This window comes from Psittacula echo, assembly GCF_963264785.1.
Source record: "Psittacula echo genome assembly, chromosome: 18".
NCBI classification, from domain to species: Eukaryota; Metazoa; Chordata; class Aves; order Psittaciformes; family Psittacidae; genus Psittacula; species Psittacula echo.
In genome coordinates this window covers 5,229,611-5,368,962 of record NC_137754.1, presented here as the reverse complement: position 1 = coordinate 5,368,962, position 139,352 = coordinate 5,229,611, and the positions used below count along the sequence as shown (strand labels likewise).

General features: G+C 44.5%; 13 protein-coding genes across 16 annotated transcripts in view; 3 read left to right on the top strand and 10 right to left on the bottom strand.

Annotated features, from left to right (window-relative positions):
* LOC308228319 (uncharacterized protein) overlaps positions 1 to 3,194 on the bottom strand; it is a 3,241-nt gene extending 47 nt beyond the window's left edge. Inside the window, exons 1-4 of the mRNA XM_080631606.1 lie at positions 3,089 to 3,194; positions 2,835 to 2,983; positions 661 to 858; positions 1 to 107 (exon numbers count right to left, since the gene is read on the bottom strand). The exon at positions 1 to 107 is cut by the window's left edge and continues 47 nt beyond it. Of these exons, the coding sequence (XP_080487732.1) occupies positions 76 to 107; positions 661 to 858; positions 2,835 to 2,983; positions 3,089 to 3,168 (459 nt within the window). The 5' untranslated portion in view covers positions 3,169 to 3,194 and the 3' untranslated portion in view covers positions 1 to 75. The remainder of the gene's footprint in view (positions 108 to 660; positions 859 to 2,834; positions 2,984 to 3,088) is intronic.
* A 1,892-nt stretch (positions 3,195 to 5,086) lies between these two features.
* NFRKB (nuclear factor related to kappaB binding protein) lies at positions 5,087 to 24,019 on the bottom strand. 2 transcript variants are annotated; one of them, XM_080631596.1, is made up of 26 exons: positions 23,841 to 24,019; positions 23,162 to 23,309; positions 22,218 to 22,419; positions 22,003 to 22,130; positions 20,350 to 20,524; positions 20,069 to 20,170; positions 19,444 to 19,517; positions 19,096 to 19,180; positions 18,443 to 18,623; positions 18,033 to 18,141; positions 17,470 to 17,596; positions 16,417 to 16,482; positions 15,415 to 15,494; positions 15,287 to 15,330; positions 14,827 to 14,887; positions 13,959 to 14,133; positions 13,114 to 13,220; positions 12,563 to 12,686; positions 12,215 to 12,294; positions 11,338 to 11,558; positions 10,970 to 11,240; positions 10,546 to 10,764; positions 9,210 to 9,995; positions 8,468 to 8,574; positions 7,099 to 7,234; positions 5,087 to 6,375 (listed from the first exon to the last, which is right to left on the bottom strand). In XM_080631596.1, the coding sequence occupies exons 2-26, from the start codon at positions 23,294 to 23,296 to the stop codon at positions 6,250 to 6,252; spliced, it is 3,921 nt and encodes a 1,306-aa protein (XP_080487722.1). In that variant the 5' UTR covers positions 23,297 to 23,309; positions 23,841 to 24,019; the 3' UTR covers positions 5,087 to 6,249. The 2 variants fall into 2 exon arrangements, with proteins under 2 accessions (XP_080487722.1, XP_080487723.1); XM_080631597.1 differs by having other exon boundaries at positions 14,827 to 14,884.
* Positions 24,020 to 28,863: 4,844 nt separating this feature from the next.
* Positions 28,864 to 32,111, top strand: LOC308228405 (uncharacterized protein). The gene is made up of 4 exons (XM_080631705.1): positions 28,864 to 29,192; positions 30,196 to 30,406; positions 31,069 to 31,127; positions 31,736 to 32,111. The coding sequence occupies exons 1-4, from the start codon at positions 29,036 to 29,038 to the stop codon at positions 31,867 to 31,869; spliced, it is 561 nt and encodes a 186-aa protein (XP_080487831.1). The 5' UTR covers positions 28,864 to 29,035; the 3' UTR covers positions 31,870 to 32,111.
* A 6,586-nt stretch (positions 32,112 to 38,697) lies between these two features.
* Positions 38,698 to 42,522, bottom strand: PTS (6-pyruvoyltetrahydropterin synthase; the record flags this gene model as incomplete). Its single annotated transcript, XM_080631742.1, has 6 exons — positions 42,326 to 42,522; positions 41,542 to 41,621; positions 40,442 to 40,464; positions 39,706 to 39,762; positions 39,318 to 39,388; positions 38,698 to 38,839 (listed from the first exon to the last, which is right to left on the bottom strand). Exons 1-6 carry the CDS (start codon positions 42,397 to 42,399, stop codon positions 38,698 to 38,700), a joined length of 447 nt encoding a protein of 148 aa, XP_080487868.1. The 5' UTR covers positions 42,400 to 42,522.
* Positions 42,523 to 43,882: 1,360 nt separating this feature from the next.
* On the bottom strand, positions 43,883 to 60,907 carry BCO2 (beta-carotene oxygenase 2; the record flags this gene model as incomplete). The annotated part of the gene is made up of 13 exons (XM_080631736.1): positions 43,883 to 44,483; positions 44,817 to 44,927; positions 45,350 to 45,532; positions 46,785 to 46,922; positions 48,810 to 48,977; positions 49,536 to 49,696; positions 49,820 to 49,948; positions 50,912 to 51,014; positions 52,693 to 52,808; positions 54,257 to 54,468; positions 55,545 to 55,749; positions 59,690 to 59,782; positions 60,799 to 60,907. 13 exons carry the CDS (start codon positions 60,905 to 60,907, stop codon positions 44,370 to 44,372), a joined length of 1,842 nt encoding a protein of 613 aa, XP_080487862.1. The 3' UTR covers positions 43,883 to 44,369.
* Positions 60,908 to 65,099: 4,192 nt separating this feature from the next.
* Positions 65,100 to 66,328, bottom strand: TEX12 (testis expressed 12; the record flags this gene model as incomplete). The annotated part of the gene is made up of 4 exons (XM_080631693.1): positions 65,100 to 65,240; positions 65,514 to 65,569; positions 65,675 to 65,786; positions 66,269 to 66,328. 4 exons carry the CDS (start codon positions 66,326 to 66,328, stop codon positions 65,100 to 65,102), a joined length of 369 nt encoding a protein of 122 aa, XP_080487819.1.
* A 5,625-nt stretch (positions 66,329 to 71,953) lies between these two features.
* Positions 71,954 to 74,976, top strand: IL18 (interleukin 18; the record flags this gene model as incomplete). The annotated part of the gene is made up of 4 exons (XM_080631660.1): positions 71,954 to 72,248; positions 73,634 to 73,771; positions 74,486 to 74,631; positions 74,761 to 74,976. Exons 1-4 carry the CDS (start codon positions 72,188 to 72,190, stop codon positions 74,974 to 74,976), a joined length of 561 nt encoding a protein of 186 aa, XP_080487786.1. The 5' UTR covers positions 71,954 to 72,187.
* A 1,653-nt stretch (positions 74,977 to 76,629) lies between these two features.
* SDHD (succinate dehydrogenase complex subunit D) lies at positions 76,630 to 81,685 on the bottom strand. Its single transcript, XM_080631800.1, has 4 exons — positions 81,435 to 81,685; positions 81,253 to 81,357; positions 79,155 to 79,299; positions 76,630 to 77,309 (listed from the first exon to the last, which is right to left on the bottom strand). Exons 1-4 carry the CDS (start codon positions 81,490 to 81,492, stop codon positions 77,144 to 77,146), a joined length of 474 nt encoding a protein of 157 aa, XP_080487926.1. The 5' UTR covers positions 81,493 to 81,685; the 3' UTR covers positions 76,630 to 77,143.
* A 613-nt stretch (positions 81,686 to 82,298) lies between these two features.
* NKAPD1 (NKAP domain containing 1) lies at positions 82,299 to 87,480 on the bottom strand. 3 transcript variants are annotated; one of them, XM_080631797.1, is made up of 5 exons: positions 87,104 to 87,480; positions 85,931 to 86,031; positions 84,810 to 84,965; positions 84,211 to 84,264; positions 82,299 to 83,647 (listed from the first exon to the last, which is right to left on the bottom strand). In XM_080631797.1, exons 1-5 carry the CDS (start codon positions 87,170 to 87,172, stop codon positions 83,125 to 83,127), a joined length of 903 nt encoding a protein of 300 aa, XP_080487923.1. In that variant the 5' UTR covers positions 87,173 to 87,480; the 3' UTR covers positions 82,299 to 83,124. The 3 variants fall into 3 exon arrangements, with proteins under 3 accessions (XP_080487923.1, XP_080487924.1, XP_080487925.1); XM_080631798.1 differs by having other exon boundaries at positions 84,810 to 84,962; XM_080631799.1 differs by lacking the exons at positions 85,931 to 86,031; positions 87,104 to 87,480 and adding an exon at positions 85,776 to 85,924.
* An 8-nt stretch (positions 87,481 to 87,488) lies between these two features.
* Positions 87,489 to 90,026, top strand: PIH1D2 (PIH1 domain containing 2). Its single transcript, XM_080631795.1, has 5 exons — positions 87,489 to 87,709; positions 87,792 to 87,915; positions 88,190 to 88,435; positions 88,970 to 89,235; positions 89,350 to 90,026. Exons 1-5 carry the CDS (start codon positions 87,542 to 87,544, stop codon positions 89,494 to 89,496), a joined length of 951 nt encoding a protein of 316 aa, XP_080487921.1. The 5' UTR covers positions 87,489 to 87,541; the 3' UTR covers positions 89,497 to 90,026.
* Positions 90,027 to 90,111: 85 nt separating this feature from the next.
* Positions 90,112 to 100,016, bottom strand: DLAT (dihydrolipoamide S-acetyltransferase). Its single transcript, XM_080631794.1, has 14 exons — positions 99,639 to 100,016; positions 99,005 to 99,106; positions 98,580 to 98,704; positions 98,308 to 98,461; positions 97,191 to 97,317; positions 96,632 to 96,819; positions 95,954 to 96,116; positions 95,654 to 95,721; positions 94,809 to 94,901; positions 94,610 to 94,717; positions 93,952 to 94,067; positions 93,511 to 93,673; positions 93,224 to 93,360; positions 90,112 to 92,501 (listed from the first exon to the last, which is right to left on the bottom strand). Exons 1-14 carry the CDS (start codon positions 99,870 to 99,872, stop codon positions 92,372 to 92,374), a joined length of 1,908 nt encoding a protein of 635 aa, XP_080487920.1. The 5' UTR covers positions 99,873 to 100,016; the 3' UTR covers positions 90,112 to 92,371.
* Positions 100,017 to 103,889: 3,873 nt separating this feature from the next.
* DIXDC1 (DIX domain containing 1) lies at positions 103,890 to 129,986 on the bottom strand (the record flags this gene model as incomplete). Its single annotated transcript, XM_080631562.1, has 20 exons — positions 103,890 to 103,970; positions 104,897 to 105,005; positions 105,540 to 105,648; positions 106,285 to 106,351; positions 106,475 to 106,636; positions 106,777 to 106,863; positions 107,525 to 107,596; positions 107,688 to 107,780; positions 108,536 to 108,589; positions 109,121 to 109,225; positions 110,223 to 110,273; positions 110,750 to 110,803; positions 110,910 to 110,999; positions 113,887 to 114,035; positions 115,274 to 115,386; positions 119,291 to 119,398; positions 120,628 to 120,877; positions 121,661 to 121,786; positions 122,435 to 122,564; positions 129,927 to 129,986. 20 exons carry the CDS (start codon positions 129,984 to 129,986, stop codon positions 103,890 to 103,892), a joined length of 2,070 nt encoding a protein of 689 aa, XP_080487688.1.
* A 7,759-nt stretch (positions 129,987 to 137,745) lies between these two features.
* Positions 137,746 to 139,352, bottom strand: part of LOC308228285 (uncharacterized protein C11orf52) — a gene marked incomplete at both ends in the record, with an annotated part of 4,717 nt that continues 3,110 nt past the window's right edge. The window contains 3 exons of the mRNA XM_080631557.1: positions 137,746 to 137,982; positions 138,343 to 138,389; positions 138,963 to 139,003. Coding sequence (XP_080487683.1) covers positions 137,746 to 137,982; positions 138,343 to 138,389; positions 138,963 to 139,003 — 325 coding nt within the window. The remainder of the gene's footprint in view (positions 137,983 to 138,342; positions 138,390 to 138,962; positions 139,004 to 139,352) is intronic.

Below are 139,352 nucleotides of genomic sequence, written 5' to 3'. Positions count from 1 at the left end.
ATCAGTTGATTCAATGGAAGCTGTCACCTCCTCCTCCTAACGTTTTCTCCTCGTATCAGAGTGGCCACAACAGCATTATGAAGGCAGCAAGTGGAGGTTTAACACGCCTTTAGGAGGAAGGAGAGAGCTGAAACCTGAGAACGAAGTCGGTCTTTGTATGCAGGTCACACGAGCTAAACTTCCTCGACCCCCAGGAGAGTCCCAGAGGAGACAGGGATTAACTGCAAGAGCAGTGACCGCTGTCCGAGCAGGCAGGGTACTTCCACATCAGCTCCCAGCCTTGGGAATGCCATCCACGTGGAAGAAGGGAAAATGTAGCTGCTTCCATAAGGGATGCAGGGAAAAGTCTCCCGGTGGAGGCAGTTCCCAGTAATTCTAGCTCAGCCAAGGAGCACCCACCATCCCCACAGCAGCGAAGGGCCAGATTCAGACTCAGTGGTGACAAAGGTTTTTCCTCCCTGCTGTGTGTCCCAAAGATTCGCTTCTCGGTGTGACTCCTACATTGAGGTTTCAGCGACTGTGCCCTCCCACCCAGATTCCTGCCAGACAACCCCGAAACCACCCGATGTCTGCAGCTAAAACGCTCAATCCGGTCCGACAACTCCCGCAGCAGCACAAGAGATTGGGAGAGAGATAAAGCCTCACAGGGTGTCCTGTTACCTTGCATTCCAAAGGGTAAAGAAAAGGCTGATTCAGTGGGAGGAGAGGAAAACGTCACCCCGAAGCTCCGTGGTTTCCAGCTGAAACGGCAGCAAAAGGTGAACGCTGGGTATTGCTCCACTGAGGATCTGCAGTGGGATTGCTCTTCCTGCTCTGGAGCCCGAGGGAAGCTCTCGTGGCATGATTCAGCCCCTTCATCTGTAATGCAAGGAGAATAATTACTGGCCTTGGAGAATGGGGAGGTGTAAAAGTGCAGTGAGCTGCCCTCGATTGGCCACATGCTGCTTGGAGGCAGAGCAGAGGTGGTGCTCCTTTTCAGAGAGCTGGGCAAGGATTACTGGGTGGTTTAGATGGGAATTTACCCCTTTGATGTCAAATCTCAACAGCTCTGGGGTGAGAGTCCTGCTTCCAAACATGACTTTGGCAGCGAGCACAAACAGCTGTGCCCTCCAGAGATCAAGCTGGCCAGACCAACACACTAGTGACCAGCTCCATCCTGTGGATGATAAGGGCATGAGATGAAGCAAAAGATGTGACTGCTACTACACTATTAGCTGGGTCTCTTTCTTAGCTCTTCTGTGGCTTGGGAAAGCAGAGAACCTCTTGTGAGCTCTGAATCAGCAGCAGTGTTTGCCAGCTAGACTATAAGAGCAGCAGGGTGGACAGGCTGGCTTGCCTGGTTTGCGGCACTGTGTGTTCTGAAACCTGGCTGCACACTGGGGCACACCCAAGATTCCAAGTCAGTTAAGGTCCTGTCTGTCTAACGAGCTGAAAATGCATCAGTTTAGGGGGGGGGCCTGGAATTGCCCTTTTCTCTGTGGTTTGTTATAAACAAGTAGAGCTGACCCGTGCTCACCTGCCTTTCCACAGAAAAGGAAGTTCAGCTTTAGTGCTGGTGTCCCCTCAGCTGTTTAAAACAAGCAAATAGAAACTGTGCAGCTTTGACTTTTCACTTATTCCTCTTATTTCCCTCGCTGTGGCGGTGCAAAGGACAAGGCTGAGGGTACGTAGTGAGGGGTTTTGCTGGTTTATGGTCCAGCTCCTGCTGTCTTTTAGATGACAAATTGCTTGATGTTCTTCCAGCTATCCCTCTAGTGGGGTTTGGTGAGACTGCACATGCTGGTAACGTGCTTACCCTCAAGTCGGAAAACTGGCTGTGGAATCACCCACAGATTCACACGTGTGAGAGGTGAGAAGCAGTATGTGCTCTCCTAGATGATGCTCGACCTCTTTGGGATGAAGTGGCAGGCTGAAACACTGCCTACCTCAGCCCTGCAGAGCTGCTCTAGTCCATTCTGCACCCCAAAAGCAGGATCCCTCTGTACAGGGACTCCCCTCCTCTCAAGACAATCTATCCTAGCATTAAGGTGTCCTTACTTTGTGTGAATTTCCCTAACATCCAACCAAGACGTCCCTCACTCCATAACAACTGGTAAGCTCTGACATACCAGGCTCTTCTACCAGTTCTCTGAAGCTCAGGCATTTGTTGCTTGTGGGGTAAGGAAGGGGTGTCCGTGGGAAGAAGGAGAGCCCTCAATTCCTCCCACTGCATGGCAGGGAGATGCTGGGAACCCTGCCTCACCTTGCAGCCCTTCTACTACTGAGAGAAGAAAGCACTTCTGAAGAATCAACCAGAACAGTGGTTCCCTATCAGGCAAACACAAACTTGGCTTTCTAATTACAAAGGACTCATCCCTGTGACTGAGGGCTCTTGGTCACAGCTATTTAAAACCCCAGTTGGAAGTGCACTTGCAGTACAGGAACACCATTAAAAGCAAACCTCAATGCAACAGCTTAATAACTTACTGCTTGCCATGAAGCTGTGAAACTGAACCTACTTCCTTAGAGGAGCAAAGCAGTGCAAAGGGAGATCCCTAAAGCTGCAGTGACTCAAGGGCTTCTGACTGTCAGCCCATGCCCTGAATTTCACTGTATAACTGAGAATGCAGGAACAGTTCTCACCACAGGTTCACAAGCAACTTGCTGAAGCAGTTTTAAAGTCCTCAGTGCAAACAGTTTGAGCAATCCTGTTTGTCTACATCTAGAAGCATATTTTTGCATATATGCCTTGTAAATACCAAGTAGCCAGTGTTTCCCCAAGCACAAACTGAAAAATATTCCCTTGTTGCCAAAAATCATTCAGAATGACACCAAAAGGCATTAAAGGCACTCACCGAGTTTCAAACTATGCCAGCATCTTTCCAGGTCCTTCTTAACTCTTGTAAAACCACCTGATCCTGGAGCTCTGAAAGACCAGTACATTTTGGCCTCAGGGAGGACCTTTGATCTGAGAGGTGAGTTACTTTGCTCCAGGTCTTGCAACCTGGAGGAGACCGAGCAAAAGTAATGTTAGAGGATGTGGATGGAAGGCTTAGCAAATTGAATGCTTCTAGACATAAGGAAACAAATTGCTTCTGAAAAGATTTACCTCTGACGCAGCAGTTTTGAGGCCTCAGCGCAGGATGCCATATACAAGATTAATCCATGCTCAGATGGATTAAACCACATCGAATGGGTCACTTGACATAGGATGTGTCATCCCTGAATTAAATCATTGAAAGCCCAAATTCGAGCTACTCATCCAGGATTCTTTTTATAGTCCACAGGAGGAGATGCTTATATGCAGAGGGTGATTCATCCTACAAGAACTCATGTCAGGCAGGCACCAAAGCCAAATCTACGTTGACTTTGCTGTAGTTTCTGTGGTTCAGGTTTGCCACGTGAAGAATAAGTAACAAAGGTTGTGTATTTACCTAAAAACTACACCAAGGCATTTGGAAAATGCAGATCAACTGTTAGAAGTATGCAGGTTGATGGCTGACTAGCTACTGCTTTGGAAAGGGATGCTTCAAGTAACCTCACAGTGAGTTCACTGGGTTATGAGGGCATCCTAGTAAGGTATATAAACACAGATTTCCCCCATGATTTAAATGAAACAGAGCAGCTGTTAAAACAAAGGTTAGAAAGGCTTCAAATAGCCCATGGCAGCTTGTGTCAGAAGCAATGATTACATGGTACTCTCTTGGTGGAAATAAACATCTAACTCATAGGTTTGAAGAAATGAGGCTCTTGGATAACTCCAAGGAGCTGTGCTGGAAACAGGCTGCACTTCCACTTTTTAACTGTAAAAGGTAAACAGCAATGATGCATCAGACTGAAATGCCCTTTAGTTTGAGTTTAGTAAGGCTGGAGAATGGGGGATGTCAGTACAATACAGCCTCTAGGCTTTCTTCCTCTGCATGCACACTCCCTGCAGTACTCCACAACAGCTTTCAGTGTCCAGAGCGAGGACATGGGAGCAAACTCCACCTGGAACACAGCTGAGCTTAAATATTCCCTCATCCAGGCACAGCGTGCACTAAACAAGTAACTCAAGCCCCTCTGGGCCCTTCAGCCTACTGTGTCCTAGGTAAAGGTTACTTATTAAACACAAGAGCTCTTTACCTGTAGTAGCTTAAGGGTTATTTTTCAACCTGAGTGAAAGCAACTCATCAGAGGGTGGCAGCTGAGCCACAGAACAGGCTTTTCTTTGTTCTTGGTCATCGGGACTAAACACATCCTATCTAATCCAGCATGGAGCCATTTGGAATAAGCCCCTGCAGTGACTGATGCTCTTTCCCCAAGGATCACAGCCTTCAAAAGCAAAGAGAACAGGCCAAAGTGACCCAGCAAAGGTTGCTCAGAGGTTTACAACCAGTCTTAGCAAGAGTCCTGAACTGCAGGAGTCTTCCAAGCAGCAGCAACAATCTGAGATGCACTAAACTCACAGCATTAAATACAGGTTTCTTGTTCTAACCTTAATACTGTCAAAGCTTCCTGTGTCCAGTGACAAATTCACATTTAAGGGGCTTCACACTCTAGCCATCCTTCAGCACTTGATGGTAGGTTTGGACACTGAAGAACTTGAGCTTTATTAGTTATGAACACTGGATTACTTTCATTATGTTTTGAATTCAGAGGGGCTCTTTCAGAGATCAGGAAGTCACTTGTTATCTCTTTGATTTCTTATTTTAACTTCACAACTAAAAGGGCTTAAGAGCATTCCCCCTTCCCTCCCAAACCACAGCCCTTCTGCTGCCTCCTCAATTGATAGTCAAATGTACAAAAAAGGTACAAAGTCTGACAGATAAGCTCAGAAAACCTTTATCACTCCAAATGCTGTTCCTGAGGTGTTTGAACCGTAATTCAAGTGCTTGCTTTCAAATGGTGTACTGATGTGCTCTGCTTATTCCATCTTTTGTTACTGAAACACCCCCTTTCCTCCAACCTACCCCTGAAGTAGGTTAGATACTGTGCAGGACACAGCCCCAGCCCAGCACTGGAAAAGTGCTGAACTCCAAGACTGGGTTCTTTCAATAGATTATACTCAATCACACATAATTCAGAGCAAACCACACAGGTAAAGAAAAAAAGACTACAAGAGAAATCAGGTTAAAAACCATCTTACAGAGAAGATGGACAATCTATTAGCCCTTGGCAAGCCAGGCAATCATTGTACACAAAACCAAGCTGTACAAAACCAAAAGAAGGTGGCAGAGAGATCTGTGAGGCTTTCTGCACTTTTATTCTTCTCCTGGTCCAACTCATCTTCTGATCTCACTCCAAGGAAGCTTCAAGGACACGTCAGAACAGACACAGATTCATCTCTGGGATGTGCAAAATTCAGACAAATTTACATAAAGATAAAACTGTAAAGGTAAAAACAAAACTAAAGGCCAGGATCCTGGGTTAAAATATTCCTGCCGAGTCCAAGATACTACACTCTGGGTATAGCTGAAAGCATATGCCATCCTTTTATAACCAGCTGCAGTCTTTTTTGACTGAAAAAGGGTTTATTTGTTGAAGACAAGGAGGATCCTTCTGGTGAAGATTTCCACTGCATTTGTTGCCAGGATTGCTCATCCCATGACTTCCTCTATCTCCTCCACTCCTTACTCTTCCCCATGGTTACTCGCTCTATTACAGCAATAAACCATCTTGACTCTCATCCTGCCTTTGACATGGAAGTAGGATTGTTTAAAAGGAGTATGAACTCAGGGATTGGGGAGAGCTACTTTAAAAGTCTATAAATAGGACACTGAATGCATTGGGGGTCTACTTCCAGGCTATGGTACAAACTGGTGCCTGAGCCACCAGCCTAAGTCACCTATATTGTCTCCAGCAAAAGGAGCATCTTCTTCAGGAATCTGAAAAGCCACTGATGAACCCCTTCTGCAAACACATTTCCCTGGTTAAGGAAGGCCCAAGCTCATGTGCTTTGTCTACAACCCAGAATGCACAGAAATGCTATTCACAAAAAGGCCCTTGAATGGGAAGAGACCAAAGGAAAGGAAGATGTTCCTTAAACAATCAACGCCACCGAACTTGGCTTTATGTATCCAAACTGAAACATTTTGTTCTGTAGGTACAGCATCTCTTGCTGTGGAATTGCAACCTAGACATCACAATGCTGACTCCAGACAAGCAACGTGACAGAATCCAGTCCCATCCCTCGCCATGGCTGTGGTTAAGGTGTCTTGGGTGGTGGGATGGAGAGTGACAGTGGTCTCAGGGAAGCTCTTGGACAGCGATCCGTTTTCTAACCAGTGTTCATAGCTGGTCTTGGGTCTGTTTTGGAGATGGAGCTGTTGTCACAACCACAGTGGAAACTGCTTTAGTGGAGCCAGACACTGTTCCCTGCTGGAGGTGGGAGGCTGGAACTGTTTGAATTCGCACCTGTTTGAAATGGAAAGGGAAAAACCCAACTCATGTCAAGAACAACCTAGTGACACTGCACTCGCGTCACGCTCTGAAGCACATCATCTGCTTCTGCTGCCAGCAGACGTTCACTTCAATGAACAAGACCAAACACCAAAATGCATCTAGAACAGAGTATGTCACAGGGACATCACTCCATCCACTGTTCATGTGGGATGGTAGGAAGAGATTTCAGGGTTAGAGTTGGAGACCTAAAAACTAGTTGGAATAAAAACCTACATGTCAGCTGCTTTTACAGGTTTTCTAAAGAAGGGCTTGGATCCATTGGATAGTTCACTTATCAGACTTGTTTCTAGCAGCAATCAACAAGGATTAATTCTTTGGAATTACAGAACACTTCAGTTTCTACACACTAAGATGGATACCGAGGCAGTGATGTGGTTTCTTCCAGAAATGGTGATCCACAGAAGCCAAAGTATGTCTACAGGCAATCCTCCAAGCAGTTGGGAACATATCCTGACAGGAGTTCTGGGTTTACTTTCATTATACTATCAGTACTTCAAAACTCATATGTGGATGGAGGGAAGGTAAAGGAGATGATGCACTGCACACGCTTAATGCAGACACTAATGCTGTCTACCTGTACTTTTTATGGAACGCCACGTGTCAAAGTGTTAAATCCTCATGGAAATGCTAAATCCTAATAAAGCAAATAATAATCCTTAGTTCAGCTGCCATTACCTGCGTGGCCTGGCCTTGCTGCTGAAGCTGCTGGAGCTGCTGTGCAGTCAGGAAACTCACAGGCTTGTTCCCAGCGATCAGTTTTGTCCCTGCTGGCATCGTAGTCAGAATGATATTTCTTCCTAAGCCACTGATGCTAAGGAAGGAGAATTTGGAGTGGTTAGTGAACAGCACAGCAGGGTAGATCTTTCATATTCACAAGTTGTTCTTCACTTGCTAGGAGACGAAAGTTACTTCTTTGATTTATTAATGATTTTAAGTAGCGTTTTCCCCACAAAACTGGCCAATAAGCAAGTGACAAGTTTATTGCTATTTTAATTGCTTTATCACATGATTTATACCCCAGTTCTGCACTATGCACATCACTGGGTTACTCTGATTTGACCACAGCGCTTCTGAAGGAACACAGAAATAGCCAAGCATGAAGAATTCTGCCTTCAAATATTAGCTAAGGGAAACATGACCTCACTGGAGTATTGTGTACAGTTTTCGTGTCCTCAGCATAAAAAGGACATGGAACTGTTGGAACAAGTCCAGAGGAGGCCACGAGGATGATCAGAGGACTTTCCATACGAAGATAGGCTGAGAAAGTTGGGGCTGTTCAGCCTGGAGAAGAGAAGGCTGCATGGAGACCTCATAGCAGCCTTCCAGTATCTGAAGGGGGCCTACAAGGAAGCTGGGCATGGACTCTTCATCAGGGACTGTAGTGACAGGACAAGGGGTAATGGGTTAAAACTTAAACAGGGGAAGTTTAGATTGGATATAAGGAAGAAATTCTTTACTGTGAGGGTGGTGAGGCACTGGAATGGGTTGCCCAGGGAGGTTGTGAGTGCTCCATCCTTGGCGGTGTTCAAGGCCAGGTTGGATGAGGCCTTGGGTGGCATGGTTTAGTGTGAGGTGGCCCTGCCCATGGCAGGGGGGTTGGAACTGGATGATCTTAAGGTCCTTTCCAACCCTAACTATTCTATGATTTTATGATTTATGGAAGAATAAAGGAAAATACTTCAATATCTGAATGCCAGAGGGGTTTTCACGGAGGCAGTTCACACATCCCTGGTTTCTTTAGCAGAGATGGCTTCAGTTTACATGTGTTTTTAAGTATGTCACCAGGTTAATTCTTGCTCCAACACACAGAACTAATCTAATAGCTGGTTTCAAGGCAAAGATCAATTTTTCTTCAGTGTATTTGCTAGTGTATATCTCAGGGCACCTAAACTAAGATTGTTCTCATAGCCAGACACCGTATTCCTTCAGTTCTTGCAGCCAATGGACCTATTAACATTCCACCTTCTATTCCCCAGGAACCTGCGGAACACAGACCTTCCCTGGCCTATTTCGAAAGCCAAACTACCAGATGCAAAGTACTCACTTGGCCCCGAGGTTGCCCTTGATGATGGGGGCAGTCACCACGCTCTTGCCTTTCACTGGCTGGCTGATCACTGACAGAGGCACTGTTATTCGTGCTGGTAGCTTCCCCTAGAGAAGTTGAAGAACACATGAGGAGCCATGGGATGTTTAGCAGAGAAACTCCTTGACAACATGCAATTACTGCTCAGCTTGCTTTTTAGGAGCCCTGGGAGTAGAAACCAACAGCAGCTTTGCTGAGGGGATCTGTGCTCCATTTCAGGCTCATTGCAATTCACCTCCATCTTCACAGCCCTGAAAACCTGCAGCATCTTGGCACACTGTGTTTCTCTGGGAAGGATCACTGTATCCATGACTTTTACCCTTAGGAAGCTGTCGTAATGCAGCTTTCATGATACAATTTATGGTGCCTTCTGCTCTGGGCATTAAAATAGCATTAAATGGGAAAATTGGTAAAAAGAAGTTAATACAAGTAACAAGCACTTCTAGTTCTGGCACCATTCCAAGGGAAATGATTCCAGAGGTGCAAGGCTGAGCTGCACAAGGTACGGATAAGCAAAGTTTATTTCAGAGAGAAGACATAGCTGTTTCCTGGTCATTCAGCATTGAGCTGTAATTCCAGCACCACAAAACTAGCTACAGACCCAGCTTTCACAGTACCTTGTGGATGGTTTTGAGACCCAAACCACCATATTTCAGCATTGCCCTTTCTCACCCACCTCCAGAAAAAGGTTAGCATTACTTACTGCCTGCGATGTAGATACTACTGTAGTGCTGACGGGTACCTGCCGCACAGCAGTGGCTCCTGTGCCTATGGTTATGGGAGTCCCAGCAGCTCCTGAGGCCACAGCAACTGCTTTGGACACTGTGGCACTCATGGTTGGTAAGGAGACAGCTGAGGTATGGACTGTGCCAGGCACGCTCACTGCTGAGGAGGAGGGTGCTTGCTTAGTGTGAGTAGCTACAGTAATAGTCTGCCCAGCTTTTTGGGGCATCACCCCCAGCCCCTGCACGATTCTTATGGTAGCAGCTGGCTTGGCTTCAGTGGATGCCACTGTAGTGATGGCTTTGCTTTTCTGATCTGCCACAGTCATGCCCAGCGCAGGCATCAGTCGGAAAGCAGAGCTTGTTGGCTCTGCAGTCTTTAAGTCAGGAGTCACTTTAACCACTGTGCTTCCAGCTGGGCTGGAAGAAGCAGAAGTGGCCGTGCTCGTCTTGGCTGGAGAATCAGCAGTCTGGACAGGATTGGATGTCACGTGCAAGGTTGCAGAGATGCCTTTCCCACTGGTGCTGCTTCCTGCAGCTGCCGTGAAAAGGTCCTGAGTCAGTTTGACAGTAGTGACTTGAGATTTGGCCAGCGTGGCCATCATGTCCGGAGTGATCCGCAGCACAGTCTGACCCTTGGCATCTGTGGTGATGGAGGACGGGGGCAGGCGCAACACATCCTTCCCCTGGATCCGAAAGTTGGTCGCTGTGAGGGGGATGCCACTTCCAGGCTGGGTCTTCATACCAAGCTGCCCTGTGATAGCCACCTGGAAGAGACCAGAGCAATGGCTGTATCAAAGCAGGATGCAGTCCAAGCAGAATTTCCCTATAGGGTGGTGTCTGCTCCCATCAGAATTGAAGCAAAATGATGCCAGCACTCAGGTATGCTACTGAAAACAGTTTTGGTTGACTATCAGATGGCATTCCCAAAACCATATACAACCTGGAATACCGTGGAGCTGATTTCTTTTCCAAACAAGATGAAGGCCAGATCAACATGTGAAGATGGTTCATTGAAGAACCTGCACTAACACACTGATAACACGTTACCAACTTTACCCTCAGACTAAAGCCAAACCACTAGCTATTAGGAGGAATATTAACAATATCCCAGCCAAAATCAGGACACATCTGTACTCTATACTGTACAGGCTCTAATACACCAGACCAACAGCTACCTAAATCTGCATGGTAAATCACTTCATACAGCATTGTGGCTCACGATAGCTTTATCTTTTCACATCTGCTATCGCATCTGTCACAGCAAACAGGAAACAACTGGGTTGCAGAGCCAGACTCCTTGTCTCTCCCTCTCACCTGCTTGATGATGTTCTGGCCAGCCACATTCTGGATGACAGTGGTGGAGGACGTGCTTGTAGCAGAACTGCCTGGAGAGCTGGTTACTGGCTTCACAGCAGGACTGGGCGCTGCAGACAGTCCTGTCACAGTGATGCCTGTCTGTCCTGTCACGGAGCTTCCTGGTCTTTGCACCTGCACTGAGCTCGTTTGAGTTTTCACTGGGAGAGTCATCACTGCCTACAGCAAGACACACAGGTAGCCTGTGAGTGCACTAACACAATACTAACAGTCTAATTATTCTTTATATTGTGCTTTAGCTTGCAAGTTCTATGGACTTTTTCCTGCACTGCTCACTCCAAGTGAAAAACACCACACCAAAACACTAGAAGCAGTCAAGTTTAGGAGTCAGAGCTACTCACCACTTCCATGCAGCCAGACTCACCTGAGGGAGCACTTTGGTTTGCGTGGCTGTAGCTGGAACACGGATTTGAGGCACTGATGGAGGCTGCTGCTGCTGGGTTACCACTGGGGCTTGCTGAGACACAGCTGGGAGGCTGGACTGGGCAGTGACCACCCGGACCTGTGGCAGTCCTGAGGACGTGGTGTGACTGACCACCCGGGTGGGAGGTGCCTGTGGCCCAGGCTGTGAACTCTGGGCTGTGGAAAGCAATGTCCCGAGCTGCGGCATGGTAGGAGATGATACCAGAAGAACACTATGGGAAAGATAAGCCAGCAGGTGAGCAAAGAAGTAGAAATGACTGAGAAAAGAGCAGCAGCATTCACAAGTGATGTATGAGACAGCAGAAATACCTTTGGCTGGGTTTTGCTGGCTCTGATGCAGCACTAGATACGCTCTTGCTAACCACAGACACTGGAGGGGGTGAAATAGGTGTTGCTGGTAATGCTGGTGCAGTTGGTGTCACGGGAGTCACAGGAGTTGGTGGCATGCTGGAGTCACTCAGGCTCAGCTGGCTGGGCTCTGATGTGCTGCTGGGGACTGCTTTCACTGAGCCCTCCTTGCTGCTGGACTTCTGCAAAGAAACCATGTCAAGAGCGAAGGTCCTCACAAAAACTGGGTCTGAGTGAGCTGAGCACTTTAAGTTGAGCTCTGTATGGTTGTGATTGATGCCCCAGTGCTATATCCTGACCTCACACGTCTACCACCCTTAACAAGTGGGCTGGTGCGTTTGGCTGCTCCTGTTCTCAGAGAAAAGTGCATCTCAGCTGTGACAAACATTCCTAAAGTGCACATTTCCACCTCGGTTAATTTGCCAACAGTAATTACTTTACTGATATTTGATATCAAAATCAACAAAAAGACATCCAAACCCTGACAGCTTCAGCACAGCAAGGGGGGAGCAGAAAACGTGTTTCACACACTCTGCTACAGATTAACCTCAAAATGAGATCTGAAAGGCCACCCCTAAGATAAGGAGCACAAATGAATTCCATTGACCTTTCTGTTGACATCAGTGAGGATAACAGTGGGAGCTGGAGAAGCAAAGTTCCCTCTTTCCCTCTTCACTTTGTGCACTGGTGCTAGACCAACACTGACATTCATACCCATAATGAATCAGTAACTCAAATGTGTGATTTTCACCAGCCACTACGGATGCAGAATTTAAGGATTAAATGAAGCCCATATCTCCTTCCCAATCCCAAAAGCATCTGTGCAAACCTGATTTACCATTTTAGCTGGAGGTTTTGGCTTCTGCTGAAGAGCTTTCTTGGCCTTTGCTGCAGCAGCTTGAGCCTGGTGGATCCGTTCTGCAAATCCAAATGAATGGTTAGAGCTCCTGGACATGAGCAAACTGATTTAAGAGAGATCAGTTCATAAGCGTTAGTTCGTCTTCAGACAAGAAACTGAACACACAGAGTCATGCAACAGTGCAGAGTAAAAATATCAAGTCAAATTAGCTGAAAAAGGCTGAAAATAAGACACACAAGAAGTTGTGAATACACATACATTGTACAGAGGATCATTTTACATAGAAATACTTCAAACTGACACACTGCTCTTGAAGACTGGACTTACCAAACTCTTCCTCACTCCTGTCCCGGTGCAGGTAGATCCACAACTTGCGTCCAATGTCGTATTTCACACAGGGATCTTTCTCGTAGTGTAATCGATCCAGAGCACCACTAACAACAGTATTAACCTGAAAGTGCAGGATTCACAGAATTATGTCTCTGCTTGGGCTAGCCAAAAGTCATAAACAGCAAAGTAAAACCTCAGTAAGCTGCTAGCAGTTCTCATCTGAGGAAGAACTGACTGAGAGCAGCAGCACAGGGTGCTGTTTGCCACCTTGGGTTAAATGGAGCTTCCACTGAAGCTAAAAGCTCTGAAAATCAACTGTTTCTGAACTGTTTCTGATGGCACAGTGCTAATTCTATGGCTTTTCTAGCTGTTTTTTTATCATCCTGAGTTTGCTGCAGATTTGCAGCAGCACAGAGTAGTACATAGCTCCCTTTTCCTAACCAAAGCAGAACAAAAATCATCAAGCCTTAGCTACTGAACACTGCCTGGGTCTGTGCAGTGTATTTAAAGGAGAATCTGCCTGAGGCCAGACACAAAAACCAACTTACTTGAGCACTTGTGACATCAGGAGCTAAGAACTGGGAATCTTTAAGCAGCTCACAGATTTCAGCACGAGTTCCTTCTCCATTAGGAAGGCGAGCAGCAGCATCACGCACTAAAACACAAAGTCAGAGCTTAAAACTTGCAGCTGCATTCAGGTACTTCAGCAGATATATTTGGGTATTGCTTTCGTATCCCTGCTCTCACAGTGCCCTCTTGCTCACTAACATCTAGCCCCCATGATACCTCAGAGGTACGAGCAGAGACTATAAAGGACCTTTTTAAAGTACACCCACTGTGCCAGCTTTGTGCTAGGAGTGGTGAACTTGGGAACTGAACCCCAGAATGACTTCAGGGAACTGAAACCACTACTTGTTTTCCAGTTAACCAAGTCTTGGAGTGGAGACTCTCTTCTCCACTTCCCATTTTCTCCCAGATCAACAGCAGCACACAGATGCTTTCTTTTCTAGTTATTCCTTTTGCCAGCACTTCACAGAATCATAGAATGGTTTGGGTTGGAAAGGACCTTATGATCATTCAGTTCCAACCCCCTGCCATGGGCAGGGACACCTCACACTAGACCACACCACCCAAGGCTCTGCAAAACCTGGCCTTGAGCACTGCCAGCGATGTATGGAGCATTCACCACTTCTTTGGTCAACCTGTTCCAGTGCTTCACCACCCTCACATGGAAGAACTTCATCACCTATTCCATCTAATTTATTTCTTCTTCACTTATATCACCCCATTCTGTCCACTGTTTGCCTTCATAATGCAGACTCCTAAACTCATTATTTGGGGAGTCAAGGAGCCTCTTTCATTTTGAAATACCTTTTCCTGGCCATCACCTTACCAAGGGACAAGATGGTGACATACGCTGGTCTGTCAGAGCGCAGCAGGGAATGCTCTCGGGCTTTGTTTAAGGAGGTTTCCTTGTCAAACACCCCCTTCACAGGACCAACAACTGACTCAAAGCCATGCATACGGAAAGTGAAAGCTTTGTGGGGCTGGCTGTAACGGTAACGCTCCTGTGTTTGGGAACAAGAGGACTGGATTTAGCAGGAAACATAAAAAGCAAAGTCTTAAGATTTCTGCCACATTTCTATTTCAGTTATTACCATTCTCTAGAATGATAATAAAAAAAGCTTCTAGAAATAATAGAAAGAAAGCTTTTCTAAAAGTTAAAGGCTCAGACACTACTGCATAAACTTACTGTGGATCACAGACTACTTCAACAAGATAAAGCACCACCTAACCAAAGTGTGCAGGTGCAATACATGTGGTTCATTGTTAAACAGCTGCACAGACTGGGGGGGTGCCAGAGATACACCTTCTGCCCAGCAAACACCCTTCCCCCAGCAACAAGAAGCCTTTCTTCCTCCTGTAATGTGGTAGAAGAGATTTCCAAGGTTTTTCCAACTTGCACCTTCTAAGATATAGAAGATAACTAAGTGCTTGGGTGCACTTATGGCCACTTGTCTTCTCCTTGCACTCCTAAGTGCTCAACAATTCTAGAGACAAGTCATCCTCATATGCTGGGGGATAGAATAGGAGACAGAAAGGTTGGTACTACCCATTTAAATGAATTTTGCCCCGTACCACTGGAAATACAGATGGTTTTGAAGTTTGTGTAGAGTATAAAACTGCCATCCCATATCAATTCTCTTCAGTGGCCAGTTGTTTCACATGTACATTTAAAATCAAGAGGATTTTCTTCTTACCTGCTCCTGAAACACACGTTTCTCCTCTCCAGTGCTAGGGCGGACTACGTAGTCAGTCCTTCTGAAACAAAGGTTACCATCAGTTCTGAGCAACAACAGTCCCAAAGAACATCCCAAAGGATGAGTCACCTCATGCTTTCTGCAAATCCTTCTGACCAATTTCTGAAAGCATGAATGATAATATAAAGAAGAGATCTTAAAATATGCTCTATGTGCTACCTGAAGGTAAGCCAGGACATAAGTTAGATTACAGACTTGCTCTGATAATATATGCAAACCTGAAGAAAACCAGTTGACCGTGAAGTTACTGCATTTATAACATCACACTAGCAAGTTCCCTCCTGCCCCACGACGTGAAGTCACTTTAAGCAACCAGCCCTTCAGATCCAGAGGAGCAAGGACCAAACTTCACAGCTGTAGCACACACTGCAGAAGCTGCCAAGCAGTATTAGTTACTTACACTCTGGGAACTGGCATGGTGGCATCTGAGCTGTCTTCATTTTCCTATCAGAAAGCAGAGAAATGTCAGTGTTGGCTATAACCCTGTCAGGTTTTGTGCTGGGGAAGGCAATAATGTTTCTGACTCACTTTGAAAAAAGTCTGGTCTTTGGTCTCCAACCAGAGCTGAAACAGTGCTGCCAACTCCTTCTCATGATCTTGGCATGTACCTAGTCCAAAAAAAATCAGGGAAAATAGGAAACATAAGTCCTTTATTTGTTATAAAGCCAGGTGCTTGTACTTCCCAAGCCGCCTCTTACTGCTTTCCCCTCTCTATTTCTCTACCAGTCACAAGGCATCTCCCATACCACAGATGCTCCAATTTCAATACCTGAAGACATCCAGGGTGTACCAAAGCGCTAAAACCCTGTTATTCTCCCGTGTTGGTACAAGGGGCCCTGTTTCAACTCCCTGCACAGTGGGCAAGACACTGTTTGAGTCACAGCCACCTAATACTTGCAGATGGTTTCTTCTCTCCAAATAACTCCAGTCACTGAGTCCAGGAGCAGAAATACATTTCTACATAACCTCCACCAAAAACTGTGACAGGGACCAGAGGAATTGCTTCCTGACTCCAAATCTCTGCCACTTGAAACCTATAAATCTGATTGCCAGAATTGTTACAGTTAAGAATGGAAAACTCTGCTAGTAGCTAAATGAACAAACATAACCACAAGCCATCTGTAATTCAGTCAGTACGAGCCTGGGCACGTTGATTATCAATTTGCTCTTTAGCTTCTAAGAATGAGAACAGTATCAGTTTGCTCCACAGAGAAGCTTAATTCATTTGTAAGAATTAATAATTACTCAGAACAACCAGAAGGGATGCTCTACAGAAGTAAAACATGAAGGGGTTCAGATTTGAAGGGTGTTACTGTTAGGTCAGCGACATAAAGAAATACAGTCCAGTGCCTTTGCTCACTACTCCTCTGTCTGCTGCTCATACTAACATCAAATCCAAAACACATCCACGCTCAGCTAAAGGAAAAGGTCCAACCAACGAATTAACAGATCTGTCTGAAAAGTAAAGTCCTGGAGAAAACAACAAACCTTTACTAGAGTACAAATCACAGAAGAACATAAAATACTCACTAAGCAATTTCCACTGCTGAGTTTTCTCCTTGAATTCAACGTAAGGGGAGAAGCTGGAAGGAACATCTACAATGAAAAGTGCCTGTGTCAGAGACATCATACAGTCATCCAACCCCCAGATCCTACTGTGGCAGTGTAAGCTGTTGAGTTAGACTCATAATGACAGATAAAGCACTTCAAGTGAAGGGCATCTCTACATTTATACTTGCCCAAAGGGGAGGTAAACATCTCACAGTAACAGTGCAAGCACAAGAAAAGGACAGAACAGGATAATGAGTCTTTCACTGAGATCCTGTTTATGCTGTGAGACACCAGGAACTGTTACTGTATGGTAACTATTCCTAGGCTCATGGGAAGAGAACTCAGGGTTTAGAGTATTCACCAGTATTACAGAGAACATCAAATATTCCCACTAAGCAAGTGAGAACCACAGAGTAATTTAGTTTGAAAGGAACGTCTACAGCTTGAGCCCCAGGTCAAAGCCAACTACATGTTTCCAGGGGGTTGATCAAGGCATCATCTAGTTTATGTTTTATCATCTCCAAAGACAACCACGTCTTTGCACTGGGAAGAAGCTAATTTCTTCCTGCTTCAAAGCTTCCACCTGAAGTGTGTGATCTGAGCAGGATAAACTGTCCAGAGGCGCTTTCACAAGCTTTTGCATACTCAGGAATCAAACTGGGTCTTATCTACTATCCATACACAAAACAGGCCTACCACAAGCAAGAAATGTCAGCCATGAAGCCTATCACAGAAACACTGTCAACAGTACAATGGTTTATTATTGTGATGAATTAAACGTTGATTTGAGCTGGCACAGACTGCCCAAAGAAGTGGTAAATGCCTCATCCCTGGCAGTGTTCAAGGACAGGCTGGATAGGACTTGGAGCAACCTGGTCTAGAGTGAGGTGTCTCTGCTCATGGCAGAGGGTTAGAACTGGATGAGCTTAAGGTCCTTTCCAACCCAAACCATTCTATCATTCTATAATATAAACCAGCCCTGATTAGAACTGAGGTACAAGCATCATGAGTATTTTTAACAGCCATTCTCACCTCTGCTGTCACCTGTCAAGTACTGCAAGGCAGGTAACACCAGTTCAGACCAGTTAGGGGCAAAGGAGAACCAGTTATTTAGTGCGCTGGCAGGAGAAGATTGCCAATCTAGAACTTTATCTTCAAGCTGAAGAGAAAAAGAAATACTCTATTAAAGACCTCACACTTTATGGCTGTTTGAATAGAAAAGAGCTGAACACAGCCAGGGGACAAAGAGATTTTTAAGTATGAAAATAATCACCTGACATTTTCAAGTAACCATCACAAGGTATTTCAGGCAACAGACACCACAAAGGGGAAGAAACTTCCCTGCCATCTCTGCCCTTCATATACAGAATGTATCGAACCATGATCTAAAGAACAGGTATGGAAAGACTTACAGATTAAACTGACTAAATTTATGTTAACAACAGGATGTGGAGTGCACTCCCAAAGGGTTTCATCTCTTTAGCAGGTAACCTACATCTTCATGTGAGACAACTCTGGATAAGAATCACCATTATACAGCCATAAACCCCCTCTATCCCCTGCAAAGGTTCCTAGATAAGTGGGTGGTTCCTTACAACAGAAAGAGTAGCAGGTCCTTCCAGATACAGTATCTCCAAAAGAAGGGAAAAGAAGTTGGAAGAGATTTCATTTATTCCAAGGCACGGCTTCATCTCTTCAAGAGGTCTGCAAATGAAAGAGAGCACAAGCAGAGTAAGCTCCCTAAGTAAATATTCACCTTCACATACATCAATAAAAGCTACGCATTTCACAAGCTACACAAAATCAAACCCTACAGAAGTCCCACAGAAAACTGAACTCCAACATGTAACCTCATCTAGGTGTTCCTGCTCCGGCAGGCGGGTTGGACTAGATGATCTTTTGAGGTCCCTTCCAATTCCTAATGTTCTGTGATTCTGTGTTCTGTGATTCTGTGATCTGCTGCTGTCTCCACCCTCAGGCTCTCAGGGCCCTCTGAAGCACTTACTCCTCTTTGACAGACGACAAGGGGATGGGGGAAGGATCCTGAGACATTGATGGGATCCCATCTGTGTTGCTAAGAGAATCAGCCAAATCTTCCACCTCGGATTTAATAATCTTCAGCTTTTTTTTCTTCTTATCATCCTTTTCCTTCACCTTTTTCTTGAGGGTTGCAAGGTCAAATAAAGCTTTAGATAGAAAAGGTAAGAAGGATAATTAAAAAGCTTCTTAGCATATTTCAATGAGAGTCATAAACTATATATTTAAACATACATTCAGAAACGTAGGTAGCGCGTAGGGAGCACTCATTCACACATCATTTATTCCATCTTCCCAGTCATTTCCATGAATCTTTGCAATTCCCTTCAATGCACTCTGATTTAATAGAAAACCTTTAGTTTTTATATGAAATTAGAAAGGCAAAAGAGCTGCTGAGAGCAGAGATACAAATGACATGTCATCAATTAGCTGAATGCACCTTCAGTGGAAACTGGAGTTAGCTGTGAGCTACTGAAATGGAACAACTCCCAACCACAGGATGGTCAGCAGCTATGTGAAGAGCAAAAGGATACAGCAACCCATCAAGACTAGATCCCTCCTGAGCTCTTCCTACACACAGGATACCCTGCAGTACACAATTCTGCTGCCCAAGGCACTGACCTGCTAAGGAACCTTTCCTGCCAGCATTCACTCGGGTCATGATGTCCTCAAGAGTCACGTCTGTTGTAACTAGATCAGGGTGGTCCTGCACAGGACAACGGGACAGAAATGAAAAAAGGGGAAAGGACAAAGTGTGTGAAGCTAGCAACAAGGGTACAGAAGATAACCCAAGTTCTGAAGTGCATCTACATACGTGTTACAATAAAGGGCTGAAGGATGCTTCTCTGCACCCCAAAGAAGTAGCAGTCATTTTGCCACCCACAAGTACCCTGGGCTGTATGGCTAACAGACAGAAGACTAAGAGGTAAAATGCAGTCCCACTCCCCCCCCAACTCTGTAACATCTTACAGGGTGCCGTTTTCGTTTCTCATGGTGCTTCTTCAGCATCATCTTCACATCATTCTCCCCAATTTCTATCTTGTCTGCAAGGAAAAAACATGCTATTCAGGTTATTTGCACAATGAGACACTTCTCAGAATGCCATTTTCTGTCCATTCCCACTTCAACCAATCCTTAAATTTCAATGACAAAATTTTCCTTACTCAAATTTCTTTTAATCCAACAGTTTATTTCAATCCTTTCTTCCTTGGTTCATCAGATTTCATTGCTGATGCAAGTATGGAAGTGAACAGAAGCAAGAACCAGCAGTGCCACACATGAAGGGTTTGCAGACTTGATTACAGTAACACATACACCAAGATACTTCTAACTGGACTATGCTAATGCCTCAAACATTAAAGGCAACATAGAGAAATCAGTAGCGTGACACAAACTGTAGCCTTCCAAGGAGAAAAAGATTAAACAGGAAGAGCCAACAAGATTAACTGGAAGAAGAGCCATCTCCTTTGACGACTGCAAGAATGGAGCACTATAGCACTTCCCATCAAACCATCAATTTTCAGACTGATTCTTGCAGGCTCTCAAAGTCATTCTCACCCCTAAAATCTGTATCAACGCCTAGTTTGGTTCTCACCTGCTGTTTTCATGTCCAAGGTTGATAATGTGGGGATCACTCTCAGAGGAACTGGTGGACTTGGACAACGTGATGGAGAACTTGGAGGCCAGGCGCTTAGATCTAAACCAGAGAAATAAATGTATCTCTGCAATTCCTAACACGGATCTACATTAATCGTATTATCACAGTCAATAAAACTGAAGTCCAGTTTCTATCCTTCTATCAAAGACACTCTCCCCACATCAAAATCTGTCTTTCTCCATTCGCACCTCTAGTCTTTAGCTCAATCCAGGCATTACCTTCTTCATCAGAAGACAAGGTGGTATCTCCACACTCCTCTTTCACTTCCCTCAGAATCTTCAGGTAGCGCCGATGTGTCCGCCTGTCCCGTTCTTCCGAGTCATAGGTGGGTGAGAAGTGCTTCCTCCTCATGGTCATCTCAGGGCCTCCTTTCCTGGCTAATTCCAGCAAGTACTGGAAGATGAGATACATGTCATGTTAGTTGTCTCACCTATAGTGTTGTAATCCACAACAGATAAGCTCAACTCATGCTTTCAGCAAGTCTAACATGTGGTAAATACCTCAGCTCTTTACGAAGAGGTAGCCCTCAAGCAGTGTCAGCATCTGCCACACCTTTGATTTTAAGACCAGCATTTTAGACCAATATTAAAAGGAGGAAAAAGCAAGGTGAAATTCCCACACCTTCCTCTGCACACATGGCAATAACTCCCTGTAATTGTACCTGGACTGTTGAGAAGAAGCTAATCATAGCTCCGAGATCCACTTATGCAGCTTCCATGTCAAATACATAACACAGACATGGAACACTGCCTCTTTTGAAGTAAACACTTTACACCCCTTATGGCTACAGAGGAAATAACTTTACACAGAGAAGCTGTGGCTGCTCCATCCCTGGCAGTGTTCAAGGCCAAACTGGACGGGGCTTGGAGCAACCTGCTCTAATGGAAGGTGTCCCTGCCAGAACTGGATGAGCTGTAAAGTTCCTTCCAACCCAAAACATTCTGTGATTCTATGAACTTCGTACGCATTTCCACATTCTTTTTCCCATATCACTGTGGGGCATTTTGGAAAGACAGACTTTCCTCTCCATCCACACACCCTGTATGATTCAATGTCTAAGCATAATGAAATTATGTGGGCAAGTATTTACAATGCAGACACTTTATGCAGCAGTTAGCAGAGAACAGTATTCACAAAGGAAGATTTGATCATGGATTTACAAGCATCAGAATCAGGGGTTTGTATCTATTCCATACCAGTGCACAATGAAGCTGGGAAATTCATGTAAGTACATACTGGGCAACCTCACTTGTTTCAGAATGACAGAAACAGTAGAAAATGAAGGCAGAATAACTTGTTAATAGGACAACAAGGTGTAAAGGGGCAAATGCAGGAAATGGGACAAAGTGGGAATGGAAAAAAAGATGCTATACACAAGCAAGAGCTATGAGAGTTTCAAAACCTGAAATCTGCAAAAAACAAAACAAGAAATTCTGGTATGCTCCTAAGGGCCACAAAAAAAAACGCAGAAAGAAAACACATCTGAGAATTGTGAATGCACAAATACCAGGACACTTTGTTGTGAAGACAACATATCTGTTGCCAAACACAAGAAAGCACAGAAGCTCAGCCTGGTTTCGGCTGGAAGGGACCTTAAAGCTCATGAAGTTCCAACCCCTGCCATGGGCAGGGACATCTTCCACTACAGCAGGTTGCTCCAAGCCCCTGTGTCCAACCTGGCCTTGAACACTGTCAGGGATGGGGCAGCCACAGCTTCTCTGGGCACCCTGTGCCAGCGCCTCAGCACCCTCACAGGGAAGAGCTTCTGCCTAAGAGCTCATCTCACCCTCATAGTAAAGAACTTCTTAACGTCTAATTCCAAACTCCCCTCTTTCAGTTTAAACTTCAGTTCAAGCAGCGATGACACTCACATTGCGGGAAGCAAGGATCTGCTTGAGCAGTCGGTAGAAGTACTGCTGCTGAGAGCTCAGGTACCGCTTGTACTGGGACTTGAAACAGAGCTGCCGGTACTTCACCACTTCGGGATTGAAGTGTCCATCTGGAAGAGGTAAAAAGCACTCGAGTTCCTCGCCGCCAGCTGAGGAACGAACCCTGACAGCACCCAGTGTTTGTTACACTCACTGACCACGGAAAAGCTTCTGGGCGATGTGCAGTGGGTTCCCGAAGCGGAAGTTTTCGCCGCTGAACAACGCGGTGATGAGCTTGTTCTGGTGCTCCCGGTTGTTTTCTGGGAAGTGAGGCAGGAATTTCTTCAGGTGCTCTTGTTGGGCATCTGTCAGCACCTCCTGCCATGTAGACAAGCTGACAACTTCAAAGAAGATCTCAGGCTAAAGAAAGCAAAAAACAAGAGTGAAGGAAATGAGTCGATGTCCTGGACAATTCTCTAGCCCTTAAGGCTTTCCGAGGTGAAGTAACAGAAGTCGTGGCAGTGTCTCTCACCAAATGCAGAATACAACAAGGCATGAAGAGCAAAGATAAGGAATTAATGATACTAATAGCAACAAGACAGTAAACTTGAAACCAACAGTACTTTCTTAAAGGCAATTTTAAAGGGATTGTTAACTAGAAAAAGAATGTATCAGAATAGTATTAAAAGATGTTTTCATAGAATCAGAATCCCAGACTGGTTTGGGTCGGAAAAGACCTTAAAACTCATCCAGTTCCAACCCCCTCCCACAGGCAGGGGCACTTTCCACTAGAGCAGCTTGCTCCAAGCCCCTGTGTCCAGCCTGGCCTTGAACACTGCCAGGGATGGGGCATTCACCACTCCTCTGTGGTAAAGAGGTGCCTCAGCACCCTCACAGGGAAGAACTTCTTCATTAGATCTAACCTGAACTTCCCCTGTTTCAGTTTGAACCCATCACCCCTTGTCCTGTCACTACAGTCCCTAATGAAGAGCCCCTCTCCAGCATCCTTGTAGCCCCCTTCAGATACAGGAAGGCTGGAGTTCTTTTCCAGGACAGTCAGAAACCCTTCCCTCCTCTCAGTTTGCTCTAAGCCCCATAAGAGAGAATTAAACATGCTGTTCATCAAGGCTCTGTGAAGATAAAGCATCACAGCGCTACTCACATCCTCCAGAAGGTCCTCAGGCAGGCTGACCCTGGTGGTCCCCAGCATGCAGTCCTCCATGATGCGGGTCCTGCTTCCATCCCCGCAGGGGCCCAGCTCCAGGGGGTCCGTCAGCATGTGATCCAGGGAGTCCATGCTTCACCCTGGCCTGAACAACAGCAGCGAGACCCTCAACAACCTGAAATCTCTACCCCAGACACCTCCCAGAGGAGGAATGATGGACAAGGTGCTTATTTAAAGGCAAGATACAGAACTGGGTGCTGAGATAACTAAGAGATCATAAAATGAAAGCAACTGTTCCATTGCAACACCAGTCATGCCAACAGAGCTCTTCACAGTGTGAGACATGCCATGGGACAGGCAGACTGGGAAGCAGAGGTGACCCCTTTCACTTTACTTCCCACCTTCAAGCTGTTATCAACAAAGAACAGGAAAATAATAAACGTAAAGCCTCAAAACTTGTCAATAGAGGTAAATAATAGGCCAACAATATACCTAAAGCCTAAAAGCGGTATTGATGTGCAAACCCCACTTCTCTAGCGTTGAACTCGCACCTATGAGCCCCGTCCCCCTCAAGCACCAGCTGACACCGCCGCATGAACCACACCACAGCCACAAAGCACATTAAACAGACGCTGAAAACAGGGCCGGGAACAGGATAAACCCCTTCATTCCATACCTGCTACACCGGCTCGGGGCGCGACCCTCACAGCACCAGCACCGCGGACCCCCCCGCCGGGCCCGGAGAGCAGCGGGAGAGGCTCCGGAGCTCCCCGATCCAGGCCCGGCTCCCCTCAGCCCCGGCGGCGAACGCTGGCCGCGGCGGGGGGGACCTGTGAGGGGGCAGCCCCCTCACGCGGCCCGCACCGGAAGGCGGAAGGCCGGCGGTCACAGCGCATGCGCGATGGTGCTCCCGTCGCCGCGCCTGCGCGGGGCCAGGCCTGCTTCCTCTTTGTCGCGACAGAGCGTGTCGCGACGGGGTAAAGTTCTCTCTTTTTTACTTCTCTATCGGCTTTGGTCCACGTGAAGAGTCGTGATCATGGTTTGTAGAAAAAAAAGGGGGAAAAGGTTTATTAATGTGGGGTTTTTTTTTTACAGCTGCGGGGTTGCACAAGACTATGAACACGACAACGGTCACCAGTGTCCAGTAACAGACGCAGTTAAATAAGAGGGGTGCAACGTGGAGGGCTTGGTTACGTTTGGTTTGGTTGGTGGGAAAAGCGCATATTTGGACCCAAAAATGCCATGGTCCAGCAAGACGTGGCCTTTGCTGGCAAGCAGGAGGAGTCCAGCACTAAACTCCTGCGAGACATCAGGGCACAGCTTTGGGTTGCTCTGGTTTAAAGGTAATATTAAATCCTGTCCTTTCTGCACTGCAGAAATGGGGATAATCCATGTACGATTGGCAGCCTCCCAGATCCTTTCTGATGCAAAATGCATTCCTCATCCAGTCTGCAACTTCGGCGAGCCACAACGCCCTGTCTGCCCTTCTCTGTCCTCTCTTTGCTTTTTCTTTTTGAAAGGAGGCAGGAGATGGTGTGTGGCAGGGCCCTCCATCTGCCTCCTAGAAGCTGCAGTGAACAGCCGTGACACTGGTAGCTCCAAAGCCCCTGCACAAGAGGTGCAAAGTCCACCCCAGCAGTAGTAACGCACCCCATACAAGGCACCTTTTAAAGCCAGCTCAGCAATGCAAGCAGTGAAAAACATCCTACATTTACAAAACACACTGTTTGCAAAACAGGACAATAAATCTCAACTGCCCCAAGTTCTTTACCCAGAGCAAATATCCAATAAACCCATGGAGAGAGCAAACATACTTCTTGCCTGAGCTGGGCATAGTCCCCTTCTGTCACGTAGGACCAGCAGCCTGGTGAAGAGGATGCCCGGAGTCATGGCCCAGAGTGTTGTGCTGGGCCCAAAGCTGTACTGTCCTTGTACAGTGTCATTGCAGCACAGACCAGGCTCTCCCATCCAGCACTAGAACAGGGAATATAGAGAACTCTCTCTCTTCTCTGTTTTTAGCTGCTGTCCCTTTCTTTCTCCAGCACCCTGCCCTGGCCCTGGCTTAGCCTCTGCTTGACCCAAATGGTTTTGCTTGTTGCATCAACAGTGACAGAGAGACAGCCTCATCCAGTTTAGCTGTGACTCACATTTCCATGCTGCGAAGCAGGTGGTTACATGCAATTGTTGCCAAATTGCTGCATTTTTGCCGAAAGACACCCCCTCACTTGCCATCTCCTCCTACTGGGTTGTATGTTGTACGAGGTTTCGCTTTGCTGGCTTCTGATTGACTCTCAGCTAATACGCTCCGTTCCTGAAGCAGAGCTCTGAACTCAAAGCGCTGCTTTATGCCTGGGGATTCCAGTCCTCTACCCACAAAAAGGAAGATTCATTTAACTCTGAGGAAGACAAAAAGGAGAGGATTTACTGCAGCAAAAGGAAGCAGGGACCAGACACCCTCTGCACCAGCGAGTACAGAAGGCCCTTTGATGACCCACACTGCAATGTCTTCATTGCCATGCACAGTGATGCTCAGTAAGGCCCCACTGTTTGAATGAGATAGGATCAGGCTTCCAGGAGCTGCTGGTCTGCAGGGATGGAGCCTGTTGAGTTGCTCAGAGAGCTGTGTGAATATCCCCCACTGATCAGCAGTCCTAGGAGTCTGGTTGTACACAGCAAGGGAACTGCTGAGACACCTCCATTCAAACTCCTACAAGCCAGATCGCCTTCAGGAAGCTCCTGGAAGACGTGAGCCATGGGGACTGCAGCTTCCGAGTCCCAGGGTCACTCCCTTGGGGAACAGAGAGCAAAGCAGTGTCTGAGTCATCTGTGCTCATACTTGCTCCCTCAGCACAGGAGTGGTAGTGGGGAGTACTGTAGCATATTTGCTGCTCCTGTCCACCTCTCTGTGTGGTATCAACCACATGCAGAGCAGAGTGGAGCCTCTCCACGAAAACAAGGCAAAAGGTCCTGCTCCAGATAGCTGTCCCTGCCAGTTCTGGGTGGCAGAAACCACCTATTGCCAGGAAGCAGGGAATGACTCAAGTTTTCTTGGAAGCAGCCATGACTTGACCTTGAAAGTAGTTTGTGGAAATCAGAGTTGTAAGTTTAAGTTTTGCCCAAAAGTACATGAAAAGACAGGATAAGAAAGGAACCAATCCACTTGTGCTAGCAAGGGGAAATATAGCCAAGAGGCTAAGTTCTGTCTGCTTACCAAGGGGGAATAAACCTCAAGTCATTCCATATTGTGTTAGACCTCTCATATGGGTGAGAGACAGGGAAACATGCCTAAATAATTTCCAAACCATTCTTGAATTTACTGAGGAACTCTCTGTCCTTCCTCCACTGGACTTCACACCCACTTGATTTGCTTTAGTACATGGGCTTATCTGTGGCTAAATTAATGACTATGAGGTCACTTGTGGGGCTAATAATATATACTTTATTGCTTCCTGGAGCTCTCTTCTTAGAGCTTTCTGGCTGTATCCCCTCCTAGAGACAGGCCTCAGCTCCCATTGTCCCCACCAAGTTCAACCTCTTCAAGAACCGATGAGGAACAAAGCTGAAGAGCCCCACTGAGTATGCGTTATGTAATTAACATTGTCACTTCCATCATCAGTTAGGAAGATCTCTTTTGCCTGGGATAAGCTTCTGTAGTGGCATGTGCCTGGTTATGTATGTACGTGATCCCATCCTGCCTTTGCTTTTAAAATTAATTCTCTCAGAGAGGCACACATATCTATTATTATCAACTGTTTGTTCCAGTGACATGATACTGAGTCATCCTCACAGACTGAAAGATGGCACAGAGATTTTGCAAGGAGACATCAGATGAAACTGCCGAGGGCAAATAGCGTCACAAGTGAAGCTGTGCTTGCAAAATCCCCCGTTACCATTTTTATTTGCTTTTTCCCCCATTCGATTTTGCTGACTTCCTTATCATGGTCCTTAAGGTGCTTGCAGAAAGGTTGTACAACAAGTGGGGGAGAACAGTTCCTATTTCCAGAGGACTTGCAGCCGTTTGGTGCACTCTTTCCTGCTTCTCTGCATTGAGGGGAACATGCAGAGCCTTTCTGAACTCAGCACTGCGCTGCCCACTGATGCTGGGTATCAATGGAGCTGCAGATGCTGCAGAGAAGCTCCAAGTAGGGCAGAACACAAGAAGAAAACCACAAGGAAATGGGGCCCTGTGGGAAAATTTGATTCTGTGAACTTAACAAGCCAGAAAAGCTCAGTTTATCGTTTCCTTCACACTCTACCAAGTTTACCTCTGACCAGTGTTAGCACCACTGAACATGGATCGACTCTTCCAACACACCCTGTCTTTCTCTGGCCTCTTTCCTGCTGCTCTCCTTTTGCTCTGCTTGTCATGAACTCACCTATTCTTTTTTCTTGTACTTCCCCTTTTTCTTCCACTTCTGCTCAACTTTTATTTGAAACATTTAACACAACAGGCTCCTTCTAAAGCTGCAGGCCACTGGCAGGGTGGTGAAGCCTGCCTGGCTGAGGCACTTTGGGGCAGGAAAAAACAAAGATGAGCACAGGGAGGGAAATCCAGACCTCCCACTCTCCCAGCCTCTCGGCTGATTCAGCAGAGGCTGGGACAAAGTGGAGGAGGTAGATTTGCCAAAACTACAGCATAAACACTCTCCAGGAGCTTCCTGTGGGCTGCCAATTATATGTCTGCAAGTGTAAGGCAGATAAGGGGAAAGAACAGGCATAGCCTTTTCCTTTTTGAGGATCCAGCCCATCTGGAGTACCTATGCATTCAGCATCTTGCTTATTTTGACAGCTGGAAATAACTGCCCTCAGTGGAATTAGCACTGGGAACAGGTTCTGGAGTGACCTCTGTTTCAGTGGAACCAATTGAGGATCATCACCAGCTCTAATTACTGGGTGTCACACACTGGGTTTCACTCGGGACTGTACCTGCTGCTCCTTTCCCAACAAGGTGGAAGGCATGCAGGAGGAACCCTTCCTGCTCACAGAAATGAGGCAGTGCTCCCGTTCTCACCAACACTTTCTTACTGCACATCAGCACCACCCCAGTAGCTCAAAGAGCACTTGCAAAATGAGCTTCTGAAAACCCCAGGGAATGGTCTGCAGGGGACAAGGGAGAAATCCAGGCAAGAGGGAAGGAAAGAGAAACTTGTCCAGTATTATCTGAAGGGTACAGCCAAAATGATTTGTCAAGGTAGTCACTTAAGTGATCAGCCCCCTAACAAGAACATGGTGTGTTCACCAATGAAGTGCTGTGAAAGGGGGTTATGATCCAAAGTTAGAGAGACCATCCTTTCAATAGGATCTTGGCCCTTTGCTACCCAGCTTTCTCCAAGGAGAAGTAGAGGCTGTATTTGACTATCTCTACAAGGATGTACCCCTGATGCGTTTCCTACAGTTTCTGGAAGAGCTTGGCTTTTATGAAAAGCCTGGACGCAAGCTAAAACAGGACTGCAGATACTCCTCCACATTTTCAGAATGTGGGCTTCTGCAAGAGGTTACAAGGACTACGAGCATGCAAGCACAAAACACAATGTACACCATGCAAAGGCAGCTCAAGGGATATACACATAGAGAGACTTCATTTTCAGCCCACAGGTTCCTCAGTGACATGCACACTGTCCATTTGGATCCCTCTCAGCTGGTCACCCCTTTATTTTAATCAGTTCATTCAGAGGCTAAGCAGGTAGAATGAAGTAATCTCAAACAGCATGAGTGAAACCTCCCATTGGGGGTGTGTACATGTGAGCTGCATAGGGAGGAGGAAATATTTGCATTTACCTCATCAAAACCAGAGTATATATAAGCTGGAAAGTGTGAGGCTTTCTCAGTTCCCAGGCGCAGGTGCATGAAGCAGAGACATCAAAGTGGATCATGGCAACTCTCCTCTTCTTGGTGCAGCTCCTCTTCATTGGGACACTAATTGTCCCAGCATATACACAAAGATGTGATTTGCTCCAGAATGCAACTGCAAGCAATTTCACTGTAACCGTGACACCTGAGGCATACCACGCAAACACAAGCTACCTAGGTAAGCCACCTCTGTCTGGATCTGAGAGTTCCCACATTATCTTTCCTTCTTTATGCTTTATTTCTCCCTTAATCTTTTTGCCTAAACTTGCATAGAAGGACATGAAGGCTCTCAAAAACACAGAATTGGTGGGGAAGTTGTTTCGTGGCTTTGTTCCCTTTCCTTCTTCCTAAGAATTTGCCCTTCTCAATGGCAACGGCTGTAAAGACAAAGGTGAAGAGGTTACTTTGATGCTGACAGACACAGTCAATCCTAGAAAATGGCTTTTAATACTACAGAGAATGTAGCTGCAGAGTAAATAGCAGCCTGACCTTTGATTCTGGCTACTGTCTCACATCAGCCCCTGTAGCTTCTGACAATATGGGCAGATTTAATTTGACCAGAAGGGTGCTAAAGGCCAAGAGGGCCACAGAAGTACAGCATGAACAACAACCTGGGCTGGGAGGCACACCTATGGAGTCGCTTGTTCCTGGCAAGCAGGTCCCCTTTGCTTCATTTGCTTATTGTCCAACTTCTGCTTGCAACAAAAGCATGATACATAGCAATCACAGCTGTGAAACAGCAGAGACGATGCAAAGAAGGGGTAGGGTCTGGCACACTCATAGCTATGGGCTGAAGGGAGGAACTGACAGCCCAAAATCTTGTCCCCTTTAGCTTTTCCATCCCTGCCATTTGTATGGGATCCAGAAGAGATTTACTCACAAGGAGCGCTGGTTTCATTTACAGACACAGTACCCACAATAGCAGGGGCTGAATCTGGTGATTGAGGAGTTCCACCTAGTCTATTCCCTAGCTGGGGAGGTAGCAGATAAGGGGTTCCTGTCATTCAGGGAGGACTATAGTACATCACCTTCTCTTTGTACGCTTCTGGTGCACTCGTGTTACATAGTGAGCACTGTGCAAGCAAATACTGCCTTGGCTGAAAACCCTGAAGGCATGAAGTCTGGAGATGGCTGGCTTTCAAAGCAGACAACTTACTTGGTCTAACTTGCGCTGTTTCCAGTTACCATTAGTGACAACACAAACCTCACTGACAGCAAGAATGTGAGCGAGTATTTACTGCAAGCCTTCTCCCCACAAAATCGCTCCGTGGGAGTATGGAATGTGGCAGTCACGGACAACTGCAGTTCCATTGACACGGCGGTATCAGATGCCACGCAGAAAACAGCAAACTGGACATCTCCAGACAGTAACATTTCTTCTGTGGAAATAAGGTAAGACTATACTCCACCTTTAAGTATTCAGTTAGGACAGTACTTGTCTGTATAAGCTCTTGGAAATACCCCGAATCAAGAACCCACCTCTAGAGCAGGAGCTAAGGGAAACCTCTTGAGCCTTCCCCAGATTTTCCCTTGAAAATACCAAGGAAGCATTTTCTGAAAAGCCATATCTAGAGGTCACCCCACAGATGGTCTCATATTAGTAGAGATGTAAATTAGTCCTATGGATACGAGTTGATTGAACACCCCTCTTGTTTCCACTAACACTAATGGAGTTGCATCAGTGGGAAATATTTGTCAAAGGAAACCATAGCCATTAGCCTGATTGGCCTTATCTGCAGGAAGGAAGAACACAACAGTTCATGACAATAGTGGCTCTAATTAGAAGGAGCAGATGGTCACAGTAAATTGCCACCCTTTTACTAGGCATTCCTATCCCACCCACAGAAGGGCAGTAAAGCAGCCAAAGTGTAATGAGGAAACTGCTTCAGATGTTAAAAAGTGCAATACAGTTGGAGGGAAACGTAAGTGACTCAGGATGACTTCGTAGTTCCTGTCCCTTCCTCTGCTTTTAATGTCTACATTAATGAGGCTACACGAGACAGTCAGCTGCTCTTCTTTGAATGTATTTTCTTCTCCCTTCCTTTCTTCCACAGGGCATATATCATCTTCACTGATAAATCTGTCGAGTTCAAGACTGTGATGCTGAACACAGGTAAATAAACTTCAGCTGGGCAATGCAAACAGCAGGGTGAATGGCACACCCAGCAAGGGCTTCACTTGTACTCTGGTGTTTTGGGAAAGGAGAAAGTTGGACTCCGTGTACCACCAGCTGAAGAATAGCTCATGTTTCCAATAGTCAGGAGAAGGCAAAGACACTAGAGTGCTAGAGCTACCTAGAGGTTTTCAGGTTGTAATGCTGGACTGAAAACCTTTTCAAGTTTCCTTTTTGCTTTAAGGGACATCAAACAGCTACAAATGAGAGGACAGGCTTACTTAATTTCTGCAGGTATTGGCAGAGGCTTCATCCCCCTATTCACTCTGTCATGCAGATACAAAGTGGAAATTGTGACTGTGTCATCACAGATAATGTTTCTGATAATCCAGAGAATCTCCTACCACCCAGGAGCATTGAGCCTATGCTGATGCTGCTCCATTGGTGTCGGTGGATATAGTCTGACACCCCACTCCCCCCCACTGACCCCTCATTGCTAAGAAATCAGTTGATGTCAAATCAGTCACATGCAGCCTCTTGGAGTAGATCTGTAGCTCAGCTGGTCCTCTGTACTTCTAATCAGCCCTTGGGCTTTCCTTCCATTTCAGAATCAGAAACAACCACAGTACAACCAATCACCAACTCCACTTCCAACTCTGTCTCCATGGTTCAGAGCAGCTCCTTCTTCATAGCTGTCATCCAGTTGCCACTGCTCCTTGTCACAAGCAAACTGCTCTCCTAGGAGTCAGGAAGAGAAGATGACCCAACTGTGGTACACCTTTCCTCCTTGCTTGTGGTACGCATGGGAGGGCAGGCAGCTGATCTACTCAGGAAAACTATTCACTTCTGTGTATTAGGATGATAACTGCACTTCTACATTAAATTATAAAGGTCTATTTGACCACAGAGCTGATCGTCCCCTTAATCCCCTCACCCAGGGCCAGCAATCTCAACAACATGAAATGTTTCATAGCAAGTCAAAGATCACCCTGTTACAGCTTTTCAGCTAGAAAAGCATAGCATGGTCAAGGGCAGATCCTGTCTAACAACAGAACTATACCAGAATCAATTCCTTCCTCATCATCTGGGGTTCTGTGAAGCATACAAAAGGTACGAAAATGCTTGAAGAGGGTAAAAGCCCTCATCAAGGTACCAGAGTCTGCTGAGAAGCTCAAGGAGAGGTCTGCTTTTGGCTGTGCAGTGTGGGACCTGCTCTCACAGCACGTGTGTATGTGTGTGCGTGCATGTATGTGCCTCAGTGACACAGTCCCCCACCGTATATTCACCAAAACTGCTGGAAGCAGAATTGATCCTGGGAAGGGAAATTATGGAATTAGGATTCACATGACTCAGCCAGTTCAAAACCTCCAGTGCAAGCACAGAGAAAATAAGTGTGCCTTCCACTTGGACAAGCTCGGCAGCGACAAACTGGAGATCCTGCTGGCAGGGTATCCTCCATAAAGGCCCAGGCCTTGGGAATTTATGCTCCATATTATTATTATTCATTCAGCATCCCCTAAATTTTGTTGTTTCAGTGGATGCCTTATAAAGTTTCTCTGGGGCTCCGGCTTTCTGAAATGGCAGAGTGGATATTTTTTATCCTCATTTTTTAATCAACAACTGATTCTGCTGTAGGGCAAGATTGTATGGGCCACTGAATGTCTTGCTTTTATCGTTATTACTATTGTTTGTGTTTTTATATGGATGGTGTTTATTTAGAAAATTTCAAACTTCTGGAAAGTAATTTTTTCTTAAACTAATCTAAATAAATTAAGGAATGAAAGTTGGCTCTTGTACATAACATTACTTCCTGGCTTCATTGTGATGTGGTGGTGGGGATGAAATGATCCTGAACAGTGTGAAATATTTGGCTTTGACCCCACAGATGAGCACATAAAGACACAAATATAGGTGAGCCCTGTAACTGCAAGCCTTTATGGGGTGAGCCAGAAGGATTTTGTGGAAGGCAGTTAGAAAGGCACTAATAATAATATAATAATATTATATTATATATATATAATATATAATTAATAATATAATAATATAATATAATAATAATATAATATAATAATAATATAATATATAATAATAATAATAATAACTGCCCCACTAATCCTCTTGCTGTTTCCTCTTCAGAAGACTGAGCCCCAGATCATAACGGTCCTTCAATGGTCATGGATCAGACAACTGGCTTTAACCTGGCCTTACTAGTCCAGAGTTTGTGGTGTCCCTACAACCAGCCCTTATGGGTGGTGGCCCTGCCAAGACCTCTCCTGGTCTCAGCTCCAGGCCAATAAATTACCTATCTTTTAAAGCTTATGGGAATAACAAGAAGCTTTAAAATGACAGCTCCTGCTTTATGACCACGTGCAGACTCTCTGGGCCCAGATTAAGCATACATACCCAGCAGGGATGACAAGGACCAACCCAGCATACAAACAAGCCTATAGGGTTTGCATTCAGAATCCCCCCCCAAAGACAATTTGCCCATGCATTTCTTCATACTGGGAAACGCATCCCCCTCCCACACACACAATTCAAAGGGAAGAAGGAGAAAGGACTCAAAGCTGTGTTATCGTTCATGCTTATCAGAGATTACTTGGAAATACTAAATACAACCACTGCAAGACCTACTTTCTCCTACCTTGTTTGGGAATCTGATCCTTTCTTCAGCACTGTCCCATTTGCTTGGCACTCTGCAGATGCCAAGGCAGCTGTCAGGACAAGGACTGTACCCAGACCTGCATGGAGGCAACGGGTGCCCTGGCCTGACGCCTGTACCTGAAGTGATACGCTAATGGAATGCTTCTGCAGAATTTGGTACGAACACATTTTTAGGGTCCAGCTATTCTAATTGACATCTGTTTCACAGGCAGGGTCATTAGCAGAGATCTGAATGTGTTTTACCTTCTGCTACTGCAGTGCACAACACACAATAAAATTCTAATTAGTGCTGTAAAGCACTGTACAATTTTCACCTGTTGATATCCCCATCTCAAAAGATTACAGCTCTAGCCTAGGATAACAGATATGAAATTCCTTTTAAATATCCTTGTGGCAACTCCCATTTACTGTATTATCTACAGGTGCAGGGCGTTCAGAGCAATGTAGCTCACCTCCAGAGGTGAACTCCTGATGACTTTGTCCCACTGATACACCTCATCAGTGCCGTCCTCATTAACTGTTATACTATTCTGTAGCAAATACCAGCACTTCCTTTTATATACTTGTCTAATTTCCCTGGTACAAAAGTCATGACATGGCATCTGACAGGGATGTCACTGTCTTCAGAGCCACAGAAGTGGCTCTGAGGGTGTATCAGATGAGCCCTGAAGTCCAATCTGCTACTGGAAGTACTAAGCTTTAAAACATTGATTAATAATTAACAGAGTGATTAGAGCAAATAGATTACCGCAAATGGATGAAGCTCCATTAAAAATTTTCCCACGCTTCCACTGACTTCCTGTAGTTCCTGAACTTTTAATAGCTTTAAAAGCTATTAAACCTGGGTGCTAACCTGAGTGATGCACCCTGCCTCAGAAGAATCAGTAGAACAAATTCAACACTGTGGACGGCAGATTTCACTCTTCATTAATATATGTTACCCTACATATCACAGGAGGAAGGGCATCACTCATCCTGGAGTAACCCAACAATCAGGATCAAACATTACTTTCTTAATTTACATCATCCCAAAATCCCGCTGCTGCAGAACAAGATGTAGCTTTAACCCTGGGTCTCTTGTGGGCTGCACCCATCCCTTTCTGGTGGAAATATGGCAATGTTCACTCTCTCAGCAGCCCACTGGGGAGGGACAGGGATAACAGGAGATAGACAGGCAACACCTACCCATCTGAAGCAGAAACATTTGGCTCAGAGGTGCCTTGTCTTGTCTAGTCCTTTGCCACGTCCACAGATATTTCTGCATAACTTTTAGAGCAACCATTGATTTTCCCAAACCAGTATTTCCGCGATGTCTGAATTAACAAATCCTACCCCTGGTCCAACAAAAGCTTGCTTTCCCTCCCATTTTAATGACTCCATTGTACTTACGGACACCCACACCCACACCAATAAAGAAACACTGGTGTGGGCCAAGCACGCAAACATCTGAGAATGCCCAAACCATGGCTCTGCCATAAAACAGCTCCCCTTGTACATATGCAGTTATGACCACACCTGCTTTTCCTCAAGCTCTGGCCTCACTGAGTTTACTCTGCGGCAGAGACAGGGATGGGCCCTGTCTCTTGGCAAAGCAGCTCTGTTCGCAGTGACCTTCCCAACGTTTCTGCAGAACTGAGATGTTGCTTCGGTGAACCTCTCACTCCCTCCCAAGGCACTGCCAGTCTTGGGCACCAAAGCAGGCAGAAGTCCTATGAACACACCCGCAGCCTTCATTGCCTTCCAGGCACTGCGCACATGCAAAGAAACGGTATTACAGGGGAAACTTCAATCAGGAAGTGCACAATACTCCACATTGTCTGAACTTGGAGGAACAGCTCCTAGTACAGACTCCGTGTCCCACACATAATCCCTTACCAGAAGCGATGCCTGGGTTATCTACTAACTTGTCATTGTTGGGGTGCCAATGAACTATAAATAACAGCCCAGGGAGTGGCACTTAAAACGGAGTGACAGACTCAGCCCAGTCCTAGCTGCTGTTTTTCGCTTCGCTGATCCTTTCATAATGGTGCCCCTTTTGCTCTGTGCTGTTTCATAATTCCCGACATCATAGGAAAACGATCAATTCCCTCTCCCCACATTGCACAGGCCTTGGCTGAAGCCACAGTCCTCCTGTGGTCACTGTCTTTCAGCTACAGAAAAGAGAGTAAGACTTTTCATCCTTGCAGTAAGGCAGAATACAGAACTGTTCCCTGGAAGCTATTAATAAAAAAGAGCTGCTGCTGAACAGCTTTCCTTTGAATCCGGGCAGTCTCAAACTTTCCTTCTCGTTGGCAATTCCCCATTCACTCAGTTTCTGCCATGGCACTATTCCTCTTCTATGTAACCTGCTGATTCATCTTTCTGTGTGGCATGAAGGCAGAACTGGGTCTTCCTCTTCAGTCCCTAACCACAGCTCAGCATATTTCTGATCATGCTGTCATTATACTGCTATTTACATTCACGTGCGTGAAAGCTGGGAGTCTTGGTCCTACAGTAGCTCTCCTGGGATCAGCTTTGACATTTGAATTGCTGTCTCAGACCTTACCGTCACCCTAACAGTTCTCTTTCAAACATCTTAATCAATCACGAAGTTATAGCAGAGAGATGCTTAATGTTTCATTATGTTAGTTAATTCTCTCCTTGTATAACCCTCCTTCCCTAACCTGTGAATTTGGAGGCTGATTTCTACAGAGACTTCCGCACATGGAGCTCACACAGGGCTGCAAAGCTCAAGGCCCCTCTAAGCAGGATAAAGGGCAGAATTCACTGTAATTTCTTGTGACCTAGGCAACTACAATTCCAGCTCTGATACTGCTGACCCCCTTCACACAAGGCACTAACAAATCAACCAGTTTATTTCCACCTCTCCAGATCTGCTGCCATTTAAACCAGAAAGATCAGAATAAAGGACATGAGTAGATCTCCGTCATGCAACACTTCAATAAATACAAAAACTCGAGCTATTGTCGGACTTTATGAAGGCTATGTTGCACCGCAGTAAAAGAACAGGAATTGGGCTAGTTTTTTCTGGCCTATCACCTGACTTCTAGCCAATACCGGTAATGGGCTGTGCTCTATACGTATAACCGTTTGCTTGTGGTTTTGTTTTTGTTAACAATGTCAACAGCTAAATTACTCTTCTGATAAATAGATCAAATGATACATCTTAGTCTCCATGACTCACTGAAGACACTAAATGCTTTGTGAATCATTATCAGAGGCAGCTATCATCCAGCATGACTTAAATGGTTTTAGCAAACCAGAATGACACACCACACTGGTGAACTCCAGACCAGCAGGAAGGTTCAGGAAAGCTGCAAAACCTCCCCGGCCAGAGCCCACACTGGAAAAACCTGATTGGTTCCTATATGGGGAAAAGAAAAAGGAAGAAGGAGCAACCGTCCGCCAAGTGTTCCCTTCTTCTGATGCACGGAGCGCTCTCTACTTGAGTGACACCGGAATGAACCTTCAGCCAACAATTCACCAAAGCAATGCCGCTAAGAGAGGAGGAAAAAAACCCCAAAACAACCAAAACCACAACAACGCTGGGGCTCCCATGACAAAGATTTTGCTCTGCACAGCAGGAAGGCTGTAATATCCCTCTTCTCCACCCTTTTCTTACTGTTCCACTTTAGAAGCTCATCCAGGAAGTTTGAGCAAAGACGGATCAAGGCAGGAGACAGCACACAACTGTCCTCACATAAAGCTGTCACAGTTTAAAAGAAAGCAGTCAAAAGTAGGTTTTGGAACTGGTAGCTACAGAAGGCTACATTACCCTCAGCCTCTAGCAGAGTGCAGCCAAGGTTAACTATTAGGCAAGCTTCATTAAGCCTTTCTAAATGGTGCTGTTTGCTACCATTATTCAGATTAATAATTTCCTTTTCAAGCAAGGGAATGATTGTAAAGCAAGAGAATTAATACTCTGGAAATCACTTTTTTAAGCTATATGCATGAAGTTATTCTTCATGGCCGTACCTAATTACTCTTCAGGATGTTGCTCATGTGATAAACAGAACCACACACTCCACTATTGCTACTCCAGAGTGGAAGTACTATTATATCCACCTCTAGAGACACACATTGATCCTATGGCTTTTAACCATAGGAATCCTACAGTAACTGTTCCCTAACTGGTTTTAACATGCATTCCTCTTCCAGCGTTTAGTTTTCAGAGTATATCTACAAATTCAGTAATCTTCAGAATAATTTGGCTAATGTTCATTTAAACTCATTGCTCAGCCTCGTCCTTCTGCAACAACCTATGCCGAACAGTGTTGCATCTTCTGATTAGAAGTGACAGCAGGAACCTGCAGCCCTGATGACTGATACCAAGCGCTTCTTCTGTTTAGAAGACCTTCCCAACATGGGATTCTGATAATGAAAATACCAAGTAACTGCAGATCATTGCAGGAGGAATATGAGCTGAGTGCTTTCTTCAGAAAGATTAAAGGAGAGTGTTTGATCCTGTTCTTACAGAACTTATAACAACCTCCCTAAGAAAAACATGCTTGATCTGGCTGCTTGTGCCAACAAGCTTTCAGGGGTCTTCAGTGGATATAGACTCAAGGTATCCCATACTATTTCAGCTGTCCATGATCAGATGCAGAATGAAAAGTGTCCCGTAGCAAGGATGACTCATCAGCTTTATTTAACATGGCACAACTGCAAATTTTCTATTAGCTTGGTCATTTGGATTTGCAAAACAGTAATGTCTTCAGATAAACCAGACATATCAATACCGAGAACCCAAACCGTGAGGGTTGCTGCAAGAATTCCTGTGAAACATCTGTATTTGTCCTTAGGTAATATGTAATCATTGTCTAGGTGTAGGAAATACAGTGAGCAGGGCTGAAGTAATCCACTGATCTGATTGTGCAGCAGAGTTTCTGATCAATTGAACTTCAGATCACTTCTCAGACATTATTTCTTCTCCTTTATAAACGACAATGTTCTGGTCCGTTTCATACACTTTGACTTTATAAAGAGTTCCAGCGGGCAGGAGCTTCTTGAGGTTTTCCCAGATGAATACAGCAACGTTCTCTGTGGTGCTAAGAATGAAATATGAGCAGATTCAGAACTGACAGCAAAGGTATTTGAGGAGGCTGTACCCAGAATGGACCAGGGAGGATGCTAACGGCCACAGGGAGCCATGCAGGCACCTTTCACATGATGACACCTTGAACTTAAGTGGGGCTAGAACCATTGACAGCGAACATGGATGGTCTAATTAACAGGGCATATCTGCCTCCCAAGCTGTCCACAGTCTCATGTGATGAGTGCTAGTCTGTAAAAGGCTCCCTAGGTATAAGCAAGTGGTGCCTATCATGGTATGTATGCAGGCCTCTACCCAGCCCAGCACAGTGAGGGCATAGCAGCAGGGCTTGAAGGCAGGCAGGGCACCCAGCACCTGAGATGCACAGGCCTGTGTAACAAGTGTGCAACACACACAGGTATCTAGGCTGCTCTTTCAGATGCAGGACTAAGCCTTGAAGACTGTTCCTTGTAAGCAAAGTCCCCATCACCCACCTCACAACCTCAGCAAAGTAAGGCACATCCTTATCCAGGTTTTTGTGGTCAAGGGGTTCCATGATTGCTTTCTGCAGAAAGAAAACAGTGACAATCTTGTCCCAGTTTATCAGTGGACTTGAGGTTTAAATGACCATGCACATGGAAATATAGCAAGGCAACAGTATGCAAAAAAAGGGTAAGAGCCCCACATCTACCTGTTAACTTCCTAGCTGGAGACATTGTACTGTCTCATATCAGAGAGCTAAAGCACTTTAGTCTTAAATCATTCCTCAATTTCTTCTTTATTTCCTACCATCATCAACTCACCACGTCTCCACTCTGGTACTACACTTGCTAAGCTCTAACCAGTTCTCCCAAGGGATGTGTAGGAAAATAGTGCTATTACCTGCATATATTCTTTCAGGTCTGTCAGGTTGATAACCATTCCTGAGACTGGGTCAATCTGCAGGGAAAACAAAAGGGAGATTAACAGCCTAGCTACACTGACCTCCTTATTACCAAGGCTGCCATGAGTCTGTACAGATCAGAGTATCTGTGTGCACCTCTTTCCACCTTCACATACTGAGTTCCAATTCTACTCCTGTGATGTTCCCAAAGCACATACAGCCTACAAAAAGCCTCCAGTGGTTCCACTCTCTCTTAAAAGCTGACACCAGGGAGGAAAAACTCACTGAAACAATCTTCAAGCAATGCTCCAGCATGAGCATAAGCAGAAAAGCTGGCATTAAACTTCCGTGTTGAACATGCAGGGACAAAAGAGATTAAGCCTGAGTTCAGGGCATCCTCCCATCTGGAGAAGGCACAACTCCAGGGCCAAAATCAGCTGTGCAATTTACAGCATATGTGGGGAATGCAGAAGGAAGAGGTTTTAAGATTTTAGTTTCAGTTCAGTTTAGTTTCAGTTCCTAGGAACTGGAAATCCTCATAAAGTTGTTTGGAAAACATACACCAAAGTAATATCTAAACAACACTGCAGAATACATAGAACAATTTGGGATGAGGGGTGAGAAACTACCTCGGAACTCTACTAATGGAGCTAGAACTTCAGTACTGTGGAAGACGGGGACCCATCTGTCCTGCCACTCTAAGGAATGGCAAAAAGAAATGCTCATCACACTTACCTCTCCACGCACAGTGACTATAACTGGGAAAAAGAAAAGAGAAAGCATCGGGTCACAGCAACACCATGAGACCATGAACCTAACGACAAATACACTGCTGATAGGGACAGAAACCCCATTCATCACTTATCCACAAGGACTGGTGCATTGCTTCCCAGCATTTAAAAGTGGGACTGTTTTTACAACATGGGTATCCATTCCATAAAGAATACTGACTCAGAGTCACCCAGCTCATTGAAAAAGTCATTCACCAAGGTGTAATGCCCAGAGACACACCACTATCCCCAAAGTGCCCACTGCAGGCAGAAATAAGACTATGTGACTTCCCAAGTACCTACTCCCTATGACAGCCTGTGCCTGGCACACTCAAGATCAGAGTCTTTTGATCAGCAAAGCCTTCTGGCCAATGCAGATATAGAGCTCATACAATCACTAGCTTTAAGAAGGACAAATCCGCAGTCCAGCAATTTGTCAACTTGTCCTCCCTGGTAAAGCTAGTAGCTCTGCAGCAGAGGTTTCAGGGTACTTACACTACGTAGTGCTAACAGGGAGCCAGCCTAATAACTGGAGAGATGTGGTTCTATGTGCACAGGTTGCACATAGACGGTAAAAGAACTTGCGAAAACAACATTCAAATGAAGTTCATGGGCTGTGTAAATGGCATGTCTTTTGCTTAGAAAAATCTTCATTCAAAACTCAGTGATTTTACAGATTATAAATAAGTAGATTTCACTAATGAAGGGAGTTTCAAGGCCAGGTTGGGTAGGGCTTTGAGCAAGCTGGTCTAGCAGAAGGTGTGGTGGCAGGGGTGGTGGAACTAGGTGATCTTTAAGATCCCTTCCAACCCAAACTATCCTGTGATCCTACGATTATGAGATATGTATTATCTATTTAACTTAATAGCCTACAAATCCATGCCACAGTTCAACCTCCCTCTGCTGAAGATTCCTTCTAATTATAAACAAATGAAACCCAAATCAGCCACTAAAAGCCATACCAGCCTGTTGAGACACATCACTGGCCCACTTCTTCCATGGGTTATTCCGCATTCAACCCAGCCTGCAAGAGCAGCCTCTGTCCATGACTACATGTGTAATTACCTTTGTAGTTGTGTCCATGGCCATTTGGATTGTTGCATTTCCCAAAGAGCTTCTGGTTTTCTTCATTACTCAGTGACTTACTGTGAGAAATACAGACATGGCATTTCAAGATGCATCACAAATGATCCTGGCTTCACTTCAGCTCTGATTGCTTTCTAGCTCTTCTATCTATTCACTCTCCCAAATTTAACCCACTACCTTTTCCTACTTAGGAGGCACAAACAGAACCTGAGAAGCATTTGGCTGGCAAGAAGATGTTGCCAAGGAGCTTTTTTTGATGTAGTTTTGTATTTATATATGCAAGTTTCACAACAACTGCCTAACACTGCTGCTGCATAAACTCTTAACAGCCATTCACACATGAATATGGCAAAATCACTTGGGCTCCCAGGAGGAAGCACCTGGAGCAAACTATGTCTGTTATTAATTTACAAAGCTTGAGGAACTTCTCCAAGAAGTACAGAAGATGACTTCCCTCTCCAAGTCCTTCCTTTGAAGAACTTCAAGTGCCTATTCCAAAGCGTATCTCCTGTCAAGTAGCCCGGATTGACTACTACAGGCTGCACAAAACGGACTGCACGGAGGAGAACCGGGCAGCACGGCGCAGCAGGCACGCATACACACACCGCCGGAGCTGCCGCCCGGCTCCTGCGCGGCTCACGCAAGCGCCGCGCAGCTCGGCGAGACCTTTGCGCCTTTCCACCGAGCTCGGTCCCCGGGCCGGGCGGCGCTGGGGGAAACCGCGGCCGCCCCGCGGCTGTTTCCGCGTCCCGGGGCCGCTCACCTGTGCAGCCGGTGGCAGGCGCTGAAGGTGACGGCGCGGGAGAGCCGCGCCAGCCGCGCTGCAGGAGGCGCCATGGCTGCACCGCGGCGGGCGGTGCGTGCGCGCTGGCGCAGGCGGCTCCATCCGGGCCTCGGCAGCACCGCCCGCGGGGGGTGCCCGCCGGCAGGGCGGGAGCCTTGGACGTTGCCCTGTTTGCGCTTGCCCATCGCCGGGGGCGCAGGAGGCGGCACTCGCGCGTCCCCTGATGCGCTGGTGGGCGAAACGCGTGCTTTGTTCATGGGCGCAGCTCGGCTGCGTGTGCTTGTTCCCGGGTCAGGTCTCCTGCACACATCCTGCGATGGGGTATGAGCCAGTGATACGGAAAGAAAGTAAAAAAGGCTGTTAAGAGCCCCTGTGGCAACACTACCAAACGCAGGAGTATGACAACAGTGCCAATGGAAGGACCATCGGTGTGATTTGCTGTAGGAAATGCTTTCCTACACTAGCTGTTTACTGGCTCACTTTTCACTAAATCACTGAGTGATGTAGAAAACTGGAAGCTCTCTGTGAACAGCAGTCGAAATTATGGGAATCACTAAGAGGACAAAAAGGGGCTGTTTAAAACATTTCTAAGCGGGCTTCCAGGGGAGGGAAGGATCAGCTCTAAAGGCAGGAACGTGAAACTGAAGAACATGTATTGCATTTTGCGGTCCGTTTTTCAGAGCAGTAAAACTCCAAGCCTCAGGGCAGGACCTGTGTATAACAAGAACAGGAGAAAAAACAGCTCTTAAGGTAGCGGAGTACAGCCTGCGCACAGTGCAGGCAGAGGCTAGGATTACATGCTGTTGCAGGAAGCAGTTGGCTGGCAGGGCTGGAGAACCAGCAACGGAAGGCGTTTGCCATCTAGTGGCTTCGTGAGATCAGCTTTGAGGGGAGTCCGCCTTCTCACAGTGCCGCAGCCTGATGTACAATCCTGGTTTCTCACCCTTGTTTTTTCCCCAAGGCCTGTAAGGAAGGTGGAGAAAGGTCAGAGGGGAGATAAAGCTGGGTTGTTGGGGTAGAGCGACTCAGCTCTGATTTGATTCTGTTCTGTCTGGGCTGGCCTCCAGAATATCAGGAGTGAACTGCTATAGAGGGCTTCCTTCAACACACCTATCCACCTACACCTCGGAGTTCAACAACTATAGGAGCGTGGATGGGGAAGCAAGCTTATGAGAGGGTGTTTGAGTTTGATCTGCTCAACTTAAGAGCAAAGGGATATCAAAGCCACAATGGAGTTCTACATGTTTCATAGTGGTTGAATTAGGAGGAGGGCAGCAAATGTTAGCCATCAGAGCTGTATCCAGGTATGCTGTTAAGCAGGGGTGTGGTGAAGGCGTGTTGTGCATGTCTACAAGAGGATATAACATGATAAGATCTGTGTCACAGTTGCAGCTGTTGCCTCTTGTGGCACAACACAAAGTTGGCCATGGGTCTATAGAGGGCAGGGAAAGAAAGGAAGAAACTTCACAAGGTTTTATTTGAGGGCACCATCAGTGTACAGAGAAAAACACTACAAGTACAGCTTCTGTGAGGGTTTGCACCTGCCTTCTGGAGTTCAAGGAAGGCAATCTTTATACAACGGGGTGAAATTACATGCCTTCATTGGGCCTACCTGTTACTAGTTGGTTTTACTCCTCTCTTCTGCTTTACACATTTCAGCCAAAGTCACAGCACTAAGCACCAATATTCTCTTCCCTTCAGAGCACATTGCTACCAAGGGAAGGTATAGTCATCTCAGTTTCCATTTTCTCCATTGCAAGCCTTATGCATGGCAGCTTTTGCAAACTGCTGCTAACTGGTCTATCAAGAAAAAGCGGTGGGCTGTTTGAATGAAGAGGCTTCTGCCTTCCCCTGACCCTTTGGTGTTTATTGTTAGGAACGTAGCAGTAACTCAGAGGTTATGATAAAGAAAAAGCAGTTACTTCATCCAGCACATAATGCAAAGGTGGGAGATAAAAGAAAGCAGAGGTTTCTTTCTGAGCCTGATGTGGTCCTGAGTTGCAGGAGATGACAAGGTCTTCAGTCAGTGAGAAGTAAAGATACCATGGAATCCATAAGGCATTGGCACTGCAACTTCTGCTCGCCCCAGTTCTCTGAAGGTTTCTGCATCCAAGACAAGCAGGAAAGCACTACGGTTCTGCAGGGTGAAAAGAAAGCCAGAATGAATACCCAGGCTGAACTTCATTCCACTGTCCAACCCACTACATCTGTTGCACACAAAGGAGCTCAAATGTACAACCAGGCCATACAGTTACTTGGCCAGGAGCACTGATAGTCACAGATGCCACTCAAGAAACACTGACATTCCAAGGTATACTCCTACTTGAAGTTTGCTGGGCAGTTGCAGAGGCACACACCTTGGGCAGCATAGAACTATCTGCCAGAGAGATTCAAATTCAGTTTTGTGGTATAGAAAATGTGGTAAACCTAATACTATGTGACTTTGACGAACTAGTAGCAGTAAAATTACCTCAGCTGGGGAGACCACAACAGACAAGATGACTCCACTGTCTTCTGCCGTGGCATTAGGCACTGGCACAAACACAGGCTCCGATGGGTAGGATCCATCCTCCTGCCAAATCTAGCAAGCACAGTAACATATGAATTTGCTTCATCTCATTAATACTTGTCTACTACAGTTAGCAGAGTTGCAAGTTGGAGTGCTCCCCACAAAGATGCCCAGGCACACTCTGGGCTCCAAGAAACCTGCACTTCAACCTTTTAATTAATTCTTTTGATTCTACAGTGTGATGATGCCATTGTTGTGACAGCATGCCTGTCGTGCCAGGCATCATGGAAACAGGCAGTGAAAAGGGTTTCTATAACTCATTGCATCCAGCAGCTTGCACTGGCACAGATATAAGCTACAAGCTCAGAAAGTACCACCATCCTAGCTGGCACAGCCACTTTCACACCACCCTAGTGCAGACCATGTTGTTCCCAGGTCAGTTCAGTGGAATGATTCCCATTGCTGAAAAAAAAGATAATCTCGCTTCACCTCACCTTGAAATCTTTGGTCTCCACATCAACCTTGATCAAGGAATCTCCAACCAAATGCCCAAAACCACATCCATAGAAGTAACGGTACCTCCTACCATTGTACTTAGAGTAGTTGATCTGGGGGAATTCCAAGCCCCCAACCTTTTCAAAGCCCTCAGGGTGGAGATTTTCATGTGTGCACCAGACCTAGAAGTATGCATTACACAACTGTCAGTTTAGCTTTGACTGGGCAGAAGACCTGACTGATCCCCCCTACCCGCTGCACAACCACTGTGAAGAAGAAATGTTTAAAGATGAGCCTGACATTGAACTTAGGCAGGTAGATGCACCGATTCCATCTCTCTTATCTGTTTCACCCAAAGAACCAACTCATCATCACAGATGTTGGAAACTTCAAGAATCAGTCTGATGTGAAAAACAGAAGCAAGTCTACATACTCCTGCACTGCTAGCTGTACTCGTTTTGGCTAGGGTAGAGTTAATTTCCTTCATCGTAGCTAGCATGGGGCTGTGTTTTGGATTTGTGCTGAAAACACTGTTGATATTTCATGGATGTTTTCATTACTGCTGAGCAGCGCTCATACAGTGTGAAGGCCTTTTCTGCTTCTCACACCATCCCAGCATCGAGTAGGCTGGAGGTGCACAAGAAATTGGGAGGGGACACAGCTGGGACAAGAAATCCCAACTGGCCAAAATACCGTATGACATCATGCTCAGTGTATAAAGCTGGAGAAAGAAGAAAGAAGAAGGACCATTCTGCCTTCCCAGGTAACTATTACACATGAGCCCTGCTTTTCTGGAGATGGCTCAACAACTGCCTAACATAGGAAGTAGTTAACTCATTCCTTGGTTTGCTTTGCTTGCATGCATGGCTTTTGCTTTATCTATTAAACTGTCTTTATCTTAACCCACAAGTTTTTTCATTTTTACTCTTCTGATTCTCTTCCCCATCCCACTGGGGCAGGAACGAGCAAGCAGCTGAGTAGTGTATAGTTGCTAGCTGGGGTTAAACCACGACACTAACTCAACAAATCCCACATCCAGTACAAAGTACACACAGAGGTGACTCTGCTCATAGTGGACAACACGTGTCCTACACCACCGAATGCCACTCTGTAGGGCTGTTCAGAGCTGGAAGCAAAGAGCAGTTCTGTACCCAGGTGAAAGCATGGACTATTTTGTCAATGAAGTTTGGCTAATTATCCTGAAGGCTCACGATACTCTTGGGCATTTTTGGAAAGTCACAATCTGTCTTTGCTCTCTCGTTTAAAGCAATTTGATAGCCTTGGTACTAAAACACACTAAGTCCCATCTTAGTAATGACCAAACCTTGCTTGCTTGGTGGACAAGATCTGGGAAGACAATAGTACAGATTGGTAACTGCTGCAGGCAACCTCACCACTGCCATAAATGCAGTTATGTAAGTCTTTAATACGTACCTTGCCATCTGCATCTTTCACAGCTCTTGCTGATGTATAAGACAGTGGGTTCAGATTCTTCCCCACAGGTGTGTCTGAATTCACATTCAGTGGGAGAACAAAACGACGAGGGAAAGCTCGGGATATTGAGTCATAAATCTATTACAGAAACAGAAACAGTGATGGAAATAGGAGAGTGGCATTGCAGGCTAAGTGGCTTTTTTTGAGAACAATTCTGAAGTTTCAGACATTCCTCCCACCCCTGAAAACTTCTTCTTCTTTCTATTATGTGTTTTACCAAGTTCTGATTAGGGCTTTTTTTGTTCCGGTACTTTACAGTAGAAAACAAGAAGAAAGTCAATTAAATGGTTCAGCATTGCTTTCCCAGTAATTAATACTGAGTTGTGTATGCAAATCACTCAGCCTCTAAATCCAGCACAGAGACATGTGCTGCACTATATTTTATTCATTTGGAGCAGGCTTGCATTGATCCTTTTTACAGCTTGCCCACATATGCCCCACTGACTGCGTGACTTTAGTCCTTCTTGACCAACCAACATCATGAGCTAACGGGGAGCAAAATAGCAGCCTCAGTGTGGGAGACATCCTGTGGGTTGCATGAGAGGAATAACTGCACTCTTCAAGCCAAGTTTAGAACCCATAATACTTTCAAATATTAAGCCTTCCAAATAAAATAGGTGGCAAGGACCCTGTTCTGGTGGTTTTCAGTTACTTCAATCTCTAACTCACCAGTTCAGCTTCACTTTAATCATATGTGCTAATCTTGAAACCCTATTTTCAAACCTTTTAGGTTTTGTGTAACCACAGTAAACTGGTTGAGGAACTCTGCCAAATAACATATGGTTAGTCAGCAAGCAAAAGCACTAAACATGAGTTGGGGAAACCAGACAAATCGTGTTCAGGCGTGCCCTGAGTCTGTCAGTTGAAGATTCCATTCTGAAATGACTTGCACTGATGTGTGTGTATGTGTCCTGGGTGCAGTTTAATGGATATGCTGTTTGTCAGTTAAAAAATGTGGGTGTTGGAAACACATGCCTCATAAGGACATAAGGACACTTTCGGACAGATCAAATTACAGCTTTTGTGCTCAGAGAAGGCTGAACAACAGCTGGAATCAGTTTGTAAAACCAATAGTCATATTAAACTATACTTGAATTAATGTTCACCACAGCAAAGGAAAGCAGAACAAAATGACCCTATGGGGACACAACTGTACTTTTCAGATTAGAACTGACTTGCTTCTAAACAGGTCAGAACATAGACAGAGGAAGTTCAGATTTGTCTGAACATGTTGCACAAATGCCTGCCCTTCACCCACAATATGATGTGCTTCCAAAAAACACACCTGCAGTACAAGAAACTGAAAGCACCCCCACTTTCCATTGTCTGACCTATGCAAAATAATGCCTCTTACATGGCATTAAATGGTGCTTTTGACAGAGTTGGGCAAAACAAGTAATTTATGATTATATGCTGTTGTGAGGTGAATGTGAGGAACAAAGTAAGGGTTCCTGTGATGATTGTGTTTCTGTGAATGACATAATAAAGGCAGGTTTTCTGAAGCAATGCCTTTAAACAGGGTTTGTCTTTCTTTTGCATGAAAAATCATGCAAAAACTTACTTAAAAGTCGTGCATAAACTTATTTTGCATACTTTCTTGGGGGAAACATTTTATTACACATGGGTATGGAAAATGAGTATCGTTAAAAATGAGATTTTAAAACAGAAGTACATTCTGCCAAGCTGATGGAGTTCTGTCATACACCAGTTTTAAACATTTCAAGAAAATGCTCCATGGAGATTATCTTCTAAGAGACATAAAAGGAAAGAAAAATACCAACAGATCCAAAGACCATTATTTTAGTTTTTACTTGTAGTTTTCTTTCCCCAGTTCACATCCTTCATCCTGTGGTCTCCCAAACATAGTGTTCGCCATCCTATTAACTTGTCCCTTGCTTCAGAAAAGTAACTAAACCAGCATGGGGCCCCACCAGACCCTATGCAACACAAATGCAGAGGTCTTACCTGATCTAGACCTTCTCCACTCCTCCGCAGATTCTGAAGTTTGTAAGTACTCAGAGTTGTTCCATCATCCTGGCAGCACAGATCAAGGACCACACAGCCATGATCTTCAAAGGCATTGATTTGATGAAAAGAAGCAAAGGGCTTACTGTACCACTGCCCTGGCAGCACCTACAGTGACCATAAGTGAGGTTAAATTTCCTCTCGAAAGATCCTAGCACCTCAAAGAGTTTCCTTTTTTCTCTCCCATTTCATTTCCCACTCATTCCTTGGTATTTGACTTGTGTCTGTGTTACTACAAAACGGCTGCTTTAAGCCAGTAAGTAGGCAAAACCAGATGAAGAAAAGCAAAAATGTAAAGCAGCCCAGGATAGGCCCCTTGCTTTCATGACTCCATCCCTATAGCACCATTCCCATGACTGGCTTTTTTATACTCTGTAGTACCTGTGACCTGCATTTCAGTCCCTGAGCTGAAATCCCAGGAACCCCAAATTGCTTATTTCTGCCTGTTCTTTTAGGGCTGGCAAAGAAGTGAATCAGTAGAGAGGAAAATGCACGAGGTAATCCCACTTCTAATAAAACTACACATACTCTTATAAAGCCTATATTACAGTAACTTCCGGACTGATTCATCCAACTATCTGTGTCTGCTACCCAGCACTATTCTGTTGGGATCTAACGTTCTGGCTACAGCTGCATAGCTGCTGGAGAGGACAAAGATCCATGTACCTCCCCAGTGTACTTATTCACCACATGGAAGCAAGTATTATATTGAGGCTCCCAGCTTATCCCTTCAGAAATGGCTCTCCCATGCAGCTTGGAAGTGATAATCTTCAACAGATTCAGCTTGATGGGTTGCTCAATGAAAATGATGTAGTTTTCACTCATTCCTGAAAAGAGGAGGCAGGAGATATCATCTTAGCACTAGGAAATGCAGGGGCAGAGGGCAGAACAGCCCTATCTGCCTCACAGTAGGCTAAATATGGAAAGTTTGAGGTAGAAAGTATTCTTACCAAAGCTGTGATAGTAGGAGGGTTTCATCCTATCCATTGGAGCAATGGAGCACAGTACTTTTGCTCCTTCTAACGTGTCACTGCAGTTTGACTTCTGTGGAGGGACCTGAATGATGTTATACCTCGACCCTGGAAAGGAGAAAGGGTCTTCAACACCACTGAGATGAGAGACTGTCCACATTCATGAAACCAAAGTCAGGCTCTGTTCCTTTGTTTCCCTAGGATACTAGGAACCACAGTCATAGCTAAAGCGAGCAGAAAACAAAAAGCCAGTTGTTAAGTCAATAAAACAATCTATGGAGGATTACCCGGCAAATAAGAAAAGCAGCATGAAAGGAAGTAGAAGGATCTTCTCAGTCTGATAGACTGCCACCTAACTTTATTGTCTGCAATGCATTCTTTCTGTTAATTTAGATGATCCTATAAGAACAGGATCAGAAGAAAACCAAGTTCCTAGCTTGTGCATTAAAGGAAATGAATACTTGAGACTTGGTGATTACTTACATGCTCATTTAATAAATCTGACCACATGGGCAGGAAAGAATAGCATATTTGGAATATTAATCTATAGTTTGTTCTCTCCAGCTGAAAGCAGCATGTGCTGCAAAGATAGATATTGCTAAAGCCAAAAGGAAATGAAAACAGCACAAATGAAAAATGATGAAAACTGGGCAACTCTTCAGTGAACTGGAACCAGCCTGAGGTACCACAACGAAGAGCAGCGGCTGTTTGCACAGGCCTCAGGCACGTGAAAAAAGAAAAGGCTTTCATGTAACTAATAGTGAATGCTAGCTCTGGGTAGTTGGGAACCTATTGACTATACACAGGCCAAAGTCAGAAGCAAACTAATTGCTGACAGAAGCCATTTTTATGGGACTGCCTGACATTCTGAAATAAGAACTAATCTGGTTCGCCATCATTTTGGCACAAAGAGAAACAGCATCTTCAAGGTCTTTTTAGACACTGAAGTTTCTTCAAGAACTGCTCTTTGTAGCAGCAGCAGGTTGTTGAGCAGAACCAAAGAACTGCTCTTTGTTCAGCCAGGACAGAACACCCTGTCCACAAGCCAGGCCTGTTCATGCCCAGTCTTACCATGTTTCCCGTACGAATTCCCCATGTTGTATGTTGTGCCATCAGACTCATAATGAGGATGAGCAGTGGCCCCATTCACTGCAACAAATTTGCTCCAGTCAACCTGCAAATGCCAAAGAATGTCAGTCAGTATAGAAGCTTCCTGTTGCTGTGTAGCAAGCCACAGCCTTTCTAAATGTAAGCTTCATGAACGTCGGAGGAAAAACAGCTTGATGATTATGGCTCTAGTGTGGGATCTGGACTTAAGCCTTCATTTTACCTGGAATCTTCCTAAAATCCTTGCAAATTAACAATGTTTCTGTCTGTGTTAGTCCTACCAGTAAAACGTGACTAATAGCACTAGCCATTTCTCTGGGAGACATGAAGGTTACTAATGGCAGGAAGAGTTGACACAGTGGGAATGTTGCCCTTATGAGCATTGCAGCTGGGACCCTGTGAGATAACCACAGAGACATGCATGAAGAGACAGTCACTGCCCCAAAAAATCACCAAGTTTTTGAAAGTACCTACAGCTAATTGACAGAATTTACTCTCCTCACAGAAAAATCAGTTTAGCTTCAATGTGTACTGCTAGAAGGGAAAGTTAGGACAAAGGTACAGTTGTGAGTACTGTTAACATGTATTCCGAGTTCCTGGGTTAGCGTATCGTTTTGGCTCAGACAATGCAGGGGCTGTGTTGGGAAGAACGATCAGTGCATCTAAGAAGCAGCTTAAAACAGATTTTATTTTAATGAGAAGACGGCTCAGAGCTGAATATTCAAACTAAAAGTACCCACACATCTTTTCATCACTGCATTATGGTTTATGAAACAGATAAAACAGCAAATTGTCAAACTCAAGTATAGAGCATGCTATACTTCATAAACAGAGTTTCTTCATGACTCATAACTGATCCTGTATGAAGGGAAGGACTCCTGGAATGCCTCCCTCGAGGTCTGAAGGTGTGCTAAGGCTGGTATTTTGTGGGATTAAATAGCCTGTCATAACATACAGGCACAGTAGTTAAAACTGATTTAGGAATGACAGAATCCTTCCTCAGACCTTCTCACATTCCTCTAGCCCACCTAATATCCAAACTCACTATAAGGGTGCAGGCAGGGGACATATAGCTTAGGATTACATTTCACAAGTCATTCTTCTGTCAAATACAGCTGCCCTCCTGTGAGATGATGCACAGAACGTATGAGAAGACTTCTCCTCTGACTTTTCAATTCACTTGCTAACATAGGAGAAAATAAAGTAACAAAAATGAACTCTGACTTGACTTTACATTGACTTCACCACCTGTCCACAACAGAGGGTTTAGTCAAGACTCTGAAGGGCAGTTTTGGAGTGTTTAAAACTGGGAGTGTAAGAAGGAGGTAAAGGGAATAGATAGGAAGAATGAAGAGACAGGGCAAGAATACCAATCTGAGATCAGTGATGTGAACTTCTTCCTGTATGCACTTTTATCTTTCACACACTGGTAGATACAGGCAAGTCCAGACAAATAGTGATTGCACTGTAAGAATACCAGCTGTACTCAAACGGAAATTAGTCTATATCTGTCTCCTCCTTGCTTGTTACAGTGGGCAGTGACTGAATCTTCACTCACAAAAGCTGCCTTATTGCTAAGAGATTTTTCAGGGACTCAGTCACATCAGGAAGAGATGCTTATTGCTATGGCCCAGAGCTGCACTGGTAATTTCTTTTGGAATCTGGCTTCCATCTTGCTGCTCCTAGAAACAGCAAGGAATACCTCCTGTATCATAAGCTAATCCCCTTATCCCACCTGCCCACACCTTTTCCTTCGTTTCAAGCGTTTCCGGGTCCACTTTGTACATGAAGATGTTCTCACTGCTGGCATAATAGTCTCCTTTATACACAACGTAGTTCACACTGGCATTGTCACTTGGCTCTGAAACAAAGTCCTGTATTTGTACACAGTTCTGTTTAAGCATACATCATATTACAGCAAGTTAGACATGTTTAAACAAACAAACAAACCCATTTGCAATGAACTATTCCCGGGACTGATACCTCACTAATCTATAAAAGCACTCAGGGAACTGTCTGCACAACTGAGTTCAGAAGAAAAGGACAAGGACTGGTTCTGGAGGGAGTCACTGCAGCAAAGCCAAGATAATCTTCATACTGCCACACACTCTTTGTTTCTGACCTCTTATTGCTCTCCCTTTCCTCCTTAGCCAAAGCCCTCTTCTGACAGCCATATGAAGAGTGCCTTGTTTGACTTACAGCATTGGAAACAAAAGAGGCAAGACTTCAAGCTACAACTTGGGGTGAGGAGAAGGCAGGGACGCTATTTCTGTGACACGGCTTGGACAGGGAATGCTTCTTCTTCCCTCTTCTCTTTCCCTGTAATACTGAGTCAGGTAGATGCCTTTCAAGAGCTATACACACACAACAGCCAGAGGTGTTCTTGCTACACCTTGGGGAGCTGAGACTCACTAGACAGGTAGCTGAGAAGAGCTGAGGAAAAAGCAAATCCCCCAGGTGAACACTGGCAGGAGGAACACAGAACCTGAAGTTGCTCCACAGGAAGCCTGGAGGACAGACATAGCCTACAAGTGCGTAAAGGGCCAAATAGGCACAGGTGTGCAGTAACAGCCTGTTGGAGTTTGGAGAAGAAGATGGGAGATGTAGATAGCTTTGAAATTTATTGAGCGATTTTTGGAGTTGAGAAACTAGGCAGAGCAGTGGGTGAACGTATGAGCACCTTTGAAGAGAACAGAAGCATGACAGGACATGATTCACCTCCTCAGGGAAAATAAGAAGCAGAAGATAGTCACATACGTGAGCAACAAGTTGCAAACTTCAGGTCTGTTCTGCTTTTAGTGGAAAGTACTTTGCTTGCATTTAAGCCTATTTCTTTCCTGACATACATAGAATCCTATAGGTAATGCTTCTTCCATTCCCATTGTCTCTTACCCTACTAATATAATCTCCTGCACCTTAGTACAGGAAGGGATTAGCCCACTTACCCTACAAGCTTAGCAAGGCAAGGTGTTTAAAGGGCAAAGCTGTATCTTCAGGTAGAACAGCATATTGTAAGGCTCATAATCAGGACTGCACAGGATGTCCTTTGTGGAATGACTTCTGTTGGAAATTTGCAACAAATTCTAGAATCGAGGTGAGCCAAAGTGGCACTAAAACATTAAACTGAATGTGCCTCTTGCAGCTAAGCCTGGCACCAGCTTGCATTTTTGTTGGTTTTGCTTTAAGGGGTAATCTTCAAAGAACATGGGCTCAGAATAGGTCTACCAGACTTCCTTACATCTCCCTTTAAACCTAACTACAAGTTCCCCAAATCTCAGATCATCGTTTATTTCTTAGAATCCCTCTTACGTGGCATCTCAAAGCGTGACATGAAGCGCCCAAAGACACTCTTGCATGGGTCTGGCATTGCCAGCGTCCCAAATTCTGAGACCATGATGCGGTTATGCTGGCTGTTAGTCAGGTAGGAACTGCTCTGCAGAAACTTGCTCCGATATGTCACTGTGCCATTTTCCAACTGGAATTGATGCAACAGGGCCATGCCATCAAACCAATGGTTAAATCTTCAAGAGGAGATAAATAAGAGAACAAAAGTTGGGCATAATATGTTGTTCTGCCATACTGTTCCCTCCTGCCTTTAGGTTTAGTATTGTTTGTAAAAAGCTAATGCCCAGATCCCATGAACACGTGAACATGCATAGCCTCATCTGAGAGAACATTTGAATGGAGTGAAACAACGTGTAATTGCAGCTGTGGGACCTGAAGTTAGATTCTGACTTTCAGTGAGATTTAGGCTCCCTATATTGCTTTTGAAAGTGGACCTCAGGGACTTCTGAAAATGCCATGTATAAGCTTTTGAGGGAACTAATCTCTACTGGTAAACTCTGCAGACTCCCACACAGGTAGTAGAAATTGTACTTTACAACAGGAATAGAAATTATTACTGGAAGTCCAAGCACACAAGAAGGAGCCTGTAGCTCTCAGCTGGTTTCAGGATTGTATTCCCTCTCAAGTGAGAGATCTCTGAGACTTTGAGAAAACATTATGGTTTCTCTCTAGAACTATGATGAGAAGATCACCTTTTGGCCAGTTGCTGCCATCAGATTCAGTGGAGGAAGAGCTATGTTTGCCAGTTAGCTAGAATGGCAGATTCCAAGTCAAAGGCAGTAGTTGCCTTCTTGGAATATTTTAAGACATTACTTTTAAAATGAGAGGCATTTGTTTCTAAAGCAAGTCACACAATTTAGCACAATCAACTTTACAAATTCTGTCCCGGATTTCAGAGTGCTCATAGGATGGACTTTGTTAATAACAAAGGACTGAGAGTGTGAATGTTTTAATCCCCAGATCTGTTCCCTCATTATACCATTCTGAGCAGGTCACAGCCTCTCAGTGACTCAGCTTCTCTAACCTTAATAAGTTAACCATGCTCCTATTTTCAGAGAGCTCCCTGGGACATTCCAGATGAGGGAGCAACTGTTCTTAAAAATATGGTAACACAAGCATTTCTTCCTTGTCTTACTCAAAAAGAAACTACAATGTGCTCCTAACAGTGGTGAGACATTTGAGCGGGTCCCCTTTAGTTTTAGGCAGAGCTCAGGCCAGAATCATTTGACAAATTCACCAAACTTGGACTTACTTTTCCTCGCCAAACTCAAACTTTCCAGGACCATTCCTCAGAAGATTGCCATTTATCCATTTGGGAATATGTCCTTTAATCTTTGCTGGGATGGGTTGAGGAGTCTCCTCTACCGTCTGCATTAAGGGTGAGATGCATTGCAAACCCTTGGGGCTGTGGAAGGTGATTTCCTCTTTTGATGGCTTGGGCAGGAAATTCTTTAAACCTGCAAAGCAAGCAGTGAGAACAAAACACAGGTGACTAAGATTTTCACTTGAATAAACAGTCAGCTGCTAGAGCTTAAGTTTGGATGTCTAGAAGAGTAGCATTCAGCTATTCTTTGCTGCAAGCAGCCAAGCTGTAGCTGATATTCAAACTAAAGCTGTGTTCCCACAGCATCCCACAGGGAGCTGAAAATCCAGTGGATTTATCTTTACTGTAATTAATCCATTAGAAACACCTGTTCTGTAGTCCAGAGGAGGTAATAAAACACATGACACTGATGGGAAAGAGAACTTTTCTTTGAATTAAAGAAGCTTCTATTCTGAAATTATTTCGACAAGTAACTGAGAGGAAGTAACAAATGAAGATTTATTATAAGAATCTGTGAGGTTTCAAAAAGAAATGTGCTCCAAGCTAGGATAATACACAGAGCAATGTTGAGAGGGAGCCCTAAAAATAATCTCCCAATGATTTTTGACAAGCAACCTGCTGAAAGAAGTGACAGAAAAGAGCTAGTCTGTCCCTTGCAGACCAAAGCCACAAGAGGACTGGTGTAATCGGCCATCCTGTAAAGCAGTGCGTGTTGACAATGCTGCCAAAAGCAAGGCAGAGCTGCGCACACCTCAGATAAAAACCCCTGCATTCTAAAACACCTTCTAACTTCACCTTGGTATTACAAAGGAGGTCAGGAAGAACACAAATGAAACTGAGCTGAAATACGTTTATAGAACAGGAGAAAAGAGATTAAACAGTTTTCCTTGGTAAGTAAAAGCTGTCATGAGAAAAGGATAACTTCTGATGGAGCCTTTTGTTTGAATGCAATATCCCCCTTATTAGGCATAGTTACAGGACAAAAGCATCAAGAAAGCATGAACTGATTGGAATGCTGTGTGCTAACAGCACACAGTTAGTTATTGGCTCCAGCAGCCTGGCTTGCAAAGCCTCATCAACACAAGGATTGTTTTAGCAATCCATTTAGCTGCAGAGGTGGATTTACCTAGAAAATACACAGGTTGTTGACTTCCCTCCCAATGCTATCACCTCCTCACCTAACACAGGCTTCATGTCCACAGGTCAGTGGTGTGGCTTTGCTAGGCTCCATCCTCACTGTAAGGCTGCTGAGCCCTGAACTAACCTAGAACTTACGAAGATATAGGTGTAAATGAAACACTGATAAAAAAAGACAGCATGGCGTAAAGAAATCCATTCCTGAACCAGGTCTAGTACAGACAACACCACACACTAAACAGAGTCCAGACTGATATTAAACTTCATTCTGATTTTTTGATGTAGCAATTTCTTTTGGTTACACTACTCACTTTCACCACTACTTCTAGCCTACATTCTTTAATCCACATGATTAAGTGAAGCTGCTGTACAATTTACCTGCGAGCCTCTGAAACGATACTTTTGCATGTACAGAGGAAAATTGTTATTTCAGACAGAAGAATATCTGCAAAAGAACTGAGTTGGCAGACAGCATTTTTCTAAGTGTGCTTCTTTAGAACAGACGCAGACAGAATGGGTGTTAGGCATGCAGGAGGGTAAATTGCAAGATCCCTTCAATGTAGTTCTCTGGCTTGCCAATCCTCAAATCCCTCTTTAGGTCTCTAATATTGTAAGTCAGCTAGATAAGGAATTCAGGCTGCAGGGCTTAACGCAATTAACCTCAAACCAACAACATCCTCTCCCTCTTAAAATTCAATTAAGTTCTGATTAAATCCTATATGAAGCACTCAATGTGATCCCACCATTAGTACTTCAGAATTTTTCCTTTGGCATAAGGAAGCTTTTCCTAGCAAGAAACACCTGGCAGGTTTAGTGACTGCCATCAGTATTTGCAGAAATGCAGCTGTACTATTCCAAGCTCCAGTTTGTAAGGATGTAAAATATTTAGGGGGAAAAAAGAGAGCAATGTGTCCCTAAGGAGGTATTTTTGCATCCACGCAGAAACAAAGGTGGCATGACCAAGAACAGCACTGCACTGAAACTTCTGGAGAGCAGTGTGATTATACGTGGGAATTTAGAAAGACACACTTCACAGAAGAGCCTGAACAAGAATGGGTCATCTCATCACAGTTGCTGTCCCAGAAAGCCATACATATGAATTCTATCTTAAAAGTTACTATGTTTCCTCACACTTATCCCCTCTTGGGAAGGCTGTTTATTGCCCAGATTACTAGAAAAAATCCTTTGACTTTACACATGGACTTTATTTGTAAGACAATTTGTCCCCCTTGTTCTTCTGACAGCACTGTTACGTGGCTGTGGTAGTAGTTCTCCCTCTCATGTGGTGTTTACCACATGTACTTAGAGTAAGGAATCATATCACTTCCTAAGCTAAGCAAGCTAAGTTCTTTTCATTTTCTTCTCCTGTGATCACCTTGCCATTCACATGATCAACTTAGTAATCCTTCCTGAAATCTGATCTAGCTAGAATTTATCTACTTAGAATTCCTTTCAAGACATGGTCAAGAAAATGTCTGAGAACAGGCTATATACAACAAGAATGTGTAAGTTAATATGATGTCCTATCAGACCAGAGAGAAAGAAACAAGCATATCTTTCTAGCGTTTCTTCTGGGAGCCACTCAAATGAGCTGAAGATCCTGACAGTAACGCATGCAAAGTGTAATCAAATCATGACTTGATTTTGACTCACATGAGTCAAACCAGTTTTTTCTAGGACAATTTTGAAAAGCCAGGAAGTTCCTTAGTGACCTACAATTAGAGTGACGACAAGGCCAGTTGGGCATATGTGGTCAGACAAGTCCTCTGCAGGGACTTTATGCAACCTGGCCTTTTTTTCTTTGAGGAACCATTATCTCTGCAACATACTGAGACTTGATCAGTAGCAGCAGCAGCAAACAACTCAGGCTAACTAGCACATGGAGCCAAGACCAGAAGGGCTGTGCAACACATATTCCTCTGACAGCACACAAAAGTCTTGCGTTCATTTCAAAACGTCAAGCTGCTGCAATGCATATGCAGGATTATACAATTCAGAATAAGCACATCAAAGAAACGAATTTTGGTGCTAGTCTGGGAGTCATCATAGCTGTGTTTAGAATAAAAGGAAAAAAACCCACCCAAACATCACAGCTGCACATCCTACACTTCTTCCTCCTCAAAAAAAAAAAACCCTGAACAAAGTCTACACTTGAAATTCAATCATATTTTAATACTAAAACCTGCTACATTTAGCTGCATCTACTTCAAAATGCACTGAGCAGATGGAACACAAACACTTCCTACTGGAATGCACTGTTCACGAGCAGTTGTGATAAACATGTACCACCTTCAGATAAGAGCTCAGTCATAAACCTTAGCTTATTTTAACATCCAGCTGCCCAAAAATCATAGAATCCTACAATGGTTTGTGTTGGAAGGGACCTTAAAGTTCTTTCAGTTCCAACCCGCCTGCCAGGGGCAGGGACACCTTTCACTAGAGCAGGTTGCTCCAAGCCCCGTCCAACCTGGCCTTGAACACTGCCAGGGATGGGGCAGCTACAGCTTCTCTGGGCACCCTGTGCCAGTGCCCCACCACACTCACAGGGAAGAGCTTCTTCCTAATGTCTAATCTAAACCTATCCTCTTTAAAGCCATTACCCCTTGTCTGATCAGTAGGAGAAGACACAAGTCTCTGCAAAAGACAGAAGACAGACTGTTTTTTCATCTTGAGCTGCATTTAAATTAACATTTAATTAGACAAAATAAAATACTGACTCTGTTCTGGCTGCACTCCAAAAGAGAAGAAGTAAGCAAGCAATAAATCAAAGGCACTACAGTCCCAATGGGGCTTACTGTATTTGCTTGAGCATAATACCTGAAAATCAGCACAATATTACAACCTGCCATCTCAGACTCTTGCCTTCACCAAACTTGAACCCCTCAGCTTACCTGAGTGTCCCACACTGATTTCTGAACTGAAGTTATTGCACTTGCCTTGTGCCTGCTGGGAAGTCCCCGTACCTGACTCCTTGTTCCATGTAGCTTGTTGATTTCCCATTGTCAGGGACTCAGCCACCCAGCTCCTTGCTAACAGGCAAAGCAGCACACGAAAGAAGTGACAGAAAACACAGGGGAAAGAAATGGAGAAAAGGAATGGAGAAAGACTTGTCAAAGTGAGCGAAGGGAGGAAAACAACTGTGAACAGTGCATACTCTTGCATATGAAATATCCGTTGATTTCCCAGGGACACCTATAGAAATAGGTTCTACACTTCTAGGGTGGTTTTTTTTTGCTGACATGAGAAAGTGTAGTTTCTCTGTTAAATATTGATTTACACCATCAAGTCCTTGGGACAACTGTCCTAGAAAGGTACTGTGAACCTTTTTTTGGGGTTGTTTGGGTTTTTCCTTTTGTATCTATGGATGTATTCTGGTGGTAGAACAAGTCAGATTTGAGACCGTTTCAACTCTTTGGATACCCCAGAGCAATCCTTTGATTCTCTAGGGGCAGAAAACAATATGATCACCATCAAAAAGCAAAGATTCTGGTGAATTAAGTCATGATCTTTATTGATTTCTATTTTATGATAGTAGGTCTCACTATTAGACAAACGAAAAGAGAGAGGAAAAGCAAAAAAGACTGCTCGATTTGTGCAATGATACAATGATGGCAGAAAATGCAGAGTTTAATGGTGATACAAAATCTCTTGGAGAAGTTTCCCACTTGTATGTTCAGATCAAAGCTTCGCGAACGCTGCTGCTCTAAACAATCCTCTCCCTTTCACAGTCCGCCTACATGTCTCACAGCAGGCTCCCTCGCAGAGAGAATCTGCTGCTTACTGATTTTCCAGCTCTAAACCATTAATATCTGCTAGTAATCCGAGAAAATCTGTGCAATATACTCGCTCCTCCTCTCCTGCTTATCTTTTCAACAAATAACAGAGAAATCCTAGTTCCTACCTAACACTTCAAATTGCTTCTTTTACATTTCTGATCAATAAAAATTAGATTGCTCTAAACAACCTGTGTCAGCCTCTCAACAGCATCAGAAACCCCCTTCCCAAGATGATGGAATAGAACGATCTGTTTGTTAATGCATTTTACCTGGAATGAATTGCATCAAAGAGCAGAGGAAATGCCGCAATATAGCAAGCAGGAGGCTGGTGGCAGACAAAAGGATTTTGGAAAACATATTCCGCTCAGAAGAAAGCATCAATCGGAGATGGTCATGCAAAGGTACCGTGCCAGGATGATAGTGTGCAGCCAGCACTGATGAATCGGTTGAAGAGCTTCCTGACATCATCATTTCAGAATAAAAGCCAGGAATAGCTTCCCTAGCAGGGCAGGATGAACAAGCCTGACTGCACTGCACTGCTACAGCTGGGCGAGGCAGTCGCAGGGCATGGGGGAGACCTGCCTCCAGTGGAAGCAGCTCAGCAGCCCCAGACCCTCTCAGCAGCTGGGCCAGGTGTGTTGATGAAGTGCAAAGACATTACCATTGCTGGAAAAATAATGCTATTTGCCAGCTGTAACTTGAGAAATTGGAAGAAAGGTGAGAAGAGGTGATGTATTCTTGTACGGAGGTAACAAGGCTTCACAGCAGGTGATTATAAAGTCATCGTTAAGAAATTTACTTGGAGTCTCTACTGGGACATAGGCTGATTGATCCATGATTCTTTGCCCTCCTTTTTTCTGGTTATTCACCATCATGATGCAAAACACCCACTTTGCCCTTTTCAAATGTTTCCTTCATCATCAGGCTTTCAAATGCCATTCAAAGAGAAAACAAAGATGCTACAAGTATCAAAATTGAACTCTCCTGAGTTCTAGACAGAAGGTCATGAGCCTTAAACGCATCTACTAGCTACTCAATTTGGTCTTTTTCTATTATGACCCACATTCCTACATCTATGCTAAAAGGCAGTTTCATCTTAAGTAAAAAAGTCACAATTAGCATTTTCTCAGGGAAGAATTCTCTTTGTTGTGTACCTAAGCAGTCTCTGCATTATCTGCTATTTTCAATTTCTAGCTTTTAAATAATAGAAGAGCAATGAGAGGAACTGAATATTGGGTTTTCATAATTTACACTTTCCACACTGTGGAAGTATTGACAGCAAGGTCAGACATGCAGAAGACTCACTGCCAAAAATTCCCTTGACTTCAAGAGGGTCGGAACTTTGTTTAAGATGTTTCCACATTTTTTTAGAAAAATCCGTTTATATTCTGCTACTGATCTGTCATCTTAGACGTTCTTGTTAACTTACTAAGGCACTGCAGCTTAAAGACCAGGAGGAAAGGCTTAAAGAAAACATAGTGACCAGCTGAGCTTTGCTGATCAGATTTGGCAGCTTTAAAGCCAATTAATTTTCTGTTCAAACCTCCTTCAGTAAAACTGGAAAGCGGATACTGATGGCATTGGTGACAGTTTGATTTCATGTGTACTCATTCCTCAGAGGCAGAACGAACTTCTAGTTTCACATCAGGAGAGAGTACAAAATTTGGTTTGTTTCTCCCAAGACATATCAAAATACCCAAGAGAAGCAGTCAGTGCAGAAACATCATTAGCAGGGCAGACAAATTGTCAACAAATAGGAAAACAGTAACATTTTATTTTCTAATTGTTTAGAAGAAAAACACTGTATAATGGCTATTCCCATATATATTGATGTTGAGTGGAACACTGAAAGGCTGTCAACAGAAAAAAAACCCACGTACACAAACCAACCCCACACTGCGGTTTTTTACAGCAAAGTAATTACGGAAGCTTCTCTTTTAAAAGGAAGGGGGTTATGTATGAAAGCAACCAGTAAGGGGATATTTCCATACCTGAAGTATTTTTTAACTTCAAAAGAAAAGAGACTGGTTTATTTTAAATTGATGTTTTAAACTTTCTGAACTTATATGTCAAGCTGGTGCTTTATAAAACTATGTATTTTATTCCTTTTAGTTGGTCAATGTTTATTTTTATGTATATATCCTCACATAGCTTTGTGCAGCAAAACCAGGAGCTTTGGTGCTCTTAGCAATTTTAAAACGATTTCTTAATACACCGAGTTCAGAATCTTACAAAGCTTTGAATTACTTCCCTTTAATAAGCATAACTGTTCATCATCTCAGCCAGGTCACCGTGGCCATGTTTACTGACTTGACTTTCAGTGCCTCTTCAAAATCTAAAATCTTCTTGCTACCACAGAGATCCCGCTCTAAATTATAACATCTAATGACAACCAACTGTATAAGAAATCCCTGTAAAAAAACAAGAGTCATCATTTAGAGAGGTATGTCTTGAATTTAACTGCACTTGAATGCCAGACTAAGCACTTCTTCATTCTTCTAGGCAGTATAGTTTTAGTAAGTTTTATTGGATTTTATGAAGTTTTTAAATGGAGCAAACTGCTGCAAGAGTGACCCTGTATGTCTGTACCCTCTTGATGCCCTAAAGGAAGAAACATAGTTTATGTGATCCACTAGTTTTCTAAGTTCTGCTTCTTAATAATACTTCATACTAGAACCCAAAGGTTTTCAACTGGGATATATTAGCTAATAAACTAAATCTAAGTTATCTAAATGCTGGTGATATAAAAAGATTGCATAATTTTCACAAGCACAAACAGATAAAATGTAGCCGGCTTCTGACTCTGACAACAGGCAGACATTTAACAGTCATGAAATTTATGTATTTTTTCTTTAAAGACTTACATAAATAATTATAGGTAAATTTCTAAATTGAGACACTTCATAGATGACAATTTAAAATGGCTTTTTGTCATCATTAGAGATGATCATAGATTTTAGAAAAACTTAGCAAAATATTCTAGAAACTTTAACTTCCAAAATATTTTTCTCCCACTTTCTTCTTTTAAACAGCATTACCAAGACTGATTACAAGACGAGATGTGATTATTAGGAAAAAGGAAGAGACTGGAAAATATGGTGTAGATTAGTGAAGTGATTTTTCTGAAAGTCTTTAGATGCTAAAGATGCAGATAGGCACCTTACGGGATTTTCAAAAATTCCTAAGCATCTAAGGCGCTTACATGCTTAGGCACTTTGAAAATCCTACTAAGTACATATCTGCATCTTTAGGCATCTAAATACCTAGGAAAATCTCACCCTAGATGTCAGTTTCTCTCGTTAATTGCTTTAAATACTATCAGTTTGTCAGGTAGCACACTTGCTTGTGGCTTTTATCTAATAAAAAGGGGGAAAGAAGGATTAAGTCTGAAAGAATTTAAACAGAAAATTAATACACAGTACTGGGGTAAAGATATATCTTATGCTAGCAACAGGACTATCCAGCACTTTTCTTTATTACATTAGTCTCACAATTTGTACTAATTATGCTTTGTACATTTTATGCTTCATCTTTATTAACAGAGTCAAATGACAAGAAAGAAAAAGTGCTCACAAAGACTCCAGAAGCCTCCTTAAATAAAATGGATATACTGCAAACACTACTGATGTATCTAAATAACAAAATAAAAGGGCAGTGTAATTCGAGATTATTTTAAGATTATCTAGTTATTTATTGACATTACCAGCAAAGTTTTGATGATGTGCTTTGATGTTTACATCAAAAGGGCTTTGGTTTCATTTGAAATCTCTAGAAGTATTAAAATATATTTTCAAGTTAAGACTTTATACTTCTTTATACATTTCCCAGAGTAGCATTCTTAATAGAGTTTCCCTATTTCTAAGATGATTTTTTGAATTTATTTATATTCTGAGACACAATGGAAATAAGGTTGCAAGTATACTCTACTAAGATTTTAGCACCAAAACAGTTTCTAAAGTAGAAAGAAAAAAACAAACAAAAAATACCCACAGAAAATTGCTAATATAAAATAATCTGAAGTCCTGTTCTGCTTACATCACAAAATTCTATGTTTTGTAGAAATGTTTCTACACTATATTCTAGAGCAAAAGAGTGGTTGTGACAATAAAAGTAAAAAACAACCTTGGTGGTGACATTAGAAATACCATGGCTGCTCCTGAATTCAGTTTTATTGACATTCTACATCCTTAAAGCCAAGCCATGCAAAATTCATTCTGCTTTCTTTTTCAAATGCTTCCACTATTTTCTAGTAATGGAATCACAGGGACAGCCTAAGCAAAGGATCAACAAGTAAGGACAGATGGTTTAATGCATAGAATCCCTTGGAGCCATAGGATTTAAAATGGATATTTAGTATTGTGTTACACTCACTACCATTACCCTATGTGTGAATCTACTTATTTAAAAAATAAATTGCTGCTCAAGTTGTTGAAAGTTTCCTGAACTGCTGGAAATATTTACGTAGGACATCTATGAAACACACATCATAGCACTCATCATAGTTTATATTTTAATATGTAAAATATACTACAAATTTTGCTCTGCATTTCTGCAGCCTGACAGACTCCATTCAGCTTTGCAGAGTATTTGCGATCACAGTGAATCTCTGTTTCAGACTCTCCCTTTTCTGTTTTAAGTGGTTTTCTATGGTCCTCGCTTCTTTTAAGATTCCATCAAGTTCTTGGACATAAGAAGCATCCATCGCTGCTCTCTCACTTAATTGAAAAAATCTGTAGTTAAAATCAGTTAATGCCATTAACATTCTCAATTCCTAGAACTGCTTTTCTGCTTTTCTTAAAAATGCGTTGCCTATCAGTACTTGGTTTCTGTCCAAATTAGTCCTCTGTTGTAACAGAAAACAGCATTTTTCTGTCAAAATCTGTGTTTGATGGTTTTCAGTGCTAATTTCTCTAAACTGCAGCCACAGTAATCAGTCTTATCTAGAAAAGTTAGAAAAGTGCTGTACAAATAGGACAAAGTCAACTTGCCTTAAAATGTGAGCATATTTTGATAACAAGTTTGTAATTTCTTTGTTCATCTCTGTTAAAAGAAAAAAGTAATTTTATTTAAACCTTTGCATGACTTTTCATCTCAACATTAACTAAGGTAACCACATAGCTACTTTCTGTATATTTTATACGTCACCATTTAAAACTTTTTCCAGCTGTTCAGGTTTGCAAAGGGACTGTGAGCCCTCCGAAAGAGCCAAATCTGTTTTGTCAAGGGAGGACAACTGAGGATTTTCTGAAGCTTCATTCTAATAATAGGGCACAAAAAAAAATACAGGTTTTAGGATTTAAAACAAGATTAGCACAGGTAGAATTTAACTGAGGGGGAAAAAAGAAGAGTTTTTAAAAGCTCTTGAAAGGCTGTTTTCAGACACTGTCCATCGTGAAGAGGCACAGCGTCTATGGGAGTGGGTGGGAAGTGCCAGCTTGGTCAGTAAAAGCTGGTGTACTTCAGAAGCTTATTCTCCAGAAGCCCTGCATAAGCGTTGCAGTGCATACCCAATTTCATTGCTCTTCAAACACGAAGAGAAATTGCCCGGCTTCCATACACAAGAAAGTCGTATGTGTTTCTGCTAACCTACATAAACCAACATGGCACTCTTTGCCCTCTCTCAGGGTGAGAGGAACCCATTGTAATGCCAGTGAAGGACATGGGACTGGGGGTGCTGTACTGCTGCCCCGGGGCCAGAAGGTGGTCCAGGTCCTCCCTCCCTCGCACAGCACGGCTCACCTCCATCTCTTTTTTACGTTTACTTCTACTCTCATCAGGCTTTTGAGTGTTGCTTGTCATCGTTGCCTGGTAAGAAGTACAACGTTGTATTTGGTAAGCGGTTACCTTGTGCATCTGGAAATCGCTGTCTACATAAAAATGCATAAAACTTGTAACCAGCACCTCTTTAAGCTCCTCTGCAAAGGAGCTCTCCTCCTCAATGGAGGCAGGTAAAGCCTTCAAGCATGGCGAGAGAACCGATCAGAGCTGAAGACAAAGCGGGTCCGAGTGCCCGGCTGGCCCGCGCCAAGGCGCTCCCAAGGATGTTGAAGGGTGCCTAAGGTCGGCCGCAGGCTGCTGAGGCCGAGTCTGCCTTGTCCAAAAGCAGCCGGGTCTGTCTGTCCCTCCCTGTTCTCCCTATGCTTCCCCAGTACCCGCCACCCTTAAGTACATGGGGGCACCCCCTCCGCCCCGGAAGCCTCCCCCCCTCCCCGGACCTCTCTCCTCACGGTTAACGGTCCTCGCGGCCGTTAAGGGCCGGCGCGCGGCAGGCTGGCCGTGGCGGGCCACTTGCGGGCGATGCCTTCCCCACACGCCCCGTGGCGCTGCCGCGGCCGCTGAGGCGACTGGAGCCCGCCCTGGCGCCGGGCCCCGGCCGCCTGCTGCCGCGTGGTGCTCGGGGCGGCTCCCGGGGAGGGTGGGTGCAGGCCGCATAGCCTGCTCCTGCAGCCGGGCCCACCTGGGGAAGGCCAGCGGAGGAGAATAAGGCTCCCCGCTAAAACGTTTCCTGATGCAGAGGTCCCAGGAAGAAGCTTTGCATCCCAGCTAGAGCTGAAGCATGTCGCTAAACCTGTCGCTGAAGTGTTGCCCTGTCCACTCAATTCCGGTCATATATCATCTTCTAAGCATCTGTGACCGGTTCACAAGGTGAATCACTGGAATATTTTGGGATGACAGTACATGGATCCGTTTCAAAAGGCAAGCCATCAATTAGCAAAATACGAGAGACTACCATCACTAAAATAAATCAGGTCACTAAAATTAGACAAAGTGACAAGATCAACTTTTTTTCTCTAAACAATGGAAAACAAGACTTCATTTTCCTTATGCCGTGCTTCGCTTCTGTAAGTAAACTGTATTTGGTTTCCTCAAGAAATGACTGAGTCAGATTACAGGATGAGGTAGCTTGCTTACAACAGGAAGAAACTAAACACAATGATTGCAGTGAGCTCGTCCAGTATTACACTTCATGTTGTCAGCCAAAAATAGCAAATGCTATATCAAGTTATTACTTTCCAAAATCCTCTCGTTTGTTTTTGGTTTTCAACTTTAATTTCTGGTTTTAAGAAAAGAAAGGGTCTTAACGTTACACATGCTACCCAAATAGGCTCTGAAAGTCAAAACTCAGGACAAGAAATTAAACCACTAGAAGAACAAGAACTGAATACTTCCCCAAAGTAGAAACAGTATGCTGCCATGGCCAAGTTCTTTTCATTCTCAGCAATTGTATAGATATTTATGTTACTACCATACATTATGTGAGGTCTGAGACTGCTTATTTTAGTTCAAAAAGACCAAGAGGCAATTTGATTGTACTTCACAGGAAGGAACTATTTGTTACAAAACAACTATCAAGAAAAAGCACAGAAATGGGAGACGAGAGCCAGAAGCCGGTTAAATTTAGACAGATTTCCCCCCACACTTCCCCATAAGAACTAACCATTCAAATAAAGTACCAAAAGGAATGGTAGGATTACAGTTGTTGCATATTGAAATCAGCTAGATCTAAGTGTTTAAATCGAATGTTTATATCTCTCTGGTGTACAGGTTTAGGTAAACACAATTCCACACGTGTACTGAATGCCATGTAACAAAACAGGAAGTCAAAAGGGGATGATGTAATGTTGCTGGCTGGCTGGAATTCAATCAGTGTAAGCGGGTGTCTGTAAATAGCAATATAGATTTCTTATCTGAAAGCAATAGCTGCCATAAATGTACTGTTCTTTGCTTATCTCTCATAAACAGGAGGTTTTACTCTGTTGCTGGATTTCTCTGGGGTGTTTTGGGGTTTTTTTTGTTTATCATTTTTCTGAATCATTTTCATTAGTTTCTTTCAGGAGCTTTAAAGAAAGAAGTTAAATTTCTGCAGCACACAATTTTTTGTCTTAACGTGACAGTGAAATACAACACTAATGTGGGTAGAGCAGTCTTAAATCCATAGTTATTAGTACAATGGACAGTGCTTTTATTTTTAAGATTATTAGTTCAGGTGAGCTTGAAAGATGTGCCTTAGACCTCAAAATTACCTCCCTGGATTTATCATACCGACAGTAATACATTCCCTACAGATAGGTATTACACCTCCCCTCTATCCCCAGCAACAGTAATAGGTGTGCAGAGGGATGAGAAAACATCTTGTGGTCTTAGGTTTTATTTTGGTTGAGCAGTTTGAGAAGGGTTGTTTTTTGTTTGATTTGGTTTTTGCCACAGCCCAGTATTAAAACTTGAGACTCTTCAATTTACCCATTGAACTACACAGTTGAATACCCTAATGCCTTGTGAATCAACACTATAAACAGAAAATGGATGCACCGAGCTTCTAGTTAACATTACCACGTTTTACAAACGATACAAAACATTGGTCGATTATTCATTCCCGAGTTGATCTACCTGGTACTTCACAGCCTGAGCTGTCTCATCACTACACAGTTTGCCATTACACCAGTATTTACTGCATTAAGCACTCCACAAACGCCAACGGCAGTACTTACCTCCAAAAAGCATCACAGAGCTGCAGTAATTAAGTGAGAGCAACATCTATTGCCGTTTTATTTATTTGCAATTAATACATGCCTGGGAAACAACTTACAGCTGGTGAAATAGGACCTACCTATTAATGGTGTTTCGAGTACGTGGCACAGATTTTGGTTGTCTGTTTCCCTGAGAGGAACTTAAATTCCTCCCTTGAAGCTACTTACATCTAAAGGGATGGAAAACAATTTGAAGGTCTTCCGGCAGATACCAATGGTATATTCTTTGGTGGTGTTCTTATGGAGAGCTAGATACACACAATGTGTTTTCAATGCTAAACGGGTTTCCCCCAACGGGACCCAATGTTTAGGGGCAGTTTGCAAGTGTGGGGAAAAGAGGAAGTCTATGTCCTGACGGCTAGTACCCGGTTCTCCGGCTCCCAGAGACTTTATGGACCAAGCGAGCCGGCTGCAATCCGCTGGTGTAGAAGCGTGTCCTGTGTCGACATCTGTGTGAGCTAAGGGACTCGCAAAAAGCTTCCTTTGTAACCTCAAGATGTGCATGATTTGCTTTCTCCACCCAGGAGAGGAAGTGCTGCAGAATAACTGCAGACGTAGACAGATATCTGGGGAAAGAGTCCAAAATTTTCCCTGCAGTTTGGTCGGCCGGCTTATTTTGTCGCACCGTGTTGCAAGCCGCTACAAAATCCCCCTCGCTAGACCGCTCTACCAGAGCGGAGGTCTCTTTCCTCCCCGCTCGCATGAACGTGACACGGCAGTGACGCTTGCCTGGGCAAAGCCTTAGTGTCCCGACCGGTCGGCACACGCAGGCGAGCGGCTTTTGGCTCCGTCGCCCGAGGGAACGAGAGCGGTGAACGCGTCGGGGTCGCCCAAAGGGTGGGTGGGCTCCGGCTGCGGGAGCAGACGCCGGCTGTCCCCGCCCCTCCTCTGGCCGCGCTCGCGCTTCCGTCTCCCATCGTTCAGCCGCAGCCCGCCGCGGAGCGAGGTAAGGATTACCGCTGCCCCTCTGCCTTCGCCCCCGGGGTGCAGCGGCGAGGGGAGGAAGGGGGAACTCCGTCCGGGAGCTCCTAGCCCTCAGCTCGAAACTCTGGGAGCACCCCTGCCCGGGCAGCGCGCCGCATCCCACGAGTAAACGCATCGGGCGGAGGGCCGTGCACCGCTGCCTCCTTGTGCAGGGTGCGCCGCTCCGCGAGGGCGGAGGTAATACTTAATCGTTTGCTACTAATGAACAACACTACTGTGTGGGATCGGCAAGCGTTCCTTTCTTGTGGCTGCAGCAATTGGCAGAGGCTTGCCCTCCCCTGGGGCTGGCATCCCTGATGAGCTCCGCTCCAACACAGGCGCCGAGCGGAGGACGACCCGCTGGCTCTTTCCCTGCGGGGCAAGTTACTACACGGTACCTCGAACAGTCAGCTAAAAGCTCCTTTTTTAGCTTACAAACGTGCTTGGTAAAAGATGTAGCCGTCTTTTACTACGCATCGGAGAAGAAGTTTGGTCGGTTTATGTTTCCCGCGCTAAACCAAGGGCTACCTTCTCCTTTAATCATGTATTGGTAAATCCTGCCTATGTCTTCTCCTCTGCAGTCTAGGACAAAGTAATCCTACACTTCTTGGTTTACTTCACTAGATACGAGGCATGCACTGTTATGACAATGCTATATTTAATTTCAAAGGCTTCAGTATGCATGTTTGGAAACAAAGATGCAGTCCTCTGCTATGAACCTGTCTGTTCTGCATAGACCATATAAAAATGAGAAAAAAGCACTCTCAATACATTCTTCAAAGTGCTCTACTAGAGGGTCAAGGAAACAAATCACTGTGATTCCCCTACCCCAATCCCTATGGTTGAAGAGTGCTTTTTTACTTAAGTTGGCATTGCTCCTTGTTCTGTACAGCCAGTCTTTTCCAAATGGTGAAAAAGAGCCTTGGAAGTAAGCTTTGCACAATAGTATCCCAGTGCTAGACACAGGTCTTCCCATTGTTTAGCTAGCTTTAACAGTTTAATGGTTATTACATTTATTATTTCTGTGGCTCGTGCAAGGGGAAAGAATTCCGTGACAGTTGCTAGGGATTGAATGAAGCACTTCCTAGCCTAGACTACTTACAAAAATGCCTTTATTTCTAAAATCATAAATAAACCAGGGAAGAACACCCACACACAGAAAGCATTTTAGGAAAACGAACAAAAAATTTACTAAGATACAGACCTAAAGGAAACAGGAAGTGCAACCTGCATTTCACAAAATTAGTGGCACAGAACATTTTAGAAGTGTTTACCGCCAGAGAAGAACTAAATTCTTTGCTACATCTTCCTCTTTCGTATTATAATTCCCTTTGTTCCTATTCTCATTTTTCTTTACAGGTAGGAGATGCTATTTTTAATGTTGAAGATTACATCATCATAATCACCATCAGTTTTAAAGTAAAACTAATTGAGTGCTTATTTCTTAAATTATTCTTTCCAATGGCAACGATCCCAATGGCAATACAGTTGTTGAAATACCAGACTTTACTGTTCAATTCTAGTCAATACAGGTATTCTTCTATAGGAACTTCTATAGGAACAAATTCCAGCTCCAGATACAAAAAATACAGGCCTTTCCAAGGAGCAGTCTAAGGTGGACTAAGTTAGGGTTGGGTTTTTTTGGAAGTTCTGTCTTTTATGGAGGGAACCCGTAAAGATGAGTCTGTATAATACACTTTTATGGCTTAATGGTCAGTAACAGGGTGCTTAATCCAGTTTTAGTTACTTTCCCATTCGAAAATTAGAAACAGAAAAATCAAATGACTATGCAATAGTAAGACAACTCTACCAGACACAAGAGAAAATAACTGATTTGATAAAGTATGTTCATGGAGCTACACATTACCATTCTCATAGAAAGAGAAAAATGGTAGTGAGTTATTATTTACTCCTGTGTAACATCGTGTAAGAATAAAAAGTTCTGTAAAATAACAGAACCTGAAGGATGCTCTAGGTTATTCTGAATTATGATAAAGACAACAGGAGACCAATTATTTGAAAAAGCAATTTAACAGGTAGTGAAACATGCCAGCTCTATTATAGTATTGTGCACTAGAAGAGAACTAGCTCAAGAAGTCCCTTGCTTTATAGATTAAGAAGCATTGTTCGTAACTGAATCGTCTCCGCATGTTTTTGTAGAGTGAAGATGAACGAAGAGACTGTGTGTGCAGTACAACTTGGAGAAAATTTCTGCCTCTATTTTGCAGGTAATTACTACCCACTGCTGGGAGAGACACACTGTGTCTTCTTTCTGCATGGAAGATTAAAACCTGATACACAATTCAGTCCTTTCCTTGGGCTGGCATCCCTGTTTTTGTGGAATCCTGTTTTTTCCCCTTTGTTACCCAAGCGATCCTCAAAGCAGTTTCAATCCTCACCCACTTAGAACAATTCTTAGATTATGGAGCCAGGTTGTTCACTTCAAAAAGAATTTGAATTTGAGACAGTTGTCCCAGTGTGTTAACAGGTCAGTCTGAAATATTGCTAGCCAAGTACCTGAGTCAGCGGAGTATCTGGTGCTTCATATAGTATGCTCCTGTAAAGGACACTCAGGAGGGTTGGAATACTGTGGGGTGGACTTGGAAGAAGTGGTGACTTCTTATCTCATATGATAAAGTTAGTTAGGAAACAGTCTCTTCTGTAAAAGCCATTTGTAATGATTGTTTCTTGTCCTTTTGCTCACTTAGAATAAAGGTGCTGACAAAAGCAAAAACTTATCTGCCATTTATTCCTTGGTTATAGGCTTAAACTGACCTGAGCTGCTCACCCTTAAGTAACCCTAAACATTTGCATACCTCTTGGTTTGGTGGTGACTCCAGTTCTCAAATGACTGGCGGTTTCATCATTCAGTTGAGTTCACAAATAAAACGCACTCTGTAGTTAGAACAGCTCGGCTTGGTGAGTTAGTGATACTGGGGGGTACAACTGGAAATGTGTAGGTGGCTGGCTGCCAGTCTTGCAGAACAAAACTGGGTAGAATGGGTTCTTTTGTGGGGGCAGAAGTTAATGGTGTTTTTTCTTTCCTTTTTGCATTGGTCACTTGGAACCAAGATGATGATGGTAAGATGAAACGTCGTAACTTATTAACTTCATTATCAATTTTATGTGAACTAACCTGCTTACACTTACTAACCCATAAACATTTACTGTGCCTGAGCGAGCAAGTTTTCAAACTGATAATGGCTACTGTAAAAGACAGCACTACAGCTCACAGCCTCCTTTTGAAGCCAAAGTTCCTTTATTTCTTCCTAAGGTATAGAAGGACCTCTTAATGCAATTCTAATTGTGGGGTGAGAGAACTGTTGCTTCTGAACTCTCATTAACAGATATGGTAGCTTCTCTTGCTCATATATATATATATATATAGGTATATATATATACATATACACAGTGTGCTGTATTCTGGGAAATCCTTCTGAAAAGCCAGAGGTGGGAAGAATGACATGGCCTCCGTTTTGTCTGAGATTGCCATTCTAGGAACTTGTTTCACCTCGTATTTTAATGACAAGATTAAGCCTGTAGCAAACTGTTAAGAACTGAGGTAGTCTCCTCAGATAAAATATTTGACCCTCTTCGCTTCGTATCTCTACAGGGCTGGAGTGCGATGCCCTCTGTAAGGAAAAAACTCTGCACCGAGTCCTTCGAAATGTAAATAGCCAATTGCTTGTGGTTCGACCAGATTTAAACATGGCAGCTTTTGAAGACGTGACAGATCAGGAGATGAAATCTGGTAGACCATTTTTCAAATATTTACTATAACCGTTGCACTGTGGCTTTATTCTAGGTGTGCTTTTGTTCTTAGTGATCACTGACTCAATGGCGAGAGAGTAAAGACTCATTTTGAAGAATAAAGCTAAGAGAGCTGATTTTTTTGGTTAAATGTGATCACAAACTAAGCTTTTAATGTCTTTTTTTTCGGGGGGGGCACGTGTATGTTGGATTACAAAAAAAAAAAAGCAGAAACATTTTTAGGTTTAAACAGACTAAGCAGAGCACTGAAAGCTCTTACTTCCTTCTAACAGTAATAAACACAATGCTTGTGGTTTTGGCTTTGACTTTGGGGAGGGGGCGGGGGGGAAGCTCAGCAATTCATTCAGAACTGTATTTGCTGAACATACATATAGAGGTATGATCTGATTTACAGATGACCATTTACAAATCTAATTCTCACTTTATGCATGCACGTAAAAGGGTTTGAACATCCTAGCCGTGCTAACTGGCAAGTTCACATGCCTTCTCACAAATCCAAAATCTCGGTTATTGAATGACTGCAGAAAGTCAAATATATGCTACCAGCAGTGTAAAAAATTCAGTCTTGGCTCTCCTGACAGAAAAAGTATCCTGAGAAGACACCAGTTGGCAGTGAAATGGTAAGACATAACACAGTTAAGTTGTTGCCACTCTCTCCTGAACAAACTGTTAATAATAAACAATTTCTATTTAGGCAAGGGAATGCACTTCAACATTCACTATTACAAAACTACTACACCTTCAGCAGGGATGCCTGTAGCATTCAGCATCCAGGTAGAAGATAAAAGTTATTACATGTGTTGTGAGAAGGAATGTGGAAAAATGACAGTTCGATTTAGAGTAAGTATCATCTTTCCATACATTACGTATGTATAAGTAGGCAAAACGAAGAATTCAGCCATCGGTGAGCTGCAACAGAACTGCTCAGGTCTTGTGCTGGGACTAACCCATTCCCTTTTTCTTCCTCAGGAAGGAGAAGTTCCCAAAGAAATTCCTGGTGAAAGTAACATAATCTTTTTCAAAAAGACATTTACATCTTGTAGCTCCAGAGCATTTAAGTTTGAATACTCGCTAGAACAAGGAATGTTCTTGGCCTTTGAGAAAGAAGGCTACTTAAGAAAATTAATTCTGAAGAAGCTGTCAAGAGAAGATGAAGTGGATGAAACCATGAAGATAAGTTTCTAACTTCAGTCAGAATGAAAGTCACAACCTATGACATACTGTAACGGTCTTAAAATATATTCTGGCTTTTTATTAAAGAAATCTTATTATTTCCTTATCTGAGGCAAGCCAGTTTTATATTTTTCCCTACCATAAGTCAGTACAAAACCAAGCATCTTGCAAAGGAAAACAAATTCAAATCCTTGGCAAAAAGCAGCAGAATGTTTTCCAGTCAGACAGAAGAGTATTACACATGGAGGAAACAAGAATGTGCATGGCTGTATAGTCCTGTATGGTTTGATCCCTCAACCCTTAACCATTTGTTGATCAAACAGCTTTTTAATTAGGTGACTCATAGATAAGGTAGGCTGATGTTGGGGAGGGAGAGAAAACCACTTAAAATAACAGATTTCATAAGCAGACCGTGCACCTGGCCAATGAACACTCTCTTACATCCAGATTATTTCCTGAGCATCTTCATCAATCCCAGTTACACAGTGACATTCTCACCTTCAACTGAAGCAGAAACAACAACTTTTAACTTACTGGAAGTCTTTCCTTAAAAAACTTACCTGAACAATTACAGTTCTAATCAAGATGTTTGTCCTCAGAGGGGCCAAGGAAAAAATGTGTTTATGTAAGGGGCCTTACATAAAAGTTAACAATAAATTATAGGTTAGTGATGAAATGACACGAAACAGACATTTGTCCACAATACCACACACAGATGCATCTTGTGTTTGGTCTCAAAAGAGTATATGTCAAGCACTTTCTACGATACATGCTCAGACTGTACAGAGCTACTTACCCATGACTCATACATGTGCACTATGACAATAGTGTTACCATTGCTATCTAAATCAGACCACATCAAACAGAAGCAACCACCTCAATTCTGATCACAAGATTAGCAAAGGTGGCCAGCTGCATGCTATTTCCCGTGGTTACCTAAGAAAATACATAAACAACAATTCCAAACCAAATTAAACAAAAACAAACCTCAAATCAGAAAGTCTTGTAGAATCCAAACAGTAATTCACTCTGTTTATTGCGTAATCAGACTGACAGTAACACCACATTTCCTCTTACTATTCACAGAACCACAGAAGTCCCATGAGAATGTGGAAACAGTTAATCTCTTCTTACTACTATGAAAGTCAAAAAAGATACAGAAGTTAAAACCCAGAATACCATTTCCCCGCCTTAAATTCTCTAAAGCATGAAGACGTAGCAAAGAACACTGGCAGTTTCACGTCAAGCACAAAGGGTACATTTGGTGTCTTTTCAGTTACACAGGAAAATGTGTACCAGTGTTTATCTAGAAAATAAACCTCCCCCAACTGCTGTAGATGAACACACACATTGCTGGGAAACTATGAAAGCCCCATGCTGTTTATGGCTCATAAAATTAATCTGCAAAAGTATTTTCTTTCTAAGTCAATTTTGTATTTTCTAATGGACATTAAGTCTGTACTAAGTCACCCGTAAGTATTAATTTTTTGTTTTATAACACCTAAATGAAGTAATGCAGAGTGGCAGTATGAACAGTAATGTAACAATATGAGTTAGTATTTGGAATTGATTTTAGGAAAAAGAAAAGCAATAACTGTCTGCAGAGAAAACATTTTAAGTAACCCAAAAGTAGTAAAAAATGTTCAGAAGCACACACAATTTCTGTAAATTTTTTATTGCATGGATTAAGAAAAAAATATTCCCTTTTCTGTATGAACTCTCAGGGTCCAAACAGTTACAGTGTGCCTTACATACAGTTCAGTTGTTGTGACATCAGAAATAACAGTTTAATTTTCCACAAGCCAAGTTAGTTTTACAAAGTAGGAAACCAAACGAGTTGTTTTAGAAAAACACTCATTAAAGCTGCCATTACGAGGAAAGTTACCTTCAGCTATATAAAGTCTGCCACTGATGTAACTAATCCCTCCCAATCTACAGCGCAGCTTAAATCAACTCACTCTCACCAGGAGTTCATGCACTTTAAATTTACTTTTTCCTTTCTAACATTTTTACTGCTGTTGGATATTTATTTCTAAAAGTCTAGTTCTGAACTTGCTGCAGTATGTACATACTATGGATCCCTGGTTATTGATTTGTTTTGCATTAAACATGTTGATAAAAATATGACGAAGCAGAGGCAGCAGTGAACAATCATGTTTGTCAGGGACTTCATCACTGCTTACAGGCTCCACAGCATAGCAACAGCCTTGCAGAGACCAACATCATGATAGTTAAAATAGCAGAGGCCAGCAAAGGTAATGGCCGACAGTACATACAGACCCGTATTGGCCAGTTTAATAGCTGTATCTCCATGGACGTAGTCAGTTATAACCTGTCCAAGACCCCTACAGAACAATAAGAAGAAAAAAGATGAAATCAGGAAAGCACATTCCTTAATGAAATTCATCCCATTATTCTATTTTAAAAAATATACATGTTGGCCCAGAGGTTTCTTAATGATACTGAGGAAACACAGCTCTTTCACAGGTAACAGAATCTGTAGAATCTGCCTCCAAGAAACACCTGGAAGCTTATCAGACTTCCAAGGACTGAAGAAAAGAAACCAAAGGAAATATCCCTCTTGCTTCATCAGCAAGGTGCTGCTCTGGGACCAGTCACTGTCACAAGTACACAGAAGGCTCCAGGATGGGTATTTAGATTTAAAAATAGTTGCAACCAAAAAATTAGGATACTTTGATTTTTTTTCTACATCTGACAGACTGCAAGTGAACTCTTGTTCAGATTTAGGCTATCCAGGAACAAGAAGACAGAGAATGCTATTAAACTAACGTGGTAGCTCTCTTGTACAAAAGGACAATTGTATTTGCTTTGTGCAATGACAGATGTCAACCTGGTTAAAAGGAGATCCATATTTAATGCAACAATTTTTTTCCTAAGGTTTTGCCTTGGTCTGACCTGAAGCTGAAGGACTTGTGTCTCACAGATAAAGAAAACACACTAGTGATGTAGTAAAATTCAAAGTCCTGCTGCAGCAGATGTCACTGCAAGTGAACACTGAGCTCAGTTTCACTTAGATGGGGTTCTAATACCATAAAGTGTCAAAAGCAAGAAAAGAGGCACAAGGAACCCCCAGATACACAGAACAGAAGCCTGAGGTAGAAGCAGTAGAAAGGCAACTACTCTCAAACTACTACAGCTATTTTTACAACTGGACAGTAGAATAAGGTCATGAGTGAAGCCAGCCCTTACCCACTCTTCAAACCTTCAAAAGTGTGGATAAATAAATCATAGTCAACTTAGGATTCACAAGCTGCCCTTCAACAGTACTGTTGAGAAGGGATTTTCATAAGATCTTTATATGGCAGAATAAGACTGAGCCATGCTAAGACTTTTCAGAAAAAGTGGTGTGTGACTTTACAACACACTCATTAATTCACAAAAGCCCTCACGGGAAAAGACCAGTGTCCCCAAGAACAAGGAAGAGAATTAGTGAGAAACAGCTGATGTGCAGTAGACACACAACAGCGAGGCTTTACCAGGCCTTTATTACATGCCACCAAAACTGGTACAAGATAAACATAGCTCAGGTATCTTGAGTAAGTCTACTCATAGGTTAGTGTTTGGACTGATAACCACTTAAATACCCAAAGCACTATTTCCAACCCAGGATGATACTTTAGGACAAGATTTCCTAAGCAAAAAGGTAGCAACAGGTGAAAGAAGGCTCCTCAGAAATACACACAATACTCCTCTACAGTTTCTGATCAGCTATAAGGATTATCTGATCTGTAAGGCAATAGAATTAACATTTATGGCAAGCATTACCTTTTAAAGATATTCTAGCCCCATGAAAGTACAAGAGAAGTTTCCTACATAGTAACACCTTTAGGTGTAACTTTTACAAGATAAAAACGTCAAGATTCTACATAGCCAGTGGCAAGGAAGCCCTCTTAAGTAAGATGCTGTGTAGAGCACTAAAGAATGTTTATGGATTTCTTTTTAGTAATCTGTCCTGCCTTCTGACTGAGAGAAAGAGTGGCAAAGGAAGACCAAGGTATGACTAGTCTTGTTAAAGACCATGACTGTCACAGAACTTGGGAGAATAAGGTATTTTACACTAGATCAGGAAATGAGCCAATAGACTTACTGTCATAAACAGATTCAATTCTTCAGGAGTCATCCTGCCTATCAGACTTTATTCTTAATTCCGAAGAACCTGTTGTGCTTACCAGTGGCCATGGAGAGTAAGGGCTGCAGCCAGTGAATAGTCCATGGCTGGTCCAGGATACAGGTAGGCTGCAGGAAGGAGACCCAGCAAGAGGACACTGACAGCTCGCTCACCTGTCCAGTGCAAAGACGCAGCCCTGGAACTGCCTGCAAGAAGAGGTATTTTTCAGTGCAGAGTTCCTGTTCAAAGTGCTGTAACCTTAAAACCAGATTCCTCATCCTGATCAGCACCGCACAACTAGACATCTTCTCTCATCTGATTCCTAAGCTTTCATCCAAGCAACACCTAGGTGACTTAGAATACTGCCATAGGATATATATCTGTTTTACCATGTCAAAAAGGTCATACACTCCTCTCTTGGCTGCTGTTAAAAAACAGAAGCTTCTTTTAGTACAAAAGAACAGAAGCTCAACCTGGAAAGTCAAACCTACTTTCACAACCTGCAGTTCAGGACTAAGGTCCAAGCCTACCATCACAGGAAAGAAGCATCTCTGAAGGCAAAGCCTTTTTGTCTAGTGAATTTCCTTACTGTTACACACTATTTACTGCTCCCACCCTTTGAGAAATAGCTTCCAGAACCAGATAGACACAACTGCAAATTCCAGTGAAAGGCACATCATGATAGCTCTGTGCACAGGTCTGCCCAGGAACCAAAAGTGCTATTTTAAACTGTAAACAGCAGATTAAACTTCTGGGACCATCACAGTGATATATGGCCTAGAAGTATTTCAGTCCTCCACTGACACTAGCTACAATTCGAACCATGTAATAGATGACTCCAGAAACAGAAATGCCAGTTAGGGAGCTCTGTGATCAACTCTTAATTTTTCAGAAGCATGCAGATAATACTGGGGGGGGGATAAATAAAAATCAAAACATCTACAAGTTTCTGGGGCAAACCAAAACCCCAGCATCATAAACGATACTTTGAACCAGAATGAACCATCAGCCAAGGCTAAAAGCATCAAGAGCTGACTCTGTGAAATTACCCTTATAACACAATACCCCCCAAGTGCTTACCTAACACACAGCTATTACCCATCCATCTAAACCAAAATGCAAATGTTTTTCTTTGGTTTTGCAAGGACAGAGAATTTAGAAAAGTGACAAGAGAAGGAAAGCAAAGGACCTGAAGCAAAACATGAAAGGGACCTAGGTAGACTGCAAGCTTTCAGCCCAGAACACTTCACAGCACATGCAGGAAGTCTATGGTTAATATGAAGTCCGGAATAGAAATAAAGGAAATGGCTTAGTTCTGTTTAAGCCAATTACAAGCGTTTCTTCATCTTTTCCACTTCCAAGTTGCATTATAAAGGCTACAAAACATCCTTAACCTCTGGTCACAACATTTCTCATGTTTAACTGCGCAGCTGACAGAGCGGAAGCTAGTCTTGGCATAGTTATCGTTCACCATCTCCGTGTTCTCTTAACACATGGAGAGAGAAAAAACCAATCTAACAGCTAATCTCTGCCTGCAGATTATACTTCTCAGAATTAACCTCAGTGAAATCAGCAGCTCTGCTGTTCAAAAGAGAAGGCACAACTGCGGTGTTTACATATTATTGCTGCTACTGAACAGTAAGAAATGCTAAACTTTCCGTTCTCTCTTAAAATCTTTCAATCTGTTTTTGCACACTCAAAAAAAAAACCCACCACCTTTGTTATAAGCAGAGATTTACTCTTAACAGTCAGTCAGTATCTCCTACTTAAGGACTTGCAGCATTCACATGCTTGACACTGATTGCATAGGTCAGTTTCAAATCACATATACCTTGTTTTAAACCAGACCGGGGCACAGAGCAAATCAACAGCCGTGCCATCAAATGGAAAACAGTACTGTCGAAGGCGATGCCAACGCATTCTGGTAACACCAGTAACCCTGCCTCACCCGAGGAAAACTCCTGCGCCACGGGTCGGGTTCTTCTGCCCTCGGTTACTCACACTTGCCATTTAAAATCTCCGACCTGTCTCAGAGAACCGGCAAGCCCAGACATGGGTGTAACGGGCACACGAGAAACGCGCTGAACTGGAGGACCGATGAATAACGGCCGCGGACAAGATGAGACCCCCCCGCGGACAAACCCACGCACGGGACGTACCGTGGCCCTGCTGGGGGGAGCTGTGGCTCTGTCGGGCCGGAACGCTCCGATCGGCGAGGGCCGCTAAGACGGCGGGGCGGCCGCCAAGGGTCTTCCGGAGGAGAGCTGCGGAGACAACGGGGACGGGGAGGGTCAGGCGGGGCGCAGGGGCGGCAGGCGCGGGCCCGCGGGCCGGCACTCACCCATCTGGGCGCCGCGGGGCCGCGCCAGCCCCGCCCGCAGCAGCACCAGCGCCGCCATCGTCCCCAGCCAGCCCAAGGGCACCGCGCGTCGGAGACGGAAGCCGCTCCGTGGCCGCAACACTTCCGCTTCCGGGATGGGGGGGGATGGCGGCGGCGGCGGCGCACGGCCGGAAATGGGGAAACGGCGTCCCTCCGCCAGCCGGGACGGGAGTCCTGCCTGCGGCCTCCGGGCATCCGCGACCGGGACAGCGGGCGCGCTGCGGAGATGCTTGGTTGGACCCAGACCCACCGGAGTGGCCACAGAGAACCGAGGGGCTCCTCACCGGCAAGCTGGCTAATGGAAACTACTTGCAAAATAACCACCACCTGGGACATTGCCCATGATGTACAGAAAGCTCCTGCATTGTTATTGCGTGACTGACCCGAAAGTGGCCAAGATAAAAACTAAGCTGTTCTAAGTGAAGAGCTGAAAGCAAACTGACTCTGCAGTACTGCTTTCTCCAAGTCTTCGGTGTTAGCTAGTGGACAAGGCCATGCAGAGAATGTCTCATCACCTGGAAGTGATAAAGGGGGACAGCAAGCAGGACCGAGGGGCACTGACACTGTTTTGTACTTGTTTAAGTGTAGACTAAAGCTGGAGCTGTGCTTGGGCACTGACACAACAATCACATCAGCGCAGTACATTTCTCTGGATGGCTAATTCCCATTCCAGCCTTCCTTATGTTACCTCCTCTGAGTCCTCCACAGTCACTCGGTCTGCTGAAGCAGAAACATGGCACAGGGAAGACACAAGGACCACCTACACTTCTCAGGCCTGTGCTCTGTCCCCAGGCTTTACTCCAAAACAATGACAAAAGCATCAAATGTGTCTAGACTTGTTTATTTTGTTAAAAGGCTTGGCTGTTCAGCTGCAGGGAAACTGGCCCAGTACCAGTTTCTCCAGTAATACATTGGGCAGACCAGAAACAACACAACACCCACCAAGGCTCCTCTGTCAGCACAAATAGTTTCAGCATCCCCCCAGAGAGAATGAAGGGAAGGTAGACACAATGGCCAGCCCATGCCAGGATTTGGAGAGTAGTCTAACACACGCAAATGCACTGGTGTCTGTTCATCATTATGGAAGGAGTCACTGCACCTTCAGTTGGAATGTCCCTTCTGTGCCCAGCTGACCATGTACATGCCAACATAAAGGTCTGCTTTTGTTGGAAGATGGGAAAACAAAGCTACTGTAGGGTTAAACTCAGTGACATTTCCTCTGTTATCAGACTTTTTGTCTCTCCCCTGCAAGTCTTGGTCATTGATTTGGTAACCCAAAAAAGCAACCTGTTAAAACTTAAGGAAAAAAAAACAAAACCACAAAAAATCCCTGGTGCAAACATGCCTGGTTTTCCCCTGCAGACAGCCTGTAACATTTTCTTGCATCAGAGGTCACACAAAAAGAATCCAAAGTTGTCAGGACTAGCCAACGTGTGAGGCACACAACTGCTCCCCTGGTTTTCTGAATGTCAAGTCAATGAAAAGCAAGGGGGCACCTACTGCAGGCTGCCAAGGCTCATTTTCTTCCCCACGGGCTGGCAGGATGTATATAAACCACAGTGTCAAAACGAATTGTACCATGGGGCAGTGCTGAAAGACAAACGCCTGCCTCTGTCCTCTACCTTATTGTTTGATCTGCAGCCTACACTCATCAGTCCTCATCCGAGCTATCCTCTGATTTTTCATCAGCAGCCACTTTCCAGTTCTTCCTCTTGCTCCTCTTCTCCGGTACTTCACTGTGCCTCTCTGACACAGAATTGTGATGCTTCTTTCTCTTTTTTTGGGGCCGTTTCTCTTTTTTCTCCTCAGATTCACTGTCCTCAGAGCTGCTGGTGGTTGAGCTGCTTGCATGGGAAAAGTCACTTTCCTGCCCAGAAGAAGAGGTAGGTTCCCTGGCAGGCACTTTCCTGGTCTTTTTCTTGCGCTTGTGTTTCCCCTTTCGAGTGCTTGAAGTCTCCTCTTCTGAGCACTCACTCTCCTGGGAAGAATCTGATGATGTTCTGCCCTGCTCCTTTTTCTTTTTCTTTCGCTTTTTGTGCGATCGCTTTTTTTGCTTCTTCTTGTGCGATTTCTTTGTTTTTTTCCGTTTGTGTGATTCCCGGGCAGTTTGCTTTTCTAGATGAGATTTCTTCTTCCCATTGATAGCACTTTGGTCATCTCCTTCTCGCTGGTCACTGTAGAAAAGAGCACAGGATCACCAAAAGGAAGCAGACAGGCAGCCACATAGCAGTTAAGCCTTTTCTGTCTCAAAGCTTTAAGCAAGCCCATCATTTGGCTAGAGCAAGAAAGCAGATGCTTTGACAGACAAGGTAGCTGCACTTTTGTTTCAAGTACTCAGTAACAGCTTGGGTTCACACCTTATTAATACCTCTGTTTAAGGTATTTGAGCCAGAACCAAGGAGAATATGTACTGAAAGTCACTGAGCCGATTAGGATTAGGCCTACTACTCTGGCTCCCTGTTGGCCCAGACAGACCTTCCAGATTCATAGCGTTGTAGTAACTCAAGCTCAAGCTGCAAGTCTAATTACTATAAAAGATGCAATTCCCTCCTAAGACTCAGACAAGGGGGAACCACATTAATGGACTAGATTTTCTTCAGCAGGTATCTGTAACTAAACAATGCTGCTTTGCAGTCCAGGCTGATCTATACTCAGAACTTAAAACTTCGTTTACAAATTCCCCGCCTAACCTGACAGAGCAAGATTTCAGACATGTTAGTACACCTAGTTGTCTTACCTATCCGTATCGAATTCTTCAGGATATAACTCTTTATAGCCACTGTGACCCCATCTGTAAGAAAGCAGAACCAGATATTAGAAACTGACAAGGTATTTAAGGAAGAAATATAACTCTGAAAAGACAGAGCCACAGAATGAACACAAGTTTCAATAGCAAAGAAGGGCTATCCAAACCTTCCCAACCAAAAGAAAGGAAGGAAATATAACTGATTTGGTTTGTACTATTTAAATATACCCGATGTTCTCAGCCTCCTTTCCATTTCTAATCAGGAATAATTTCAATTCAAGTTTCTTTAAAATAACGCTGGAGAGCACTAACTTTTTAAGTTCCTTTCGCAAAGTAATAAATACTAAGCTTAGCTGCTAAGCTTAAGGCTGAGCTTTTGCTGCTGCAACTTAGGGACTCTATAATTCAACTTGTATCACTTATCCTGTGACACTAAGTAAGTTCATACATGTTACTTATTCTCAAAATAAAACCAAGCATTACTTTATAGGAATATGTACTGGAAAGACAAACGTACTAACTTCCTGGTACATGACCCCCAAAAGGTGTTTTAATTAATTATAATCACAGGACCTAATTCCCCCACAGACCTGTCTGGCATGTTGGCTTCACATTCATACAGCTTTTTATTCCAGGATCGGGCCCTAAGGAGATCATCTTCAACTAGGTCCAGAAACTGTGAGTTCTTTGCTTTCCAGTCAGGCCTGTGGCCGTCCTCATCAAAGCCATCACTGCGCATCCGGCTGCTGTGGAAAGAGAACAGTTGTTCTTCAGCTGTCAGCTCTGATGCAGAAAATTTCTGAACAAGGGGTTAGTCCAGTGAGAGGAACAAGAATGCGGCAAGCCTTGAATGTCCATCTACGCAAGAAGACCAGCTATCATTTTAACAGTCACCACTAGCAGCTCTCACAAAACCTTACTGTTGTGGTTTAAGCCCAGCCATTAACTCAGAACCAAGCAGCTGCTTGCTCACTCCCCCTCTTTTTCTCCCCCGCCCCAGCTCCCAGAGGGATGGGGAGGAGAATCAAAAGAATGTAACTCCCATGGGTTGAGATAAGAACAGTCCAGTAACTAAGGTATAACACAAACCACTACTGCTGCCACCAATGATAATAATGATAAGGGAAATAACAAGGGGAAAGAATATAAAACTAAAGAGGGAAAGGAAAAGAAAACAATAAACACAAGTGATGAACAACACAACTGCTCAGCTACCGCCGACCGATACCCAGCTCGACCTGAGCAGCAATCTGGGCCTTCTGGGTAACTCACCCCAGTTTCTATACTGGGCATGATATGCTGTGGTATGGAATACTCCTTTGGCTAGTTTGGGTCAGGTGTCCTTCCTCTGCTTCCTCCCGGCTTCCCATGCCCCTCCTCACTTGGCAGACCATGAGACTGAATATGTCCTTGGTCGAATTAAGCCTTACATAGCAACAACTGAAAACATCGGTGTGTTATCAGCATTGTTCTCAGACTAAAGTTGAAAATACAGCACTGCACCAGCTACTAAGAAGGAGAAAAATGACTGCTGCTACTGAACCCAGGACACTTACTCATTAAGGAGAAAATAAATGTATCTGTAGTCTGACTTCATACACTGTAACACACATTCATCACAGAATGCTCCTCAAGTGTTGTAACAAACAAGAGTTCATCAACTTCGCAATTAAGTCAAGACCATTAACTCCTCTAAACAACTAAAATCCACCTGGAGGTGTCTGACAGCATTCTGCTCTGCCTTTTCCAGTACGTCTCTTCGGTTTGCTTCTCCCACTCCCTTATTTTCCACATTTCTGTCTCTTCCTGAATCTGAAAGTCACAGAAGGAAAACAAGAGTAACATTAGGCAAACTTTACAGACACGTAGCATGGAACATCAGCTCAACACTCCTGCTAACAAAATTCACAACAAGCTTTCCTACCATATTGAAACAGATTATTTTCTTCTAGCTGTAATCAAAAGGAGAATCTCTTGATGGTAATATCATAACAAAGCACGTGGGGATAATGACATCAGAAATGGTGGGTTTGCCTGATTTTGCTATCTCATCTGTTCTGGCTACCCTGCCTTGTTATTCATTACCACCCTAAACATGCATACTGTTAGAGAATGCAGTATATAACTATCATCTGGAAGGACCAAGATGAAATGAGAAGTTACATGACAAGCTAATAAAACACAGCATGCAGATACTGCATGGTTTAACACATCCTTATGTTTATGGACCCTGACAGTAAATAAGTAATTTTATAAATATGAAACAAACGCGTTAGGCCTGCTGAATTAGCAGGAATTAATTAAAGAGTTTGCTAAAGTTAATCTGGCACTAAAATACTGCGTGTGCACATTAACACAGAGTTGAAATGTTTTGATGCAATTAACAATACATACACAGTACAAGAAAAAAGACAAAGATTTACTACTTTAAAAAAATAGAACAAACCACGGTTTTCATTAAAGTCCTGAGAGAATATGTTCCATGGCACAAATTTTATAGGTGACTATATATATACACACATCTATCTATCTGAATATGCACGTTCCCAGGATAAGAACTCAAACCCAAGTGAAACTGAAATCGAGATTAACGGTGTTAACCCGGCTGATTGCAACAAGCTCCTTTCCTCTCTGCTTCCGCATCTCCCGATCACAACCCGGGCCTTCCGCCTGCCCCACCGCCCGCTCCGCACTACCGGGGAAGTACCAGCGGTCCCGAGCCTCGGAGCAACCCCCAAGGGATGCCCAGGGCGCCTACACTCGCACCCGCGGACAAAAGCCGGCCGCAGAAGCGGCACGGGGCAGAGCCAGGCAGAAGAGTCCCGGCAGAGAGGGGGGACCAGGGGCCGCCGAGGCCGGCAGCCCCCACCGGCCCCGGCCGTACCTTGTTGTGCGCGCCCGTGTGCCGGATGACGTTCCTCAACAGCACCTTCCCCACCGGCACCCGGGACATCCTCTCGCCCTACACGGCCCCGCTGACGCCGGCCCCACCGGCACCCCCGGGCCCGCTCACCGGGGCACCCCCGCAGCCGGGGAGCGGCCGGGCCTGCTCTCGGCTCCCAACCGGACGTAGTCCCCGCACAGTGCCTCCTCCTGGCGGCACAAGCCGGGGCCCCGAGCCGCGGCCACCACGGGGCGCGGCGGTCCCGCGGGGCCTCCAGGGGGAAGCGGGCAGCTTCCAACTCCGCCGCGGGGCCGGCGGCCTCAGGGCGAGAGCGGCCCCGGGGCCGGAACGCGCGGAAGCAGCGGGCGGACGGAGAAAGCGACGGACCCGCCGAGCCCCGCCCTTCCGGCGGCCGTTGCTAGGCGACCAGAGGCGGCCATGGCGGGCGCGGCGCTAGCGCGGGCGGCGCAACTCTGGTCGCTGCTGGACGAGATGGCAGAGAACGAGCCCCAGGCCTACCGCCGGCTCCTGCAGCAGCAGCGCGCTGAGGCCGAGCTGTTCTGCGCTCTCCCGGAGCCTCACCTGTGCCTGCGGGCGAGTCCCGCGGTGGGTGCGCGGGGTCGGGGTCGCGGCCTCCCGCCCGGGTGCTGCGGGGCAGCGCGGTGAGGCGCGGGTCGGTCTCTTGCAGGGTGGCGTCGGGAGGCCGCTGTTCATCAATGTCTGCAGCTGGAAAAGGGTCCCGGCACCTAAAAGCCCCACTGACCCCACACCTGTCAGTGCGGGGCCGCTAGAAGAAGTATCTGGCGAAGGAGGTACGTCCCGAAAGAGTTGCGCCTCGCCCCGGATGCGTTTCTTCCTGCACTACTGCATTGCGTGGCGGTCACACGCAGACTGTCGCTGTAAGAGGGGGTGGTGCTGTGCCGTCGCCAGGTCTTGGCTCGGGGTGTTTCTCTAGATGAGGTTGGTAAGTCAGCTCTGCCCAGATGTCACGAATTAGTTTCCTTTGCTCTTCAAATCAAGTGACTATAAAGAACATTGGCGCATGGTGCCATAGCAATAATTCTGACACATAACTTACTTTTATAGACCTTTACAGGATTATAGATATTGCATATAACCCAGATGTTCTTCAGAGGGGACGAGAAAACCCAGAGAAAATGGAGCACTTGATCCATTTGACACTTAAATTTGTTGAGGAACGATGCAACCTTACTCTTTCTCATTTGTACACCATTGAACCATTCAAATTGAAGGGAAGCCTGGAAATGATGCAGCAACGTCTGAGAGGAAGGCAGAGACCAACTCCACATACCAGTCAGAACACAAAGAAGGGTATGTAGAGATATGCAGTCGCTTTTCTTTGACCTATTAGATTCTCCAACAAATTTACTCAAGCCTCATCTGTAACCCAGTTCTTGCCTTAAGCATAAACCAAACACTTCCAAGTAAGAAGTATTCATACCAGACAGTAGTTTAACCCTGCTGGCCTATTTGCATTTATCTCTGGTGTTTTACAACTGAGAAAACATAGTGACACTGGAACAGCATATTCCCTTTTTTTTATATCCGCTAAACATGGGAACTCTCTTAGCATTTAATCCTTTGATGTGCTTAAGTTTCTTTTGCCCTGACCTGAGTAAAAGGGATTGCTGCTGTAACTAGTAGTCTGAAAACAGTAACTTTTAACCCCCTGGCAATATAATGTAATTGTGGGCGAAGGAAAACTGCCAGTAACAGCCTTGAACTGACAGAACTGTTCATGCCAATTAGTTACAGTTAAAACGTTCATGATGTATTTGTCAAGCATCATAACATTACACTTCCCTAACTGAGTGATACGTGTGAAAAATTTCCTTTTCTTGAAAGAACTAACACTTGATGAGCTGCTACACACTGTGGAAGCTGAGGACTGCAGCAATGCTTCGGTCCTGCTGAAGGAAGAACGTGTGATGCAGTCTAAAGGGCATCTGATAGAGGAAATTGCTAGCACTGAAATGCCAGAGCAGCTCAGTACCCCTGTCTATGAAATGATCACTGTCAAGGATGCAAACAAGAAACCACTCAAAATTGAACTCAGAATTGAATTGCCTAAGGTTAGCTCTGTTTCTGAGTGCGATCTGAGAATTTCAAAGGTAAGCTAGCAGAAATAACAATCCTGTTTTCTGTCTAGTATCCAATTCCTAGAAACGCTCACTGCTTATTCGTTGTCAAATAGTTAATCAAGTATTTTAATTTTCTTGGTTCAGGATGACATAGTCATTGAAGTCCCTGGAAAATACAAATTACAACTACAGCTGCCAGAATTGGTGGATGAAGAAACAACTACAGCGGTATTTAACAAAGGAAAACAGATACTGTTTATCACAGTGCTGGTTGCCAAGCCAGATCCTTAAAGACTGCATTCTGTCCAGTTCATGTTCACAGATGACAGAACAAGAAAAAAAGCTCAGAATGAGAATCTTAACTTTTAGATGGTGATGAGTTGGGTTTCTTTAAATTGACCTTCTGATCTTCAGGGGTGAATACCTCGAATGCATGTAGAAAAGGAAGTCTGAAGGAACATTAACACCACAGAAGTTAGGACAAAAATAAGTTAAAAGATTACAATTATTCAAGGAGTGACTTGAATACGTTAACAGCTGTAGTAAAAGACCATAAATGCATACATGCTTTAGTACATCATTCATTTTGCCTTAAGGTACAGCAGTTAACAGTTGTGAACTGTTTTTGCTGAATAAACTGATTACTGGATAAACACGGTTATTGCAGGTCTCACATGTGTTTAATACTGGAACAACCAGCAGAGGCGTGTCATACACAGTTCTACAAGTTGCCCTGCATGGTGTTCTCAGTCTCTTTAGGACAATCCCTGCTGATTTTAACAGGAATAGGCTTTGTAGTCACTGAATATGCTTGACCTCAGCTCTTACTGGTTTTGTAATCTCTGAATAAGAGCACAACAACCAGACCTATTCTGTACCATTCAAAACAACATCTATAGATTCAAAGCTCAGGAATGCTTGGAGTGAAGCTAGCAACCAAAAACAATCTTGCAGCACTTCAACTAGGAAAAGCCACCTGCATTATTTTACAGTAATACACAAAATACAAAGTAATACAAAGCAACACAAAGCAACTTCAAGGATTACTAAGCATGACTAGAACTGGCAAAGGGACAAACAAAAGTTTAAGTGATCTTATTTTCATGATTGATTTGGTAGCATGTCATTCTTATGGCTTACAACACATGCATTACAACCATGCTTCTGTACTGATACTCATCAATCAGAAATGGAAACAGACCAACTGGTTTTGTGCTGCAACTTTAAAATACAGGCTGACGGAAGTGCAGTTAACTCCTAGCTTTCCCCATTCTGTTTCAAAGAGACTTCTGGCTGCATTGAGACACTCTTCAGTGGTTATAGTTGCAAGTTCAAGGTGAAATTCCACCACTGCATGAGCTGAGCTGGCCTGTTGCAGGATGCAAGCAGGACCAGAAGTCACTATCAGCACTCAGTGCACAAGCATGGGCAGGATTTTTTGAGTTGCAAGTGCTCCAGAGTGAAAGGTCTCTGTAACCAGAATTTGAGGGTACACTGCAGCAAGGAAGCCAGGAAGATTCAAGTTCATTGCCACATGATACTGATAAAGCATGTATTGTTTTGGAACATTTGTAATTACAATTTAAGGTTAATAGGGTGAGTTTCATGATCAGACTGATAGTCTAAACAGCTCTGATTCTGCTATAGCAGTACAGTAAGCCACACACAACTGAATACAAAAGCACTGGAAGATGTTTTAGTAGTTGTCAATTCCAAACATTTAATAGAACATAGGTTCACTAGAGCAAGTCTGGAACCAAGATATTTTAGAACATTAAAGAAAAGCTAAACCTTTAATGCATCTTTTTGCTTAAGCCAGGCATGAAAACCAGGTATCACAGCAACCAGACATTAAACAGTTCCCACAAAAATATTTAATTTCCATAGTATTTTCTTCCAGTATCTTTAGTGAACGTTGCAGAACTTTACAGGAGACAGTACTCAATGCAATATACAGAACAGCTTAAACTTTTTCTTTCCTTTTTTTAGACTTCTACCCCCTTGTAATTCTCCTGGACACTTTGTAATCGCTTACACAGCCATCCTTTTCACATTAAGATTTCCATGTGGAAAATGGAGCTTAAGAATGTTCAGCACTGCACCCCTTTCAGGACACAATGACTGGGGCAACACACAAGTCCAACAAACTATCGAAGCATTTTACATACAATATACATATGGTAGCACATTTTGCAGCCTACTGAGGCTGGAAGAACATAGACAATTCAGGGCAGAACCACAGTACCAGTGACTAACTCAGAGATTCCTGTGTCAGAATGCCTGGAAAAAAATTCCAAACATTTGAGTCATCACAGGACTAATATCCACTGATGGGATTATTAGGGTGTGTGATTTGCCTATATTGGGTTCCAGCACACAGATTTTCTTAAACATTCTGCAAAATGGTTACTTTCCATGGCATCCTAGTCTGATATTAACAGGAGGAACAGCAATTAGAGTTTTCATACAGAAAGCACATGTAAGTATAAGTCCACAAGGAGACAAGCACTCCCTGTGGTATCTGAGAGCTGTGACCCCACAGATATCAGTGCTCTTTCACCTTAAAGTGCTCAAAAGGGATCACATAGCTGAGAAGGTCCAGACCAATGCCAAATTCCAAAGAGAGATTTGGAATGCTTGCACTTGGCCTTTGAGAAACTATTCCCGGGCGCTTCAGTCCCTTAGTGCATGTCGTAGTACCCATCCCAGCAGAACAGGACAGTAAGGGAATCCACCTTTTACTAACTTGTACGTTTCAGTTACCATCTCACCTGAACTCCTGTGAAGAGATGTTTATAATTCAAATTGCTAAGAACAGCGGTGATGAAACTGCTTGGTGTCCACTCCCCACCTCTCCGTTCACCCTAGTTCAGAAGCAGATGGCAGTATGCATACTGCCTGGATAACTTTTAAATCTGGGATGCTTGGCTCTGTTTTGGAAGAGTTTGCAAGTTAACTGTATAAAAATACAGTACAGCTGTAATATTGCTCTGAAAAGCACTTTTGCAAACTTTGTCTGTACAGACTGGTAATAACATTACCAGATAATATAATACATATTTAAAATAAAAAAGGAACTCTTTTAATAAGTCTGAACACTCACATCTAAATAGCTTGTTTAAAACAAAACACTGTGATCCAGAAAAACTTTGCTTGCATGGTTAAATTATAGCAGCATGGTTACTGGCTTTTCAAGGAAATTCTTGAATTCAGCCAGCCACTGTGCTCCAACTGCTCCGTCTACAACACGATGGTCACAGCTAAGTGTAACGGACATCATACTGGCCACATCAAATCTGAAAGAGGGAAGAAAGAAAAGGTTAATACAATCCTCTGCAAGTCAGTGCCAGTAACAAAGCAAAAATAGCTTTTATCAGGGAACCAGCAATAACAGTTGGTGCTTGGCTGCAGATGTTTCTCCCTTTGGACTTCTGAAAAAGATTACATCATACAGCAGAATCATATTAATTCCTTTTGTACAATTAAGAAACACATTTGTATGTTCCCTTTAGGACAGGAAGCTCATCTATCCTTGAATCACAAGAACAGCCTCACACAACTGAAGACAAACAGCCATTTTACCAAATAACCTTGAGCTTCCCCATGTGTCAGTGACAGACTGTTAACACGTTTAAGTAATCGAAAACATTCCTCTGGATCTACACAAGTTCAATCTTCAACCAAGGCAATGTTATATACAAGATATGTGAATTATAATCCCTCCCTTAGGTTTTCCTTAAATCCAAATTTTAATAAGTTGTTAAAGAGGAACAGGTGCCTAAACTGTTGTGGATTCCAGACTAGGCCTCAAAGAAACAGCCTCTCCTTAACTTGCAAAGAAGTTGCAAGAAAAACGTATGGCAGGTCATTCATTCATCAGTCCCTGCATTTCTCTTTAACCTGTGTGACCCCTTTATAGAAGATCTCACTGTACTTCAGAAGGTCATGAAAGCAGTATATCAACTTTTTGAAATCAGAAGTTCAGATGCACAGAATGAGGAATCAGATGCACACCTACCCTTTCTCATTATCAGCTGGCACTAGCCTTTTCTCTGAGGAGCCAACTGCAAGGATGCAGGCTTGAGGTGGATTGATTATAGCAGAGAAATTCTTAATCCCATACATTCCTAAATTGGAAATTGTGAAAGTGCCACCCTACAAGAAAAACACATTCATAGTCAAACTCACAAAAGCTATTTCACGTGGAATATTAACAAACATGGCTACAACATCACAGAATAGGTTTTGCTCATTCTGAACAGAAGTCAAGGGCAGTAATGTTTAACAGCAATTTGAGTTTCTCACCTGGAATTCATGAGGTTGAAGTTTACCTTCTCGGGCTTTAGCTGCCAAAGAAACCACATCCTTACTAATGGAAGCCAGGCCCTTTATATGTGCATTAAACACAATAGGGGTTATAAGCCCTGCAGGAGTATTAACTGCAACGCTAACATCCACCACATGATTTCTGCAAGACACAAAGGAGATGCTAGTTACTCTCTAGCATGGTAATAAGGACACTAATTTTCAGAACTGTTTGGACAACTCTAAATTAATATTAATTTTGCAACAATTATTTCATCTTGCACACTGGCCTTGGATGCAAAGTTCTTAGCACTTCAATAAAAGCCTCTCAACCTTTGCATTATGTCTGTTCCCCTGCCTCTAAATGCCAGCAGAAGGTCTGCTGGTTTGCCATGAGCCTACTGAACAAAGTTTCTGGCTTTGACTGTACCATTAACTTACTGTCTGATAACTGTGTCCATCCATGAAGAATTTGCCTCAGGCACCTTCAAGCAAGCCAGAGCAGAAGCTTTAATTATAAAGTCATTGACAGAAAGCTTAGTGTTACCTGAGACGATCTGTAAATAAAGAGATATGGAAGTGTCAGTTTGTCTCTTACACATTACCTCAGTTAACTTGGATAGTCACTGCCATGCATGCTTGTTTAAAGAAACTGTTAGAAAACAAAAATGCTACTTGTAAACATTAATATTTGAAGTGCCAAGATAGTTTAGGAGGTACCTCTTCTAATTTAAGAAGGTACAACCTTTTTTAATGTCTGGTTTTTCCCCAAACTTCACTTAGAATTATTATTTTGCTTAAATTTTCTACCCTTTTTATTCTTAAAACCTTTCTACCCTTTTGTCCAACTTCCCAGCTGGAAAAATTGGACAACACCAAGCAGAGTAAAGTGGCCTTATTGGGGAAGACAGAAATCAGTGCACAGTGCCTGGATAAAAAGTCTCATTCTATCACAGACAGTCCAGAAGTGAGGCAAAACAGGTAGAAAAGGCACTGAAAAGACCATTTTTTCTAAGACAAAACAGCATATCACCAAAAAACCTGTGAAAGAAGGCAGCTTTCTTCATGCACACACTCTCACCACGCCTAAATGCTTTACCTGATTGAGTTCTTTCCTTAGCACCAGTACTTCTCCCATATTTATATCAATAGAAAGGTAATAGTGAGGTATTGTTTGTTTAGACTGCATCAACCGCTGAGCAATGACCTGAGGGTATACAATAGAAGCAATCAAAATAAGTTAATTTGGAAAATTCAATACTACAAAGAATTCTCAGAAAGGAATAAAATCTTCTTACCTTCCGAATGTTGCTGATAGGGATATCTGTGAAGGTCCCCACTGGTGCTGCTGCAACTGCAGCAGCTGCAGGAACTGCCCCTACTGCTGGAGCCTGCAATCAGAGAAAGACAGCATAATTCATAGTACTATCCAAATATCAATTCTGCAGAGTAATTCAGTATGTGGGACAAGTGCTGAGGCTAAGCTGCCTCTTGCTTTAGAGCAGCAGATATTTCTACTCTCTAGCCTCACCTCTCCAGTATCCGCTAGGTTCTTTCTAAGACCTATATTTGATTATTAAATGTAGAACTTAAATCATTTAAGAATGCAACACTGATATACACTGCTATGAAGCTCCCAGAATAATAAGTCCTGCTAGATGGTTGTTCTGTGTACAGCAGATGTACCCTAGAAGGCACTCACAAACTGCACTCAGCCACATCCCCTCCAGCAGCACACAAAGCAACACTTCCATCACCTCATGTAAAAGACAAGCAATTGAGTAACAACAGATCTGTGGCAACCACAACAGCAGGTTCTTCCTTCGTAAGTATGGCTTTCATTCTAATTGCTACTTTCAGCAATCTGTTGGGACTGGGTTTACCTCAATTCATAACAACGTAGCAACAAGATGAAGGGTTGGGAGTACACAAGTTTTTTTTCACCCCAGTGAAATACCCAAGGACAAACAAAGGAAGAAAACTTCATCCATGTATCTGACAGATTAAACTTTACAACCTAACAGTCACCATAGCCCACATAGCGTCATAGTCCAACCAATCTCCATATAGTAACTGCATTTCTGTAGAGTATTTCCATCACTATAATCAAGTATCTACTCTTACAGATCTCATGCCTACTCACTGGAGCAACCTTTGATGGCACAAATGACTCGACATCTTTCTTTGTGATTCTGCCATCTGGTCCAGTACCTAAAAGAGCCAAAGAAAAACATAAGAGGATTTCAAGTATTTGCAACAGGGCATTGTTTCTAAAGGTACCAGTTTTAATTCAACAGAGAGAAGCTGCTTAACACAACCTCTGGCGAGGACAGCTGCCTAGTCAGGATGGTCCTGATAGGGAGGAAAGAAAAGAATAGGCAAGTATGTATGGAGAAAGACAGACACTAGACAATGAAAGTAAGGAAGCAGAAAGACAACCTACCTTTCACTTGAGCAAGCTCAATTCCTTTTTCTGCTGCAATTTTCTTTGCCAGGGGACTAGCCAGGATCCTTCCTTTCTGGGGAGGCAGCCCAGCTGTAGGAACCGGTGGAGCGGAAGGAACAGAAGGCTGAGGAGGAGGAGCAGCAGCAGGAGTTGCCACCACCTAAACAGAAGAATCAAAGCCATTAGCTTCGGGATCATTCAGCAAAGGCTTTGAAGGTACAGTAAGAGAACAGGACCATCTCATTACCAGTCTAGAGAATAACAAAAATAGTCACTAATCCGAAAGAATTTTCAGATTCAGAGAAGTTTCTCAGGGCCAGAAATTAAACCAGAAACTTCCTGGGAAGGAGGCCAACTAAGCTGAAGTATACACCCAAAAAAAGGGGCAAGCAAGTAACTTATGCTCCTGGTTTTCAAGGATAAGGCGTTAGAACTGGCACAACCAACGGGCTGGAGAAGACTGTAATGAGTAACTATCTGCTCCAGTTTTCGGAGGGCAAATTAGCAACTACTTCTTAGGTCACCTATCACCAACACGAGTCGGCCTTGCATTCATACAAACATAAATAATATTGTTGGAGCCACTGTCTCACACTGTCAAACCAGCAGAACAGGTCAGATCAGACAACTTCGTGGTCCCCATAACTTCTCTCACATTCTAAGAATTGTCCTTACTGGAGGAGGAGGGGGAGGAGGAGCTTGTGCCTTGATGTCCGTTACTGCAGTGGGCTGGTAGTCAGCAAAGGCTGGAATATCAGACTCTTTCTCCACAATTATGCAGAGAGCTGCTCCTAATGGCACGTCTCTTGTTCCTTCAGGCACTAAGATTTTTGCCAAGTAGCCTTCCTCCTGCACTTCAAAGCCTTAAGGGAAAGAAACAAAACTGGTTAAGTTCCTGATGCAGCTGAAGAGTTCCTTTAAACGCTGCTTCTAAAGACTTCGGTAACTAAAACCATGTCCTATATTTAGCAGGCAAGAGAATCCTTTTCAGTGCAACTACTAGGGAAAAATCTCCATGCACTGCACATTACTAAGAAGGACTGATGAAGAAATAGGAAGTGGTTTTAGTAGCTCTGATAGTTAGCTCTCCAATGGAACGAGAAGTTAACAAAACTTGTTTTGGTTGCCCCACAGCTTCATGTCCTGAGCAGCTAGAACAGTTAGCACACAGCGCACTCTAGATTCTCCTCTTTAAAGGGCACCTCATCCATTCTTGGCTTTGGTGTTGACTCACCTATTGTGGCTTTATCTGTCTCAATTTCTGCCAGTAAGTCTCCCTCACTCAATTTCTCCCCAACCTTCTTCTCCCATCTCTGCACCGTGCCCATTGTCATGGTAGGTGACAGGGCAGGGAGAGTGATCTGTGAAGTCAGAGAATACAAGAGGATCAGATTCTGGTCATACAGAAGGAACAGGAACACAGTTTTAACTCCTGACTAAATGATGCCAACCTAAAGAAGTAGCCAGCCTTTACTGCATCTGGCTCCATTACAGCAAAGAAAAGTGCTATCTCATATTGCTAGCTGGCTCCTTTCATCAAAGCCTAAGCAAGAAAGCAAGCAACAAAGAGCAAGTAACCTATATATCGAAATAATTATTACCGCCGTCACATTGGGAATGTCTTGCAGCTGCTATATGCAAAGCAAAAAGGAAGACTGAAGCAAGTTACTTTGTGACAAACAGGTTTGACCCCTTTAAAAGCTATACAGACTGATCTTCCAATAAACACTCAAAGACGTTGTAAGTTTGCACATACATACTGCTGTGCAACAATTACAGCACAGGTGAATACAGCTTCAGAGCAAAATTGGACAGATAAGGCGAGCAGTGTGAAATAAGCACATTCAGTAGCTAAAACACAAGCCAGATTAAGAACAATGGTAGGTGTATACTTCAATATCTAAGCAAAGTAAATAGATTATCCACAAAGACAAGTCATTATTAGTCACCCACAAACCCATCTGGTGTGTTCTCATCAGAGCATCAGAGACTTGAGTTCTGCTCCAAGATGTAAACAGGGTCTTCCAAGCTTATTCACACTTAGCACAGGGTCTTTTTATACCAGCACTATCCAAATAATGCTAATACAGCAGCTACCTTTTCTAGACTGCAAAACAATCCTAGAGACAAGAACCTCCTCTACTAGCAGCTGGGATGCTAACATTTCTGAAGAAGTTCACTGGGACCTCCCCTAATGCCTGTGCAACAATTCAAGTGGCACATACTCTTGCAACTGTAGCTAATAATTTCCCACTCCAAATAGTAGTTACGATAAAATGCCCTGGAGCTAGCAATGCCAAAGGCAAAAAATGAGTGCAACAAGCCTTAAATCACAAGCAATGCTCTCTTACCTGCATATGAGGAGGGTAAGAGCTGCCAGGAGCCTGAGAAGGCTGAGGTGGTGGTGAGGGAGCTGCAGCTTGAGGGGGAGGCACTGAGGTTGGAGGGGGGGCAGATGCTGCAGAATCTAGAGTATAATTTTTAAAGGCATCGACATGTTCAGGCCTAGATGAAAACACAGAACCGCAAAAGCAGTCAGATGACTGTCTCTTCAACCTTTCACACAGGCACCCAACAAGCCCCGAGAGAGAAAATTCAACTCAAAGGTTAGCTAAATACATACTTTTCTACGGTGATACATATTATGGCCCCAATAGGAACATCTCTTGTGCCTTCTGGCACCAGGATCTTGGCCAAGTAGCATTCATCTAAGCTCTCAAAGCCAACTGTTGCTTTGTCTGTCTCCACCTTTGAGAAAGAACATGATATCATTATGGCAGCAGAAAAGACGACATGTCCACAACACACACAGTTCCGGAAAAAATCACCCTGTGGCACCAATCCCAGGCAAGTACACTCTCAAACAGGTTAAGTGCTGCTCCTGCTCAGAAAGAAGAAAAGCAGCAACCAGTTTTGAAAGGCTGTCAGTCACTTGTTCCCAACAGCATCTGTGATCTTGAACCCAAGAGATGTGTTCAAGTGAGTGCAGAACCCAGGATGCACAGGTAGCTCATTAGAAATGCAGCACAGCCCGTGCTCCTAGAATACCTCTGCTATGAGGTCTCCTTCATTGATCTTGTCACCCTCCTTCTTCTCCCAGCGTGCAATGGTGCCCATCTGCATCGTGGGGGACAAAGCTGGCAAAGCCACCTGCGAGGAATAGGGCAGTGTTACAACCCAGACAGTCCTGATAATAGCAACCCCAAGTATAGGGCAGAGATAGATCCTCAGCACAGGCTGGAACAGGGGGCACAAAGGAGACTCTCTGCAAATTCCCAGCAGGTCATGACTGCCTCCGAGTTCCTGGTAAGACCCCAGGGCAAACCAATACTGGGGTGCTGAGATGGGGTTGACCAAGAAAAGGAGAAGCTATGCCAGGGGACAAAGGTACAGGGAAAAAGCACTAGTGGCAATGAAGGTGGTACCCATTGATAATGGAAGGACTCAAGGTAGTGGCAAGGGTATGACAACCGCGGGAGTGGGGAAGAAAATTGCAGTTTCCCCGAGGCAAACTGAGCTGTCCAAAACGAGACGCAGAAAATCAAAGGGCTGCTCCCGAAGCAGGGGGCCACACGAGTCTCTGGGGGGGCCCAACGGCTATCTGGACACAGACGCTATGGGGTGGGAGGGAGGAGAGGGGGCTGCCAGACTGCCTGGGACGGGGGGAAGAGGAACCTCTTACCTTCTGGTGTGCCGGGAGGCTGCAGCAGCGGCACGGGATGAGCCGAGGCCAGGCAAGAGGCAGCAGGAGCCCGCCGGGCCGCTGCACGGGGCCGCCCCACACCGGGCCGCGGCTCAGCGGTCCAGCCCCAACCGGCGGCCCGCAGCCGGCTCCAGCACCACTGAGCGCTCGGCAGTGCCCCCGAGGAGCCCCCGCCGCGCCCCGGGCCACTCGTCGTGCCAACACCCGCCACATGCTGCAGCCGGAGCCGGAACCGCGGCACCACCGCCGCCGCTCGGTGACCTCCGTCCGGGCACGGCGCCGCACAGCCCAGCGCGACGCTGCCGTAAAGCGCGGCGGGGCGGATTAACTGTGTAATGGCCGTGATGGAGCTGAGGGACCCGCCGTGCGCAGTGGCCTCGGGGCGGTTACACGGGGCCTGCAGCGGCCGGTGGGTGAAGGGATTGCTGCGTGGCTCAGGTCAGTGACAGGAGTCTGTCCAGCAGTGAGAAAGCGGGGCCGTAAGCGAAGCTGTACCCCGTATCTTTGCGCAACGCACACCCACAATTGCAACAGCCCCGCCTGGATTGTCCTGGTCGCTATCACATGGGCTCGAGTTTAGCCAGAGCCCAGGTCTGGCTGGAGCCACGTGAGGCCAGGACGTGTTCGGTGCCCGGGATGCAGCAGCGCAGGTTCCCCCAACCGAAGGCTGCCCCTTTGAAAGCAAGGTGTTGTACAAGGGGTTGGAACGCGCAAGGGCAAAGTGCTTAGCTGGCTAGCTCCATACACAGTAAAATCCCATCACGTACATTACTGCTGTTTTAACGTGTTAAATGATTAGGAGTGGCTGCTTCTAAGTGTATAGGACTCAGCCAGTTGCAGCAGTTTACACAACCTTGGGTATTGAAGCAGTGAAATTTGCTATCACCAAGGCAGCCGAGCAAAGCTTATGCATTCTGTGTTGTTTATGACAGTTTTAAAAGTAATATAAATGCAATTCTAAGTCTGTTCATCTCCCATGTCTCAGAAAGAATATACGCTTTCCTAAAACATTGTGGAAAAGTGATTAAAAATGTTTCCTCCGGTACCAACCTTAAGCAGTCTTTGATTTATGCACTGTATCCCTACCTGTGCCTTCTCATTTCAAAGCCATCTTCCCCTTCACAAGCACTGAACAGCCTCAGTTTGCAAACCCTGTTTTATTGAGATAACTGGTTCATTAATCCAAGGATTACCCAGGCAGGTATGTCTGGTTCAGATGTACAGATAAAACTTCACTTTCCTAGAGAACAGGCTTCAGAATAGCTGCCGTAAGTGATGAATGCAAACATCCGAGTTTCAATGAAAACGTAATCTTACACAGAGCATGTATGTTACATAAGCAAGGAAAGTAAGTTTGAAGAAAGTCTGGACAAAAAAAAAGATCAAAACCAGTGAAAAACGTGAGTCCTGGGTATGATATTAAGAACACAAACCCATTGGAGTCAGTGTTATAGCGAACTGATTTAGTGCCAAACTGACTTAAACCACAACATCTTTTGCCTTTATCAGAGAGAAATATATAACCAACAGCTTTTCCACCTGATACTTCTTATCCCTATGCCTAACATTTCTTACCTCCTCCAGACCCCTTTCAATCAATGCAGCGGTAAAATGTCTGAAGGAGGCTGCTGCATCAATACAGAAATAAAGGTGAACCCAGACTGTGTATGGGATATGGGGTTTCACCGCAGCAGCCTTCCAGCTTCAGTGACAGCAATTCCATCTTCGCTATCACGGAGGGGAGCTGCGTATAGGAACCCAAGAACAGAGCACTGGTATCAGTTCTGTCTCAGCAGATACTGATAGCATCTTCTTGTTGTCTTTTGTCCTAGCTTACATGTGGCATTAGCATGGATGAAAGGCACATGACTGCCACACTTAAAAAGCAAGCCTTTTGCCCAGTCTTGCTCTTTCTCAAATAGAGCTCATTGTTGCTCTGGAGAACATGTGTTTCCAGATAAGGTTCAGTCCTTGGCTCTCTAGTGGCAGTAAGCGTATTAAATGTGACCATGGTTAGTTATCTGAGCTGCTCTAAGAAGAAGAACAGGTTGTCTACTGTATCAGATAACAACTTTTTTCTTCATGGGAACACTGAATAGCTAGGGGCAAGGATTGAAGACTTATCCATTAGAAGCTCTGATCATATCAACAGCCTCCTGTGTCTTCAGCGCTCCAAAACCAAACTGCTCATCTTTCGAGTAGCAGAGGGATACGGAACTGGCAACTACAGGCCTTGAAAATGGTCTTAATTTTCTCCATAAAACTGTAGCCTGGGTGCATGGCTCTTGCCAAAATAAAATTGGTGTGTAAAACCTGAAGCAACAAACACTTGAGAAAAATTTGCTGTTCAAATACAATTGATTTCAGTATAGCAACCCCATGCTCTCTTTATGAACACACCAGAGGTCATGCAACAAAGAAACTATATCCAGGCAAGAAGAAAATCATTGTTTCTTTCCAAACAGATGTATTCCCCCCCTGCAGACCACTGATGAACTTGTTAGTTGATGAACTTTCCTACTGCTGTCTGTAAGCAGAATGCCACCATAAATTGTCCAGAACAGGAGGCATGTTGTGTCGTGCCAATGTGGCACAGAGCCACATAACAGCCTCGAACTACTTCCTGAACAGTGAAGCAGTGAGAAAATAAATACTATTGTTGATGCCTATTAAAGCTGTCGAAAAAATAAAACCCAGCAGGAACTGGTTGGATTTCAATAGTAAAATAAAAGTTATGAGCCCAGTGTTGTGTTAAGACAATACAAAACATCTCAGCAACCATGAGAAAAGGAGCAAAACACAGTATAATGCGTGCAGAAATATACAGAACGCACTTGCACTAGTATAAAAATATCCACAGTCCTCAGACAAATGTAAACTGGTACAAAATAATTCCAAGAACAGGAACATGTTTACAAAAGGACATGTTAATATAAAACCAGGATCAGCTTCTCCCAGACTCATGCGCAGCACAGACACACAGGTACTCCACGGAAGGGCCACATGGACCGAGAATGAGCAGAACCTTGACTTGCCGTAAGTCAACAGTGTCTGTGGTACATCGCAGCCAGCACTCTGGAAATTCAACCGACTGCCAGCAGAGGGTCAGAGACAGGCAATGCAAGAGCAAACAAAACCAACCCCCACAAAACCAAAGAAACCCATCCGCAGGGATTTTAGGGCTTGTCCTTTCCCAAGTAGTCATTTATTTCCTGATCAGTCGGGCACCCCAGGAGCAGGCATACCAGGGAACTGGTGGTGTAAGCGATGGCGTTTATCCTGCTGGTGTGGGTAAGTATTTGGTGGCTCTGGCAACAAGTGGACAGCAGCACACAGTGATGCCTGTGCACAGGTGGTCCCAAACTGTCTGCCTTGCTGAAAGAGGAGAGGGCAGGAAAGCAGGGAAAGAGGCTCAACAAGGAGAGGGGCTGGAGTACCTTGGGGAAGCAGCCGATTCCAGCTCCCCCACAAATTAAATCCTTCAGCAAATAAGCAAGCATCAAGACCCCACAGTCCCCATGGCAACAAAACCAACCCAGAATGTCTCAAAGGTGGGTACAGCTTTGGAGAGCAAGTGGGAAAAGCAGGGCTAGGAGATGGAAGCCTGAGTTTGGGAGAAAGGGAGCTTTGCCAAGCTGGTGATCTTTGCTTTAGACCTTGCGTAAAACCTCCTGAAGACTCTCTTCCCTCCTCAGATCACTTTTCTATGGTGTTAGTCCAGAATGTCCAGGAAGTTCAGTCTGCTCCTGTAGCACGTGCAAGTCTAGAACCAAAGTTGGTAAAACCTTCAGCTCATGTAATCTAGAGGCTGCTTCTGACTCTTGAAGGCAAAGGTTCACATTTTTGCCATTGGTGCAGATCTGTGTAATCGCATGTACAAGAAACAGACTTGTAATGCTCCGATCACAGTCTGCAGCACATATTGCAGGAATGGAGAAGCAGAGGAAGGGAGCAACGCATTATTAAGGCCTTCAGGGTTTAGTTGACAAGACAAAGCAAGGTGTTTCTTTCCCATGGCCCTGTCATTTCAGTCTCAGAACGCTACATTTGGGCACTGAAAGTCAGCTGCCGCGTGTCCATGCACACAGCATGCATTGCCTGTTGTTTGCAGAGAAGCCCTCTCTTTTTGGCAGCTTGATTTGGACTCTTTCCAGCACACAGGCTGTTGGCCATTCTTTGAGTTCAGCAGCCAGTCACGGGTTTCCATAGTGACAAGGCTTAAAAGCTTGATTAATTCTCTCCATGGTCTTCTTCCACCCAGGCCACAATTTTCCCCTCCCAACCAGGGATGATGTCATCATCATGGAATACCTACGGAAGATAAAACAGGGAGTTCAGCCACGTCTGGAGTCTGGACACCACTCTTGTACAGTGCAAGTGTATGCATTAAGTCAGAAATCCTAGTTCAGATTTGACTACACAGCCCAAAGAACATGTACCTCATCCATCATTCACAGGTCTGAGTAATCTTTTTGGGGTTTAGGTAAAAAAAAGCCAAGCTGAACCAAACCAACAGATTAGGCCCCTTCTTTAACCAGCAACCCTCAGGATTATTATTGGCATGTATTTGACAGGAAAGGTAAAACGAAGAGAGGAAACATGCCTTTTCTGACCCAGACTGCAATCTTGCAGAATGGCTGCGTAGTCAGCTGGCTGTTCCAGAGAGGAAAACCCTGTGCACTTGTCTTAATCAATTGGTGAAACAGGAACTATCGCAATAACCTTTAATGAATCCAATCTGCACTGACACCAGCCTGAGCATAAAGGGGGCTGTAAGGCAGTACCAGAAGGAAAAGGTGTCACAAACGGAGTTATCTCTGGAAAACCTTTAAAAGGATGTATGAGAATGTTGTTGGGTTTGGTTTTTTTTAATAAACCACATTTGCCTAAAGTGTCTCTCACTACAACAGGTTTTATGAAGCCACTTAAAGGGCTGGAAGTGTAGCCTGGGTTTTTGCCCAGCGTCCCCTGAGCAATGGTGTGCCACAGACTGTCTTTGCTAATAGCCAGCTCTGTCCAAGAGGCTCTGCAATCCCCAGGCAACTGCAATCACATTCCTGTAATTGCTCTGTCTTGGGATGAAAACATACCATTTTAGCACCTTAATCTGCAGAAACACACAGCTTGTTTGGGGGCAAAATCAAAGATTTCATTAAGCTAGAAGTGAGGTGACCACAGCCCCCAGGGTTGTGCGGTAACACTGTACCTGAAGTGGCTGATAGCTGAATTCCGCTTACCTCCTCCTTGACTGTGCCAAACTCTGGATCCAGGGCTTTGAAATGGTACCGGTGAGTTCCTTCACGATCAATAGCTACCTTAAAATCCTTCAGAGTCACTTCCCCTAACCTGCAAGGGAAGAGTTTCGCACTATCCTATGGTACACTGTTACCAGATTTAGCTCAGGTGTAGTAACACGGCATGCAGAGCCACAGGACAAGTCTAGCTAGGCATGTGGGACCCTGGCCACAGGGATGTGAAAAGTGTGTCCCCTCCAGGAACACAGCTGTCAACCCCAAGGTTGCCTTCAGAGGAACAATTGCCTCCTGATTCACAAAGAACAGCCTTTTTCACTTCCTCTTTTCCATTGACAACCATACTTATTCTGTACTACATGCCAAGGTAGAACTGCTTGGCTGCTTTCTCCTGCTCTTGGAAGTTATTGAAAAGAGAGGTGGATCTCTTAAGGCTCTAAAACGATTGCATCACCTAGGGGACTGCTTTAGACAGTTTTCCCCAGACAACGATACGAAATCCAATGCCCAAGTTAACACACAGCAAATCTGTGCTAGTTGTGACCATACCCAGAAGAGATCAGACTAATGCATTAAGGGAAACAAGCAGCTCCCACATCAGTGTCAGCAAGGCGAAGCCAGACCTCACCTCTTTGGTATGTTGACCATGAAAGGTGTGAGGGAGCGGTCAGTGAAGTATAACACTTTGGTGCAGGCACTGGTGCTCATCACGGGTGTGCTGTGAGAATGAGGCAGTTCTGCACAGAAAAGAGCACAGTCATGGAGGAACAGCCTGTCTCCTACAACACGAAACAAAAGGGGTGGCTCTGTCTTTTCCCAGTACTTATGGTCTCCTACAGTCTCACAGACTTTCTAGGTAGCGTTTACAACCCATATTGGAAAAACATTCATAATGATCAAAAGCAAATGTGAAACGTGGTGTCAGAAAGGGCTGTGCTGTTATGCTTGTATGAAATGAGAATGTATCAGTGCTAGACACTGATAGCAGAAGAGGGGAAGAGGCAACTGCAGTTATCTGTGTCCACTAGATGGTGCAAACCAGCAGGAAAGCTGAAATAGCATCGCATTTCCCACTCATCCCAAGGAAAGTTGTTTGTCATCGTTATTTATACTGCAGTACTACTGAAGCGGCCCAAACAGACTCCCACTGTGATGGTGCTTTACAAACAAGCAGCCATAGATTGCCTCTGCCCTGCTTCCTTTGCAGCAAAGTCTAATCTGTACAGCAAATGACTAAAAGGAGGAAAGTCAGCTCTGGTAAAGGGAACAAGAAGCTGGAGGTGGCAGATTCCCAAGGAGATACTTGGGACTTTGGCCAGCAAACCTAAGCAGTGAATTTGGCAGTCAGAAGGCTAGAGGTCAAAGACACTTACTGGATTTGGGAGGCCAGGAGTCTCTACACTCATTTGTTGCTCGGCTTGCTGGTGATTTCCCCCGGGTCTAGGGTGCAAAGCCGAAAGAGTGAGAACAAGGTGTCACCCGTTGGAGCTCCCATTGCTGCTTAGCTCTGGGTTGTGTGTGAAGGGAGGAAGTTAAGAGCAAAGTGCCCTAGGAAGCCTTTACCCTTCTCTCTTGCCTCTTCTGTGTTTCCAAACGGTACAGGCGTTCCATTAGGCTGGAGATGCCTTGCTCCAGGCTGTCAATTGTGTGATGCTGTGGATCGTGGCCACTGAAACTGTTCCTGAGGCTGCGAAGAGCATCACGAACCAGTTGCAAGTCATTTGTCTGCCCAAGAGACCACAAGTCAGTCAGACTAACTCCAGGCTGCTCTCTTCCCATCTAAAGCCACGGATCTTAGAAAGGGGAAATATCTCTGGAGCCTTCATCTGCATCTGGCTGGGAAAACTGCCCATAGGTACACTTACCCCTCGGTGTGCTGTGGGAGCAGCTCCTTTCCCTGCTGTCTGGAGGAAGCCGTTGCTCTGAGCACTGTGACCACTGCAAGCCATCACCTGTTCAGGGGAAGATGCGTGTGCCATTAGGAATGCAAGTGTTAGGACCTCCCCAAAGATTCCAGTTTGTGAACATCAAGATGATGAGAGAGCATGAAAACTTCCCGCATTAGTGATATCCCATCTTCTACCAGGTAAATACACTCACTAAGGAGACAGCAGCCTGTCCTATAGGTCATGATTCCTCTCATACAGGTGGAGAAGAAGAGGCAGAGTCAGGAAGGAGCTTGCTGCTACATCAGAGGGCTCTGCAAGTTCTAGTGAGTGTTCAAGTGGCACTGTGCAGAGACCGATACTGGGGCTGCCGCTCTTTCCACCAAGACAGTTCCAAGTGCTCAATAGCAGGGTCAGTAGGAAAAGGAGGAAATAAGGAGCTTAACCATTAGCTACTGTTTGAGCTGAAGCTAGAAGCCAAGAACCTCTCTTAGGGTTTTGACACAAGACACTAAGCCAGAGTGCTCATGCTGAGAGCTTTGCTAAGACGGATGCTTTATGTAGTCTGGCTGCCTTGGTTATGGCACTGACAATGCGATTGCAGAGCCAGGCCATTCTGGGATGAAGTGGATGATTTCTGGAGATAGGTAGCTAAAGGGTGCTGGACAGTACTATTAGAAACAAACATCATTCCAACAGTCCGATGTGTGACCAAGTCTTCCCATACCTCTTCAGCCTCTCTCTTCATGCAGTGAACTAGCAGTGCCTCTTTGTGCTCCAGCTCCCTCTCCAAATCCACCTGAGAGGAGTAGAAGAGTCAGCACAAACTGAGCCACCAAAGTAAGTGCCAGCTCTCAGGGCATCACCTCAGGGCACCACCTGCTCCATACCTGTTGGTAGTTGGCCTCAGAAAGCTGCCTAAGCATTTCATCCAGTTTGGTCTGATGCTGCTGTAAATGCCGGTCCTTCTGGCAGAGTTCTTTCTGCAACACAGAAATCAAGAGAAACATCAGAGAAGCTGTGGATGGCTCATCCTTGGCAGTTTTCAAGACCAGGTTGGATGGGGCTTTGAGAAACTTGGTCTAGTGGAAGATGCCCCTACCCATGGTAGGGGTTTTGGAACTAGATGATCTTTAAGGCTGCTTGCAACTGAAACCACGCTATGAAACCATTCCATGATTCTATAATCAGGACAGCAAGTAGGGCTCACAATCATCTTACCGTGGCAGAGAAGGTTATGCCAACTGCCAGGATCAGGTTCCTCTACATGCTGACTTACATAATGTATGTACTTCCAGCTACATGTTAGAACTAAGTGTCAAAGCTTGCTTTGAAAAGATCAGTCAGGTAGCAGTAGCCTAGAGTCCCCTTGCCCAGCAAAGATCCACAACTGAGGCCAGACAACTGTCCCAGAGAAAACAGATTCCTGAGGGAGCAGTGGACAATCAGGTGGCCCAACCTAACCTGTAGGCTTCTGCACAAGTGTTAGATACTCAGCAAGCCACCACAGCAAAACCATGAGAATAAAAGATCTATAAAGAGCTGTGGGCAGGACACAAAGAACATCTGATCCCTCCCTCTCATTACAAACATCCAGGCTATTGCAACTTATTAATTATCCAGGGTGCCATTCGCAGAGGTGACCGAGTGCCAGGGAGACAGCAGTCACATTCACAAAACTGAAGAACCACCAGAGGCTGCCCCCAGCAAAGCCTCCAGTGACGAAAGGTTCCATTACCTTGTATTCTGCCAGTAGCCGGTTTCTCTCGTCAACCTTCCTCTGAAGGTCAACCTGCAGAAATAACACAGAGGTGTGAGGTAGGTACTCCTAGAGTTAGTGACAACCTCTTTGCCCCTTGCTCTAAAGGGTGACCTGAGACCAAGTATCTGCAGAGTTCAAGGGAGCTGGTGTCTCAGGACGCAGCCTTTCGGACAGGACACTTCCTTCCTTGCCCTTCTCTCTCCAGGGGGAGACTGTACATGGTGGCTCCACCTGACAAAGTGCCGCTTGCTAATCCAGGGAGCACAGTGAGGAAGAAAGACTGCAGCTGTACTGCAAACATCATGGAAAGCACCACCCTGTTTCAGCTGAAGGTCTTGGGGACAGGAAATGGAAGTGAAGAATAAGCAACCGCAGCGAGTCCCACAGCTGGCAAATAGACTGTGTGCAGTTTTCACTCTGCAGAGACCTTTGACTGGTCGTTCACTATCCCACGACCCCACGAACTATGCTGCAACCACCAACTCCACACCCTGTGACTGCTGGAGCCCTCAGGGCCACCAGCCTCCTAAAATAATCTAACCCTCAGCAGCAGTGACTCACGTTCTGGTTGTGCAATTCCTCCTTGTCCATGTTTGCTCTCAGCAGTTCCTGCTTTAGCTGAAGAACTGACGCATCCTGTTGAATCAGCCTTTGCTGTAAAGCATCCTAGGAAAATATGTTATCTGTAGGTAGGTGCAAGACAGAGACAGAAACCCTTCCCTGGGAAGCAAGTGACCTAGATGAGTGGCTGTAACACAGTGGGGCCACTCACAGGGCTCCAATGGGCCCTCAGTCCTTCTGCCTTTGTCTTAGGTAAAAACCACTTCCCTGCCAACATTCTAGCCATAGGAGACAGAGGGATTTCTGTGCTTCTACCTAGATTTTCAGCTCCAGAAGTGGCCTGATAATTTACTCTTATGAAAGAAAACAGCAGTGTCCTTCGAGGGTCTTTTCAGTGGCCTACAGCTAGTGTCTGCAGCCATACAACTGCAACATCCAGGGGGCAAAAAAAGGCCAATGTCAGCTAAGGACACAAGGAAACTCAGTGTGACCTAGTCTCTCTTAAGAGGCCAATGTCAGGACTAATTCTGCACCTTTCACTCATTGTTATCCAGAAGCCAAGAGCTCTACCTTGGATAGCTACTGCTGTTTGCTTCCTTCACAGGAGCCTGACAGGCAGCTCTAAAAATACCTCTGCTCAGGAATACACTATCAGTGTGCAGAACTCCAGGGGGAAGAACTGAGCAAACAGGAGCCCGAATTGCGAACAGTGCTGCAGCTGAAGAGGACAAAGATTTTCCTGTGCTCTTTTTCCTCTGCTATCAAGAATAAGTTCACTGGGCCAATTCTGCTGCGCATACCACAAGATGGGGGCAGCGGGAAAGCTGTGAGAACCACACAAATATCCTACACCTCATATTTTCTTTAGGGGAAACAGGCAAAAGAGAACACTTGAGCACAATCCTACAGACAGAAACACAACTCAGGAGACCTAACTCCTTGGGCCTGCCTTAACTGTAGTCTGTTCCTGGAGCTTGAAACAGACCGTAAGATCCCCCACCTCAAAGTCCCCTAAATACACCTCTCTCGGAAGTGTATGAGTGCTTCTGGCCCTACTTGTGCACTGCAGACTCTAGTATTTAGGAAGGGCCCCTTTCCTCACCTTTATTCCCTGTAGGTTTCGAGCTTCTTGTTTGTATTTCAATAGCTCCTTCTGTAAATGCAACACAATTTGATTAAATGGCATCTTGTCACCCCTTCAGAATCAACCAAAGTCAGTGTTCTCTGTCCCTAGGCACCCGCTCCAGAAGAAAGCACATCCCACCTTTTCCCACAGATCAAAAAGTGTGTCAGGCCCTGAGTCATTTTAATGAGTAATACTCAATACATTTTAATAAGTAATACATTTAATGGGTGCTGTCCCACAAACTTATTAACTGCTAATATGAGTACAATCAACACTTCACAGCCATGTATGGTGAGAGCTCTCTGGGTCAATGGATTATGGTCTCAGGGAAGCAGGTGCCTACACTCCTGGAGGGATGGAGTTCCCATGCAGGAGAATATGGGAACAGAATTAGATCATCTCCCATGTCATCCGTTCTGTTGTCCACCAACCCCCTGCTTCAAATCAAGCAGGGTAGAGTCTGCAAAGATCTCTTGACCCAAACCCTCTCTTTCCCCTCTAACCTTTAAGTCTTGATTTTCTTCCACACTCTGGTCCAGGCGACTTCGGATTATGATCTGAATGTAAAATAGCATGGTTGTTATCGTGCAGGACACTTGCATGTGGCAGAAAAGTGTAAAGGGCAGCTTAATCAGAGAAGGGTAGGTACAGCAATGTGCTTACCAGCTGCTCTTCAGGGCAGGCTCCACGTTCACAAAGCTCAAAGGACCCTTCCTGCTCATCCTCAGGTAAAGACCCATTGAGCAGCAAAGCCTGGGAAGATGAAGGAAAAGCTCTCCTCAGGGGTTTCAAAGGAAAACAGGCAACCTGCAGCTCTGGCAACAGTCATTGATAGCAACAGTCTCTCAACAGCTTCATTTTGTACTTCTGCTGACTTATTCCCCTCAAAAACCAGCACCTTGTTTAGGAATGAACAAGAAGATTCATCCCCTGAGAAAGCTCTCTCAGAGATCTCTGTCAGCCAATAATCCTGCCCATGGAAAGACACCAAACACAGACAACCACTCCGATTTTTGGAGAGCGACGTCTGTCTCAGGGTAGCATTCACTACAGTAACAAATTTGAAGTCTAAAGCCCACTTTACGTTGTAAGGCTTCTCTTCTGGAATGAGACTGAAGAAACCCCTGCTGAAAGAAGCCATTCTCCTCGCCACATGTCTATAAAAGACTTCAGAAACAGGATGTGCAGGGAAGCCTAATTCTGTTCTACACTAGACAAGGCCGAAATGCATTCAGAACTGTTGCCTAAGTGAGGGAAGAGCCCTTGCCTACAGAGACAGTGAAAACCAAGCTGTGCCCTGTGCTTCAGGAAGGCTACCAGAAGCACAGCATTACCTCCTTCAGCAGCTCTAAAGTAGCCTAGATATCTATGAAAAGATGCCAGAATTCCTACAGTAAACTGAACCAGCCTAAAGGAGGAGAAAGCGCACTATGGGAAGTGTGACTTGCAGGACCAGGTCACATCTCCAGCAAGACATACCCTAGTGGTTTTCCCTAGCTGATGGTCTTTACATTGACCTTTCTGGTTTTAACTTCCAGGACTCAGGGCACCTGGTATGTGCCCAGATGTTGCATACAACTGCACACATTGGGAAGAGTCATGCCTCTTCCTTTGAGTTAGATTTCTAGTTTATGTCTACTTTAATTCCATAGCTAGAACCAAAATGTCCCATTTGCAGCAATACTCCAGTTCAGCCCCAAATGACTTCAAGGCTGACAGTTCAGGTTTGCCTGCTGATAGAATCTTCCACTAAAGAGCTCCAACTGCTGCCAAACAGCAAATAGCAATCTGTACTCAGTTAATGCAGAAGGGTTTTGGAAAACTGTTTCCTGAGTGCCTCCCAAACTCTTCCCAGTGGGACACTAAAGCAGGAATCACACAGGAACATAAAAAGTTACCACAGTTTTAGTGCCCTATGGGGTACACATACATCAGATCCTTGATATTTTGATCCAACTCTCATGAACTGGAAGCTCTTAAGTATTGAGTAAGAGCAGGACAATCAATTAATCAAATCCAATTTCTTGGCTAGCAGCATCAGCTGCCTCTTCTTACTCCCAGGGGATGAGGGGGCAGCAAATGCCAGCTGCTCACCCTCACTCCTGAAACACAGGGCTAGGGTTGAAGGAACAGAACACGCCAGTGCCTCCAGTGCTGCCTCTCCCTGCTCCCATTGGGCACATAACGCAACTGGATTTTACTGGTGAACCAAGCCAGGGTTGTTTGGGTTTCTTTTTTGTGTTGAGTCTTTTGTTTCCTGCCCATTGTCCAAAAGGAAAATGGCCTCTGGTCTGTACCCCACCCTCTGTCCCGGCTGCCTGTGCTTCCCACACAATCTCTGCTTTGTTTACTGGCACATAAATATTTACAATTCAAAGCCAGTATGGTTCCCAGCACAAACAGAAAGGAATATCCCTGAGAGAGTTCAGGGTCTTTACCATATGGATCAGGGGCTCTACTCCTCATGCAGAGTCAAACACATTGGGTTGAGGGTCATTGGTCGGGGGGGGGACGGGACTGGAACAGGGCAGCAAGAAAAAGGTCCCACAAATAGTTTTGTAGAGAATGTGCCTAGCTCATTGAGAGGCTGATGCAAGCCTCTGTGATCCCTCATCAGCTCTGTGAATCTTGATTGATTTCCTGACATTCCTTGTCTCTCTGCATTACTTCCGATCACAAATCCCAGAAAGGCTGCTCCATTCTCTCAGGCTGCTAATAAAACTTGCAGGCTGGTAAGTGCCCTCATGAAGAAGGGGAGTCCCTGCCCCAGCACATGGGAAAACACTGCTGCATCTTTACATTTGGCATAGTAACAAATGTGCTTTGCATAGTGCCAGCACATACAGGAGTTAGCCTCGCATCGCAGGACAGGGCACCAAGCCAATGAACCCACCTTAGGATGTGGACTCCAACCAAAAGACAACACAGACATAATCACCTTCTCAACACAAGCTTTGGTTTAGATTCTCTCCAGTGGTTCCATTCTTACCTGCATTCAGTGTGCCCTTTGCCTTCTCACAGTCCACTTAAATTACTGCCAGTGAATATCACTGATTGTCAGTCCTTATAGCAACATATTCTTCCTCTCTGCACACCCTTCTCTCTCCCTACCAAATAAGAGCCTGAAATCATGTCAAGTTCAAGTTTTGGAGAAGTCTGAGCCAAGAAAAAGAAAAGGTTGTGTCTGACTGGTGTTAAACATCCTTTCTTTGAAACCTTGGTAAATACACTGGGGCTGGGGAAATTGCAGCTATCTTTCTTCCTTCCCTGGGCTCTTTTGGTGAAGCATGCTACGCAGTGATGGGGGACAAGCATATCCTGCCTCAAGCAAGACTGCGGCTGGATCCACCTGTCTTCTAAAATACATCCGGGGCATTGGAAAGGGCCGTTTTGGCATTCTCCATTCTGGAAAATGTGACCAGCACCAGATCACAATTGCAGGAGCCAAGAGGGCCTAAACAGTGCAAGAAAGATGTGAAAGTGCTGAGTCAGTAGTATTCTGTTGCTGCATAAGGTTTCCACTGCCTGCAGCCAATATACCCCAATACACACTATCCACACTATCAGAAATACCTCCTCATTCTGATGGGAAAAGAAATGTATGTGGGAGGGAATGCTGGCTGAGAAGAAAATCTATTACCTGCAAGCCTGAAATCATCTTCTTTGCTTCCTCCATTTCCTTTTCCAAATGGTCCTGTTGTTCCAGAAGCTGCTCCTCCCATGAATTCTCCAAATATGACCCAGGGTTCCTGGCTTGCCACTCAGGCTGGAAATGAGATTCTGTCTCTTCTGAAAGAGAGAACAGCTGAATGTGGTCATGGCAGACAGAGGAGTCCAGAAAAGACTTGCATCTCACAACTGCCAGCTGTCTACACTATCACTAACAAACCAGCATGTCTTCTAGCCTGTACCAAGGAAGTTGCTACAGGTGTGACATCTTGTCTAATCTAAAGGATTTATGTCTCATTCTACATGCAAAGGATGCTTTCCTGAATACAGATGTATCAAAGATAAGCATCCTTCCCCTTTGTTAATTTTGCTGCATCTGATTCCCCAGTACTGGAGATTTTAAAGCACATCACAGGGGACCACGTGTGGCAGAATACCCTGCACCATGTGTGGCAGAAATTACCCAAGGAGAGAAAAGCAACTGTGGGATTTGAAGAGCGTATCCTAGCTTTAGAGGGTGCATCAAGGACCGACTGAAGGCAACATAGACAGTATTTCTACTTGTCAAATAACATGGCTTTCCCTAGGTGGACAACACACCTAATTCTAAACCAGACTTTCATCTTAATAGCAAAGTTTAACAGCCTTGTGTGGTTTTGCTGATCCCTACAGCATAAGCTGGATCACTGGTTAACTATCATCCACTGGCTAGCCTAGGAGAGCTTCTCTGTCACTTGCTCTTGGATGCTAACCAGGAAGAGTTATTATTAGGCTGCATTTCTGAGAAGGAAAAGAAACAAACAAACAACAAAAATGGATTCGAAAACTTCTGTGAAAACCTCTTTCAATCTGCCTGAAAAATTTAAGTGCAAACTGACCATATCACCGGGCATTCGTGCCAATTCAGCAATGGACTTCTCAATGCAAACATCATGACAATACTAAACAGTTTCAGTCTTTGCAAAGAGCCACTTGACCTATGTACAGTGTGCTGTAAACACAGACACACAAAGACAAGTTACACATCATGGGCTTGACAAGCTCACATGGACCCTTTAAGGGAATTTCGAAGGCTTTTTCAACATGGCCTAATGAGGCTGTGCTGAAAACATTCACCCTACAGCGACAGTTATATATAACCCCGTCTCCAGAGCTTCTTATTTCCCAAGACACTATTTGCAAGCCTCGCAGACACTGCCATGTTATGGCATGACTGGAGTGTTAAAAGTTTTGGGATTTAGTTTTGTGTGAACAGATTCTCTACGTTCATTTCAGTCAGCAGGGATCTTTTCAGCAGGTTTGCCATACAAACAAATGCTCACGAAAACGTGAGCTGTAAAGCATTATCTGCAAGGTACCTGTTTTAGTTTCTGTTTCTTCAGTGTGGATGATCACAAGTCTTTCCTTCTCCTCTGATGGGGCTACAGTGGACTCGCTCTTCACACTGTGGGTAGGACTAGGTGAGGTAAGACTGCAGAGGAATGGAGAAACAGTTACTTTAGTGCTGATCAGCATCGTCCTCATCTAAGAGAAAAGTGAACATGCAGGCAGGCTTGTTGAAACTAAGAATTATGTGCATGCTAGAGAAGCCATTAACAGACCAAACTGGGCATGTAACTTTTCCATCGCTCCACATCAGTGTGATAGTACGCTAACTGGTAAGTAGCACAATGTGCCTCTTCATTTTCCTTAACCGAATGCAAGCTTGAGACTGTCACCAGAGAATTCACATACACTCACACAGGGCTAAGACCACACTCTACTGAAGGTCAGCTCAGAAGTTACTTAGTGCGAGCCTTATATTCCTACTGCAAGCTGAACAAAAAGCTACCCTGGCTTGCTTCATCTCTTGCTGCATCTTTCAGAAGCTCCACTTAACTAACTTGAAAACCCAAGGGCAAAACATGTTTAGAAGTCAGATACCAGTCACTCATGTTCTTGGGTTAAAACTTCTTGGAAGTACCCACATCTTGTCACTGAGGCCATCTCAGCTGACTGAGGTTCAAGCAATCTTTTTCAGGCATTCTTCCTAAATGCATCACCCAGACAACATCAAAAGGTAGCTGAAGCTCACTGACCCATTCAGTGTACCTCTAAAGTCGCAGGAACTAATCCTTGCAAGTGTGAGCAGGAGTTAATTTTTCATTCTCCCCAACACAGAAACAAAGGAGAACTAAAAGAAAACAGTGTGGAAATACTAGAATGGATTTAGGAAAATAAGAGGCTTCAACAGCTCATCTTCCGCATCTTCCCAGCTACATATTCCACAGCTCTCTCACAGAATCAGAAAAGGCCTGCAATAGAGATGGAAATGACTTGCTAGCAGCTCCCGTCTGGTTTACTCCCACAGCCAGTGCTGGCCTACTTCTCATTTGTATTACAGCCCTTCAAGCAGTCTAGTGTTAATGGTCCAGACTAAATGGACTTTCACCAGGTTAAAGGAAGAGATGAATGCAACCTACTAAGTGAAAGAGTAACCATCTTCTAATGGAGATTTCTAACATCTACAGTACCTGCTCCTTCCTGCTCAAACAGGGTGCAAATGACTGTTAAAGAGGGTCCAGGAGGGTGGGGTTAAGTGGCCCTTACAGGTCTCCACAACATCAGAGAGTTTGACAGATAATTGCTTAGGGATTCCTTTGTCCACAGCCTCCTTTTCAGGCAGGTTCCCTATTTTTAAATGCCAATGGGTTCACATCGGACACAACCTCTCAAAGCATGCCAAACAGTCCTAGAGCTACTGAGATGCACTCAGATGAAGCAGTAGCACCGATCAGGTTGCCTCTTACATTATGCCTTCAAGTTAATGCTGGAAACATTTCTACTGTTTCTTTATTGGTCACCAAGTCAACAGATTATGAAATATCCACTGATGTAATTTTTTCTTTAAAGTACATACAATCCATGATTAAAGCATGCAGAAATAAGCGCTGGGAATTAAAGCTATTCAAGACAGATTTATGAATGCAAACTGTTCCACTTTATTCCTTTTACCAATTGGTTTCCTAACCCATATCCTTTCCCCACTGATTCCCAGAGCTGCCAGTGCCTGCACAGTCAAGGCTTTAGGGCAACATCCCCAGTGATGAATCTGAATCCTCGTCATTTTAATAAACACCCCATCCCTGCCATTTCAAATTACAACGGCAACAATCGCTCACCATTTGACCTGCTTCCCTCCCATGATCCCACTTTAACCTTTCGCCTCACAGAATTCGTTTCCCGGGGAGCCTCAGGATTCTGGCTACAGACATGCCTTGTCCCTTCACATGCTCGGAATTCAGTGCAGAAGACGCTAGGTCCTCTCAAACTACTGGAGCAATATTTTCAAGCCGCTCCACGTTAGCCGAAAGATTCACAGCAGAAAGGAAAAAAAACAACCAAAACCCTCAGGGTCTTTGCAAGGAGCCGTCAGATGGCAGACAGCAGCCCACACACATGGATTTGATTCAGGGATTCCGAAGCCCAGGTCTTGCTTTTGCTGGTTTTCCTCTCGGGTTATTCGTCTCTTGCTGCTGCATTTTGGCCACCTGGACACCCAGTTGTTTTCATCGCAAGGACCGCGATCAGAATTGCCAGTGGTGTTTCTCATCCCATTCTGCCCTCTTTAGACTCCAAGCACCTGCTGCAGATGCCAAGGAACAGCCGAGAGAAGGTGCTCCTGCAAGCAGTAGGTTCCCTCTCCTCCAGGCTTGGATGCAGTGTCGGAAGACGGCGTGCAGTACTTCCCAACCCTGTGCACGGCTTCCTCTTCCTCGGTATCTCCAGCTCCCTCTCCCTCCTGCTGTCACACAGGCTGTGCAAGGCAGAGCCTTTTCTCTGAGATGCCTGGCTCAGAGTGGGGGAGGGAAGGCTGGTGGAAGGGGAGGGGAAAGGGAGATGGGTGGGTGAGGGGCTCAGTGGCCTGGGAATCCATCTGATTTGGGCAATTTTTCCATGGATCATTTCAATTGCCTGTGCTTATTAGAGCTTTTGTCCCTGGGAATTCTCTTATTTGGGCTGTGAGCTCTCTTACTGAAGAGTTAATGCAGAAATGAGCTGATGCTAGGCAGGGGATGCTGCCCTGGGACAGACACAACAGCAGCACAATTAGATGGAGGGGGCTGGCTGCAGTTAATAACCATATCACTCAAATTAAAGAATAACAATAATAAAAGAAGTGGCTTGTTTCTCCCAGCCAATTCTCGTAACTAAGCTGGTACATTTCCCTCTGAAAGGAAAAAGAAGCAAGCATCTTGTTCTCATCATGAAGCCTGCTATCAGCAGAAGACATCTCCAGGAGCTGGAGGTCAGATTGCTCCAAATTTCTTTGGCTAGATCACTGATTGGTTACGTGAAGATTCTCACCATAGTTTGTCCTGTCAGTAATATCACCATTGCCATATCATAAAAGAACTCATGATACGATGGGGAAAACCAGAAAACACAACAGAGTGACTAGTATGTGCTGAGACATTTTCACCCACCCCCAAAATATAGCCACATAAGATCAAACAGCAGCTGTCTGACAATTCATTATAGGGTAGAAGAGTACACATAAAATATGAGAGACCCTAAACTGAAGAATGAGTGGAGGGAGCAGCACGTTTCACTCTCTGGCCTACTGAGATTACGTTTGAACAGTCAACACCAAAGTCCTGCCTGTGATATTAGCCACGAAATCTTGTTGCAAAGACCAGAATATTTACACCTCCCCTGCAGTGACAGCTTCAGCAGTACACTCTCTACTGCCATCATGTGGAGGCAGTGGTCCTGGCACACATGGAGTTCCCCACTCCTCCAAACGTGTATGTCTGGATTTACAAATACAAGACCTCAATGGTACACAGTACATTTGGGGGAATAAGTAAAAAGTATATTTCGTTTTTTCTCTGTTGGGCCAAGCAACCTTACTTCTCAGGTACGCAAATGCCTTTTGTACTGTGGAGCATCAAAAGTGGCCTGAGAAATCATGTGGAGACATCCTGTCTGCTGAGAAATTGTCAGTGGCAATCTGTCCTCGCTTCCTTTCAAAGGCTCCATCTGTACGTTCTGGTTGCCAGTAAAATCTTCAGCTGCATCCTTCCTGATCCTCTTCCTCTAGTCTCCTTGAGGAACACTCCAGAGCTTTAGAAAATTGGAACTCAGAAGTTCTTAGCACTTAGCTATGCAATCATATAATGAATGAGATAAATTTTATCAGTGGGAGAAACAGCAGTAAGCCACTGCTTCAAGTTGTTCCCTGAGGCCTCATTCTCCAGATCAGGCAGCAGACTACATGCTGGGAATCCTCTTTTCTATCAGAGCTAACTAGATCACAGTGATGAGAAAGGGCACTTTAGGCAACATCAGACAAAGGTCCACGAGGGACAGATCACAGCAACAGAGGTCTTTACCTGGAAGAGTGGGACTCCAATGGCACGTTCTGCTGCCCTTCATACTGCTGCACCAGTGCCCGGACACTCCAGTAAGGGTTTTCAATCTCCTCATCCATGTTGCTATTTCTGGAGATAATAATCATAGAATGAGGGAAGCCCCATCTGATGGGAGCAGAAATTCTTGTCTCCAAGAAGGAGGGTAGGAAAGCTAATGAAAGGAAGGTAAGGAGGGGACAGCTAGAAAACTGCTGATCAAGAAAATTCTCCTATCAGGGAGCTCCATTCCATCTTCTTGGTGTGAGGGAAAGGCAGGCAAACAGGCCCTCCCCTTTTAAACTCATCCCTAATTCTGTGATTAGAAAACTACAAAAGCTCTGGGAAGACAAAGAAAAGAACAGAATTTGCAAATAGCACAAGAACTTGCTTTTCTGAGGAACTCTCTAGGCTCAAGGCGTTTGCAATAGAAACCTTTTACATGTAATTTTTCAACAAGATATAGCATTTCAACCTGATTTCCAGACTGCTTCCCTTGGGCCGAGATAATATGGGCAAATGACCTTCAGCTGTGTAAATTAAACCCTCAGCAGACCACCATCTGGCTGCCATTTAAATGTCATTGCTATTATTATTATAATCCACATGGCACCTTTTGCAAGGGTTAAATGTGCTTTACAGAATTACTTCCATTATATACAGAAGCATTCCTTCTGTATATGGATCACCTCCTTTCATTATCACCAGAACTCCCATGCTTATATGGTAGGCTGCATGAGCTGATTAACAGTACACAACATACTGCCTATATAGCAGCAAGTGTAACATTGGGATGAACAGCAATGTAGAAGACAGAATGGACTTGCACAACAGGCTCAGTACTTCAATTCTGGAAGTAGCTGCTCCCAGATCTGTAACCAGTACCTATAGTTAAGACCTTACTGTTGTTTCACTTGAAACGAGAATGTCTCCAAGTAGACAGCACCAAAAAAGGCAGTGTGCTCAGCGTGAAATGAGGAAAATGAGGCAGCAGAGTTCCCTCTGGCTTGGCCGTAACAAACTGTTCTCTTTTCCAGTGAGATAACAGAGATGTAGCAGTTATTTTGCTGTAAAACCTGAAATGAAGCTGGGATACCTGCAGTCTTCATCAAGAGGCACCCAGGTTAGGTCAGTACCCCCCTTTGTTAGGCCACTATCTATTTAGGTTTTAGTGAGCCTGCAGCGGTTTGCCTCTCTTTGTTTGCACAATAACAGAGCTACCTTAAACCAGGAACTGTCGGGATAAGGATGGATCTATTCTAGATGAAGTTGTATCCATCTGCTGACATGATCCAACCTCACAACCAGGGAAAACCCGTTACCTCTGTCTGCGCCGGAAAACATCCCGGCCGGATTGCAAGACATCTTGACGAACATCTGCCAGAGCAGCCACCGCTCCTTGGGCCACTGCAGCAGCTGAACGAGGCCTGTGGCCTGCAGATGATGCTGACAAGTTTTTCCCCACGGTGCCAGCAGGGCTGTGATTCATTGCTCTACTGGAGCCTGGTTTGAAATGAGCAGCTAAGGCCAGGATCAACCTCATGATAGATTTCAAGTTCCCATCAACAATATCTGCAAAATGCAAATAAAGCTAAGGACAATGCCATTAACATGAAGTCCCACCAGAGCTGTATCTGACCAACAAGCATGAAAATAATTAAACCCAATGGGACCATGCCAGTAAATGAGGACTGTGCAAAAAAGACTGCATTACAACACTGATGCTTGGCTCTGATTGCTTTGTACAGAGCAGCAAACTGACTGCCACCTACAGATCATATGTTCAAATACTCAGAACACATCTGAACCTTACCTCTATGGCCATTTCCAGCTCACAATCCAGTAGGTTATGCGACAGCACATGATAATTACTGAATGCTCACTGGAGAAGTGCAGCAGTTACTGAAGACTACCATTGTGCTAGCAGTCACTTCAATCTGCACATGGAATTTGCATTTTTTTAATACTAAAGACCAGAGAATAGCAATATTTTCTTCAGCAATAGTGTCTTGTACCATGATCTGTAGCATGCTGCAAATGTTAAATCATCAGTTTTAATGATATCACACTAGGCATTTTCCCCAGCATACAAACTAGCTCAAACATGTTGATCTGAAGCTCACTGCAAAAATCTCTGCTAAAAACAAGGGTCATGCACTCCATGTAGTCTGTCACAGAATTTTTCCCCTCTTTCTCATGTGAAGGACCACAATCAGAACTGTCACTAAACCACAGGAGGAAAGAAAACCCAAAGCCTCCCCCACAAACCAATACATTACCTGTTTGATATGAAACAATGACAGAGACAGACCTTCACAAGACAGAATCATCTGTGTTGAGCACCAGGGCACATACCTTTTGCTGATGTCTGATGCATGCGGATTTTTTTGGATGCTACGAACTGTAATACTTTCTCCACATTTTCCCTCATCTGCTGCTGGCTGCTGGGGTTGGCCTGAATGCCATTCAGCTTCTCACCAGCTAAAGGAGTGAAAGAACTTGGTTAGAGAAGAACTGAACCACTTGGTGTTGTCGCAGGAATTGCTGTAGGTGTAGGGCCTGGTGAAAAACTGCAGCTCACGGGAATGACTCACATTGGAGAATGTCCATGCTACAGCACAGGACCCCCACTTCAGCAGGAGAAGAACGTGAAGAGGAAGAGGCAGCAGAGATAATGTACAATGAACTGACCACAACCCCCGTTCCCCATTCCCCTGCACTGCTCAGGGGGAGGAGGTAGAGAATTCAGGAGCAAAGTTGAACCCAGGAAGAAGGGAGGATGCCAGCAAGCAGGTCACTCTTCTGAACATGCCACACGCTAACACCATTCCTCTACGAGGTAAATCCTTTCATAACTCCATTCCAGCCTTGTGGGAGTTAATAAGGTCCCTGACACATTTAGCACTTCGGCTGTAACTGTCTGCTAAAAATAAGGACTTTGATAGAATTGCATTTATGATTTGCTTTACGATTGTTTTCTTCCAAAGTCACTCCTTCCCCCTCTGCAAGCTCTGACACTGTCGTTAACATCGGCCAGTGTGCCTGACAGATGTCAGAGCCAAGGCCAGCCCCTTCCACACAAGCTCTAAAACTGCAAGATGAAAAATAGTGGCATATGGCGTTACTGACCTACAATCTCAATGAGCAAAGCAAGAATGACTCCATCTCGGAGATCCTGTCTGAGGTCTTGGACTGGCTTTATTGCTGGCTTTTTCTTCAGCTGGGAATTCACCCAGGCCACATATGCCTGTAGCTGTTGCTGAAAATAGAAAACAACATGTTTGCACATCATTGCCATTTCATGGGGAAGCGACATAGCTCTCTCTTTTTCATGTTCACAGATCTCATTGTCTTCTGCCCTTGAAAACAAACACCACTGGTGTCATTCCAAAGCCTGCTGAGCACTAACTGACATCAGTGCATACTGTGGTGCAGCTCACTCCACGTCAAGCCAGGAAGCGCAAGTAGGCAGTAGGACAGGCCTCATGGTCTAAGCGCAGCTGAGAAGAGAGATTGGTATTACATTTAATCTAGGTAGGTGCCAAACAAGTGCTGTCATCCCTTCAGTTCTGGTGCCAGAACTGGTTCGCTCACAGTATTGTGTGGAAGAAAACAGTGTGGATGTGACACTAATCAAGAAAGTAGAAAACCCACAATGCAGAAGCAAGAAACCCTGTGCTATTTCCCATTGAAATACGCCATCTACCAAAAGAAACAACCAGGACAGATTTCCTGGAAGAGACAACAGCCTCTCTCCTTAACGCTCCCAGCATGGCTCATTTGTACTGTTGTAGAGTCCCCTTCCTCCATTTCCTTGGAGCTGTGCTAACATTTCTAATGGAACTGTTTCTATTTCTGTACATATGGAAAGTAGCTTGCCACAGCACTGCAAGCCGCACCTGCGAGACCTGAGAGCAAGGAGCACTGTCTTTCCAGCAGATCATGCTGGGTACTGCATCATACAGCTGTGCGTGTTGCCACAAGGGGAAGAGCGAGAAAACCTCAGGCTTCTGGTTAGTGTTAGGATCTATCTAGCATAAGGCAAAGATTAGATTCACGTGACCTTTTCCTTTCCATCCCCCTGTCAGTAACACTTCCATGGCTAGTAGAAGCACTGGTAACACTGAAATCCATTTGGGCTGGGCTGGTGTTGTACATGGAGGGTAAACAAACTGATCCATTTATGGGATTACCTCCGTTTTCACTAATCTTCCCCTTATTCTGCTGATGCAGCACGTTTTAAGGCTCCATTCTGTATTATCTCAGCAATGTCAGTCAGAGTTTATGCTTTTACAGCCCATCAAAGTCACAATCTGATCACAGCTTCGCTCTTAATTATCCTGACACAGGAAATCCAACTTTAATCACACCATGGTTCGGTCTGCTGGTTCTGAAAGGCGACTGGACCTGCACTCAATCAGTTCTGCTCACTCAGCAGAGAACTGGAGAGCAGAACAGAGGAGATGAGCTTGGGGGACTGCCCAATAGCTTTTGGAAAAAAAAGGAAGCAGAAGTGGCAGATCCGATGCATGCTTGCTGGAGCAGACTTGGCCTGTCACATGAATTGGATCTGCATGCTCTTCTTTGCAGTAACAGCAATGATGTGTGTCAGTTTTGCCTATCCAAAATTAATTTATTCAAGCAAGTACCAGAGAAAAGAGGTAGGTTTGTCTATAGTAATACAGCATCATTATAGGAATACATAGATTAAAGATGGATCAAATAGGGTTGCAGCGTGAAAACTGCTCCTGAAGTCTGTGTGATTTAGGGAAATAATCTCATCACAATTGCGTTTACCACCTTGCTGTCATTTTCTAATCAACTTCACAAAGTTCTAAACTGTTGTATTGTACTAATCCCACAAGGGCACAGCCCCTTCCAGCCTACAGAACATTTGCAATTCCCATAGCAATCCATATGGTTCTTCCTTTCAGACACTTCTTTTTTCACTCGAGGGAAAAACAGACCCTTCACGAAGCAGCTTGTTTCCTATTTCTTTTCGCTGAACATTCTTCATGCATTCGTACTAATAGCTGCTGTAATACTGCAGACTTACATTCATTAGCAGACTCACTTCGTTGTTTGGTTGGTTTGGCTTCTTTTTCCCCCAGTAAAGCATAAGATTTTCCTGCAGAAGTTCAGACAGTTTGGACTGCTCAATATTTCCTGATTTGGTATCCAAAAACTAGAAGATCTAATGACTTTAGCAAGAGACTGCTGCAAAGTCCAGGGAATAAGCTGTCACTGCTGGCAGAGGTGAGTGGGTGACTGAACTTGCCAAGAAATTAAGATAGAAAAGTTTAGTGACCTAAAAAGGGCAAAGTGGTGTTAAATGTATGAAGGGACAAAGCCCACTGACCACTCAGGAGTTTCTGCTTCTTCTTGCATTTTGGTTTGAGCTTCTAATCAGACAAATCTTAGACCTGATAGGGTTCACGCTCCTCCACCAGTATTTCTTTCAAAACAAGGACTTTTCAGAAGAAAAACATATCAGCCTAGTCTAAGATGTACTATGCAGAGCACGTTATTAGGATTATGGTGGAGTTAAGCTTAATCCTATTTATGTTAACACAGCTTTACATTCCAAAAAAAGGCCAGGTTTACCTGTACCTTGCAATAGCAAAAGGAGCTCCCTTACCTGAAGGAAGTTGGAGCCCTGATTGTTCAGCTCCTAGGCACGTCACTGTAGGGTGTTTATATCCAAGTCACTCTGGAAGACTTAAAAGACCTTACAAGGCAGGAGAACCTTAAAGCAAGGTACTAGGGGCTAATCACAGCTGTAAGGAGTTCCCCAACTTGCAGGCACTTCTGCTGGGAAATTGCAGGTTAGCACAACACATCTCAGAGTAGGATTTTACATTGGATCATATATTCAGCACATACCCTGAAGAAGTGCCTCAGTCCTACTGCCTATAGGAAGGCAACAATGGAGATCAGTAGCATATATCTTTGTGCTTCCAATTTACAGCCAATAATATGAAGGAGGAAAACGCCCTTCCAGGGTCAGCACATTTTTCTCAGTATTCCCTTATTGTTAATTACAATTAAGTGTCATTATCTAGTATTTTCCATAGGTGGAAGAAAAGCAGCAGCACTCCTGCAAATCTCCTGGCAGTTGTAGGTGTCCTTGCTATTCTCATTTAACCAGTGCAATTCACCACCTGCTGCTTAGGGCTCATGTTTCTCTCTCTCAACCATCAATGAGTCCAGTCTGCCTGACAGTAAATATAGGCAGATCACAATGCCTTGATATGCTACTCCATCCTTTATTATCAGTGCTATCTACATTACAGTGTATAAGGTTAATTTTCACCTCCTCTGAGATTAGGGTATTGCACATTTTGAAGATGGAGATGCGTTCAGAAGGCCTCACCACCTTCCTATCATGTTACAGTAGACTCCCATATCAGTCTGTGCTAGGAAGAGATTTCTGCGTTCATTTGATGAATGTTTTCTGTAACTTCAAAGACTCAAGCAGCAAAAACCTTTGGGAGTTCTGTGGACCCCTTCTATGTTCAGAAATCTGAAGATGGTATCCATTCCTTAAACAAATTCCCTATCACTGCAGGCAGCAACTACTGCAGGAGCCTACTAGATAGAAAGTCACGTAAAATTTATCTTGTTAGGATGTACTCCTTTGAATCAACAGTCAGATATCCACGCCCCAAAATGTTGCTGCCATTCAAAGCTAGGCTGCTTTAGGGATAATCTCTGGCACTTTCGCAAGATGTTTTAGTGCCTCTGCATTTTCCCCAATCTGGTATTTTGAAGCCATTTTCTCACACAAGCAGGGTTTCTATGCAAGCATACAGGCAAAAAGCTGAGCCGCAAGAGATCTTTTACTGTAAACTGCAAGTATTTTGGAGCACATGATTCACCCTAAATTGTCAAATGGTTCCACTACACCCAAAGTCCAAGGTCTGTCAAAACAAGTTGTACCGAGACATTCTCTGATGCTTCAGGAAAGAAAAGGAGCACTGTTCCTTATTTAGCAGAATGCAGTCACTCAGTCACTACCCCTGAACAGACAGGGAAAAAAAGCTTTGTGAAGAGACTGAGCACACAGTATGACTGAGCAGTGCTTTTTGCAGGCAAGAACCTTCCATATGAAGCAAAAGGAAAGGGACACTCAGGTTGCCTGGTCCAGGATGAAGGGCATTGAAGGCACATTTAGGACACAGGCTCTGTTCCTCACTCTGACAATGACCTGCTGTAAATTTGGCAGCCCACTTTACCTCTATGTGCCTCTATTTCTACCTAGAAGCAGCTGTGTTAATTTTAATGTTCCCTGTATAATGCTTTGATAACAATAAATCTTTTACTGTTACTGTGCAAATGTACTGTAATATACCCTGCCAAAGGGCAGTTACTGCTATGCAACCAAGTAATAGCCTGGTTTAGACATACAGTGAACCTCACGCAGGGACTGAATCCTAACTGCTCAACCCCTAATCCTGTATCACGGCAAATACATCCTTCCCTTGCTGATAGCCCTATTGCTGGCCAGGGACAAGGGCTTTGGGAAAAATCGGTAAGAATTCCCACTAGAACAAGCAATTGTCTGCTGAAGTACACTGCCATGTAAATCCAGGTGTGGGAAGGCCAAGCTGTGTTTTCTGCTGGCTGTACTTGAGGCTTAACACAACAACAATGCAGCAGCTGCCCATCTCTTGCACACCAGACAGGCAACCTGGCAAGGTTCAAGTGGTTCTTCAGATCCCAGCCTTTCCCACTTTGGCCAAGCCTTAAACAAGTGTGCCTGACCATCCCCTGGCTATAACAGTGTAGAGCGCACGTAAAACACGACACCAAAGACTCACAGCAAAACAAATCTGATGTGAAATGACACTTGGCCCTACTATGTGGAAAACAGCAGCATCTCTAAAGAGATGCTGTATTTAGTATGTATTCATGCAGTATTCACGCATTTAGTGAAACTCGGGTTCTGAGGGATTCACTACTACAGGGAGCTTTTAGTTATGGGCTAGTCCTAATGGACTGAACTGGATAAGGAGTCAGAACAGCTCTCTTCAGAGTGAATCCTATTAGCTAGAAATAGCACTCATTGCAAGCAGAGGGTGAGTGCAAGTTTCTTCTGCTAAGACTGCAGTTGCAGAGACATTTTAATCATAGATCATGCATGCTACACCAAGGGAAACAGAAGGGCTACCAGAGCAAGACAGTAGCTAGTCTATATTGCCAGAAAATTACTTCAACCAGAAAAGCAAACAAAAATGAAACCCAAGTCATTTCCCACAGCAAGGATTTCAGATCCCACAGATCAGATGCCATCTAATCACGTCAAGTCCACTAACAGACAGAGCAAACCTTGAAGATTGAGAGAGAGAGACTGTATGTGTGGGAAATCCAGGAAATACCTACTTCATATGCCATTCAGCTAAGAACCCACTACTCGGGGGAGAATATTACATGAAGCACTTGGTGAGGGGGCAGGCAATGAGCAGACGACTAGGGAGAGAACACAGAACAAACCTGCACTGAGCGACTTCTTGCATGCATACTGCTGGGAGTAGCAGTTCTCACATAGAAGGATGTGTGGGTATTTCCCCACGCAGAGAGAGCCTTGTGTGGTAACTTTGCATTTCGCTTTGCTGCTGTTGGGACACGCTGGTTTCAAAACAACCTGTGCCTGGGCTCTCAAAAAATCAGTGCCACTTCACTCTCTGGAGAGGTGGCAATCCCAGGCCTGTTGGTCTACGTAACCTCAGAGGGAAAACATAACTATTTCAAATGATTCATTTTACAAAGGATAGCGACAGAAAAGAAGGCGAAGGAACAAAAGAAACTTGCTTGTGGCTGTGTTAGGTAACTTTTCAGGGATGGATTATTGACCAAGATGCTGAATTAGTGAGGCAATTCCTGCAGAACCCCAATTCATTGCTTGCGTTAATTTAAGTCTGACTTTTAATCTTGACATTAACCTGCTAAAGTCACTACACGAGAGACTACTAAACCTAAACATTAGTTTAGGAGCCACTCACTTCCAGCTTTCTAACATCAGAGTGGTGTGTTGGGATCAGATACCTTGGGACACTCTTTCACATTCGGAACTTGTATAAATAAGCACCTAAGCACCTAAGGAGAAGGGGGGGGAAGTACAGTTGGTGGATCTAAACAGAAGGGACAGAATTCAACATTCCCAACTGTCTCTGTGATGTGTTGCATGTCCTTGCCAAGTCACTCAACCTCTCTGTACCATGGGTTCTGCACTTGCAAAGTTGATTTCAGTTTTACTTCAGTTATAATGTGAAGTGTGTGATGTGGCAGAGAGATCCCAAGTGGGAGACATGCCAGTGAATCTGCTTTTATGGTGAGAGAGGAACTCTTTTTCCACAACTGAGAAGTGTGTGGGTAAAACCTGACAGTTAGGGTGAGGCTAGCACTAAATGTAAATAATAATGCTCCCATTATTAATTATATTATTAATATACAGGTTAGTATTAGCTTATGCCAGAGAGGGATCTGCTGCCCTATAGCACAGGTAGTGTACGCTTGAGCTAAAGCAATATCTTTAATAGCTAAAAATGAGAGTGAGATATTCCGTGGAGGAGGGGATGGAGTATTTACACAGTTACACGGAGCAATCAAAGGAGGCCTGTGGCTGGCGTGAAGCTGTGAGGCTCAAGTTTCATACCCAGTTTATTTTCCCTCTGATGGCTTAAGCCCAGAAGGGATGTTCATGTATGTAATATGGGGCAGAACAGTCGGGTGGGGGCTGAGCTTGGCAAAGATGAGGAATGACCAATCATAAACAAAACCAAGGAAGAATAAAACGCTATAAGACTATCTGTGCCACTAGGTGAGAAAGCAAATAGCAGGAACTGCTTGGTTTTAGCACAAGCCCCCACAATTTTCCTTCCTTTTCAGCAGACAGGAAATCATACTCCAGCATGGTCTGCACAATGCACAGCCAGGCAGTGTCCATGGGGGGACCAACAAAACTGATTTTCTGTGCACCCTAAAGAGAGAAACTGACAAAAATCTGCATTCCCCATGCAGCTACAGGATTCCCATCTCTGGGATTGCCTGGTGCTTCTCACTCCTTATTTTATGATTGATTAGTCTCGATAACAGCAGAATAAGCAAATAAAGAACGCTTTAAATTACCCTTTTGTGACAAAGATGAATTTCAGTCCCTTAAAGATTAAACCTAGAGAACAAGATGGGTAAAAACCAGCCAGCCTTTTCTTTTGTCAGCCTCTCCCAAGAAACAAAGCAGATTTGCAGGCTTCCAACAGCCTCCAGGCATGGAGATTTCACCCACACATGAGAAGAGTTAATTCCATCAAATAAACTGTGTTCCATAACCCAGATGCAGTTTGTATTATTTACTGGAACAACAGTAAAGCAGTGAGAAGAGAATAAAAACACCAGCTGCAAACCAGCCACAAACTCTTCAGAAAACTACTGCTTCCTTACAGAGCCCTGGCTGAGCTGCCCGGTACGTCCTCCTGTTAGTAAGTAACCCTCCCACCCTGAAACCTTGCTCATTCTTCTCCTTCTCTGCTCCTCAAAGCACTGGGAGACACAACAATTCCTGCACAAAAGCATGCTGCCTTCCCCCAGCAGGGTCCGTGCGAGACCTGGGACATGCATTTACCTCCGTGAAGCCCTCCTGAAGAATATCCAGTAAATTCCCCCTGGCCAAACAAGCGAGCATTCTCCAAGAGCCCACTGACAGGCGAGGGTCTCGGAGTACACAGGGCAGATCTTCCAGCTCTGGTCACAACCTCTTCTTCCTCCTCCCAAAGACAAAGAGTTGGAGCTCATCAGGAACCGCATTCATAGTCCCATATGTGCAGCCCGTTACTGCACGCAGATAGTTGAGCCAAAGTCAAGGCTCGCACTGGGCATGCTCGAGAGGGAGCTGCGGGGGGAGTAGCAGGAGAGATGTCACACGGTTCCTATAGAAACGCTTCATCTTACAAGATGCAGGCCCAGGACTGAGTCGGGGAAAACATCTGAAACCCATTTCCAGCAGTCGTGCTCACGCAAAACCTGCTGTGCAAAAGAGATTTTCGAACCCACCAAACAGAGAGCCCTGTATGGCACGGGGGCAGGGAGATAGAGAACAGCAAAGAGCAGATGCCTTGCTTAGCTAGAAAAGCGAAAGGAAAGGTTGTAAGAGCTGCCAGTTTTAACTCTCAGCAATCGTTCTACAGCACCAAAGAAACAGCAGCGGTGTCAGCAACCTGGTAGAGACAGAGAGCTGCAAACCAGGTCACAACACAGCTGGTAATATTTGCACAGTACCCAGCCCTGCTTTAGCTGCCCTGGCAATGAAGTTGAAAGAAGAAAAAACACAGAAAACTGACAGATTTATTACAATCCCAGCAGATATTCTAAACCACAACTGCATTCATTCCAGAAACAAGTTTATCTCCAGGCAATCCAGGAAAATGGAGAACCTATGGAAAACCTCTTAGAATGGATGGAGACCCCTTCCGCCAGGGACTCTGGCTGCCAGTTCTCAAAGCAACACCGCAAGTACTGCCCAGTGGTATCAGACTGTGCCTTCAGATTGCAGAAAATCTGGCCAAGCATTTCTAAGTGGGAGGCACATTTAAAACAAATGTGGTTTTGTGCCTTAGAAGCACCTGGAGGGAAAAGCAATTGCATAGTTTTACCATTTTTACCCTGTCATGTATGAAGATGCAGCTAAAACACAGCAAGTCGAGCAACAGGTAATTTCTCTCTGTAATGAACCCAGGGCATTCACAGAGTCAGCCCCCACACCTCCTTCACTTAAATTTTAAATTATTTATTAATGCTTGCATTCCCCACTTTTCGTAGTTCAGTGGGATTCGAGATTTTTATGTTTTCATTAATTGCAATACCACATGTGTTAGACAAAGCAGTAGGTTACTGTGAGGCTTCGCATAAAGCCTTGTAATTGGCAGTGCTGGTGGTTAGTAGCTTGATCCAGTTTACTTTACAGAATCAAAATGCCATTAAATGACAGCAATAAATATTTACCCCCATTTTTTGTGATGCAGTGAAGTAGTTTATGCCTTTGCAATTTCAGTAAAATTAACTCCAGATCTACTGAACTAAAATCACTTTGAACGCATGGAGAGGTTGCAGATGGCTGCTAGGTGTTCTTTGATTGCTTTTATAATTTGTGTTATGAATTTGATAGCGGACTAAATGCTTACAATCCCTGCAAGATTTAGATATTTACCCTTGTCCTTTGAGGAGCAGAGAAGCCAAAAGTAGGCTGTCCCTAGCCACAGACTTTACATTGGAGACATAACCGAAAATTACAGGGTTAAAAAATAAATAAGCATAAAGAGATAACCTGTTCAAACAGCATAGAAATGAAAAGCACAAACAGGACGTAAATGTAAAATCTACTGTTTAAATCATGACAAGATGACACACTGAGAACACCAGTTCATTTATCGTGGTCCACCTCAGTGGCAGTTAGTAGGTGTCCTTTTGCATTAATGATAGGCAGCAATGAAGCACTTTTAACACTTGTGCTCCACGCTGTAAGGACTACAACGCGTTTGAGCAACAACAGGATATAGAAAGACTGCCATTAAGTCAGGGCTTCCAGTGCAACCTGCATTTGTCCATAGAGCTTGTATGTTAAGTCTTGGTGGGCATCTAGTTTGTCAGGGATGCAGCCTGGCTTTGTTCAGAACTGGGACACAGCTATTTTACCATCTAAACTCAAATCAATTCCAAGGTACATGCTGTCTATGCACTACCCTCAATTACAGCAATGATATGAGATATACAACACATCCTTCAATCACAGTGCTCCCCATGCCATTGCATGGCAGGACACATTACACAGCACGACGCTGAGGGGGCTGTCAGCCATATGGATTGAGCAGCTGGCTTTGCATATAAACCACACAAAGGGTCCTGGACTTCCTTTCAGAAATATAGTGGTGGATCTATGTAGCAGATAAAAGTCAAACATGGTACAGAGGAGGGCATTTTCTTCTAGGCCAACCAAACACAGCAAATGACAAAAAACCTCCCATGCAGTTATTGTTATTAGTACTGAAAAATATTTTGGTCACCCCTATTCCTTGTACTCCTATTTTCTAGCACAAATCAGGGGCCCTAAAGTCAATTGTGTCACCCATAGTACAGTAGTGCCATCACTAAGAAATACAGAATTACTCTCTCAGCTGAACATACTGGGGGAACTGTGAAGAAGCTGACTTGGATTGGAGAGGCTATTCAAGCCAGAAGTCCTATCCTGCATGCCCTTTTGGATCAACCAAGAAAAGCTGTGACTGAAGTCTGAAATTCAGGTGAACGCTTTCAGCCCCATATCCCTATTACAGAGCTTCTACATACTAGAACACCAACACAGCAAAAGGCAAGGTGTTCTTATTATATGTGCCAGGCTCAGTACACACTTGCTCACAGTACGTTTTCCACCACAGATTTTGCCATCAAAGATTTGCTTCTACATGGGGTTTCTTATCTTTGAAACAGAACTCCCTTGCTTGAACAATATGAATGTCAGAGAATAGAAACAAGGCTATTTCTGGTGGTTAGACTGAGAGACAGAGCATGCTGAGCCATTCTTCTGTTTATTGTGGTAACACAAATGCATCTTGGGTGTACGCGTGTGGTGAAAATACCTTTTAAAAATTAAATGCTAGCTGTCCCATTTGTGTGTTTCACTCTAACTTTTTAAGCTTCTTGTAGCAGGAATCATCTGTTTCTTTCAGTTTTACAACATCGTAAGAGATGCCTTTGAATGTTATCTTTGCAAGAAGCAAACAAGTATGTGGGATGGCGCTTTGGTTGGTGTCATTGCCCTCTCCTGGTCAGTTTCAGCATAATCCTTGTACTTGCCCCTATTTAATTCCAGGCAAGGAGCATTACAAAGCACTGTTGCTGCTCCGTTTCCCGTTGCTGAGCTGAGACTGTGGTCGTGTCACAGCAACACCACCATTATCAACACCTAAGCCTTCTTTCAAGACTTTCATCCAAGGATTTTAAGACACTTTATCAACATTATCTGATTGTTTCTCTTATCAGCCCTTGCCAAAGAAAGATCAATGCCCACAGTTCAGCTTTTGAGAATAAAATTTGATCTGGAGAAATAAAAGCAAGTGAAGATGATTCAGAAGCAAAGGCTGTGAGGCTTGTGAGGCCAGGACTCCAGCAACAGCAGAAAGAGCTGCCTAATGCAGCTAATGCCTGTGTGTCACCGAGTGTCCCCTCCTAATGGCCCCATCAAGCATCCAAAATAGAAGTCAAAAAAAGGACTCCAGTAAACTCACAGAGGATGCAGCAGGCTTTGGTGTGTGTTGAGGCACGGCGTCCATCAGAGTTCCCATGCTGGATGCTACAGCTCAGCTCAGTGAAAATGTATCAGCACTCCTTCTCCCTTGAAGCCTGAGGGTGAAAAGCAAATGTGTTAAATACAACAATTGCACATACTGACGTTTATATTCAGGGACTTTCTGGTAATTTGGGTTTTTTTCACTTAGTCTTCCTTTAGAAGTCCGTAGTGAGGTCTGGTGAAGGGAAAAGTGTGGGAGTTTGGAAGAGTTAATGGCTTAAGGATTCCTTGAGAATGGCTTAAGGATTCCTTGAGAAAGACTGAATAACAGTAAGAACAGCTTTTTAACAATAATTAAAAGGTGGGCAGGAGTATAACCCTTAGGCCGATGGTCACTTTCACCTTGGTTGCGTCAACCTGATACATCTCTAGGGACCAAAGGTCAGGGATAGGAGAGGATGGGTAACACACATGGGGGTGCTGAATCTGTTCAGGGTGGGCATATTTCGGGGCCCATTCTGCAAAGTGGGGCTCATAGGGAGTGAGCAGGGAGGCCATAGAATCAGAATCATAGCATCAACTAGGTTGGAAAAGACTTTTAAGATCATCAATTCCAACCTTTACCCCAGGACTGTCAAGCCCACATTAAACCATGTCACTAAGGGCCTCATCTACATGGTTTTTGGACATTTTCAGGGGCAGTGATTCCACCATTTCCCTGAAAGCCTGTTCCAAGAAGAAACGTTTCCTAATACCCAATCTAAACCTCCCCTGGTGCAGCTTGAGGCTGTTACCTCTTGCCCTATCACTTGTTACTTGGGAAAAGAGACCAACCTCCACCTCCTTTCATTAGGTTTGGGGCAAGGATCTGAGGCCTCAGAGGGGCTGTGTGGCTGCCAGTGTCTCTGGAAACAGAGTCGATCCAGAGGGATTGGAGCATAGGGGTCCCGAGGGGCAGGGCTGGCTGGTGGAGACCAGGGTATAGGGAGCGGTAGGACCAGGATGGGGGCCTGGGGTCCCGGGCGGTGAGGAGCCCCCGGGGAGGGGGTAGCACAAGGAAAACCAGGGTCCCCTTGGTGTGTGGCGGGCGTGCCGGGAGATGCTGAACCCGCCCCATCAGCGCCCCGCGTCCTGCGCCCCTACCTGCACCCGGGCCGGCCGCGGCGCGTCGGAGCTTGCCATGGGAACGGAGGCGGGACAGGGCGGAGCCGCGCAGACCACGCCCGGCCGGAACGGGCCCGCCTGCAGCCGGGGTCGGACGGGACGGGACGGGACGGGACGGGGCTGGGCTGTTCTGCTCTGCTCCATAGCGTTTGTCGGCAGTAGCGGCAGGTCCCCTCGCATCGGGCAGGGTAAGAGTCAGGAAGCCTCCGGCGGGGGGTTCCAGGCGCTCTGCAGGCGCTCAGCCGGGGCTGCGTGCGCGCTCCCACCACTGGAGTCCCAGTGCATCAAGTGGGCAACAGCCTCCCCCCAAAGTGCACGTTTATTAGTTAAAAGTAAAAATTACATCTTTAATGTTCAAGGAACATTTGATACATGAACACTCATTTAACACCTAAACATAACAACCTCGGGACACACAGGAGATAACGCTGTTGGAAGCTTTCAATATTCAGTGCAAAACCAAGTCCTTTAGAAAAAAATCCTTACTGCAGAACATGTGACTTTCACATTTTATCTATTCAAGGCCTGGTAAACAGGCAAAATTAGTGCTCCTGTTCCTGTGCACAGCATTTGATTATCTCTAAGATATCCTGTACTTCCAGAAACAACAAGTGCTAGCTACATGTGGAAGCTGGAGCTCCTTAAGGAATAGATGAACTACCATTCCAGGCTCTAAGGCATTCATTAAAAGATACTACTGTAGCTCCCAATTAATTCAGAACACAAAAGGGCTGATCTAGATCAACAGAACTAAGTGACATGACTAAGTAAAAGCAAGTTCCTCTGAGGCAAACCCAGTCCTATTTAGGTCTAGTGCAAAACTGGTTTAACCTGATGGATGAGCAAATTTGCATCACTCTGGGCTCAGGAGCTTGACCTTAGTGTCTGTGCAGCTTGCTGTCCCGGGCCCCAGCTCTTCTGCTGGGTGAGGAAAAACTTCAGTACTACATGCTCTGTGTGCCACTGCAATAGCAGGCTGTTTCACTTGAATTGTGTTTAAAAATAACCCGTTGGAGTCTGTACCTTCTAGAAAACCTCCCGTTTTCTGAAAACGATAGTCCATACTTAATAATGTGTCTAAAAAATCCAATTTCTTCCTATGACACAGAGGGCTTGAAAGGAATTAAAGCCAGAGTCCCTTTCCAGCTCTTGTATCAGTGATTCAGGGCAGGAGGTATACAATTGCTGCCCAGCATGAACCAGAGCCAGCAGCACTGAGTGCTAAAGTGTCTCATGACTCCCTGACATACTCTTGTAAGTAAATCCTATGCCCATTCAATCCTCCTCAGTCCAAAGGCCAAGTTTTCATGCTGGGCATGGAGTACAGAAAGGAACATGGAGGAGAAAAAAGAGGAATCCCTGGCACTCAGAAGAACCAGCCCTTACAAGAATATAATCCTGTACCTACTGTAAATGAAGGGCTTTCTACTGCAGACTTTACAGACGCCCCCCTGAGGTCAGCTGGATAGCATGGGCAAAATAACCCTTTTCAGGTAGAAAAATATACTGTATCCATTATAAAAAAGGGGCCTTCTCCTTCAAATGTTCCTCCGACCTTACAATGGCCCTGCTGAGATGGGTAAAAAAAGGCAGAAAAGATTGGTCCTCTAAACATGCCCATCTTAGCAAACACTGCCCTTACCAGCTTTGTTTTTGTAATGGGCAGGAATTCCTTCATGCTTTTTCCATTTAGCTGAGCCATAACATGCAAAATTATGTCTGTTTAGACACTGTACCAGGGTGTCCATTTTTAAACACTGGCAATAAACAGGTTGTCCCATGATCTGCATTTAGCTATGTAAACCATTATTTAGGAACAGAATGTGGCAAGCGTTGATTTAGTGCCTGAAGATACCGCTTGGGAGCCCTGATCAACTGACAGTGCTGCAACTGCCAAATGCAGTCCAGTGGCAGAAGCCTTTCCGATGATTGCTATCCTGTATTACTAACACTATTTTAAATCCATAAACAACTTCTCAAAGGTGTATCTGGGAGAAAACACCTCATGGTGCGTGCTCTGTGTTACTGGGGTTACCTAAGGTAGACAGTACAAAATAAGGAAAACGGAGGAAAAGTCCAAAGCCCTCTTTAAAGTTGACCAGGATCCATCCCCAATACCTCAGGCATTCAGACAGCTGCTGTTCTCTAAGGACTGTATAACTGCCCTAAATATAGGTGGTGGCTTTTAAATGCCTGCCTTGCAGTTAAATTGTGAATTTTCCCTGTTTCATTTCCAGTCAGAGCCAAGAGCTCACTACTCACTTCTGGGCATGTTGGGCTAAGGATGCATATCTGTACAGCCCTTCAGTGAAAGAAATTGTTCTGTACCCCTCAGTTAATTCTGCATTTCTGGCCTTGGTTTTAGCGTGCTCTGCATGGTTATAGAACATTGCTCTTTCCTTGAGAAAAGAAGGATTTACATAGGACATGACTTCAGTTGCAGTGGCAGGTGTTGGGAGAAGACATTGCAGTAGATACTGTTAGAAGTTTCATGCCATTTCTTCACAGTACCATCCACATGTCATTCTGCACGCTGCAGAATTTTCTTAACGTTGACATAAAATCCTATGGCATCTCCCTTGTCGCAGTATTGAATCCTGTACGCTGTGTTCCCAAATCCATCTGCAGAGCAGCACCCAGCTCGTCCTGTGCCACAGCAGGAACTTTCTCACTGCAGCTCTGAGCTGTGAGTTTTAGCCTTCATCAGCCAAGAACAGCCCTGTCTTCTCACAGTGCTGAGAGGAGATGGGTTGCCAGTTTCAGAGGCAACTCTTCCAAGGAGAAGAGGTGATTTTTGCCAGCAGAATCAGACAGGAAGCTACTCATCATATGAGAATAAATATGTCTGTATCCTCCAAAGAGAAATGCAGGTGGAAGACACAGCTCTCCACACTTTCTCAAGGAGAGTTGACATGTCTGTGAGGTTAGCTTGTGTCTACGGCATCCTTAAGTCTGTGAAATCCTTTTGCTGCTGAAGGAGGAGAGGACCATCAAGCCATTATACCAGGGTCCCATTCTTACTATCATATTTCAGCCTGGGCCGGGGGAAGTTGAGGGTGGCATACTCGGTGGCATTCTGCATTTGTAAGTTCTTCACCTCTGCTGCAGAGCGCTCCCGGACCTTGGTGAACACTTGGATGTCTGCGTAATGAATACTGTCATCCTGCTTCATGCTCCTGGCTTTATTCACAGTGGCGTAGACAGGAAACTCAATGACATCTTCATATGTTGGAGCCTTTGAGGAGAAAGAGCTCTGGAAAGTCAGCTCCCTGGACTACTGCTACACACACCATCCCCAGACCAAGCAAAGACACCCTTCACACCTTCCCCAGCATCATCCAGGCCTTTGACACCTCATGAGCAGGAAGATATTTCATCTTACTGCTTCCACTGCACTTTAGGGCAAAAAATGGGCCCCCATCACTGTGCAGCAATGCACACTGCTCCCACAGCCATTAAAGCCTATACAGAATGAGACAATTCATGGCTTTGAATAAGCTGCCCCATGTCCTCCCAACCCATGTTGCCTCGGAAGTGGTGATCAGCTCTGTCTCTCTCAATATAGTTAGGAAAACAACTCTGGGAAGCTGTTTACCTTCCTGTCAGGCTGATGCTGTTGGCTATCCTGTCTCACATTAGTTCCTGAAAAAGAAATACCAGAGATTCAGATTAACAAAACTGTTTGTTGTTCCACCTTTGAATGCAGAAATGCAGTGTCTGTCCCATGTACTCTCCTCACTGGACAAAAATCAAATTTCCATCTCATCTGACACCCTCACTCCTAATGCTGTCTCTGGGACCCGCCTCCAAGAAGAAAGCCTGGGCTTATTTCTTTGGAAAAAATAAGGTTTCCTGGGATGACAACATGCTGTGGACCGCAATGTTCTTGGCAGAACCTAGGAGGACAGACACAGCACAAGAGCTTCCTTGTTAGGCCCTTGGAGATGACAGATCCAGTTTTAACTTTATTTCCTTCGCTGCCTGGCAAACATATTTTGCCCAGCATGGTCCAAAGCCACTGAGTACAACTGAGATATTAAAGGAATGCACTTTATTCTGGGGGACTGATGTTAGACGGATGTTTACAGCCCTTACAGTACGGGAGGGGACCTCAGCCTCACAGATCCAGTTCATGGCACTGACTAATGTTATCTAACCAGGGGCTCAGTGACTACACCCTTTCTTGAGCTCTAAAGCATTTCCACAAATCCTTACCTTGCTTTTCTTTCTTTCTTTTAAAAGGCGAAGGACAGTTCCTGAAATCAGAGAAAGACGTCAGCACTGAGAAGCCCCAGCCTCTGCTGTCATAACAGGCAAACCCAAACGCGCCACCCAAGGGTACCATATCTGTGGGTAATGAGAAAGGCCCAAGAAGTGTCTCACAGAAGAACTACTGAGCCAAACCAGAACGTGAGTGACTCTTGCAAGGAAAAGGTCCAAAGGGGAGTTGTGGGGATGTGTTTCCTTCTCCTTTGACACAGCTACCATGCCCCACAGACACCCCCAAATCTCCTTGCCTTTCAGCCCCGCCTGGCTGTCTGATGACAAACAGACAATTGATGAGAACAGATTTCACTGTGGGTTTGCAACTACATTTCCACAGCT

What these genes read in the sequence shown, in the direction of transcription:
- NFRKB (XM_080631596.1), bottom strand. Translation starts at nt 23,296, where the DNA reads ATGGACTCCCTGGATCACATGCTGACGGACCCCCTGGAGCTGGGCCCC. An exon ending in CAGGAGTGAGGAAGAGTTTG is followed by an intron (nt 12,295 to 12,562) that starts GTAAGTCCAGTC and finishes TTGGATTTGCAG; the next exon opens with AACGGATCCACCAGGCTCAA. An exon ending in CAAAACCTCCAGCTAAAATG is followed by an intron (nt 11,559 to 12,214) that starts GTAAATCAGGTT and finishes GTTTCTTTGCAG; the next exon opens with AAGTCCAGCAGCAAGGAGGG.
- LOC308228405 (XM_080631705.1), top strand. Translation starts at nt 29,036, where the DNA reads ATGGCAACTCTCCTCTTCTTGGTGCAGCTCCTCTTCATTGGGACACTA. An exon ending in ATTTCTTCTGTGGAAATAAG is followed by an intron (nt 30,407 to 31,068) that starts GTAAGACTATAC and finishes TTTCTTCCACAG; the next exon opens with GGCATATATCATCTTCACTG. An exon ending in GACTGTGATGCTGAACACAG is followed by an intron (nt 31,128 to 31,735) that starts GTAAATAAACTT and finishes CTTCCATTTCAG; the next exon opens with AATCAGAAACAACCACAGTA.
- SDHD (XM_080631800.1), bottom strand. Translation starts at nt 81,492, where the DNA reads ATGGCGGCGCTGGTGCTGCTGCGGGCGGGGCTGGCGCGGCCCCGCGGC. An exon ending in CTCCCCCCAGCAGGGCCACG is followed by an intron (nt 79,300 to 81,252) that starts GTACGTCCCGTG and finishes CTCTTCTTGCAG; the next exon opens with GCAGTTCCAGGGCTGCGTCT. An exon ending in CTTACTCTCCATGGCCACTG is followed by an intron (nt 77,310 to 79,154) that starts GTAAGCACAACA and finishes ATTGTTCTGTAG; the next exon opens with GGGTCTTGGACAGGTTATAA.
- NKAPD1 (XM_080631797.1), bottom strand. Translation starts at nt 87,172, where the DNA reads ATGTCCCGGGTGCCGGTGGGGAAGGTGCTGTTGAGGAACGTCATCCGG. An exon ending in ATGCTGTCAGACACCTCCAG is followed by an intron (nt 84,966 to 85,930) that starts GTGGATTTTAGT and finishes CTCTTTCCACAG; the next exon opens with CAGCCGGATGCGCAGTGATG. An exon ending in GAAGAATTCGATACGGATAG is followed by an intron (nt 83,648 to 84,210) that starts GTAAGACAACTA and finishes TCTTTTCTACAG; the next exon opens with TGACCAGCGAGAAGGAGATG.
- PIH1D2 (XM_080631795.1), top strand. Translation starts at nt 87,542, where the DNA reads ATGGCGGGCGCGGCGCTAGCGCGGGCGGCGCAACTCTGGTCGCTGCTG. An exon ending in AGAAGTATCTGGCGAAGGAG is followed by an intron (nt 87,916 to 88,189) that starts GTACGTCCCGAA and finishes TTACTTTTATAG; the next exon opens with ACCTTTACAGGATTATAGAT. An exon ending in GCGATCTGAGAATTTCAAAG is followed by an intron (nt 89,236 to 89,349) that starts GTAAGCTAGCAG and finishes TTCTTGGTTCAG; the next exon opens with GATGACATAGTCATTGAAGT.
- DLAT (XM_080631794.1), bottom strand. Translation starts at nt 99,872, where the DNA reads ATGTGGCGGGTGTTGGCACGACGAGTGGCCCGGGGCGCGGCGGGGGCT. An exon ending in AAGGAGACCTCATAGCAGAG is followed by an intron (nt 98,705 to 99,004) that starts GTATTCTAGGAG and finishes TCTTTCTCAAAG; the next exon opens with GTGGAGACAGACAAAGCAAC. An exon ending in CTCCTCCCCCTCCTCCTCCA is followed by an intron (nt 96,117 to 96,631) that starts GTAAGGACAATT and finishes TCTTCTGTTTAG; the next exon opens with GTGGTGGCAACTCCTGCTGC.